The sequence below is a fragment of the Cyprinus carpio genome, chromosome A15 (assembly GCF_018340385.1).
Source record: "Cyprinus carpio isolate SPL01 chromosome A15, ASM1834038v1, whole genome shotgun sequence".
NCBI lineage: Eukaryota > Metazoa > Chordata > Actinopteri > Cypriniformes > Cyprinidae > Cyprinus > Cyprinus carpio.
The window spans coordinates 22966054-23093421 of record NC_056586.1 but is presented as its reverse complement, the minus strand read 5'-3'; the positions used below and the strand labels follow the sequence as shown (position 1 = coordinate 23093421).

The 127368-nt window shown below is 35.0% G+C and overlaps 10 protein-coding genes, 1 long non-coding RNA gene, 1 other non-coding gene and 1 pseudogene across 15 annotated transcripts; 5 read left to right on the top strand and 8 right to left on the bottom strand.

The window, feature by feature from the left end:
- Nucleotides 1-6076: 6076 nt before the first annotated feature.
- tyr (tyrosinase) lies at nucleotides 6077-12808 on the top strand. Its single transcript, XM_042771590.1, has 5 exons — nucleotides 6077-7041; nucleotides 10694-10910; nucleotides 10985-11132; nucleotides 12297-12478; nucleotides 12562-12808. Exons 1-5 carry the CDS (start codon nucleotides 6220-6222, stop codon nucleotides 12798-12800), a joined length of 1608 nt encoding a protein of 535 aa, XP_042627524.1. The 5' UTR covers nucleotides 6077-6219; the 3' UTR covers nucleotides 12801-12808.
- Nucleotides 12809-14777: 1969 nt separating this feature from the next.
- Nucleotides 14778-29064, bottom strand: LOC109077079 (NADPH oxidase 4). 2 transcript variants are annotated; one of them, XM_042771587.1, is made up of 18 exons: nucleotides 28711-29053; nucleotides 28495-28590; nucleotides 27392-27502; nucleotides 27115-27199; nucleotides 23688-23785; nucleotides 23358-23385; nucleotides 22544-22616; nucleotides 22182-22262; nucleotides 21185-21356; nucleotides 20900-21067; nucleotides 19721-19783; nucleotides 19046-19106; nucleotides 18135-18213; nucleotides 16346-16465; nucleotides 15977-16085; nucleotides 15661-15729; nucleotides 15380-15480; nucleotides 14778-15273 (listed from the first exon to the last, which is right to left on the bottom strand). In XM_042771587.1, exons 1-18 carry the CDS (start codon nucleotides 28765-28767, stop codon nucleotides 15153-15155), a joined length of 1692 nt encoding a protein of 563 aa, XP_042627521.1. In that variant the 5' UTR covers nucleotides 28768-29053; the 3' UTR covers nucleotides 14778-15152. The 2 variants fall into 2 exon arrangements, with proteins under 2 accessions (XP_042627521.1, XP_042627522.1); XM_042771588.1 differs by lacking the exon at nucleotides 20900-21067 and having other exon boundaries at nucleotides 28711-29064.
- Nucleotides 29065-31707: 2643 nt separating this feature from the next.
- LOC109077076 (glutamate carboxypeptidase 2-like) lies at nucleotides 31708-42482 on the top strand. Its single transcript, XM_042771586.1, has 19 exons — nucleotides 31708-31850; nucleotides 32561-32666; nucleotides 33429-33615; nucleotides 34444-34545; nucleotides 35127-35252; nucleotides 35354-35540; nucleotides 35616-35709; nucleotides 36179-36274; nucleotides 37753-37838; nucleotides 37940-38059; nucleotides 38134-38216; nucleotides 39104-39167; nucleotides 39293-39360; nucleotides 39469-39557; nucleotides 39666-39756; nucleotides 39843-40107; nucleotides 40601-40682; nucleotides 40857-40949; nucleotides 42089-42482. Exons 1-19 carry the CDS (start codon nucleotides 31769-31771, stop codon nucleotides 42279-42281), a joined length of 2214 nt encoding a protein of 737 aa, XP_042627520.1. The 5' UTR covers nucleotides 31708-31768; the 3' UTR covers nucleotides 42282-42482.
- Nucleotides 42483-45947: 3465 nt separating this feature from the next.
- On the bottom strand, nucleotides 45948-57072 carry LOC109077078 (NLR family CARD domain-containing protein 3-like). 3 transcript variants are annotated; one of them, XM_019092691.2, is made up of 7 exons: nucleotides 56913-57072; nucleotides 56704-56792; nucleotides 54383-54487; nucleotides 53540-53677; nucleotides 53155-53467; nucleotides 51275-51521; nucleotides 45948-49474 (listed from the first exon to the last, which is right to left on the bottom strand). In XM_019092691.2, exons 2-7 carry the CDS (start codon nucleotides 56742-56744, stop codon nucleotides 47970-47972), a joined length of 2349 nt encoding a protein of 782 aa, XP_018948236.2. In that variant the 5' UTR covers nucleotides 56745-56792; nucleotides 56913-57072; the 3' UTR covers nucleotides 45948-47969. The 3 variants fall into 3 exon arrangements, with proteins under 3 accessions (XP_018948236.2, XP_042627519.1, XP_018948237.2); XM_042771585.1 differs by having other exon boundaries at nucleotides 53155-53458; XM_019092692.2 differs by having other exon boundaries at nucleotides 56704-56788; nucleotides 56913-57070.
- A 3415-nt stretch (nucleotides 57073-60487) lies between these two features.
- On the bottom strand, nucleotides 60488-60615 carry LOC122147877. The gene has a single exon (XR_006161876.1).
- Nucleotides 60616-63458: 2843 nt separating this feature from the next.
- LOC122147862 lies at nucleotides 63459-65375 on the bottom strand. Its single transcript, XR_006161865.1, has 2 exons — nucleotides 65151-65375; nucleotides 63459-63761 (listed from the first exon to the last, which is right to left on the bottom strand). It is a non-coding gene; the product is annotated as an uncharacterized LOC122147862 (long non-coding RNA).
- An 80-nt stretch (nucleotides 65376-65455) lies between these two features.
- On the bottom strand, nucleotides 65456-79453 carry LOC109066081 (nuclear mitotic apparatus protein 1-like; the record flags this gene model as incomplete). Its single annotated transcript, XM_042771736.1, has 22 exons — nucleotides 79348-79453; nucleotides 78771-78820; nucleotides 78527-78612; nucleotides 78346-78425; nucleotides 77968-78053; nucleotides 77060-77128; nucleotides 76848-76938; nucleotides 76567-76714; nucleotides 75529-75665; nucleotides 75294-75405; nucleotides 75088-75205; nucleotides 74859-74999; nucleotides 74511-74624; nucleotides 69903-74336; nucleotides 69605-69814; nucleotides 69335-69498; nucleotides 68956-69241; nucleotides 67967-68168; nucleotides 67440-67576; nucleotides 67032-67361; nucleotides 65837-65923; nucleotides 65456-65635 (listed from the first exon to the last, which is right to left on the bottom strand). Coding segments are annotated over exons 2-22 (7254 nt in total), but the record flags the coding sequence as incomplete, so codon positions are not given.
- A 132-nt stretch (nucleotides 79454-79585) lies between these two features.
- On the top strand, nucleotides 79586-84497 carry LOC109066087 (leucine-rich repeat-containing protein 51-like). The gene is made up of 5 exons (XM_042771584.1): nucleotides 79586-79772; nucleotides 79887-79953; nucleotides 81981-82206; nucleotides 82300-82431; nucleotides 84013-84497. Exons 1-5 carry the CDS (start codon nucleotides 79770-79772, stop codon nucleotides 84149-84151), a joined length of 567 nt encoding a protein of 188 aa, XP_042627518.1. The 5' UTR covers nucleotides 79586-79769; the 3' UTR covers nucleotides 84152-84497.
- Nucleotides 84498-84530: 33 nt separating this feature from the next.
- LOC109066086 (ragulator complex protein LAMTOR1-like) lies at nucleotides 84531-90361 on the bottom strand. The gene is made up of 5 exons (XM_019083091.2): nucleotides 90165-90361; nucleotides 89215-89357; nucleotides 89031-89108; nucleotides 88736-88859; nucleotides 84531-86561 (listed from the first exon to the last, which is right to left on the bottom strand). The coding sequence occupies exons 1-5, from the start codon at nucleotides 90204-90206 to the stop codon at nucleotides 86469-86471; spliced, it is 480 nt and encodes a 159-aa protein (XP_018938636.1). The 5' UTR covers nucleotides 90207-90361; the 3' UTR covers nucleotides 84531-86468.
- A 6483-nt stretch (nucleotides 90362-96844) lies between these two features.
- On the bottom strand, nucleotides 96845-101326 carry LOC109113465 (ragulator complex protein LAMTOR1-like). Its single transcript, XM_042771583.1, has 5 exons — nucleotides 101125-101326; nucleotides 99500-99642; nucleotides 99328-99405; nucleotides 98043-98166; nucleotides 96845-97347 (listed from the first exon to the last, which is right to left on the bottom strand). Exons 1-5 carry the CDS (start codon nucleotides 101155-101157, stop codon nucleotides 97255-97257), a joined length of 471 nt encoding a protein of 156 aa, XP_042627517.1. The 5' UTR covers nucleotides 101158-101326; the 3' UTR covers nucleotides 96845-97254.
- Nucleotides 101327-102726: 1400 nt separating this feature from the next.
- On the top strand, nucleotides 102727-119978 carry LOC109044854 (zinc finger protein 91-like). Its single transcript, XM_042771735.1, has 7 exons — nucleotides 102727-102959; nucleotides 105273-105352; nucleotides 105602-106287; nucleotides 109972-110149; nucleotides 110437-111111; nucleotides 118759-118848; nucleotides 119044-119978. The coding sequence occupies exons 1-7, from the start codon at nucleotides 102886-102888 to the stop codon at nucleotides 119748-119750; spliced, it is 2490 nt and encodes an 829-aa protein (XP_042627669.1). The 5' UTR covers nucleotides 102727-102885; the 3' UTR covers nucleotides 119751-119978.
- Nucleotides 114542-115903, bottom strand: LOC109044853 (gastrula zinc finger protein XlCGF7.1-like). Its single transcript, XM_042771582.1, has 2 exons — nucleotides 115705-115903; nucleotides 114542-115415 (listed from the first exon to the last, which is right to left on the bottom strand). Exons 1-2 carry the CDS (start codon nucleotides 115787-115789, stop codon nucleotides 114745-114747), a joined length of 756 nt encoding a protein of 251 aa, XP_042627516.1. The 5' UTR covers nucleotides 115790-115903; the 3' UTR covers nucleotides 114542-114744.
- A 3756-nt stretch (nucleotides 119979-123734) lies between the features above and the next one.
- Nucleotides 123735-127368, top strand: part of LOC109044852 — an 8179-nt pseudogene continuing 4545 nt past the window's right edge.

Genomic DNA, 127368 nt, shown 5'->3' with positions numbered 1-127368 from the left:
TTGTTTGCTGCTAATAGCATTATGCTTGTTAATTATAGAATTAGCATGATTGAGACTGCGGAGTGTAGGCTTGTAATAAATTACACTCAGATGCTGGAAAGCTTCCTAAACGCTTCTTAGAAAGTACAAGAGTAATTGTTCAATGGCTTCTGGGGTCAGGTTACTATGGCAACCCCTCCCAACCGCTCTTAAAGGCGTAATGACGAGTAATCAGAGGCTCAAGTGTGTAATTGAGTCCTGATGCACATGCGAGAATACACACAAACACACACACATTAAGTCAAACAAACTCCAAAACAGTACAATATTCATAGTTTAAACGAGACCGAACCCACACATACACACACACTTGTAATTTAAACAGAAATCATTCATGAAGGACATGTCAGCTTCCTGAATTACTCTTAAACACACACTCAGAAGCTGGACGCGTGCGTGGGAAGAGCCGCTCAAACTGGTGTGAGAGTGACTCACGGTCTGCTGCGCGGCTTCATGGAGTCACATTAAAGGCTGTTCTCACAGCACACACTGGCTGGGAATCACAGAGACTTTAAGGAGGGTCTGAAACCCGTAATTAAGACTTGAAGCCCACTAAAAATACATATTATTTATTTAAAAGCAAATATTCTTTTTACTTTTCAGTGGCTAAGTTGCAGTAATGACAAAACTCAAACTTGTCACTAAGTATAGTCGCGTTCTGAAGTAACCATGGCAACAGTCGCTTTATTCAGGACAAGGAGCAGCCAAAAGTAACAATTTAGGAATGAACCAATGAAAAATGTTTGTCAACTATTAATTTGAATATCAGTGGTACACTGACAGAGCATGACAAGTACTGTTGGCACTTAATTATATATTTATATATCACACATATATATTATAATCAGTATTGTTACTTTTAACTAAAATAAACACTATAAATGTGTACTTTTTGTTCATTGAAATTAAGCTGAAACAAAACAATAAATAAACATTAGATGAAAAAACTGAAAGGAAACATAAGGTAAATAATAAGCTAAAATTACTAAAACTAATCAACCATGAAAATCATGTTGTTTAAATACTAATCTGAATATTGGGACGTTATGAGATGGTACACTGACAAAACATGACAATTGTATCATTTTATTACGTATTTATATATCACAAATATATCTTAATCAGTATTGTTAAAGTTTAACTAACAATATTTAAAAGCAAAATAAAACTGAAATAAAGTTAAATAGAATTGTTACAAAAAGCAAAAAAGTTACAAAATATATTTATAAATTAACTGAAATTAAAGTGAAATAAATATAAATATCAGATAAAAACGACAACAAAAATGAGAAATATTGCCTTGGCAACTAACTGAAATAAAATAAGATAAAATGAAGTTACTAAAATTACTGAAACTGAAATAAAAAATAAATTAAAGCTAAATAAAAATATTTGAAAAAAAGCAAAACCTAATTAAAAAAGGTTTAAGCACATTTACTAAAACTTAATTTTATAAGTATATGAGTTCACTAAAACAAGCATTAGAATCAGTACTGTTATTGTTACCTAAAAGTAACACTATTAAAACTTTTTTGTTATTTAGATATATAAAATATATAAACAAATATTACATGAAAAAAAAAATATTTACTAGTACTAAATTAGCACTAAAACTACTAAAATTGTAAGTAAAATACAAATAAATCAAAGCTAAATAGAAATATTAAAAAATAAAAAATACTAAAAATTATAAAGCACATTACACATTTACTAAAACTAAAATGAAAATTAATAAACACACATAATGTGCTAGGTGAACTTCACAAGACAAATCACAAAAGAGTGCAAAAATGTTTTCAGATCCCTCTTATTCTGTAATTCCCCTCAAACAGCAAATATTCACAATTCAGTCAATTCCTGATGGATAAAATCAATTCCCTGCATCTGTTACTGTTGTCTGTCCCGTTTCACTTCTATTCACAAATATGTCAGATTGCAGAAGCAGGAACAGACTGAACCTCAGTGTGCTTGTGAACTGAAGGCCAGCGGTGATGTTGTGAGTGGGCGGCGTGCGCCAAGAGAGATTATCTTTCTACAAATATGACAAAATCCATAAAAATGACAGTAAATCAATTACTCAATGGCGTCTCAAAATGACATTGACATAATCTCTGTTGCCATAGAAACACAGATGATATATAAAGATTCCTGCATCTGAAAAGCTGCTACCAATAAGTGATGGTTATAGGGACATGAGAGGAACCGTATCTCCGGCTGCAGCCACATGCAGTTCTGTGTAAAGTCTCAGTCAATCAATCAGATTTATTTTTTATTTTTTTTTTTTTTGCTTTTTTGGGGGTAGTTGTTGTGTTTTTTTTAGTTATTCTTATGGTGTCATAATGTGTATTTTTATTATCTTGTTCAAAACGGTGTTCATTTAAGCAGCTAATTACGGTCTATACAGAAATAAACCTTCAATAGAAGAATACACTACTGTTCAAAAGTTTCAGTGTAGCTTTTTAGGCATTTGCTATAAACAGATTCAACTTCTAATACAATCTAAAATATATTGTGTTAATTTAGTATCATACTATTTAGTTTATTATTAATATTTAATATCATCAGTATTAATGAAATATTAAATATTAATAAAAGTAGTTAAATGAGAAAGTACTCGATACTGTTTAAAAGTTTGGGGATCGTAATATTTTTAATGTTTTTGAAAGTCTCATGCTCACCAGAGCGGCAAAAACACAGTGAAAACTTAAATTGTGTAACTCTGCATATTGTGAAATATTATTCAATTATTATTTGATTTAAAATAGCTGTTTTCCATATGAATATATCGTAAAATGTAATTTATTCCTGTGGTTTTCAGCATCATTACTGCAGTCTTCAGTGTCACCAAAAACCTCACAACCGTAATAATATGATGATTTTCTGATATCATTATAATTTTCTGATTTTTTTCTATGTTGAAAATTTTTGTTTTTTTTAATATTTTCATGGAAACTGATATATTTTATTTTTCAGTTTTATTTGATGAATCAAAAGTTCAAAGAACAGCATTTATTTGAAAAAGAAATCTTTTGCTATATTTTGCTTTATAAATGTCTTTGTCACTTTTGATAAATTTAATGCATCCTACGTACCTGAATAAAAGTATTAATTTCTTTAAAAAAAAAACTAGTGTATAAACATTAAAAACTGACAACTGGCCCCTTTAGTTAAAGTCTTTCATAACCTGTGATTTCCACCATGTAGAGTTTAACCCACCCGTGTTGCATTTAACCAACTGAACTGGTCTCATCCATACAGACTAAATCACCACACAGAGGTCAATCACAGGAACTCCCACAGATGGCCGTGGGAAGCTCTGATGTGGAAATGACTGAAGCAAGCAGAGTGTCGGCTCCATTCAGTGAGTATCTTGGCTTTTATCCAGTGCTGACTGGCAAAAGTTCAACTCACACTGCCGCCTGTAGACCACTCGAGGTATTCAAGTCAAATTCAGTGCTTCTGGAGTATTTGCAGTCGGGCAGCAGGCCAGTATATCCGACATGAATACCTTATATTTAGACTACAGGTCAGTCTAATACATATGGTTGTATTTATCATGCTAACATAAACTATAGCATTCCAAAAAACTACTTTCAGTGAATCTGAAACCAGTATTCATCAATATTAAGCATTTGGCATTTGCAATAGAAATTTCAACTTCTAAAAAAATCTTAAATATTGTCAGTGGTATTTTAGTATCATTTATATACTATTATAGTTTTTATTCATTTTTTTTTTTTTTTAATCTATTTGGGGGGGGGGGTGTATATATTCCATTTTCATTTAAATTTTTTATGTCTATACAGATTTTATTATTTTTTATTTAGTTTTAGTTATTTCAGTGGGCCAGTATATCTTATTCACATGAATAATGTTATATATATTTAGACTACTAGTCTTTCAAATATATCTAGTTGTATTTATCATATTAACATAAACCAATCTATTTTCACTGAATCTGAAATCAGTATTTTTATGTTTTTTTTTCTCCATTTTCAGTAGTTTTTATTTTTATTTATATGTGTGTATATATAGTTTTCATCCTTTTTTTTTTCAATTTTAGTTTTTGTTATTTAAGTACATCAAATAAATTAAATGAGAAATGTTGTTTTGGCAACCAGCTGAAATAAACTTTATTAATATCTTATTTCATATTTATTTAAAGTAATGAAAATGTAGGTTCCGATTTAGTTAAATATAACAATCCTGTTGCCAATGTAGAACAACATTCTTGTAAATGTCATTTACAGAATGAATATGATGCACCATTAATCAAAAACAGTGGCCTTAAAAGTGTTTGTACACACTTTCAATTTCTGAATATCATTAAATTAGAAGAAAAATATCAGAACTAACTTTTTCTAAGCCATTTTTAAATCCCATTAACTAAAAACATGTTCTACTAACATTTCACAAGCAAAGTATCACAATAAAATCATTTTATTAAACCTAACAACATTCTTTTCAATAAATATTTGCTCAAAAATCTTTCTTCAAAATGAAGGGCAATGAGAATATTTTCTCATCAGTTGCAGTTGCATTCAGACATTTCTAAGTAGCTACATTCTTTTATGGGCCACTCTTTGCATCATGAATGAAATGCACAAACCGTTTGATTGTGTAGATGAACCCTGACTGTAGAGAGAGAGAGAGACCCCACGGCTGTAGTAATCCTGTGACGTTCATGCCATTGCTGCGCGCTGGATTATCTGCACCTCGTGCTCACTACGCTAACATGTGACGAGCTTATGATTTGAGAGAGCTAAGAGCACTATATGTTCAGCTTCACCAAACGGCACATGATAAAACATATGACACACATATAGAGCTAAATACACTTCATTAACAACAAGAGCATCAAAAGTACCATGCTTCTTTAGAAAATATACCATGATAACACCATATTTTGGACATGTACCATGGCATTCTTAGAGTTGATTGAGGTTCGATGCAAATAAGTGATTATTAAACTATTTTTATTCTCTATAAAAAACACTTTTGGCAAATTTTCAGAAGCGCATTATGAAAGTAAATTGAATTCAAATGTGTAAGCTGCTCATGAAAGGGTCTAATAAAATCCAAAAACATAAAAAAAACATGGTACATGAATTATCATCAAATACACGTGCTGTAGCATAAATATGGATGTGATTTGACAAATTTGCAGGACTATAGAACAGAAAAAATTAGAAAAATTAAAAATTGCCTACTTTTCATTGTTGTTGCCGCTAATATATTACTGTTCAAAAGTTTGCGGTCTGTTTCTGTTTCAAAGAAATTAATACTTTTATTCATCAGGGATGCATTAAATCAATCAAAAGTTACAGTAAAGACATTCATAATGTTGCAAAAGATTTCTATCTCAAATAATGCTGTCCTTTTGAACTCTCTATTTATCCTGAAAAATAAAATCTATCATAGTTTCCACAAAAGCTTGAAACAGCAGTCTGATAATAATCAGAAATGTTTCTCGAGCAGCAAATCATCATATTAGAATGGTTTCTGAAGATCATGTGACACTGAAGACTGGGGTAATGATGCTGGAAATTCAGCTTTGAACCACAGAAATAAATTACATTTTAAAAGATATATTTAAATAAAAACATTTATTTGAAATTGTAATAATATTTCACAATTTTATAGTTTTTTCTGTATTTTTTAACAAATAAATGTAGCCTTGTTTAGCATGAGAGACTTCTTTCAGAAACATGCAGAAAACATTCTTGACACCAATCTTTTGAACAGTAGCCCATATGCAATACACGAGAAGAGAAATAAAATATGCATTCAAACTTGCATGCATTTAATGCATAAAACAAGCAAAACTGTTGATATGACCACAAATTTCATCTCTATTATACACCAGCAGGTTGCAAAACAATGTTAGATCTGTAAATCATTATTAATTGTGTTGATGTTGCTGGTTATTGGGTTAAACTGCCTGTTTTCAGACAAAAGGAGTTTCTTCCCAAACTGTAAATGAAATGATCTCACGCTCGACTCGAGCACAAGCATTCCTCAAAGTCCTGAGACTGAACATAAGCGGGGGTCACCGATTTCATCCCTAGCATGTGATACGAGGGTATGTGTGTGTGTGTGGAAAAGGAGGGACGCAAAGCAGTGTAAAGAGAAGCTGAAGTTTTCCTAACTCTTCCGTGTCTAATTCGTCTCGCTCTCGTCATGTCTCTCCCTCTGCTTCTGTTCTTCATTCAGTTCTTGAGTCCGTCTCTCCAGCAGTTTCCTCGGCCGTGCACCACGCCGGACGTCCTGCGGAGCAAGCGCTGCTGTCCGGTTTGGCCGGGCGACGGTTCGGTGTGCGGCTCCCTTTCGGGTCGAGGCTTCTGCCAGGACGTCACGGTCTCCGATCTTCCCAATGGGCCGCAGTACCCGCATTCAGGCCTGGACGACCGCGAACAATGGCCTCTGGTGTTTTACAACCAAACCTGCCAGTGTGCCGGCAACTACATGGGGTTCGACTGTGGCGAGTGCAAGTTCGGTTACTTCGGCGCCAATTGCGGTGAACGACGGGAATCTGTGCGCAAAAACATCTTCCAATTATCCGTCTCTGAAAGGCAGAGGTTCATCTCGTACCTCAATCTCGCCAAAACTACAGTCAGCCCTGATTATATGATCGTGACGGGCGTGTACTCACAGATGAACAACGGCTCGACGCCCATGTTCACCAACATCAGTGTGTATGATCTGTTCGTCTGGATGCACTATTACGTGTCCCGCGATGCACTGCTCGGGGGTCCCGGGAACGTGTGGGCCGACATTGACTTTGCACACGAATCGGCCGCGTTTCTGCCATGGCATCGCGTTTACCTGCTGTTCTGGGAGCATGAGATCCGGAAGCTGACCGGTGACTTTAACTTCACCATCCCGTACTGGGACTGGCGTGACGCTCAGGACTGTCAGGTGTGCACGGATGAGCTGATGGGGGCACGCAGTCCTCTCAACCCCAACCTCATCAGCCCGTCCTCGGTGTTCTCCTCCTGGAAGGTAAACATGAAAACATTAGAAATTTCTTTTACGTGCCAAAAATATAGCATGGTTTAGTCATTCATCCCTCTAGTAATTTTTGTTCTGTTCATTTAAAACTGCATTTCAGAAAATGCAGTTTTACAACTTCAAGTCAAGAGTGCAATTTAATGCATGTTTTCTCTTGCAGACACACAGAGCCGAACTAAAATCCTAAAAGCATCATATTTTTGTAATAGCTCTTGGGCAAGATAATAGCCTGTAATATAATTTTTTAATAATAATTATTATTATTTTTAATTAAAAAAATCTTAATAATTTTAATCTCACTTAAGAAATTAAGTGGGGAAAAATATTTTTTATTTTATTTTTTATTTTATTTAGTTTTCGTTATTTTACTTAACAAAAATTAGAAATGTTTTCTTTGCAATTAGTTGAAATAAAAAAAGTCATATTTTTTCAGTTAACGTTAATTAGTAATTAAAAATTTAAATGCTGAAAAACAATTACAGCAGAGATAAAAATGACAATAAACCTGAAAGAATCATTTAAACATTGTTACTTCAAAAAGTCAATATTAATTCATAACAAACTATCTTCAGTTAAGTAAAGTTATTCAGATTTATATTTTCATTTTACATGATTTTTCAAGAATAAAGTATATTTTTGTTCAACTTATCCTTCTAGTAATTAAAATTAAACTAAAAGTGTATTATAGGAAATATAACTGCTGTGTTGAAGAAATACTGGACATTATTAAAGAAGAAATAAATAAGTTAATTAATTAATTATTTAATTATAAATGAAAAAATCTGGAGTACCTTCTTAAAGTAGCTTAAATAAAAGAAAATAAATTTAAATAATTAAATCTAGGATATCAAACAAATTTCTTTCATTTATTTATGTATTTAAGCTACATTCTGTATAAACATTTTTTCTTAGTCTTCACATTTTTCAGTGCAGGTCTGCGGGAACTGAACACACTGAACTCATTAGTCGTATTTGTTTTAGCCACGTGACTGAGATTCGGTCCTATATCTTGTCAAATGTCAGTTTAATTGATTCATGTAGTGCGGTGATCGTGTCACAGATTCCTCTGAGAGCACAGCGTCTGATGAAGCCGTCCGTGTGACCGTGTGTTTATAAAGGCGTGATTGTGTGACGTGGCCTCGAGACATTCAGTGAAGTTGGGCTGTAGTGGGTCACGAGTGTGTCTGCATGGCCCTTAAAACCCCCATTAACTTCAGCACTGACCCTCTACAAGAGCCGCAGGGGAATTAACCAAAGCAGCTTCACTGAGCAACAGCACAGACACACTTTGGCTCAGTGTTGCTTTTGTAGTTTGAGAGAGTATTTATTACTAGCTTGAAGTATTTTTCTTTTTTTTTTTTCATTTTCATTTAAATTTTTAGTAATTTTATCTTATGTGTGTTTTTTTTAAATATGTATAGTATTATATATAATATAGTCTATAGTAATCATTTTTATTTCTGCTTATTTTTTTTGGTTATTTTAGTACATGAAGACAAACTAAATGAAAATGATAAAATGTTTCATTGGCAACTAGCTGAAATAAAATAAGTTTTTTTTTATATTTTAATTTATTTCAATTAACATTTATTTTATTTCAGATTTGGGGTCTGTTTCATGTTTTTGAATTGAATTTAAAAACAGTAATATTGTAAATATTATTACAGTTTAAAACATTTTCTATTTTGTTTTTACATTTTCTATATATCTATCTAAATATTTCAATTTTCATTTTATTTTTGATTAAAGTTTTAGTAACTCTTGTTTTTTTGTCATTTTTATTAGGTTTTGCTTTTTTAAACGTCAGTATAGTATTCATTTGTATTTCAGTTTTAGTTATTTTAGTTAAAATAAATGAATATGAGGGATGTTTTTTTAGCAACTAGCTAAAAGTTTTTTAATTTTATTTCAGTTAGCATTTACTTTACTTCAAGTTTGGGGTCTGTATGTTATTTAAACAGTCTTTTATGCTCACCAAGGCTGCATTAATTTGACTAAAAATATAGCAAAAACAGTAATATTGCTAAATATTATTACAATTTAAAATAATTTATAGTTTTTATTAATGGTTCAAATTAGTTTTACTTTTAAATATATTTTACTTTTACTTTTTTCAGTTTTATTTTCAGTTATTTTAGTACATCAACTGAATTTTAGAAATGTTTCATTGGCAACTAGCTGAATTAAGATTTTGTTAACTATATATATATATATATATATATATATATATATATATATATATATATATATATATATATATATAATTTTATTTCATTTAGTTCAGTTATATTTCAATCTTTTACAGTTTTAGTTTCAGTTAACTATAATAACCCTGCTCTGTAAAAAATACAAAGCTGCTGTGGTGTGAGTTGTACATAAGCACTAAACATGGAAAAATTCTAGCCTTAAGTATTAAAGTTTGAAAACATCTGATAGACTTTAAAAAGAGGGATTGAAGTCATATCTACAGACCAGGTTATCACAAAGACTTTTGACTTTATCCAGTAAGTAAAGAACACCTTAGAAACTGCAATGTTACAATCCCCTAGTAACGTGCTGCTGAGTTTTACACACGCAGAAACCACTCTGATTTTCTAAAGAAAGGCTAAAATTGAGTTTTGATTTGTCATTTTCTTTAGCTCCATCTTTCTCTCTCTCTCTCCCCTCATCATCTGCTGCTGTCGTAGGCGTTATTGCATCTCTTAAGACCAGCAGGGAGGTGAAATGGCATCCAATTAACATACGAGAAATGAGCTGTATTAGTCATTAGAGAGAGATAGGCTTCATCCAGGAAAAAAAAATGCACAGGCTTTCAAAACACGTTTATAACACCAAGCTTAGGGTGCATTTAACAGCAAAAGAGTATGTGTTGGTCTGATCTAAACTGTCATAATTTCACAATGAAATAATTAATAGTCCTCAAACTAAAATCATTTAAGTTCTTTTTTACTAAGTAATTATTTCATTATAATATTTATTTTTATTATGTATTATTTACAAAATTAAATAATAAATTAAATAAATACACTAATATTCAAAAGTTTGGGGGTGGTAAGATTTGTTAATGTTGTTTTCTGCTCATTAGGGCTGCATTTACTTAAAAACTGTAATATTATTACATTTTAAAATATCAATTTTCTATGTAAATATATATTAAAATTTTATTTATTGCAGTGATCATTTCAGCATCATTACTCCAGTCTTCAGTGTCACATGATCTTCAGAAATCATTCTAATATGATGGTTTGCTGCTTTAGAAACATTTTTGTTTATTATCAACTGTGTTAGAAACAGTTGTGCTGCTTCATATTTTTGTAGAAACTATGATACATTTTATTTTGTGGGTTTCTTTGATGCACAGAAAGTTCAAAAGAACAGCATTATTTGAAATAAAAATCTTTGATGTCACTTTTGATCAATTTAATGCGTCCTTGCTGAATAAAAGTATTAATTTATTCCCAAAAAAACTTACTGACCACAAACTTTTGAACAGAAACTTCTTCCTCCAATTTTAGGGTGAAATATGACCCAGAAGTGTTCTTGACAGGTTGCTTCACACACTGAACCCTTATTGGCTGGATCTGATTTGTTTTATGTTGCACTGTCTGTTGGTGTTTTAATAAGTGTTTGTTCACCTGTGCAGGTGATCTGTTCACAACCCGAAGACTACAACCAGCGTGAGGTTTTGTGTGACGGGTCTCCAGAGGGACCTTTACTGCGTAATCCAGGAAACCACGACCCAAACCGTGTCCCGCGGCTGCCCACCTCCGCAGACGTGGAGTCAGTGCTGAGCCTAACAGAGTACGAGACGGGTCTGATGGACAGACGCGCCAACATGAGCTTCAGGAACGCTCTGGAAGGTAAAGCAATACGAATTTACACCTCCTAAACACATCAGGCTGTAAACACTGAACGTGTCTCACCGTTTTCTCAGGTTTTGCGAGTCCTGAGACGGGGCTGGCAGTAACGGGGCAGAGCTTGATGCACAACTCCTTACACGTCTTCATGAACGGATCCATGTCTTCAGTGCAGGGATCCGCCAACGACCCCATCTTCCTTCTACATCATGCCTTCATCGACAGGTGAAATGCATGCAGAACCTCGTAACAAACATTTGAACAAATATGCAAACCACTAACCCTGATTATTTCAATGCATAACTCACTCGTAAATATGTGCAATAATCACGAATGACATTATCAAATCATGCAATATTATATGCATTTATACAGGGATTTCGAAACTTTTCAGCTGAACACATTTGAACTAAAATATATACTAGAAGTGCCCCTAAGATTTTATTATTTACATATTTTGCATGGTTCTCTGATACCAGTTAATGGTCAAATGTCATGCAGTCTTTGTTAGTGTTTTTTAAATATTTAGTCTTTTTTCAGTAAGTAATTAAATTATTTTTAATTAATTAATACCTTTTCATCAACTGATAAATTTGCAGGGATTTGCAAATTCAAGCTTTGGAAACCCTGGATTATTATTGCAAATAATTAAATAAATATTTAAGATTATTTATTTATTTTAACATTTGTAAGATGTAATTAATTATTAGCTTTTCATCAACTCACAAATCAGCAGGGATTTGCAAAACCCAATTTGGGAAACCCTGTGTTAATAAAAATATAAATATATATACATATTTGTTCACATATACAGTACATTTTTTATGATTTCATTTATTATTAGCTTTTCATCAATCAGCAGGGAACCCTGCATTAATAATAAAGTTATATACAATTATATACAATGTCATATATCATATTTTGTAGTGTTTTATTTTGACTATTTTATTTTAAGATTACTTATTTTAATTTTACATTTTAAAGATTTGAATTATTATCTATTCATCAAACACACTGTTTGGGAAACCCTCCATTAATAAACAGTCTTTATTGATATAAAGAGTTCACTCATTTTAGATGTTAGCTACTGAACTTGAGCTCAGGTTGAAGGTAACTTGTGTATTTTTGCTTAATGCATATTTTAACTGTGTCACAAAAATGTAAACAATAATTCCAAATGCAAAATCTCATGGACAACCTATATTAATTTATTTTTAGGGGTTGCTTTTCTGACTTGAGCCAGTAAAAAACCAACCAGCACACCTTAGAAAAAACAATTTAAAAGCATATTTGAATGGAAAGCATGATTGCTGAAAAGGTTTCATAAAACATGATTGACCTCATTTCCCATGGACTTTCTCGTTGCAACTCTTCATTTCTGTGTTTCAGCATCTTTGAGCAATGGCTGAGGAGACACCAGCCCCCCCGCACACACTACCCGACAGCCAACGCCCCGATCGGACACAACGACGGCTTTTACATGGTCCCCTTCATCCCTCTGTACAGAAACGGAGATTATTTCCTCTCGACTAAAGCTCTGGGATATGAATATGCATATTTACAGGACCCAAGTGAGTCATTAGCATACATTCAGGGACTTTCCTGCTCCTTCACTCTCTCTCTCTGTGTACTCAATCACTTTTATCTCTGGCAGGTCAGCGGTTTGTGCAGGAGTTTCTGACGCCGTATCTAGAGCAAGCTCAGCAGATCTGGCGCTGGCTGCTGGCCGCGGGGCTCCTCGGAGCGGCTGTGGCGGGAATTATTGCAACTATTATCACCGTGGCGTGTCGCAGACGCCTGAAGAGGCGAAAGTCATCGGCGTACGGGGAGAGACAGCCGCTACTGAACAGCAGTGAAGAGGAGGGATCGACTTCATATCAGACTACACTGTGAATCAGAGCGTAACACGTGCCAGCGAGGACAGATACGCCAAACTGACAGAAAAAAGACACAACATAACCCAGGTCATGTGACAAATGAGACAAGGTCTCGCCTCTAAACTGGAGTCATGCAACAAGGGCTGCGTTCAGAATCTTGCTATAGTATGCTATAGTATGTAATGTGCACTACATACAGTCCTGTTTAAAAGTTTGGGGTCAGTAAGATTTTATTCAGCACGGATGCAATAAATTTGATTAAAAGTGACAGTAAAGACGTTTGTAATGTCTTTCTATTTCAAATAAATGCTGCTCATTTGAACTTTCTATTCATCAAAGAATCTTTGGAAATAAAATGTATCACTGTTTCCACAAAATATTGTGCAGCACAACTGTTTTCAACACTGATAATAATCAGAAATGTTTCTTTGAGCAGCAAATCAGCATATTAGACTGATTTCTAAAGGATCATGTGACACTGAAGACTGGAGTAATGATGCTGAAAATACAGCTGCGCATCACAGAAATAAATTACATTTTAAAATATATTACAATAGAAAACTGTTATTTAAAACTGTAAAAATATTTCACAATATATTTTGATCAAATAAATGCAGCTTTGGTGAGCAGAAGAGACTTTTTTAAAACATTTTTAAAAGTCTTACTTACCCCAAACTTTTGACTGCTAGAGTGCAGTATGCAATAAAAATATAGTGATTAAAATAGTGCGTCACATAATGCAATGCGCTTGACTTGACTTTCAGTTTCCAGTGCGATGAATAAACCCCAAATTTTAACATTTCCTTCTGCAATCTGTCTGAAGTTATGTTTTTTGCTTTTAAAATAACTTAATTTCAAATGCAAAATAACAATTTAAATTTCCAAAACAATTAAAAATGTAACATAGTGAGGTCATATGACATTATTGTTGCATACTATTGTTTGAAATGCTTATTGTTGCATAATGCATTCTGTTTTGCATGATAATGAATAAATAGTACACAGTTTTCTGAACACAACTAAGGTCTCTAGTCAACCAGTGATATTTATGGTGCTTGTATAATCACTGTGGCACTTACGTTTTATGTGTTTATATATAATTCACATACAAAGTAATATTAAAATGAAAAAGTGATTAAATGAACTCTTTGGCAGTGGTGATATAATAACAGTGCAGTTCATTCAGAACAATGACATGAGCATTTTCTGTCCTAATAAAATATGAATAATAATGCTGTACAGAACACAAAAGAAATAAGAAATAAATATTTTAAAAGAAACAAAAACATATACTTTAAATGATTTGCATGTAAGTTTGTATTTGTAAAGGTATAAAATAAACCAAAACCTGCTATTAATAGCCAAGACAATATGTTAAATGATGAGTAAATGATGTCAGAATTTTCATTTTTTGGTGATCTAGTGCTTTTTATATAGTTTGTATAGGAATAATTCACCCAAAAATGAAAATTTGCTAAAAATATCCTCACCCTCAGGACCTTCCAAGATTAAGATGAGTTTGTTTCTTCATCAGATTTGTAGAAATGTAGCATTGCATCAGTGTTTCATCAACGGATGCTCTGCAGTGAATGGGTGCCGTCAGAATGAGAGTCCAAACAGCTGATAAAAACATCACAATAATCCACAAGTAACCCACACCTCTCCAGTCCATCAGTTCACATCTGAAGAAGCAAAAAGGTGCATGTTTATAAGAAACAAATCCATCGAGGCGTTCTAACTTCAAACAGTTGCTTCCAACTTAAATGCGAAAAAATTTAGACGTAAGAAACAACAGAAAATGAACTTTTTCACTGGAGTTAATGTTATTATGGATTTTTTCAGCTCAAGACATTAACTGATGGACTGGAGTGCTGTGGATTACTTGTGGATTATTGTGATGTTTTTATCAGCTGTTTGGACTCTCATTCTGACGGCACCCATTCACTGCAGAGCATCCATTGATGAGACACTGATGCAATGCTACATTTCTCCAAATCTGTTGCCAAACTTCCCGTGAAGAAGCAAACTCATCTACATCTCGAACGGCCTGAGGGTGAGGAGATTTCAGCAAATGTTCATTTTTGCGTGAACTGTTCCTGTAAGGTTTTATCAAGGGTTGTGCAGGTTCATGAAGAATCACAAATATTCCCTGAATAAGAATGTAACTGTGCAAGTTTTCCATCTCATTACACTGTTTACCGGCTTTCCGTCCCTTCGTCTGAGGATTCATTTTTAGATAAGGATGCTGTGCATGAGCTGCAGACATCTTCATCTACATTTGTCCTCTCTTATCTTCATTCCTCAGTGACAGAAACAGCCTCTAATGGCTTTTTATTTTGGCAGTAAACGATGGGTTTGTTTGCGTCCCTCAGCTGAAGGACTCTTTGTTGTACTCAAATGCAGTTTCTGTGTGTGGGTTTGAATTGCACAGGGTGTGTAACGCTTTAGAGATCCCTTTGGGTCCACAGCAGAAAACCCCCACTCTTTTACTGCAGAACAAACACACACATCATCATTTTTGATTACTGCAATCATTAAAGTGGCCCTCATAACTACATTATTTCAGCCAATAATGGATGAATTAATCACACTCACAGCTGATTGGCTCTCCCTATTTCCTGGAAAATGAGTTTCCATTTTGGTCGACCAATCCGAAGCCTGGAGCTCAAGAAACGGTAGCGTTCCTCGCTGATGCTTCAAAACACACAAGGCAAGAAATTACTTCAGTATGACAACTGATATATGCATATTTTAATCTAAAATAATCAACTAGATGTTTACATTTTCTGAAAACAAAAAAGCAAAGCTTGCATCTACGAAACTCGTTATAAATTAATTATAATTAAGTAGTAATAAAATGAGAATAAAGTGCACACCTGTAACCCCTGAGTGTTACTGAGGTAGAGCTGAACATTAAGATAATCTGGACGATTGTCCCGCCACAGCTACAGAGAGAGGACAATAACTGTTAGAAAAAGAACATTTTAAGATTTTTCACATTAGACATTAACATATGCATAACATCAGCCAGTAGGTGGCGGTATAGCCTTTTGAAACTTTCATGCATACGGCATAAAGTGTCTATATTTATAGTATTTTTCTAACATATTCATGCATTTTTAACCTTATTAAGTCTACTGCCTCTAAATGATCAAATGATCTCTTTGTGTGTGTGTGTGTGTGTGTGTTTACCCTCTCATGAAGGCCACACAATAGATCAGCAAACCAATAGAAAGACTGAAGGTCCCTACAGACCCAAACGAAATACAGCCTCTTCAGCTTATACTGACGCCAGTCATCACTGCAACACACACAACAACACCTTTAGACACTGTACTGCTGATTTACACTGTTTCTATACAGTATGCATATGTTAAAAACACTGGAGAGATTTACACAAATATATTCGTAATAGCTGACTTTTACTGTTCTAGAGGAATGCAGTATGCAGTGTGTACTGTGCAGTTTGCAGTACACTAGTGTTCCATTTAGAACACAGCCAAAGTGTTTAAGAATGATCTGATGTTACAGTTGAGGTGAGTGACAGGTCGTCTCACTCACAAGAGCGCCTGTAGAACACAAGCGAACGGCGTGACTCCGATCCCTCCCGCCACACACAGGCTGACCTCATAATTAAACACTTCCTCTGAGGGGCTGCCAAATGGACCATCCACGTGCACTCTGGGGTGGGACGAGAAAGCACAACAAACAGTGAGATTAGAGATGTTGCATGTGGGCAGAAAAACACACTTCCATACTACTCATGCTATTTCAGCAGTATGCAAACTATAGTACGTTACTGCAATATGCAATACGCTAGAATTCCATTCCAAACATAACTAATAATACTAGCATACTGATTTCTGCCTACTGCACAGTACCTACAGTAACTAACAAAATATGGTCTAAGGGGCCATTTCTAACGCATTTTTTAATTTCAATGCACTACTTTTCTATTATTTCCAACAAACATGTATGACTGTTGCGTTAACGTCTTTTGTAGTGCCTCGCACATGAGTGCCACGTTTTTAAGACACTGTTTCAAATTAAAAGAATTTAAACTTTTACACACAGCGTCGCTTACGGACCAATCAGAAGACCCCCGAAGGCAAGCGTTTTGTTTACAGTAGCAAGTTGGCATGGCAACTGTTTTATTTGACAGCAATATGGTCGGAGACGGCATTCTGCCCTGCGTTTTTTTTTTTTTTTCACTTTAAAGAGTGCTGCTTCTCTTATTTTTAGATGCGAAGATGTGTTCTGTGTGAACGTTTGTAAAACATTCTTAGGAGCCGTTATGAAAACATTAAGCTATGAAAATGTTGTTTTTGGAAACGTTAAGCGAACATTCCATTTTATCCTTTTGCAAACATTACGGGAACGTTACTTTTGAATTTTCTCGGAACGTTCTGAAACAAGTGGAAACATTTTTAAAAATGTAAGACGAACATTAGAATGTTAGACGAAACTAAATCGTTCCATGAACAATGTACAAATAATGTTTTGAGAGCATTATTAAAGACCAAATAACTTTTAAAAAATGTTAATGTTACTGGAAGAACTTTGGAGACATTCTGAGAACATTCCCTGATAGCTGGGAATATACTTTTTTTTTTTTAAGTATGTGAAATGATATATGGTTATTTGCTTATTTTGCATTCTAAATTCAATTTAGTGTAAAATCTCTTAATGGTCCAATCAAATAACAAGCAAGTAAGATTTTTTTGCATTGCATTGTTGGATACAGTATTCTGTGCACTGTGCTCTAGCTGCATACGGCACATTTTGACAAATGTAGTAGGTCATTTGGGTATTACATGGAGAGATTTAGCATATTATGCACAGTATACATTCTGAAATATTAGTACAGGTAGTATGCTATAACAAACAGATCTGACAACCACCCCACCAATCAGAGAATACTATTCGTGAATCGTGCTACACCCACTGAAGGTTTTTCATTAATGAAACAAGACAGTCACATTAAGAAAGAAACACACACACACACACACACACACACACACACACACACACACACACAGATAAGTCAGATGCACATGGCAACAGAAAGGAAACACACACACACATTCACACAGGATGAGGATATGTACACACACTGCTCCACTGTAAAAACACTTTTATGTAAAGAAATGATGTCGTTCGTTCGGATTGGATGGCAAGGCTTTTTAAAGCCTGTCACCTGACTCCCCGCCCACACAACGCCGGAAAACAGTTGTCTCTTCCCAGGAAATGATGCGGTCAGAGGGTCATGACATGTCACTTCCTAGTATACTGAGGGATCGTGACCTTCATTAACGCCCCTGACACTGTTCCCACAACGCAGCAGACTTACGTGGGATATCTCCTCTGTTGCATCATGGGAAGGATCTCGGAGCTGTTCGACTGTTGAAGCAGCAGCTGAGAAAATCTCGCTGAGAAAGAACACAGACAAAAGAAAATCAACAACATATGTACAAATAAAAACTAGCAACTATATTTTTAGAAAACGTGTTCTGAGTGATTGTTATCACATTGCTATGTGGCTGCTAAGGCACTCTAAAAGTTTTAAGCATATTTTTAAAATAAAAAAAGGACTTTTAATCTCACAATTCTGATTTTATACCCCATAATTCAGACTTTTTAACTTGCAAATGTGAGTTTACATCTCACAATTCTGACTTTCATTCTCGCAATTGCAAATTTGTATCTCGTAATTCTGACCTTATAACTCGCAATTGCGAGGAAAAAAAAGAATTGTGAGATAAAAAGTTGCAATTTTTTTTTTTTTTTTTTATTCGGTGGCAGAAACTGTCTTCCACATGCTACAGCATGAAGTTGTTACGGGTTTCTCTTGAGAAGTAGTTGCTAATTTGTTCTGTTTTGTGGTTTTTAAGACACTGCTATGCAAACTCAGAGTATTTTAGATGGCTGTTAGTGCGTTGCTATGTGGTTTAAAGCAGTTTCTTTGTCGCCTGTTTTATCACCCACTAAACGTGTGTGTATTTGCATTGTGTATTTCTTTTGTTAAGTGTGTTTTTCTTCCAGGAACTGGTATCTCTAAAGCATGACATAATGGAAAGGGGACACAAGACTGAGCAAACATAAACGTGTGTGTAAGAGTGTGTTTTAATCCAAACTCCACACATTCTGACAGAAACCTTTGAACTGGGTTATATAGATCACAGGCTCTTTTATTTATCATGCACGTGTGTGTGTGTGTGTGTGTGTGTGTGTGTGTGTGTGTGTGTGTGTGTGTGTACTCACAGGTCCAGTCTCCCAGCACTCTGAGATGAATACCAAATGTTTGGTTCTTCCCTGTCGGACACTGAGGACACACAGAGAGCAGGGATTGAGGGTGAGGATCAGGCACAGTCATGCATTAAAGGAAACAGACCCCTGCGGCTAGAAAGTCTCTAAGTAAAGTGTATGAGTCGGTAACAAAGTTTTTACTGGGCAGAGAATGCAAAGGTTTTAAGTGTGTAAGTGTGGAGAAGTTTATTACTAAAATTTGCATGTTTCAAAAATGCTTTCTAATGGAATGTTTTGTTTGAAAGAGAGTGCAATTTGATACTATAACAATCTTCAACAGCATTACATCATTGAAAATGCCTTCAGCATTAAGCATATGTTCATATGCTGCTTTCAGGTCCTGCTTGTGCATTTAGAAATCATAACTATGATTCACACACGTACTCAGAATAATAACATTTGTTATAATTTGCTAGTCACTTTGAATAAAAACATGTCAACGTGCAATTAAAATGTGATTACAGCCAATTCCAATTAGCCATGATGCTTTCATCGACGCACCCAAATTGGCGCCTAAATAAATTCCTGAGTTCCTCACTGGTAATTATGGCACTGCGGTGATATTCATGTGCATTTATCTCATGAGTACAATCATGACTGGAATGCAGTAATACACACAAACGGACTCACTGTGGTAAGAGTAAAGGGATGGTTTTCAAATGACGACACGCTCGGGCAGTTCAGCAGGATGTACTAGAGAAAACATCACAAAAAACACATTTTTGACGTTAAATATGTGTTTTTACATATAACATATTTTAACATGTATATTAAACTGGCCTTATACATATGTGACCCTGGACCACAAACGAGTCTTAAGTGTCAATTTTTCGAAATTGAGATTTATACATTTATAAATATGGTTTCCATTGATGTATGGTTTGTTAGGAGGACAATATTTGGCCGAGATACAACTATTTGAAAATCTGGAATCTGAGGGTGCAAAAAAATCTAAATATTGAGAAAATCATCTTTAAAGTTGTCCAAATGAAGTTCTTAGCAATGCATATTACTTATCAAAAATTAAGTTTTGATATATTTACGGTAGGAATTTTATAAAATATCTTAATGGAACATGATCTTTACTTAATATCTTAATGATTTTTGGCATAAAATAAAAATCTATAATTTTGACCCATGCAGTGTATTTTTGGCTATTGCTAAAAATATTCCCCAGCGACTTAAGACTGCTTTTATGGTGCAGGGTCACGTATATGTTTTTGATAGAAGGATCTTCTGCTAACCAAAGCTGCATTTATTTTATAACACATACAGCAAAAACAGTATAAAGGTGTGAAATACTATTACTATTTAAAATAACTTAACTAAGTGAATATATTGTAAAATGTCATTTATTGCTCTGATGAAAAAGCTGTATTTTCAGCATCATTACTCCAGTCTTCAGTGTCACATGATCCTTCAGAAATCATTCTAATATGCTGATTTGCTGATCAAGAAACATATCTAATTATAAGCAATATGAAAAACTAATTTTTTTCAGGATTCTCTGATGAATAGAAAGTTCAAAAGAACAGCATTTATTTGAAATAGAAATATTTTATAACATTATAATTGTCTTTACTGTCACTTTTTTTCTTTGATCAATTTAATGTATCCGTGCTGTAAAAAAGTATTAATTTCTTCAACAAAAAAAAATTGACCCGGAGATTTTGAATGATAGCACAGTAGACGGAACTCTTTAATTTAAAAAGAGCAAGGAAAGTCCTGATTTTCATTGTATTTCCCCTGTAAAAATTCTAAACGCTTTGTAAACAAACTTTAATGTAACTGTGTGGAGGCGGGGCTCACCTGTCCAGGGCGGGGCTTAAAGCCACTCTTCAGCATGCGCAATTCTACAACACTGCATGGATGACTAATGACAGAAACTATGGTAACAGGAGCAGCGCTGCTTCTTATGAAACGATAGAACCGCTCGGCACAGTACAAGCAGAGAGGAGCAGAGACCCACAGCCACGTCTAAAACACACACACACACACACACACACACACACACACACACACACAGATGTACATATAAAAACAACAACATGAAAGAAACAATTATTTAAATCATATTTAATCAGACAGACAGACCTGAGGAAAATGGGGTTGAAAATGAGCCTCTTCTTGACAAACTGTCTGAGGTGCACCTGAAGACTCCGCCCCCTTCTCTCCTGCTGCCTTGTGATTGGTCCATGAACTGAGATTGTTGTGCAAGCAGCCAGGTGGGTGGGTCTCTACGTTGGACTGATATTTTAAAGCTCCCCTATTGGACAGAGAGGCGTCAATCATATCACATAAAGCATACAAGTAAAAAAAAATCCCAATTTGCATAGAACTTCCAACAGATCATCATTAGTTTTTAATTCGTTTACAAAAAAATTGCTACTCTGCTCTCAACTACTAAAGATATGGAAATAACTTTTACTGATTCTTCTGAACTCATGCAAAAAGTGCTAGTTTTCCAGCGTAAATGTAAAGATCCTTAAACAAGATACATTTACTTGAGAAGTAATATAAGGATGTTTAGATATTTGCATTGGAAAACAAGACAAATAATACAAAAGAAGATTTCGATACATTTTTAGGAATGCATTTCACATTTATTGCCATGACTTTATGAATTTAATACTTACTGCTCTGATTTAAGACCTTTTTAATGCCTTCATTTTGAAAGGGTGAATTAAGACTTTTTAAAACCAATAGAAATCATGTTTATAAAAAAAATAAAAATAAATAAATCACAATTTCATAAAAAAAAAAATCAAACAAATTAATTTAGCTAAATATTTTATGTGACATACCCAAATTTGTTGAGAAAAAAAACCCATCTCAAACCTTCCTTTCATAACGCAGTGGGTTGTGGGTAATAATAGAACACAAAAAGCATGCATTAAGTACACACTCTAGAAACAGCACACTATCCGTGCAACTCTTTCATAATATTTTAATGCATATTTACACTAATTCTAATCATGCATGCTACTTAAAATGGAGAGTATGCAATCTGGGATTTTTCTGTACAAATGCATGACAATATTTTTACAATCTTGTTTGTATGTGTTTGAAGTAAATACACTGATGAACTCACCCCGCTACGTGGACCATCAGAATAACATAGAACACGATGAAGAGGTTGTGAGTGTACCAGAATATCTCGTAGCTTGAGACTCTGAGAAAAACACACACAATTGCACTCAAATAAAAAGGAGAGGGAGATAAAAGAACATGTGGCACAGCATTCAGGTGTCTTAGACTGAACGAGACGCTCTTGAAGTGTCCTAAAGTGAACTAAAGCACCTCAATTATAGCAGGACAATGGAGAGGTGAGGCCCAGCGGCCCCAGATCAATCAGAGCGGAAGAACCCCTCCAGCTAGTAATTACTGTTGAGTGTGTGTGTGTGAAGTTTAGGAAGAGGACACTAGGGTCAGAGTCAGGTTAGAGGTTCTCACCTAATACAGTAAGACGACGCTGTAAACATCAGAAACAACACCAGCACCAACAGAACACCCGTAACTCCAGGAACTGAGAGAAGAGCCAACAAAGGGTATGATGTATATTACATATTTTGTCAAATTAAATAAAGCTGAAATAAGATCAAATATAAGATTGCCTTGCCAACAAACTGAAAAAAACATATATGTTGAAGTACTATAATTACTAGCTGTAAATAAACATTTAAACTACACTAAAACTGAAATAAAAATTAATGAACACAAACAGTAATATAATAAAAACCTAATAAAAATGACAAGCACATAGCAAAAAAAAATTTATATAAACTATAATTGCATATAAATAATACTAAAATAACACTTAAACCTAAAATAAAATTAGAAATGATGCCTTGGCAACTAAGTGAAATGAGTTTAAGTACTTACTACTAAAATTATTAATGGTAAACAATAAATAGTAATATTAAAAATATAAATAATAATAGAAATGGCAAAAGTGCATACTACTACAATTAATTAAATAAATTAAATATATAAGCAATTAAAATTAAATAAATTAAAAATATAAGCAATTCAAAATCATGTTTAGAATTTTTGTAAATGTTTACTTTAAGTTGTGTTTGAAATATTCAGTTAAATAGATATTTAAACACATAAATAAAAGGAAACAAATTTGACAAAGTTAGAGGAGTGTGTCCACAGGCTTTTCAATGAATCATCCTACATTACACGTCATAATTTCGGTTTCACTATATTAAACACAACACACTGATGTGGAAATAAAGAAGGGAGATCTAGACAGGTGAGTCACCTGTGCTTATGATGAGAATTCTGGGATCCTACAGAGATAAAAACATATTATTAACACAGTTTTAAATATTACACAGCACAGTTCTCAACATTGATAATAATCAGAACTGTTTCTTGAGCAGCAAATCAGCATATTAGAATGATTTCTGAAGATCATGTGACACTGAAGACTGGAGGAATGAAGAATGGATGTATTTTTTGATTAAATAAATGCAACCTTGGTGAGCAGAAGAGACCCCCATCAATGCCAAAATCAAACCTACGCCCTTGCAAAAACATTTTAATTATTCTAAACACAGAAGATGTCCATGTGAGTGTCTGTGTGTGTTACCTGTCCTCGATACTGAGCGACATTGAGCCCAGGGAAATCCTCTGAATATCTCACAGAGAAACTGACCATGTTCACGAGGTGAGCGCTCACATGAACCACTGCAGACAGAAACACCAACACACACATAAACATCATCGACACACACACGATGACAGCATACGTCAAGCATGTGTGGAAGACAGTTCGTCTATTCAGCAGCTCTTGTGTGTGATTGTGTGTTGCAGTCGTCATGGTAACAGAATGCCTCTGTAATTAGAACAAGATCAAAGTGCACTGAGACAGGAAATGGGGAGGAGGGGGGGGGGGGGTCTCAGACACAATTTAAAAACCAGCTTGGAATCCCTCGGAATATTCCTGTGTTCTAAACAGACACACACACACATACACACCTGTTGGCCAGCAAAACCGTCTAGCCTTTCAGTGCAACACTAGACGGAGTTACTTACCAGGTCAAACTCTCAGACAACAACATACCAGCTTTATTTTAGTTGGCCTTCATGTTGGTTCATGTTCTGGTTATTTTGACCCAGAGGGGATTTCCTTTCTCCAGAAACTGCTAGTTAATGTAATCTCAAACGTACTGACTTTGCTCACACGGGGTATAACAACTTCTTCAAGAAAAAAAAAAAAAAAAAAAAAAAAAAAAACGGGGGGGGGGGGGGGGGGGGGGGGGGGGATAATTTTTGTATGTTTTCGGGGATTTTTCCCCCCACATTGTTACACTTCAGGACCTCAGTCAAAATGGGCAAAAAATGCTTGTAAATCTCTCATTATGCTATATTATTATCAAAAATTGGATTCTATCTTTTTTCAGTTTGTTTTCTAACGCAAGTTTTTATATTTGTTTTTGAAACTGATTGATCATAGGCCTCAGCTTATCAGATCTGAGCTTATGCACCTCATTTTTTTTAAGTGAATATTAATAATTAATATACTACAATATTTATTTTTATTTATTTATGTTGGTACTTGTAAATAGATTAGATTATAACACTATAACTCATTATTTTCCATAATGTAATGATAAAAAAAAAACTTTCATATATTTTAGATTCATTGCACACCAACTGAAATATTTCAGGTCTTTTATTGTTTTAATACTGATGATTTTGGCATACAGCTCATGAAAACACAAAATTCCTATCTCAAAAAATTAGCATATTTCATCCGACCAATAAAAGAAAAGTGTTTTTTAATACAAAAAAAGTCAACCTTCAAATAATTATGTTCAGTTATGCACTCAATACTTGGTCGGGAATCCTTTTGCAGAAATGACTGCTTCAATGCGGCGTGGCATGGAGGCAATCAGCCTGTGGCACTGCTGAGGTGTTATGGAGGCCCAGGATGCTTCGATAGCGGCCTTAAGCTCATCCAGAGTGTTGGGTCTTGCGTCTCTCAACTTTCTCTTCACAATATCCCACAGATTCTCTATGGGGTTCAGGTCAGGAGAGTTGGCAGGCCAATTGAGCACAGTAATACCATGGTCAGTAAACCATTTACCAGTGGTTTTGGCACTGTGAGCAGGTGCCAGGTCGTGCTGAAAAACGAAATCTTCATCTCCATAAAGCTTTTCAGCAGATGGAAGCATGAAGTGCTCCAAAATGTCCTGATAGCTAGCTGCATTGACCCTGCCCTTGATAAAACACAGTGGACCAACACCAGCAGCTGACATGGCACCCCAGACCATCACTGACTGTGGGTACTTGACACTGGACTTCAGGCATTTTGGCATTTCCTTCTCCCCAGTCTTCCTCCAGACTCTGGCACCTTGATTTCCGAATGACATGCAAAATTTGCTTTCATCCGAAAAAAAGTACTTTGGACCACTGAGCAACAGTCCAGTGCTGCTTCTCTGTAGCCCAGGTCAGGCGCTTCTGCCGCTGTTTCTGGTTCAAAAGCACACGCCTGTGCACGGTGGCTCTGGATGTTTCTACTCCAGACTCAGTCCACTGCTTCCGCAGGTCCCCCAAGGTCTGGAATCGGTCCTTCTCCACAATCTTCCTCAGGGTCCGGTCACCTCTTCTCGTTGTGCAGAATTTTTTGCCACACTTTTTCCTTCCCACAGACTTCCCACTGAGGTGCCTTGATACAGCACTCTGGGAACAGCCTATTCGTTCAGAAAATTTCTTTCTGTGTCTTACCCTCTCGCTTGAGGGTGTCAATGATGGCCTTCTGGACAGCAGTCAGGTCGGCAGTCTTACCCATGATTGCGGTTTTGAGTAATGAACCAGGCTGGGAGTTTTTAAATGCCTCAGGAATCTTTTGCAGGTGTTTAGAGTTAATTAGTTGATTCAGATGATTAGGTTAATAGCTCGTTTAGAGAACCTTTTCATGATATGCAAATTTTTTGAGATTTTTTTTTTTTTTTTGTTTTTTGTTTTGATGTGTTGTATGCCAAAATCATTTAAAACAATAAAAGACCTGAAATATTTCAGTTGGTGTGCAATGAATCTAAAATATATGAAAGTTTAATTTTTATCATTACATTATGGAAAATAATGAACTTTTTCACAATATGCTAATTTTTTGAGAAGGACCTGTATATATATAAATACAAAAACTGTAACTAAAACGAAAATATAAAAATAAAACATTACCCTTGTGCTGTGCTGAAAATCCTTTACCTACTTTGGTGTTTTCCAGTCAAAAATCACCAGCCTTTTAAAAAATTGCTTGTAAATCTGTCGTGATGCTGTATTATCACCAAATCTTGGATTCAGCCTTTTTGTCAACTTGGTTTCTGTCAATTAGCACAGGTTTTGTGCTTTTATTTTTGGAAGTGTTTGGTCGTAGGCCTCTTTAATCGGAGTTTATGCACCTCTGTTTTAGAGTGAAAAAAGCATAATTTGTTACATTTAATTTTAAGTTAACTTATATTTTGTTAACTATTTTATTCCCCGTAATGAAAATGTATTTTTTTTTATTGTTTTACTTGACTATAATATTGCACATACACTCATAAATACACACAAAGAGTGCTTCCAGACAGACTAGTGACTCAACCCAAGTAATCTGTTCTTCCTCCCCCGTGAAGCGAGTGTAATCTGCTGTGTGTGTGTGTGTTGTTTTTATTGTTGTTGTGTATTTTTTTTATGAGTCTTATGATTAATATACAACAATGGCAAGAGCTTTCTCAAAATGACAAGTTCAATGACACGAATCAAAAATCATGTTAAAAACCTTTCCAGGCTGCTACAATAATGCTTCTGAGGAAGTAGTCGCATGATTTAACAAAGTTTGTACACCTTACAGAAAGTAAACTAGACATTTTGCAGCATAACTGTTCTCACAGTTTTCAATTTCAGATTTAACAACCTCCTAAATATCATGTACAACAAGCAAACTGTGGCTGGTCACTTCATGTCTACCCGTATACCAGACTATGCTGAAACAACACAAACTATGGTCGCTATTGAGTGTTTCTCACCTGAGAAGATGCAGATTGTGACTCCACATGCCACATGAAATGTCTTGCTCTTATCCAGCAGCCGACGAACACGTCTACCGGTCACCTGACAGAAAGAGAAAGAGTCAGAAAGTCAAAACAACCCTCATTCAGCATGGCAGCAACATGTCTTTGAATCTTCGGACAACTTTTCACTGCAAACACAGCATCTGAAGCAGCATATATATGCAATGTGCATTTATGCAACCGCACAGACTTGTCATAAATGCATAAATATAAGAATTTCTCAAAGTCTCACCCGCTGAGATCCTCGGAGGAAGGTAAGGAGCGATCTGCACATTGGCAGCAGCACCAGACTGCAGTTGAAGTTTAAAACGGAGGCCGACGCTCGACTGATGCAGAGACCAAGCTGAAGAAACACATACACATGGGTTAGAGCAAGTGTTTTTACACTTTTTAATGTCAAGGACCCTGAAAATGACACGAAAGCAGCCGTTCCTGAAATATAAAGGCAGTCATATATTTTAAAACTAATTCATACTGTGTGAGAAAATTAAAACAACATAAAAAAAAAATCATGTTGTTTTTCTACGACAGCCTCTAGAAATAGCTATAATCAAATAAATATTAATTATTTTTACTTGAAATATTAATCTAAAGTATTTTATTATTTTTTTTGCACTTTCTAAAGACTTAAATGTGAAATAAATCAAGCAGAAAATCTCTATATATGTGGGTGTTGGTATGTGTGTGAGTTGCAGTAGTGTTTGATCATTGTTTCCTGTACAGAGATGAGCGAGTTGTTACACGCCTGTTCAGCTCTATACAGAAACACCACTGCCCTGCTACATATGAGGGATTACAGCTCTCACACACACACACACACAGAGAGAGATAGAGAGAGAGAGACAATGTAAAACTGCTGCAATTATCCAACTCTGGCATAAATGTGTAAAAGTCTTAGCTAACACAAGTGTGGTCTGTTTACGGAAAGTTGTGTGTCCCTGTGCAGCATCTTTCCAGGACATTAAACAATAACATGTGACAACAATTACTCTGATTCACTCAGGAGTACTGTGGAAATCCTGTCCATCCTACAGCAACACACAAAAACACAAACACCATCTGTACATACACACACACACACACACACACACACACACACACCAATAAATTGCATACACACATAACTCAAACTCTACAAAAACACACACTTGTCAAACTCATATCTCATTGGCTACACACAAACACAAAAGTTAAAGTCTAAAACAAACTCAAAATATATACATTACACTATAAAAAAAAGTACACAAACTTTATTATCTCTAGACGTACAGACCTGTAAAACTCACACACCCTAAACTTGAAAACACAACTTGACACATAAACTCTAGTTCTTACCCCCAGCATCTTGTGTAGATAATAATACTGCGCTTCGCTGAAGTACACCATGAATGTTTTCCAGAACAGAAAGACATTCGCAGCAATCCAGACCATCTGCCCAAAACAATAAAAACACAACAATCCGACTGATTGATCTCAAACTCAGACAGCTCAATGCACGAGCCAGTATGGATACTGTGACGACAGTAAGCGGTGGATTGAATCTATCCTCACCGTGATCAAGTGTTTGGGTCCTTCATTGGCCCTCCAGCTCTTCAGCGCGACGCTCATGATTCTCTCGCGCGCGCTCTTCACGCACCGCGACGCTAATACTCGGACCGCAAACCGCCGGTAAACATCACCGGTGCAGCCGCTGGACTCTTGGTGCCGTGACGCTCATCCCGCCGGCTTCTCCGGGACTCCGCGTGCCGCTCATGTTCCATGTCACGCGCCTCCCACCAAACGCCCGGTTTGGTTTGGGACCCCTCCGTGACGGACATCCTGTCGAGTGAATTCTGCTGTGTCCGGTTGCAAACTGCTTAAACTAGTCTTAAAAGTTAGACACCTATTTTTTTTTTTTTCCTGCAAGACTAACTTTTTAAAGTCAGTTACATAAAAACGCCCTGATAGCAAAGCTACGTCTGCAAGATGTCTGTTAAAGATCGCTTCATCTCGAAAGCCTCTGCTGTGTACAAACATCCGATAGACGTCTTAAAGATGTCAGTTTTACATACATTCGAAACATCTTAAAGACATCCTCTAAACCTCTATTTGACATCTGAGAGGAAACGTCCTATAGATGTATTGCAGATGAGCAAACACTCTAAAAAAAATTGTCTTGCAGATTTAAATGCAGACGTCAAATAGACTCTATCAGAGCACGTACATCACGGGTATTGTTATTTGAAGAGATGTCTATTTGTCTTCTGGAAGATTTTTTTGTGTTTTTTTTTTTTTGAGTTTTGTCTATAGGACGTTACCTATCAGATGTCAAATAGACATTTAAAAGATGTCTTTAAGATGTTTATGATTTAGAATGTGTGTAAAACTGACATCTTAGAGAAGTCTATCAGATGTTTGTACACAGCAGATGCTTTCCAGATGAAGCGATCTTTAACAGACATCTTGCAGATGTACGTGATTGATCCAATTTGAATTTGAAAGGTTAGACTGATAAGCACTTGGTTAACTGCTAGTTAGTCAAACTAGTTCTTAAGACACAGTCTTAATGTGGTGACTATGTTTTTGCAACTGGCCCCTGGGTAATAAAAAATAATGAGTGTTTTTTACTACTAATAAAAAAAACAACATTAGATTTCATTTATAGAGCAAATACACAAAGTGTTTTTATGAAAAAATTAAAAGACATCGACAAACTATCTGTCTATCTATTTACTTCTTTCTCGGCTTACTGGGCTTTCTCAAGACAACATTACAATTAAACATTAAAGTCTTTTATCTATTTAATCTAGCTTTATAATATTTATTTACTTTTAAAATGATAATACATATAGAATTAGGAATGAAACACTTTCTGAAAGCTAAATTGAGGAGTAAAAACACTAAAGCCTTGTCTTATTATTTACTTTGGATATAGGGTGCCACAAGGATCTGTGTTAGGCCCCCTATTACTATCAATAAACATGCTGTCACTTGGCGACATTATTAGAAAACATGGAATTAGTTTCCACTGCTATGCAGATGATACTCAGTTATATATTTCATCACGACCAGATGAAATTTTTTCTAAACTGTACAAGTTGACAGAATGTATTAAAGATATAAAACATTGGATGATAAATAATTTTCTCCTGTTCAATTCAGACAAGACTTGGGTATTACTATTATATTGACCAAACCAACACACAGAAACTCTTAGAATAAAATTTGCAACTAGGATACTATGTCATCATCTGCAGTTAAAGACCTGGGTGTTATATTAGACAGCAACTTATCTTTCGAAAATCATATTTCATGTTACAAAAACAGCCTTCTTCCACCTCAGAAACATTGCTAAGCTACAGAATATGTTATCTGTTTCTGACGCATATAAGCTAGTTCATGCATTCATGAATAGACTGGATTACTGTAATGCATTAGCCTACTAGCTGGTTGTCCTGCATTTTCAATAAACAAGTTAAAGTTAGTCCAAAATGCAGCTGCGCGAGTTCTTGCCAGGAGTTCTTACTTCTTTTTTTTTTTTTTTTGTGACTTCTTTGTTAACTTTGTATCTATTTTCTTTTATTTTTGTGGCTACTGAAACGTTGTTTATTTATTTAAATTTTATTTTATTTAAATACATGTATAAGGACCCAAACATTTGTTTCTTGGAGGGATTTAATCAGCACCCTGGTGTCGGATAAAATGAATCAATGAACATCAATGAACAATCAAAACATGGGCCAACGACGCCATCTGTTGCTGAGCGAGTGGCAGCGTCGAAATGTTTAGCTCTATTTTCATTTCACGCGTCCAGCTACGTGCCCTGCCTGTAAATTTACTTTAAAAGAAAGAAACTAAACAATAACCCCCTCACCCACACCGCAACCCACATTCCTCAACCCCCCGAGCGCCTTTTCGCGATTGAGCAACGCAGCTGCGGCTATTACTACATACCGCTGCAAACCAAATTAATTCAGTTCATGTGCATTTAAACTTTACTTTTACTAACATTATTATAGATTAACTGAAATTCTGTTTTAGGAGTCACTATGTGCACGTCTGTGAACTACAGACAGTGAATACTGACTGAACCGGCGACTTTAGAATCTTTAGAATCATTCTTTTGAATCGTTTCATTTGAATGATTCGATGGAATCCAATCAAAGTTTTTGCAAGCCAGACACTTTTAGAGTACAACCTTCGGCAATGTGTTAGAATAGCACACACACAAAAAAAAAAATACCGTCTGAAACAACCAATGTAACTGAATCAGTGTGATTAAGAGTGAAAAACAGACGTTTCTAAAAAACAACACCAGTTAAACGCAATGTGTTCTGCTCACAAACTGGTTTCAAATGGTCAAGGTTTGATATCTTAGAAGAGTTTTGGCCATTTTGGGAGAACAAACCAGATTAGTCTAGCTTATGTAGTTTGTTTTCAGAAAAAACGCGTAAAATGCTTGCACGCCAACTTTATTTTGCTTAATAAATCAAGCGAATTGGTGAATCATTTTCACTCAAACGAACCGATTCGTTGCAATGATAATGAACACAAGCCAGCCAAGACCCGCCTATATTTCTCTCCTAGAATTAGTTCAACTTTCAGCGCCTTATGTGCGACGCTTAATCAAATGGGGTCTGAGGATAAATTAATCAGCTGGATCTGCCGGTTAACGATTATTACGGCTTTCTTCTTGATTGGCTTTATTATTGGTGAGTTTCTCTACCTTATAAAAGTTTTTATAATTACCAACAATGCCACACTGTTGAATCAAGTTGTATTAGACTGTCCACGGCGCATAATTTTACCAGAAGATAGTTGATAAATTTGTTAAATTTGTCAAAATTGTTAAATACTGTGATCCTTCACATTCAGCATTAACTGGTGGATTTATTTGCTCTTAGTTGCTTATGGTCAAATTCAGGTGTTTGATACCTGCCTTCAGGACAGGTGTGACTATACTGAGACCCCATTCACTTCTGATGGATAAATCTTTATCTAAAACAACGCTTTTAGGTTTTTATTTTGGATATGAATGTTTACAGTCTTGAAGAAGAATTATGTGTTACACAATTACGGAAAACCTGAAAATATCAGAATTTTAACATTTTATAATCTTTAAAAGTAATGGAAATTTATTTTTGCAATGTAATTTTTTTTTCTGTTAATATTTGGATAATAAATATTGCATAGAATGCGAATGTTTAACCACATTTGCATTCACAAAGTCATGGAAATTCATTCAATATAAGGTGTAGGAACCCGCTGTGTTGTAATCGCTTTGTTTATTGTTGCTTGCATTTGTGATATTGGACACTTTTAGGGATTCATCATTTCTTGCTCCTGTGAAGATTAATCAGTAATATTGCTCAAACGTGGTTTGGTGTAACAGGTGTCTGTTTCTCATAACTGCTGTTTTTAGGTTGGTTTGCTCGACCTACTACTGTCAATCATGGACATGTATCAAAAAGCTTCCTGCACGACTTTCTAGATGAGATGCAGGCAGAGAATATTAAACACCATCTCAGGTGGGAAAACACTGCCTAGCTGTCTACATGCCCTAAATAAACTATTCCTGATGTTATTGCATGATATCATTAAAGCAGTAATTCACCCAAAAATGAACATTCGCTGGAACTTTACTCAAACACAGCAGGCTATCCAAGATGTAGACAAGTTTGTTTCTTCATCAGAACAGATTTGGAGAAATTTATCAGTGCATCACTTGCTCACATCCTCTGCAGTGAATGGGTGCCGTCAGAATGAGAGTCCAAACAGCTGATAAAAACATCACAATAATCCACAAGTAGTCTACACCACTCCAGTCCATCCACAATATTGCCTTCTCCGGTGTAAAAGTGGTCTTGTCTGAATCAGGAGAGAAATCTGCACACATCAAGCACCGTTTACAAGCCAAAAACACTCCTAAACAAATATGTGGGTGGATTTTGATGTGAGATACAACCTTTTCACTGGAGGAAGCGCTATTATAGATTATGAACAGTGTAGACTGAAGTTGTTTGGATGATTGTGATATTTTATCAGCTGTTTGGACTGACGGCACCCATTCACTGCAGAGCATCCATTGCTGAGCAAGTGCAATTTAGTGCTGAATTTCCTCAAATCTGCTCTGATGAAGAAACGAACAACCTTGAATGGCCTAATTTTTAGGTCAACTATTCCTAGAAGTGCATATCTGCTATGTGTGCCACTCTCAAACATACAGCCTGCTAACCTAGTCTCCAGATCTAGAGCATGTCTGTCATAATTCATGTGTCTCACCTAAACAGGAAGTTCACAAGGCTGCCCCACCTGGCCGGAACGCAGCAGAATCTGGATCTGGCGGAGCAGATCCGGGCCGAATGGATGGAGTTTGGGCTGGACTCAGTGGAGCTGGTGCCATACGACGTGCTGCTGTCATACCCAAATCAAACAAATCCCAATTACATCTCCATAGTGGACCACCTGGGAAATGAGGTAAATACTGACAGCCAGAACCCAAACACACAGAAACAAGGCTTTTGAAATTATTAGTGACCGTATGCACTTGCGTGATCAATCAGTAATTGCATAAAATATAAATGAAGTGAATGAGGCATATATATAGTGCTTTATTGTGTATTGCTGTACACCCAAAGTGCTTTACAATCATATGGGGGGTAATTTTGGCAGTTCTTCTGTTGCAGCAGACATTGCAAAACCCTTATCAGTCAACCAGTAGTTTGCATATACTATGAAGTGCACTTAGTTAGCAAAACCACATGCACTTCTCCAGACTGCACACATCTGCGCTCTTTTAAAAGAAAATTCCATTCATTTAAATCCTCTTTTAAATAGAATGTTTAGAACAAACAAAGCCTGATGATGTCATTGGAGAACCTTTTTAAGATATAAACTAAAGTATATCCTCTAGTTCTATAGTAAACCATCTATGTGCTGCTTTCAAGACACTAAAACAATGATCCGAGGAACATACAACGTGACTTTTTATAATCCCGAAAGCTACTCAAGAGCTTTAAACAGCCAAAAATGGTTGTAGATCATGACGAGGGTTCAAACCTGAACCTGTAGAGTGTGGGTCTGTTCTTTCTCTCATGGCAGCAGAAGATTCGCTGTGTGTCTGTGTGTTTTTAAGGTCATTTATCTTGTCACTAGTGAGGCTCGAGTAACGGCTCAAGCACGGTTGCCATGGCGACAGGTTAAAGTCCATGACTGTGTCTATGGATGTTTTACAGTGATTGCAGTGCATAATAAATAATAATATAATAAATAATAGAGGTAAACATGTCACTTTCTTTGTCTCAGATCTTTAACACCTCTCTTGCTGAGCCGGTCCCTGAAGGTTATGAAGATGTTACAGATATCGTCCCTCCTTACAGTGCTTTCTCTGCGAAAGGACAGCCAGAGGTGATGCACACAGAGCCAAATACTGACACATGCTAATTTACAGTCTGTTTACGGTCTTACTGTGCTGGATTAATCAGTGTATCTTATTGAAAATAAATGTTTGTCTTCATAATATTACATCCAATTTATAACTTATACTACTATTTAAACGTTTGGCGTCTGTTTCAAGGTAATTAGGATGCATTAAATTGATCAAAAGTGACATTTATAATGTTTCAAAGATTGCTTTTTCAAATAAATCTAATAATAACAATCAGAAATGTTTCTTGAGCAGCAATTCAGCATATTAGAATGATTTCTGAAGATCATGTGACACTGAAGACTGGAGTAATGATGCTGAAAATTCAGCTGCGCATCACAGAAATGAAGTATATTTTATATTTTATGAAAGTTGTTAACATTTATTTTAAATCGTAATAATATTTCACAGTTTTACAGTTTTTACTGTATTTTTGATCAAATAAATGCAGACTTAGTGAGCATAAAAGTCTTCTTTCTAAAACATAAAAAAATACTATAGCCCGTTTTTGAACAGCATTACTTTACAGAAGTAAAATGAATCAGATTTTTGTGAACTGTAGGGTGAGCTGGTTTATGTTAATTACGGACGGACGGAGGATTTCTTTAAGCTGCAGAGAGAGTTGGGAATAAACTGTTCAGGAAAAATCCTCATCGCTAGATACGGCAAAATCTTCCGTGGGAACAAGGTGAGGTTTCAGTAGTTTGGACGTGATGTTTAATGAGTTATTTTATGTTTTATATAAGACAGAAAATGCGTTTGAGTGAACTGGTTTGCACGTGTTTGCAGGTGAAGAACGCGATGTTAGCGGGAGCGAAAGGGATCGTGCTGTTCTCGGACCCTGCGGATTACTGTGCGAACGGCGTGGAGCCGTATCCCGACGGCTGGAACCTGCCAGGAGGAGGCGCTCAGAGAGGAAACGTGCTGAATCTGAACGGGGCGGGAGACCCCCTCACACCTGGATACCCTGCCAAAGGTCTGTGTTTGTGCCACACAGAGATTCTCCATGAGATTACAGGCTTGATCACTGTGTCTGCTGAATGTCTCGTAGAATACACCTACAGATCTGGTCTGGAGGACGCAGTGGGGCTTCCCAAGATTCCAGTGCATCCCATTGGATATCATGATGCGGTTCACTTGCTGCAGTGAGTCGGCCGCTGCTAAAAACATTTGAGACCAACTCTAATAAACAGAAATTAATCCTTATTATTATTAATATACAAAAATACTATTTTTTTATAGAGGAATAGTATTATTGCAGTAGTATATTTCATTATATATTAAATATATATATATATATATATATATATATATATATAATTAATATAATATAGGAATAATTTAATTGTTATCATTATAAATCATTGTGAATAATAATAATATTTAATAATAATTATAACAAGCATCCATGTGAAAATCAAGCATGCAATCAGCTATTTTTCCCCATTCAGTAATACCATAAGTAATAATAATTGTTTTTATTATTATTCAATAATTAAAATATATTATAAAATATTTTAAATGATAAAAAATATTGCGACATCATCTACATTCTGTTTCTTGTTCACCTGAAATATATATGATTATATAATTATATAATGTCTCTTCCTATAGGCACATGGGAGGGCCTCTTCCGCCGGATAACTGGAAAGGGGCCCTTAATGTCTCGTATCGAATCGGACCGGGATTCATGGATGGTTTAAATCAGAAGTATGAGACTTCCTTCCTGACAAATCCTTAATAAAGCCTCCACTTGATCTTTTAATGCAAGACACTTGCAAGCACACCCTGATCATTTTTGCTTCCACTACAAGTCTTCTTTCAGACTAGTGGAGAGAAAATACACGTATAAGTGTTTATTTTAATGCATTTTATCTAGTTGCATCCGTAAATTCAAAATACAATACATATCTGTAAAGGCTGACTCTTATCAAATCTTACATGCATTGAGTCATAAAAAGAGAAATCCTCTGTAAAAAAAAAAAAAACCTTTAATATGTCAAAAGAATTTCAAACCTGGTTTTATCCAGTGTTCTATTCTGGAAACTGATTCAGATATCACACATTTAATTAAATCATGCCTCATTAACATATTTCAACATAACATGACAGAAATATGATGTATGTGGTGGAATGTGACGATCAAAATCATCACCTGTGGTGTCGTGCCTTACAATGCATTTGATTTCTAATATGCATAGAATATTTAGTGGTAAAATGATTGCATTATTAAATGTGGGATATGATTAGAAAGGTTATTACATTTCGATGAAACATTACAAAATCATTCTCTGTTGAATGATGCGCTCTGATGAATCATGCACAGTCAAATCAGGGATCTTTATTAAAGATGTAAACAGTGATTTCATGTTCAGTCAGTCAAGTCAGTTATCTATTCCAAACCAAAGTCAAAACCTCATTCAGAACATTACACCCATCACAGTCCTGACCTTTAACTCCAAAACCTATGATCCTGCCGTTATGAAGCGTGACTTAAGCGTTACACAATCATAATCAGCTTACACTCACATATTTGTGCACTCCTGCTAATGGTTAACACATTTTTATGTGTGAAGTCAGCAGGACTGAGAGGTTTGTGCAATCTGCGTTCTCAAAGAGGGATGATTTGTTTCCCACAGCACACACACACACACACAGATTCACACAACATCACACACATTTCTGTGGCTCTGTTGTTGTTCTGTAATGAACTCTGGAGGCCGGCCAGCTTGATGCAAAGTCCTTTATTTAGGGATCCAATCTCTCTCTCTCTCTCACACACACACACACACTTGCATTTATGTTTTACGGGGACTCTCCATAAGCATAATGGTTTTTATACTGAATAAAAAACTATTTTATTATACACCTAAACCTACCTCTTACAGAAAACAACTGGCAATTTTTAAATTTCATAAAACACCGTTTTGTATGTTTTTTAAGCCTTTTGTTTTCGGGGACACAGGAAGTGTCCTCATAAACCATGTTTATGTTGTAGTACCCATGTCATTATACACATTTGTGTCCTCATAAAGCACATACACCAGTACACACACACACACACATTTAGCAGGTTGTCTTTACATTTATGCATTTGGCAGATGCTTTTATTCATGTATGCATGCAGTGTAAAGTAAAAGACTGGAAAGTATTGATTCTTTTTGAATTTTGTCTTGGTGAAATTTTAGTAAAGTGCGAATGAACATCCACACAAACAATCAGGTGACCCGTATCTACAACGTGATTGGCTGGATCAGAGGAGCGGTGGAGCCAGGTGACACCTGCTTATCTGTTTTTTTTTTGGAGTTGTGTTCACGAAGAGTTTGTGAAGTTTTGTTTTATTCTGTCTAGTTGAGTCTGGCTTTGTGTGTTCAGACAGGTACGTGATTCTGGGCGGTCATCGTGACGCTTGGGTGTTCGGGGGGATCGACCCGGTGTCAGGAGCTGCTGTGGTGCACGAGAGCGTGAGAGCGGCTGGAAAACTCATGAAGAAAGGTGTGTGTCGTCTAGTTTAATGCGTAACTGTATAGATGTTTAATTAAGATGACCATTCTCTGTGTGTGTTTTAGGCTGGAGGCCCAGGAGAACGCTGATCTTTGCCAGTTGGGACGCAGAAGAGTTTGGGCTGCTGGGATCCACAGAATGGGCAGAGGTATTAATGAATGAATGAAAGAAGAAATAAATGATTGACTGCATTAATGAAGCAATGAATAAACGACTGATTGAATGCATGCACAAAAAAAAGAGGAAGGAAGGAAGGAATGAATCAGTGAATCATTGATTAAATGAATGAAAAAAAAACATGAATGAATGAATCAGTGAACAAATGAATGAATGCTTGAGGGAATGAACAAGTTAAATAGACACTGAATGAAAAAAAATAATAAATTAATGAACAGTTCAATGGAAAAATTAACTCTTCATTGAACAAAAGAATCAGTGAATCACTGAATGAACAGAATGATTCACTGATCAGTTGATTGATTGAATGAACGAATGAACCATTAATTGAATTTGTGAAAAGATGTATGAATAGATAAATGATTCATTAATTGCATGAAATAAAAATGCATTAATCAAGGAATATTTTGAATGAATTTTAAAGTTAAATAAAAAAAAAACTTGAATGAACGGCTGAATAAATAAATGCATGACTGAATGAACAAATTAATGACAGATAAATAAACTAATTAATGAAATGTTGGTTGAACGAATGACAAAAATGCATGAATGAATGTATGATTCCTAAAATGAATAACTAAAAAATGCATGAATGAAAGAATAAATCATTGATTGAATGAAGAAAAAAATGCATGAATGATCAATTTTAATAAATGCTCGTCTGAATGAACAAATTAATGACTGATAAATAAACAAATTAATTAACCACTAAATTAATGAACAGCAGAATGCAAAAATGCTTATTTAACATTTTTTTTTATGTCATTAAATAAATGAATGACTGTGTCATCGATTGACTGAATGACTGAATATCCGAAATCAGTATCTGAGTGCATTGTTGCACACGTGTGTTTGCAGGATAACGCCAGAGTCCTGCAGGAGCGAGCTGTGGCTTACATCAATGCAGACTCTGCTATTGAGGGTCAGACACACACACACACACACATTATGAGTGTCTCTGTGCTGTAAAAGCAGCATTGATCTCATCTGTAAGTACTCAGGTCTCTTGTTTAGATACTGTGTGTGTGTGTGTGTGTGTGTGCGCAGGTATGTACACACTGAGAGTCGACTGCACTCCCTCTCTACACACTCTGGTTTATGACATCACCAAGAAGGTGAGATTCTATCTATCTATCTATCTATCTATCTATCTATCTATCTATCTATCTATCTATCTATCTATCTATATGAATGCAAGTGATGTTAATAGTGTGTTTCTGAAGGTTTCGAGTCCAGAGGAGGGAGAGGAGGGCATGACTTTATATCAGAGCTGGCATAAAAGAGACAATTCCACAGAAAGAGATGCACCGTGGTAATGAAGAGCGGCTTCAGGATGATTACCATCATAATCATCTATATGAACTGACTGATTAGAGATAAGAAACATGTGTTTGTGTGTGTGTGTTTGATCTCCCTGTAGGATCAGTAAACTGGGCTCTGGCAGTGATTTTGAAGCGTATTTCATCAGATTAGGCATTGCATCTGGAAGAGCGAGATACACCAAAAACAGAGTGAGTGTGTTTGAGTAATTTAGACTTGCATCTATGCAAAGCCAAAAAAGATATTACAAAAACTGTTTTCCACCCTCTTTCCCCAGAAAACGGAGCGCTACAGCAGTTACCCCGTGTACCACAGCGTGTACGAGACCTACGAGATCGTGGAGCGATTCTACGACCCGAGTTTCCGCCGGCTGGAGGCCGTGGCCCGTGTTCGAGGAGGACTGATCTACAGTTTGGCTGATTCTCTGGTCTTACCTCTGGACTGTGTGGAATACGCCATGTCTCTCACCAAATACGCCAACAGCATCTACCAGCTGGCACTGAAGCACCCTGCTGCCATGCAGCAGCACAGCGTCTCATTCGGTATTTGTTATTTCTATTGTAATTTGATTATTTAGTTTGACTCATATTCCATTAGATTTTATGGAGAGGGCGGAATTTTTGGCTTCACTTTCTCAGGATGTGTGTGTCACACTAGATACTATCCATCCATTTAGTATGTAAAAATCAGAATGTTCACTTAAAAATTGTGTTCCATACACTTAAAAATAAAGGTTCCAAAAGTGTGTGATTCCACAGAAGAACCATTTCAGGTTTCCCAAAGAACCTTCTTTATTAGAACCATTCTAACTGACTGTTTTCCAGTATGAAGAACCTTTTGTGCATTGATAAAGCCATCATAGATGCCAATTAAGAACTTTTATTTTTAAGAGTGTAGGGTAAAAGCGTGAGAATCGGGATGCAGCAGAACTCTTCTAATGATTATAACCTATGTCTGTTTTCATTTCAGATGCAAAGCTCTTGACTGTTCTTGTGTCCTGTCAGTCAGCATCTTTCTTTATGCTTTATGTTTTAGATTCTCTCTTCTCTGCAGTCGAGAACTTCACGGTTGCGGCAGGAGATTTTCATCAGAGACTTGATCAGCTCGACACCTCTAAGTACGGATGACTCTAGGTTTTCAGACTAGGTTTGAATCGGTTTTGTTGTAGGTTTGGAATTGTATCACAGTGTTGATCGAGTCTCTTTAGCTGAAGACGTGTGCTCCTGTCACAACTCATTGCACATGATGCCTGTTTCTTACACCTGTTATCTTATCTGTATCTGTCTGTCAGTGCTCTGGACGTGCGGATGGTAAATGATCAGCTGATGTATTTAGAGAGAGCTTTTATTGATCCGCTGGGTTTGCCTGGGAGACCATTTTACAGGTAAACATTACATTGTGATGTTCAGAGACACATTGACAGCTTGTCAAGGTTTATTATCGTTAAGTAGAACTGAAACCATAAGATAAAATAAAAAAATCATTGCTAGATATAATATAAATGTTAACTGAAAAAAAAAATAATAAAAAAACTAAAACTTATTTTTTATTTCACAGTGCAAAAAATGCTTTTCTTACTTAGAATTTTGTCTTGTTTCCAGCCAAAATATCTAAAAATTAAATCAAGAAGGATTTTCTAGACAAGTAAAAAACATTGTCTTGCTAAATAAGCTAAATAATCTTGTTTTCTGTTTGAAATAGATAATTTTGCTTACTCCATTGGCAGATTATTTAGCTTGTTTCAAGCAAAAACTCACTTAATCTTGACATGTATTTTCTGAAAACAAGACAATATTTTTTACTTGTCTAGAAAATCCTTCTTGATTTAATTTTTAGATATTTTGGTTGGAAACAAGACAATGAAATCTAAGTAAGAAAAGCATTTTTTGCAGTGCAGCTAGCTGCAAAAAATACATTTTTCATTTTCATTTACTTTAACTTGTACTAAAATAATTAAACATGAATAAAAACTATATAGATAGGACTATATAGACATTAACTAAAATTAAAATGAAATCTTAAATTAGAAAAATAGAAACTTTTATTATTATCAATGTTGAAACCTGTTATACATTTTATTTTTCAGAATTCATGATGAATAGAAAGTTAAAAAGCACAGCATTTATTTGAAATATAAATATTTTGTAATATTATAAACGTCTTTCCTGTTATTTTTGATGCATCCTTGATGAATAAAATATAAATTTCTTTATTTACTGACCCCAAACCCAATTGCATCATTTGTCAGGCAAAAATATGACAAATAGCTTGAAACAGATGAGTTACACACTCAAGTTTAATGCTTGAGATCAGTGGTTTGTTTAAATGAGTAACTACACTTGCATAAACCACATGTTTTGCAGTATTACAGCTCAGAAGAACCCACAGTGCTCTGTTAAATGCCATATTTACGTTACCTGTACTTGCATTACGACAATAACAACCACTCGGCTGTTTGAGATCACTTTAAGTATTACCTGTGTATGATAAGATGTTTGTCTTTTTCTCTCTCGTCTCTTCCAGGCATATTATTTTTGCACCCAGCAGTCACAATAAATACGCGGGTGAGTCTTTCCCAGGGATTTATGATGCTTTGTTTGACATTGAGAACGCGGTGGACCAGCAGAAGGCCTGGGACGAGGTCAAACGCCAAATCAGCATCGCCGCCTTCACTGTCAACGCAGCTGCCGAGACACTGAAGCCTTTCGTCAACTAGACAGGACTACAACATGTCAGCAAAATAGTTAATGTGTCAGTGTTTCCTCAAACGCAGCAACTACAAGGGACTTGACATTCAGATCTGGCTTTCAGAAGCGAGCGGATGCATTTTTAATATTCAAGAAATAGTTCACCCGAAAATGACAATTTGCTGAAAGTGTCCTCACCCTCAGGACATCCAAGATTAGGATGAGTTTGTTTCTTCATCAGGTTTGGAAGAATGTAGCATTGCATCAGTGTCTCAGCAATGGATCCTCTGCAGTGAATGGGTGCCGTCAGAATGAGAGTCCAAAGAGCTGATAGAAACACCACAATAATCCACAGCACTCGAGTCCAGCAGTGAACATCTGGAGAAGACAAAAGCTGTGTGTTTGTAAGAAACAAATTTATTAATACAGCGTTTTAACATCAAACTGTCGCTGACGGCACCCATTCACTGCAGAGCATCCAAGTGATGCAATGCTACATTTCTCCAAATCTGATGAAGAAACAAACTCATCCTAATCTTGGATGACCTGAGCATGAGCACATTTTCAGCAAGTTTTCATTTTTGGGGTGAATTATTCCAGTAAGCATATGTCTTCCATCCAAAGAGATTTGCAGGGATGGCATTAATTGCCTTAATTTAGTACAAAACGTAGGATTTAATTCAATGTTATAGTTAGCAATCCTGAACCATAACCAAATTTTACAGTTTTGTATTTAATATAATTTCTTTGTGATGTCATAAAATTGTGAAACAAATTTGTGTTTATCATGAAAGCAACAGTTTGCATAAATTGTTGCTGTTTGTGAAGCAATTTTTGCATATATTGTCATCATGGAAAAAACTGTAAAACCACGAACACTGAATAAAACTGGTTGAACGTATAATTTTCATTTATTTTAAAGTTGTAAAACCATTCTCATGTAAACTGTCCTGTAAAACACATGCTTTTTAGCAAAGATTAAGAAAGACAAATCTGAGAGTACAGTACAGTCATTTAATGTTTACAGTAACATGAGACAGTGTCATAAAAGATCAACTCATCAGATAAAAATAAACACAGATGTTTCACTCTAGTTTCCAGTAATTTCCTGCACTTTTGACCTGAGTAAGTCTGCAGCATGTGTTCACGGATGATTAATTTCTCTTCTCTACATTCAGACGAAAGTTCCCAGCTCATGATGAGAGGGAAAATTGTAGGTGAAAGTGCATAACAAGAAATTGAAAGTAGGAGATTTACTAGAGGAACTAACCAAGTTACAGACAGCAAGACAGAGAGTTAATTCTGAATAATGATGGTACTTCAAGTAAAGCACACAGAAATGATATCTAACTTAGATGTTTACAGTAGAAAAGCAAGGATTGCGTGACCAAATAAGTTTTATTGCCCTACTGACAGTTAATAGTTCAGTGAAACCGTTTAAGAAACAGACTTCAGTAGAAATTGATGACATATTGAATCTGACACCTTTCAAAACAAGACTGTTATGCAATGACAAATGCATTCCTGCAAATGTACAGTGGACAAAAATATGCAGAAAACTTTTTTTTTATTATTCTGATGAGTGAAACAAAATTATAAAATCAGGAATTACAAGTTAAGCGCTGTGATGTCATATAAAGATGAATCAAATGGCCTCGTGAGATTAGTTGGATATCTGTGCATTCGTTTGATTTTTCTTATATTTTTACACTGATAATGTAATAATAATAATGTAGGTTTGTTTAAACATATTTCTATCCCTCACAGCATTTCATTAACATCAAATTAAATAGTCTCATGCTCATCCGACATGATTTGATTTTCATGAACTCCAGTTAAATAAATAAAATAATCTAATTTTGTTTCCTAGTGAGTCAGCGCGAGTGTGAAAGCATTCAGTGGATCATTATGCTGTAGCGCCATCTAATGGCTGCAATCTCACAATAAGTCATAGACCAGAAAGCATACATCTTAATTATTATCGTTCTTTATAACTATTTTCCACATTTTTTAATACTATAGTCATGCAATCAAATCAAATATAAAAACTGTAAATATGAAACCTTAAACAAACCTATTATAAGTCAAATATATCCATTAAAAAACATTTATAAATTAAATTGTCAGATTGACTAATAAATTCTTACATGATAACAATCCAGTCTACCAGTGTTGTTTTTGTTTCACTTATATACTATTATAGTTTTTATTAAAATTTTAAATCAGTTTTTATTTTCAATTTTAATTTTAGTATTTTATGCTTTTTTTTTAGTATTTTTATTGTCATTTTTTTTTTTTTTTGTTATTTTAATTTAAGTTTTAATTTAATTTTGGTGCTTCAACATTATATATATATATATATATATATATATATATATATATATACATATATATATATATATATATATATATATTTTTTTTTTACTTGGTACATTAACTGAACAAAAATACATAAAAACTTACATTTACTGTATTTCAGGTATTAAACAGCACTTTAGATCATGAATGGAGACGCGTAACAAACACTCACCTTCAGGATTGCTTTCTGGACCAAACCGCTACCCGCAGCCTTTATTGTAACACAATACAGACATCACGGACGCTTCAAGACACAAATCAAGTATTCACAACCTGTCTACTTTGATTAAATTACACTTCGCTTGGCTTCTTTCCGGAAACTCACGAGGTGCGTTCGGGAAAATTCGCGAACTTTTCCGACACGCCACCGCAGAACGGCAGTGAGAATTAAATAGAAGTTATTTCATTGGGGTATTTATTATTTTTGACGATTCACTGTGTATTTAATGGCTATTAAAGTTTTTCTCTGTCATCATTAAGTGTGATATAAATTAGCGCTGTTAAAAATAGGTCTTGTCACGTGACAGCCGCTACTCACCGTATGTCAGGGTGGACCAATCGCAGTCGCTTATGTTTAAAAGTTACGGCTCGGTTAGTTTCTAAAAATTACTCTGTGGCGGATTTACATTACTGTCACAGGCACGACTTAAACGTCTCCAAAAACAGAAAAAACGATGAGTGTATATGAAAAAAAAAAAAAAGCTTTCTTGAAGAACCGTTTCATGTTGCACGAAAAATAATTCGCCGCGATTCTTCCGATGTACCACATGGCAGGGACTCGTGCGTCCTCGGCAAAGATCGGAAAATCCGTCGTCTCGGCCAGTTCTAGTCTGTAGAATACCCCTATAATGTTATTTTTTGCACTAATTATCTATGATATATTTGTAAAATATAATAAATTACATAAGATATATTAGGAGTACACCACTGATGTCTTGTTAAAATACTGAATAGTGTATACTTTAGTAAGTAAATGCACTTAATAATCAATATAAACATAACACTGTTAACTCTTAATACCCAGAAACTATTTAATGCATTGGGATCATTATTATCATATATATATATATTAATTAATTAATTAAGGGGAAATTTTTGGGCCTTGAAATGTATTTAAAGTGTTTTTTTTTTTTTACCTACACGAGTCAATAAGCCTAAAAGAAAAATGTAAAGATAATATCCATTGAAAAAGAACAAGTCCCAAATCATAGCATATGCATTTGAAAACATATAAACATATTTTGCTATACAGAATTAATATACATTTCATTTAGGAGTAGATTGCCATATTAATTTATTTTTTCTCTTGATAAATGCAAGAAATAGCATCACTCCACCACTATAAAAGACATGTTTTATTGTAAATGTTTTTTTAAGGACACAGTGGTGAAGATTATGCATAAATCAGCAACCCTTCAGTTTTGTAACCAACACTCCTCTTTCCCTAACAATAAAAGAAATGGCTAATTAAACACTATTTCTCCTTAAATCCATCAACTGTCAGTGTATATGAGCAGACAGGACCAAATTGAACATTAATTCAAATGTGTGAATGAGTAACTAGGTGATTTCTTACTGAAGAGTAAATCCGAAGCAAATGCCACAAGCAAAAAAAAAAAAAAAAATCAATATTCTGTGATTACCTGGAAAACAATGTCTGCTCACATCTGCACAGAAAAATGAATAAAAACATCATAACGTGCTGCTCTGTCAAGATTATAGTCTGGCTATTCATGTTACTGCTTACTCTCTGAATGCTTATTATTTTTTTTAAATTCTGGAAACCTGTGATTGTTAATGAAGTGCACTTCCAGTTCTTCCGCCGCTTGAAAGAATTGTGCACACTTTAATGATATTATCTATTAGTGCTATACTTGCCTATTCTCATTCTCTTCAGCTGAACAAAGCCTGAAGCAAACACATCATCATACTGACTCAAACGAGCAAACCGATGTTCTCGGCTCACAGCAACAAAAAGTGCTAAAGGAACAGCTCACCCAATTTATAATTTACACATCAATGGATTTTTATCTCATAAAAACAAAAATGAATCAATCAAAGCAGCAGTGGTGACTGAAGATGTCAATGATGTACACTACCGGTCGAAAGTTTGGAATAAATTCAGATTTTATGATGTTTTTAAAGTGTCTTCTGCTCACCAAGGCTCCATTTATTTGATGAAGAATACAGTAAAAGCAATAATACTGTGAAATATTATTACAATTCAAAATAACTTTTTAAATCATTCTAATATGCTGATCTGCTGCTGTTATTATCAGTTGTGTTAATGTTAGTGTCAATGTTCACATTTTTTTTTACTGCAAAATATTTTTAGAAAATGATCATTTTGAATGGAAACGAGCGTCTTCACTCTCACTTTTGTTCTTGTTGAATAAAAGTGTTCATTTCTTTCATGAACGGCAGTTTATTACAGTTTTCACAGAAACATTTGGCAGCACGACTGTTTTCAACACTGATGATAATCAGGGGTGCGTTTCCCAAAAGCAACTACGGTCGCAAGTTCTGACGTTACCAATAGAGTTCAACGGAACTTGCGATCACGGTTCGCTAACGATGCTTTTGGGAAACACTCCGGAAATGTTTAACGAGTGGCAAATCAGCATTTAAGAATGATTTCTGAAGGATCACGTGCCTCTGGAGGAATGATGCTGAAAATTCAGCTTTGATCACAGCAATAAATTACATCTGAAAATATATTCAAATAGAAAACAGCTATTTTAAATTGAAACAATAATATGTTTTTTTTTATTTGAGGTGAGCAGAAGAGACTTTTCAAAAGCATTAAAAATCATATTTAATCCAAACTTTTGACCAGTAGTGTAAATTAGGGTTGCACTATGAGAGTATCACAATACTAAGGCTCCAAAATACTGAAATTCAAACAGCTCACTTATTTGATTTTATGGTGAAATTTGTTATTTTTTCGAGTTTACTCGTGTCTATTTTGAACATGAACAATGCATTATGGCTTTAATTGTTCTACTCTGTTAAAAAATATGCGCTGCTTATACATGCGGTGTGAAACCAGCCTTATATAATATGCATATATCTCTCAGTTAGCATGGTATGGGGATACTACTTGGCATCCTGATACTTCAGCTGGTATAGTATGTGTTTATGGTATCGTGACAACCCTAGTGTAAATAATGACAGGGTGAACCATCTCTTTAAAGGAGTCGCTCCTGCGGGACGCTGCGTTTAGTTTAGTGTTCCACAGTCCCACCGAATAGATTGAACACTGCTTTGCTTGGTTTCTTCTCATCTTCCCTCTTTGCCTTCCTCAAGCTCCACCAGACACAACTCTAGATTTCTTCTCCTGTCTGGATGAAGGTTTTCTCTCATTTTTTTGTTGATGTATTTGACCACATCCTCGGTGCCTTTGGTTTGGGGTGGTAGTGATTGAGCAGGTATCCGCGCAGGTTATCCTCAGTTCCTGGAGTCACCAATCCGATCAGGAACCGCAGGAACATGTCCAGATGACCGGTCGGAGACGCCAGCGCGCGGTCGACCGCAGGACGGAAGAGCTCGATCATAGGCCGATCCTTGTTCGCGCCCTGAAACCAAGACATTCTGCTTGGTTCGATCACATTTTTCCCGTGTTTTCTAAACGCCACGTACACATACATCGCGGCCATGTATTCCTGAATAGTAAAGTGAACAAACTTGAAGACCCACGTGCGCAAGTCTTCGTTTCTTCGTTTGACCTCGGTGGTTAATTCATCCCGAGTCCTCAAATCTTCATATGTCAGGTTAACAGAGGTCAGATCCTCCACCTTAAACCAGTCCCGTCCATCTAGAAGCATCCGATATGACATTTTCCCCATCATCTCAATAAACATCTTATCTTCATCCTTCCAATTCTGGGCCTCGACGCTGCAGCCGCGGTACTTCTCGAACGAGCGGTTCATCTGCACGATGATGTACTGCGAATAAAACGCCGTGATGCCAGGTGGGTGTTTGCCGTACTCGGGATCTCGAAACCCTCGTTCGAAGATGAACGCCACCATCCAGCTGAAGAGAGGAATGTGGCAGATGATCTCAAGGGCTTTGGAGCGCTTCATGTGGTTATAAACCTTCCTCCCGAGCTCAGGGTCGGTGGTTCTCTTGGTGAAGTACTCTTCCTTCTTCTCATCCGTGAATCCTCTTAACTCTACATATCTGTCGATTAGATGCGGAGGAACTCGGTGGGTGGCAGTGACGTGGCTGGTGATCCAAACCCGGGCGTTCGGAAGCAACGTGCCTTTTATTAAGCTGGTGAGAAGAGTGTCTAACGGCGCTTTCGTCCTGGCACTTGTGATAATTTCGTTGTTTTTGAAGTCCAGGTTTTGTTGGCAACACTCAAGAGCGTTAATAACGAAGAGACTTAAGCAATCGGGCTTCTCGATGAACTTAATGTCGTCGGCTTCTGCGAAAAAACTGCTGAGCAGCTCTAGCAAGCTCTGATTTCCATCTTTCCCGAGATGCAACTCCTTCGCCGGCAACGGAAACACGAATTGAAAATCCTGATTGTTTTTTTCCTCCATCCAATCAATGATGAACTTATTAATAGCCACTGTTAGACCGCAGGCGGGAATTCCCGTCATCATGACCGTACGGATGGGTTTCTGTTCGTGAGGAAGGGGCCGAAAGATGTCGGCGGCCCTGATTCGGGTCTCCTCGATCGTATATGGTATCCGTTTGACCTCATTCTCTTGGTTGATGGGCTCCCTGCTGCCTCTGATGACTGTCACGGGTTCGACGTAGACGTCGCTGATGTAGCGCTGCTGACCTGGACGACATCGGCCTTCGTAGAGATTGTAATAACGCCGGTTGAAAGCTAATTTCAGGTCATGCAGAAACACAGCTAGAAAGAAACAAAACAAGAAAAGAAAATCAGGAACTTAAGATGCAGACAAGGAAGCTCTTTAACCAGGTTTATTTTTACACCACATTCTATGCGAAATGCATCACAGGAATAAATTACATTTTATTCCAGCCTAGATGAGAAAGAGAGACCATAAAGTTTTTTTTTTTTTTTTGCTTAAGCAGACAAAACTTTAATACGTAATTCAAACTAATTTTAAACATAAGAAAATATTTTTTTATCTTTGAAAAAGTTGACCAATAATAGAAATCACAAAGATGCGTGTGTGTGTGTGTGTATATACAGTACAGGTCAAAAGTTACTAAAAGTACTATTTTTAATGTTTTTGAAAGAAGTCTCTTCTGCTCATCAAGCCTGATTTTTTTTGTTTATTTATAGTTATAAAAACAGTAATATTGTGAAATATTATTTAAAGTTAAAAATAATAGTTTTCTATTTGAATATACTTAAAAAAAAAAAATTATTCCTGTGATGCAAAGCTGAATTTTCAGCATCATTACTCACGCCTTCAGTGTCACATGTAACATCCAGTCTATCACATGATCATTTAGAAATCATTCTAATATTCTGATTTATTATGAGTGTTGGAAACAGTTCTGCTGTCTAATATATTTGATGAATAAAAGGTTAAAAAGAACTGCATTTATTCAAAATAAAAAAAATCTAATAATATATATTCTAATAATATATTTTCTTTACTATCACTTTTTATCAATTTAACACATCCTTGCTGAATAAAAGTATTGATTTTATTTTTAAAAAAAAAAGAAAAAAAAAAATTTACTGACCCCAAATTACTGACCAGTAGTGTATATTGTTATTACAAAATATTTATATTTTAAAAACATAGCTTCTTTTTTTTATTTAATTTTTTTTTTTTACTTTTTATTCATCAAAGTATCATAAAAAAGTATCACATGTTCTGAAAAAATATTAAGCAGCAGAACTGTTTCCAACTTTGATAATGAATCATCATATTAGAATGATTTCTAAAGGATCATGTGATAATGATCCTAAAAATTCAGCTTTGCATCACAGAAATAAATGATAATTTAAAGTATAATAAATTTAAAAAACAATCATTTTAAATTGTAATAATATATCACAATATTACATTTTTTTCTGTATTTTTGATCAAATAAATGCAGGCTTGATGAGTAGAAGAAACTTCTTTCAAAAACATTAAAAATAGTAATGTTTCCAAACTTTTGACCTGTACTGTATATATATATAAAAATTATATACACACAATAGTTTTATGTATATTATCATCATCTTAATGATTTTAAACGTGAAGAAAAAAAATGGACTTTAAAAATACACCTTTATTCACCCCACGGAGCCGTGTGAGGCACTTTTTATTACAGATGGACGCACTTTTTTTGGACTTCTTTTGAACTGTTGAACAGGAACATCTGCTCACTATAAAGCTTGGAAGAGCCAGGATTTTTTTTTTATTTTAAGTAGTATATGTATATAGTATGTAGTATAGTTTCACAAAGCTAAAGTCAGACCATTCTGTTTTTGCATAAATTGTGAAATTATAGTCAAAAACTACTCACGCAGCATCTTTGTTTGGACAGTGATTAAAATGCAGTGGTTCTGCAACTGTTTCATACATTATGATTCATATTAAGTCACAGTCAGGGGGAAAAAATAACGTGATAAACAATGAATCTGCCACAATAGATACAGATACAGTTTTTTGGTCAAACCGCCCAGCACTAATTGAATCACGCTCATTATTTTCTTTTTTTGTGATGTGTGAAGCTGCTGTACCTCTTCTACAGGTCTTCCTTAGGAATCCGTCCAGACTGCCCTTCCCGACGTTTTGGAGGGAGCGTATGGTGAGATGCAGAGTTTCTCCCAGCCCGCAGACCTCGATCATTTTATCGATCACATCCAGTGGGTCATTAAGATCCGCAATTGTCGAGTAGTTCTTCCTGAATCTGTAGTGAGTGCTCAGACAGCGCTTAAAATAGGCGATCTCTCCTGGATGGAGCTGGGAAAGACACCTCACCATTTGCTGAATGAGACAGAAAGACAAAGAAACATGAACAAACCTATATCAAAATTAGGTTTATATAGAAATAACCTTTTGGCCACCTTGCTTTCTGTCACCTGGGTGAAAGTTCATACAGTTTTAGCAAGTAAACGATCTTTTAGTGTAATTGTACAAACGTCCACCTTCAGCTCGTGCTTCATGTGTCTTTCTTTCTGTCAAATCTTTACTGATTTTTAAAAAGAATTACTTTGATACTGCAAGTAATATATCAAGACGAACACTAACTGGACTGAAGCGACTTCGCTTTACTTAATTATCCATACTTCATTTTATAGAAAATTATGTTCAAATGTATCAAATATGATCATCAGGCTTTTGAGGAATGTTTATTTGTTTCACTCTCAGTCATCGTTGTATTGCATTATGTGTTTTGAGCATCAAACTAAGCACTTAAATATCTTACTAAGACAGTATTGGGAGACACAGAGTGACAACTGATATTTATATCACTTTATAGGGATGTAACGATGCACCCGAGCTGGTTGTAGATCGATATAAATATGTGACGAATTAAATTGGTTGAGATGTTAAATGAATCGCGATACAACTGTGGGTAGGAGTTTATATGAATGAATGTATCTCTGAGGGAAACTGACTGTCTTCAGAAAAGTTAATATTGTATTTTCTTTTCATTTTGTCTTTGTATAAAGTTCATTTAAAGTAGTGTTTATAAGCGCAGCACTGCTCTGTTTAAAGCAGTGAACCTATGAAACGCTGTATTTCTGCCGCTCCATAAGCGCCACCTGCTGTCAGAGCGTGAAATTGCGTCTCACTCAGAGCGTCTGCTGTTTCGGTTTCACGCAGACAGGTTTTATGTAGTATAGCTTCTCAAAACTAAAAGACAACACATTCTGTTTTTGCTTCAAATGTTTAAAATTATAAAATCTAATTTTAAAAAAATGCTCATGCTGAATGTATACAGCATCTTTGTTTGGATCGCGATTAAAATCCAGTGGTTGCCTTTAATTTGGGATTTGTTTTAAAATTTCAACTTAGTTTTGTTATTTGACACATTTCAATTTCACCAAGAAATGTGCAGCATTTGGTCCAAGCAATAAAATGGCACCATTTCATTTATAAATTGACTTAAAAATAGCATTTTGTAAAAAAAAGTGTGATAAAATTCTATCTTGAGTTGAGATAATCATTACATCCCTATAATTCTAAAAATATTCTATATTGTTATCAAGATCTCATTACAAGCTATCAAAATTTTATCTTCCTTTTTGACCATGTAAATATCTGCATCTGCACCAAATTGTGTATTTGAGAGAAAAAAAAGAGCTGTTTTAAAAAGAGAAAAAAAGAGCTGTCTTAAAAAGAAAAAAAAAGAGCTGTTTTAAAAAGAGAAAAAGAGCTATTTTTCCTTGCCAATTATGAGATCCATATTCCCATTGTATCATACTATATGAGCCATAAAAGCTGTATGTGTGTATATATATATATCTGTGTTTATATTAATCTAAAAGGTTCAATAAACTGTTCCATTTCAAAGAATTTTATTTTCCTGCCTATTATTTCATATGTCAGGCTTTAAGCTTCTGAAAGTTTCCTCTACGGTTTTCAACAGAAACACAAAAACATCTACATCTACCGTTAACACATGGCGTAGTGTGAGGGAGCTGTGTTTGTGTCTAAACTGCAGACCGAAGCCTTCCGGAGGAGTAGGAGGAGGATCTGTCGGTTCTTCATATTGTACAACAATTTCATCAAAATCGTCCTCTTCTGTCGTTGCCTCTGCCTGCTCCACCTGCACCTCCATTGCAGCGCTTTCATTCTGCTGCTCCTGCACGCCTCTCTCATTCATCTCCGTGTCTCGGTCATTCAGCTCTTCATCCATCGCTGCTTCTGTTCTTATGTCGCTCTGCAGCTCAGACGGCTCCATGATCGAGGGCTCTCTGTTAATGCTGGAAATGTGAAAATGAACCTCATGACTCCAGAGACGTTAAGATGTAGGAGAGCAGTGTGGATGTAGGTACCTGTGTATTGCAGGAGATTCTCCTGTGTGCATGATGGGCTGTCTCAGGAACAGTCCATCTTTGTATATGCTGGACTGGTTTGTGTTTGTACGTTCAGTAATCGCGGTCTCCGGTGAATCTGGGCGATTAAGCCTGACGCTGAAATTACACATGCATGATATAAATACATCAATGAACCATGAAATGTAACTTATGCCTGCAACATTTAATGAAGTGCACTAAAATAATTAAGGCTAAAAAAAATGTATGTGATGTGTATTTTCAGAAAGTATTTTAAATGTCATTACAATTCTTATTATAATTATTATTTTTCATTATATTAAATATTATATATTTCATATATTAAAATATTGGACTAATTTCTGAAGATCATGTGACACTGAAGACTGGATTAATGATGCTAAAAATTCAGCTTTGCATCACAGGAATCAATTACATCTTAAAATATTCAAATAGAAAACGGTTATTTTAAATAATAATAAATAATATTTCACAATGTTGCTTTAACTATATTTTTGATAAACGCAGCCTGGCTGAGCATAAAAGACTTTTCAACAACAAAACTAAAAAATTTGTTACATTTAAATAATTTGTGTCACATCATTTACCTAAAAAAAAAAAAAAAAAAAAATTGAACCATCAATTTGAACAGAAAAAATTAAAAGTGACATAATTTGAGTTCTCAGGTACAGAGTTTAAAAACTGGCAAGATCCACCCTTAATTAAAGTAATTTGTCAATCATGTCATATCCAATCTGTTACATAACGATTCATCATCATTATTATTATTAATAGAATGAGACTCCAATGCTTTTGTGTGTGTGTTTTTGTATATTAGTGTACCGTGTTGTTTGTTTGAGCGGAGATACATCAAAGTCATCAATTTCTTCTTCATGATCGTCACTATGCATGGAGCCGTAACTGCTGGGCGGCCGGTCCATCACGATCCTCAAAACAACGTGAACATCAACATTAGAACCGAAAGACAATGACAGCAGCATGCGTCTACTTTGAAGACATTTCAACAAATGGAAACTCGTCCAAGCAGTCTTCAAACAAAGGTCAAAAAAAGACTTTACATGCAAAAACAGAGGCCAAAATTCAAACAGCAGAACTCGAAAAACTACATTGTCTGAAGTGTCGCTGCAATCTAATATGCTTAAAGCAAGATCTTCATATTCATACCAGTGTTCATGCAAGCCTGGACCAACCTGAGCAGGTCATCAGCTGTCTAAACTAGCAAAGCTTCTTTAAATGCAAATTGTATTTAAATCCCAAAAACTGAAGAAGAAGAAAAAAAAAAAGTTTTCTGATCAACAAAGTGGCTTGATATTTGAGTCAGATTAGGTGTCTATTCATAATAATCCAAATCCTGATTATCTTTGAACATCAGGTGATAAAGAGCATCTCATATTTCCAAAAATAGAGGAACATGTAGGTTTTATATGTTTGTGGGTTTTAAATGGATTTGTACTAAAATGTTTTTATGAAATTGTAGGTTTTTGGGTATGTCTGAATTACAACTTTAGAAACAAACACCTGAAACAAAACTTATATTAACTAATCTACTGCTCAAATTAAACTGATCCGTCCTGACACGACCTAGAACATCTCTGCGTTCGTTTTATGGTGATTTAAGATGCAAACCTGAACTATTACACCACATTAACACGTCTATTTATTAATATATGGTGTCTCTCAGAACCTGCTATAGTTAACTGCGGTCAGGCAAGCCTCCACTTTGAAAAATACGGTCATTCTAGCAGCCACATTGTTTTGCGGTGCGTGCATATACTAGGCGTTACGGTAATAGCATGCAAAAACTGAAATCAAAGGAAAAGTGAACTCTTGCATTCATTTATTGAGCCAGTTTCTCTGTCAATAATGAATGAATGAATACATAAATACATTTAAAATAATACAACTGTTTAAAAAACGGTCTGATAAAATGAAAATGACTTAAATGTAGATGAGAAATAACAAAATAAAACCCTTTCATGAACTTGCATATAACCATATTTAACTGTAAATTCACATAGTTATAAAAAGAAAACTCCCTGTTTCCACAAAAAAAAAAAAAAAAAAAGTTTAACTTTTGATTAACAGTACACCACTCCAGAATGCCATTTCCCCAATGTCAGGACTGTCTCATGCTGTATTACAAAATAAAAGCCCTCAAAAAACTCAAGTGACTAGTTTTGTCATTGATTTTGGATAGCTCTAGAAAGCAAACTCCCTGTTTCCACAGAACAATTTCAATTAACATTTACAGTCCACTACCCCGGTGTGTCTCTCAGCCAGTTTCAGTATGATCTGATGTTGTATTACAAAATAAAACCCCTCCAAAATCTCATATATGGCCAGTTTTGTACTTGGTTTTGAATAGCTCTAAAAAGAAAACTAGTGAACTATTAATCTGAATCGAAACTGGTGTGTGGGAACAGGGAGTTTCCTTTTAGAGCCATCCAAAATCACAGGCAGAACAGGTAGAATATGGGTTTTGGGTGACCTTTATTATGTAACGCAACACCAGAGAGTCCTGAATTTGGTTGCGTGACACCCTGGGGTACTGGACTATTAATCTGAATTGAAACTGCTCTGTGGAGTTTTATTTTTAAAGTTATGAAGCTTTTCAAAATTAGTATTTTTTTAATAAAAGGCTTTTATTTTGTAATCTCTCATCAGATAGTTATTTTCATATTATTTGGAAATTCTTCATTTAATATTACTCAACGTTTGAAGTCATTTTCATTTCATCAGACCGTTTTTTAAACATTTGTATTATTTTAAATGTATTCATTCATTCATTATGAACAGAAACTGGCTCAATAAATAAATGCCAGAGATCGGTTTCCTTTGATCTGAGTTTTTAAACGCGTTTACCGTAAAGCCTAGTATCCGCGCGCACTACAAAACAAAGTGTCTGCTAGAAACACCGCGTGTTTTGTTTTCAAAGTGAAAGCTGGCATAGTTGTTTCTTTCTAGTTGTTTTATTTAGTTTATTTTGATTTTAGGGCATTCTTAGTAGTGTCTTTAACTTGCTCTGCAGACCCGGTCTGGCTGGAGTCTCAAGTAACGTGAAAAAACTAAGCTGGTTTGGAGGAACTAAGTTAAGGAAAACAGGCCGGTTGAACAAGGAACCGTGAAAACCTCAAGACACTTACCGATCCACTTCAGAATCGCTATCGTCCCCAAAATTACTCATGATGATGGTTATAAACTCCTTGCAAACCGATTACAGCACAGCTTCTACCTAACAAACAGAATAAATATCGGTTAGAAAATGTATCGCACAGTAAGGAAACTCGTCGCCTGAAAAATTATTTGAGCTATATCAATAATTTCAGCGTGGATCAAAGCGACAAAAACTTACCCAAAACATTTAGGGAGCGTTTTAGCGTTGAACCGACTTTATTCAAAGTCAGTTCGGTGAATATGTGGTTTCAAAACGAGTTTAAAACGTCTAAAGAAATGTCACCAGTTGAAACCGCGGCCTTTCCGCTCTTCCGCGTTTCCCATCATGCCGTGACGTCATTTGAACGTCTCGAACGCTGCGCTGACGCTTGCGTAACGACGGCGCGTTTTTGTAGTTTTTGTAAAAAAAAAATGTAGTTTTTGTTTAAAATAGAAAATCTTATACATTTTTAGTTTGATATTTAATATAATAAAGCTTTGTATGAATGTACTGTTGCAGCATGATCAATTTATCAGCATAATTTTAACTTCTGTGGAAAATGTTATGAAAATGTTGTGAAATTAATGCATGAAAATGCCTAATATATTTATATAGGTTATAAGTTATAATAAGTAAAGTTGTGAAATTAATGCATTGTATTTGTTTATATATTTATATATGTTTTTATTTATATTTATTTAAACACAAATGTATAAATATATATATATATATATATATAATTAAATAAATAATAATATAATCAATAAAAAAATTAGGAAAGAAAAATAATGGCTCTTCATTAAAATTGAATGCATCTGTAAAACATTATAGGGCTACTCCATAGAAACTAAAATACATAGAGGTTATTAATTATTATTATTATTGGGATGGTTAACAAATTGTTCTTATTCACCATGCATTAGTCTAAAACTAGTCAGACTGCTTTCGCCTGGACTAGAGAGGAAAAGAGTAGGCGAGAAAAATGATGTGCATGCATATATATAGATATATAAAAATATATAAAGTTCCTTACCTGAGAGTTTGAAGTTGTGTTAGCGTTCCTAAGCGTCACTGTCCGAGAGATGCAGCTCGCTAACTTCCTTGCATCATCTGTACCAATGCACTGCTACTAAAGGATCGCACATTTACACTTCACTCAAAAGAGATAAAATAGATTACTGAACCTTTAGACAAAATATAAAGTTTGCATGTGTTTTTGTTGAGTACATACAGTATCTAGTTCATTAGGTTTTTTTTTGGCTCATATAGTAGAATATGGGGCTCATATTTGAGGAGGAAAAAACCACCTTAATTTTCAAAGGTCCAAATTGAGCAAAAATATGCAATTTGGTGCAAATGTTGATATTTATGTGGACAAAACCCAAAACGATCTGCTAATGAAAATCACTTAGACTCATAATTTTTAAAAGGGAAAAATATTTGATTCACAGTTTTAAAAAAGGTAAAAAATAAATAAATAAAAAGCAACATTTTAAAGCATGAATCAAAGTTTAAATACGGCTATCAATTTGTCTATCTAAAAATATTTTATTTCCATTTTTACTTGAATTCATTCAATTCATTTCATAGTTCTAAGCATCATTTATAGTCCTCCATACTCACCTCCATGCTGGGCCCCAATCATTTGATGCAGCTTGTGCCGATTCGGCTGGGCCCCAATCATTTGATGCAGCTTGTGCCGATTCGTGAGCCAGTGTCCCGCTTTATGATGCTTCGTCAGCACTCCTTGTTCCCGCAGCATTCGCTCCACCTTGTCCTGTAAATGTGAAATCAGACCCTCTGTGTGCATAAAAAAAGAGACAAATTCAACCAACATCACATTAGAGCACCACATTTTATCTCATTCACTTCAGGCAGCATAAAGGAGACCTTTCTCTGAGATGATGCTGATCTGATCGGCCAGTTCTTTCTCCAGCTCGTCTCTCACGTCTCCCTCATGTGCCAGTTCTTTCCGGAGTCTCTTGAACAACCGTGGCGTGCTCATTACGTCCTGCACTGGAGAGCTGTGAGAGTTATACTGGGATTCGTCAGTCTGTCACTTTCAGTCACCTCATTATACAACCGCAGGGAAAAGTATATGAACCTATTGATCGTTTGCATGAATTGGCCATATAGTTTTATCTCATCTTCAAGTCTGTTAAAATGGTAAACAATCACAATACAGGGCAAAAAAAACAAACAAAAACAAAACAAGGAAAAAGTCAACTGCTAACATCCTGGATTTTAATAATGGGACTCAAAGATTTAACAGACAACAAATATTTTCTCTGATGGCCCAGTCAGACAAGTACTTCTGGTTTTTTATTTCCTGCCAACGTTTTTCTCTGGAACCACAAAACAATGATCCGTTTTCATTTTTAGATATGTATTTTTTCTAAAGGCTATATATATATATATATATATATATATATATATATATATATATATATATATATATATATATATATATATATATATATATATATATATATATATATATATATATTTGGTCAAACATTCTTCTATAAATAAACAAATAATGAATAAATAACATTTGTTAAAATCTTTAAAAAACAAAAAAGAAAATTTGCAATAAGCTGGATTTTATTTAGCTATAAATGTAACTCAATTACGAAAAGACTTTTGGCTCACTAATGCTGCATTTATTTGATAATATGTGTGAATATATGTTAAAATGTAATTTATTCTTGTGATGTGCAGCTGTATTTTCAGCATCATTACTCCAGTCTTCAGTGTCACATGATCTTCAGAAATCATTCTAATATGCTGATTTGTTGCACAAAAAACATTTCTGATTATTAACAATGTTGAAAACAGTTGTGCTGCACAATATTTTTGTGGAAACGGTGATACTTTTTTCAGGATTCTTTGATGAGTAGAAAGTTCAAAAGAACAGCATTTATTTGAAATAGAAATCTTCTGTAAATGTTGCTTTTGATCAGATTAATGCATCCTTACTAAATAAAAGTATTAATTTCTTTTGTTCAAAAAAAGAAAAAAGTGACCCCAAACCTTTGAAAGGTAGTATATACCATAAAAAATACACAATGGGGTTCACCACAAGATCAGATGATGCAATGATGGATGACCATCACACTACAGAGTCACCATGAAAAGCTCTTGAACATTTACATTTATCAGAAGTTTTAATCCAAAGCAACTTACAGTGCATTCAGGCTACTTTTTTTTTTTTTTTTACCAGTATGGGTTTTCCTTGGGAATCGAACCCACGACTTTTTGTGCTGCTAACGCAATGCTCTACTAATTTGTAGACTAATTTTATACACCAGATTTTTACATCTCTTGTAGTATGATATAAGAATATGGAGTTCATACTCAAGAAAACACCTACATTTTTCTAATAAAAAAAAAAATATATATGTATGGATAATCAAGTAAACCTAATGTTCATTTTTAAATATCAGTAACAATATAAAAATTATTTTACTTCATTAAAATGAAGTAACAGTGACTATTTCACATCAGAAAGACACATTAAGCGCAAGGTAGAAATTTAAAATATATTAAAAGGCAAATCATGCTGAGTTTAGAGGACTTTGTTGGGTTAATGTATTACATTATCAGACAGTGGCATAAACAGTCATTATCAAAATGGTAAACAAAGAATAGCAGTTTTTGAAAACCAACAGAAACAGATGCACCTTGGCAAGCTGAAGCTCCAGAGACAGCGATGAACTGGAAGTCAGCTGCATGTAGAAGGAAATAAAGGTAAGCAGCAGTTCACCCGAACATGTGTGTGGCACCATCGCACAGGGAACCCGAGGCCTCGACAGGCCCTGTCGGCAGGAACCAGCATCACTCTGTGTGGCGTCCAGGACTATAGCACTGATCAGCTCACAGCCACACTGGGACCAGCCACAGTCTGAACAAACACAACCCACTCTGACCTGGAATCGAACCTGCAACCTTCTCACCCACAGTCTGACTCCTTAACCACTGACCCACTGTTACTCAGAAACACCAGCAAACCATCAGAGAACTCTTTCCTCTGCCTACAGACAAAGACACACATTACCCAGCACATTTACATTTATCCAGAGTCACTTACAAATGAGGAACATCACAAGCAATCTGTCATGGTGTCAACAGTAAACAATGGCAAGTTTAGTAAAACTATACTAGTAAACAAGTAAATGCAGAAAGGATAAACTTTAATAAACTTTTTCAGTGGCCTTTGGTATTTTTTCCATTCGATTTTTTTTTTTTTAAACAAGCTAAAATTGATAAAAAGCAAAAAAGTATTTAAAAATCAAAGATGAAAGACTGTACGTCACAGTTCTAATGAGGGAAAGAACTACGATCCAATGAGCCAACTGACAATTGAATTAAAAACATTGAATGAAAAAGTAATGCTGATAATATATGTTTAGAAAACCATTTTAATATTTATTGCAAAATCCGAATATCATGTTTCAGTAGGAATACTGACTATTCACAAGGCTTTAGAAATCTTGAGAAAGGTACTTTTAACTTTTTAACAAATTTATTGATTCTCCCTAATTCCTCTTTTTCATCTTTTAAATGTTCCATTTTAAAATAGTCTACCGCTTATCCATTCAGAAAGGCTTCCAGTTTTGTGGATATGCACACAAAGACCAGTCACTAATCAGATGGCTAATTAAGAGGCCACGCAGCTTTTGACCACTGGATCAGTTCAGGTTTAAGAAATGTTTCAACACTGCATCAACTACTGATGAACGCATTAATTAAAGGTAATTTAACAATGCATTATTGTGTCTTTGGAAGGCTTTTGTCTTTCAAACACATTAAAACGCGCAAATTCATGTTATTTCTTAATTACATGTAATGCAGGCATTCCCAAACTTTCTCCAGCTAAACCTCTTTCACCTAATAAATGTACTTTAACTACCCCTGAGATTTTAAAATAAATATTTGAATAATTAAGTATCACATTTGTATGTTCAAGGTTCTTTGAAGGTGGTTAATGGTCACGTGACATGCAGATAAACAAATAAAATATGATTTTTTTTTAGTGAGCATTTTATTTTGATTGTTGTTATTTTTAAATAATTTGTGATTTATTAAATCTAATTTAAAATGTTTATGATTTCATTAATTATTAGCTTTTCATTGAACTCATGAACCATCTGCAGTTCCTTTACGAAGCTAATCTTAATTCATGATGTGAATAACAAAAAATGGAATATATTTTCTTCTTCTGTGTATTTTTATATCCATATGGTGATTATCCTATTCAAATCAATGTGATAAACGAGTTATGTCAAAAGTAATCAAAAAGTAGTCTGATTACAATACCTAAATGTGTAACGTAACGGATTACGTTACTAAACGTGACGGTTACTGAACTCAAGCACATACTAACACTCAATATTGAAAACAGCCATTGTAACATGAAAACACAAAACTATAGAACTCAGGAGGTTAAAATGTTAAATATGTTAGTTATTTTCACTCTTTACCACAATTTCAAACACCAATTTATGATAATTTACCAGTCCAGAAGTAACGTCATGATGCAATAATCTATAACAGTAAGTATAATTCTATAAATTAAAGAACGGAAGATGTTTTACAGTAATTTTATGATTACACAATAAGCCAGTACAGTCTTTCTTTACACCAACGACCATTCAACAATAACGAACGACGTTGCAGTCATTAATAATTTAGATACACGATGACGTAATAATTCTTCCGCTATGCTCATTGGCTGTTGAAAATTACGTGACCAATGGAAACACTCATCTTCCGAAACACAATTTTAGAAATAAGTAACATGAAGTTTATAAATTCTTAGATTAAATGTTTAAAAATAAATATAATTGACCCTTAAAAATAGAGAAAGATATAAACCATATACAGTATCCTTAACGCTGGGCGTGGCTTCAAGTGACTCATCATTGATTTCTATCAGAAATTAGGTATCATTCATAAGCTTACTCAAACTCCATCCCCTGAAAACTATTTTGAGATAGGATTTTAAGCATAAGTCTAACATATAAATGTTGTTTCTGATATTATAATCATCCAAATGAAGAGTTGCAAGATATGTGTAGCCAACTTGTTCATATTCATATTTGTTACGTGACTGTACACATGAGTTTGAATGCAATCCTCTGGGAATCAAAAGCTTTCTTGTTAAAAGTGGACTTTGACAGGTAGCTTGCCACTTCTGAAAACACAAGACAACTCAAACTTTTCATAAATATAGATTATGAATCCTAGTACAGATCCTTTTTATTGAACACCTGGTTAAATGTCTGAAGATTTCATGCATTCAGCAATTTAATATCTTTTTTATTTTACCTTGCATTTCTAATATGGTACACTTTTACAGTCTCTCATAATCTGTTTGGCTTGTTAAAGGATATCGAACACATTTCACATCAATACTATTAACAGATGTTTTATCTGACTGGTACATACATTATCTCAGTTTTTCTGGCAATAACTGAAAATTCTTAAAAGATTTTTCCCAAATTTTGATGCCAAATTTATATTGCACATTTCAAAAATGTCAGTACAATATCTAATTTATTCTTTATTAAACTCAAATGTATCTCTGTAGCTTTCATTAATATATATATATATATTATATATATATGTGTGTGTGTATGTATATATATATAAAAAACAAACAATTTAAAGTTTCTAAAGCACTGAACATAAAACAGAATTGTGAAAAATAAATAAATAAATTCAAACAGACTTTGCAAACAGTCAATGTATATTAACTTTTAATAGAAACTTTTCTATATTCATACATAAACTGCTTCTATTTAGCAACGAAGCTCCTGAAAAACCTGTCAAAGATTTGATATAGAAGACTTTATTACAGAACAAGGAATACATTTAAATATTATACAACCAGTTACATAAACAGGACAGTAATTAAGACCACTGCATCCCATAATAAAAATAACTTAATTACAAAGAGAAAAGATAAAAAAAAAAGAAGAAGAAAAGAGAACAGATGACTTTGCAGTTGTATCCTCAAATTTAAACCTTAACCCTGATCTTCATCTGTGGAGAAAGAAAGAAAGAAAGAAAGAAGAGTCAGAAAATTATTCAATGCATTAAAACACATATGCATAGAAATTACAATAGAAATGGGAGAACAAATCACATTTTGAAAGTCAGACACTACATGTTACTCTAGAATAGATCTGGAGTTACGCCACTATCAGGTGAAATGATCAGAAATGCAGTGAGATCACCACCAAACACACACAATAGAACTGTTTTTTCTTCTTCTGTCATATATATTTTTGCATGTATATCAGTGGACATGACTACTGTATGTTTCACATGCAAAATGGACAAATAAAGAAAAAAACTGAGCAAGCATATTAATACACTGAAAAACTCATTAATTGTTTAACACACTGCAAAAAGTTATTTAAGATGACAACAACTAGAAAACAACTGATCTGTGGCCAGGTTACAACGGCTTCAAATGTGGTTAGAATATCTGCTTTAAAATGTTTAATTTTTTTGAATAAACAAACAAACCAAACTATTATAAATGTAATCAAATTAAATTAGCATTCAATAGATTATCTAAAAATTGCAACTAAAAAACAAACAAACCATTTTTCTGAATTTAATGACATAAAATTAGGTCACACCAGCCACCAAATGTTTAACGGGAAATTTGCTAAAAATGTTCTCCTCAGGTCATCCAAGATTAGGATGAGTTTGTTTCTTCATCAGGTTTGGAGAAATGTAGCATTGCATCAGTGTCTCAGCAATGGCTGCTCTGCAGTGAATGGGTGCCGTCAGAATGAGAGTCCAAACAGCTGATAAAAACATCACAATAAAGACTTTTTTTTTTGCTTTAAGTCTTCTATTCATAATAACGCTTCCTCCCGTTGAAAATTAATCTGGTCTGAATCAAGAGATCAAGCAGCGTTTACAAGCCAAAACAGGTGGATTTTGATGTGAGAGACCACAGGAGATGGTCTTTATCAATGGTGGAAGCGATATTATGGATTATGGACTTGCATTTTGGCCAGAAGTGACTGTTTAAAGTTAAAACATCTTAATGATGGGTTTGTTTCAGCTTTTGTCTTCTCCAGATGTTAACTGATGGACTGGAGTGGTGTGAATTGCTTGTGGATTACTGTGATGTTTTTATCAGCTGTTTGGACTCTCATTCTGATGGCACCCATTCACTGCAGAGCATCCATTGCTGAGACACTGATGCAATGCTACATTTCTCCAAATCTGATGAAGAAACAAACGCATCTATATCTTGGATGGTCTGAGGGTGAGGACGTTTTCAGCAAATGTTCACGTTTGGGTGAACTACTCCAGTAACACCAGAGGGTGAGTGAAACAATCCCACAGAGAGGAAAGACACCTGCAGTGTTAAGAGAAGTATTACTGCCAAACATAACAGCCGATACATACAGTTAAATACTTCAGCATAGATCAGTGCAGCAAGTCACTGTGTTCCCTAAACACACACACAGCAATTGCTTTAACACACCTGCAATTTATAACCACAAATACTTGAATTTAAAGAAATAAAATATTTTCTAATGCATTTTTACCATATTTACCATGGCATGTGCTACCGTGTTCATATCAGATAAGTATAGAACTAACAGATAAGAACTAATGCCAAATGGTTTTGGTTAATAACTAAACAAAAGAGTTTATTGTACCTTTTTGTTTTTGGAGTTTTTGGGTTTGTTGTTTTTGTTTGGGTTTGTCTTTGTGGGGGTGGGGGTAAGAGGAGACTTGGCTGAACGCTGGGCACGACTGGCCACGGCGGGAGATTTGCGTGCGCTGTTACGCAGCTTGTTGAGGCCGCGCTGCAGCCTGCTGTCACCACGTCCGCTGTTCTTTGGAGTATTTACAACAGTGAACATCAAAGACTGCCTTCGATCGGCCTAGTAAGAGGAAACAGAAATATTATCACACAGCTGTCTAAATGAACACATACACAATCTGCTTCCATAGAGCTATTCAGCTTATAGCCCTAAAAACCATAACACCAGTTGCATTTATGAGGTACGTGTTCTAGGGATATTTTAATCTCAAATAAAGACTAGGTTAGTAACAACTACAGACGTCCAATAAAAGTATCTTACCGGCGACTTTGGAGGTCTGTTTTGACTGTTGCCGAACCTGGCTTTAGGTGTCATTGGTCGTGGGAAGCAACTTGCCAGCTTCTTTGCCTGTGGAAACAATGTTATTTGTAACCAACAGTTTTACATTATTAAGATTTTGAGTTTATTAGACTGGTTTAAAGACACTGAGAACCAATTCTGAAAATCTGGTCCTATAAAATAGGTTTTATTTTTCCCCAAATTCTTTTTTATTTTTCCTGCGTTTCAAACTTACTGGTTTAGTTTTAACAATTAAATACAATTTTAGTAATGAAAAAGCATGTCTGATTAATTTAAATTCACCAAAAATGTTTGGAAAGTTTAACATAAGTTATATTTTTACATTTGCCACATTCCAAAAAAAAAATAAATAAAATAATAATGTATATATACAAGTTTTATTGTTCACAAATACCTTTTTATATCTCTCAAATATATATATATATATATATATATATATATATATATATTCTCATATATAATATATATATATATATATATATATATATATATATATATATATATATATATTCATTTAAATTGTCTGGATTCAATTATAATGGTTTAATTAAATTTTAATAAACAAAAATCATGTCTGAATATTGAATTCATTAAATAAAAAACAACAACAACAAAAAAAAACTTCAACAATAATAGGGCCCTATGAAAGGATTTGTTTTTTTTTTTTTTTTACAAATTTAGTGTTGTCTGCTTTAATTTTTCTGGATTTATGATTTAATGCACATTTGTCATAAAAAATGTTGGAAATCAAATATTAACTATTTAAAATTTAGTCAAAATTAAAATTGTATATCTATCTATCTCTATCTATCTATCTATCTATCTATCTATCTATCTATCTATATATATATATATATATATATATATATATATATATATATATATATATATATATATATATATATATATATATATATATATATGTGTAATTATTTCCTAAAAATTAAGTTTTAATTTATTACTATTAGTATTACTTTGAAAAGTAAATTCTACTACGTAATAGTAATATATTTGTCACATTTTCTTCAAATTTTATTTTAAAGGGTTGTCGTGAAGAAGTGACTCTCAGAGCAGCTCAATCAACCAAAACAACCAATCAAGTGGGATCAATAACTGATCAAAATATTCCTAAACGAAGGCTTTTGTTCTCTCGTACCTCAGGCGTGTCTGGACCTTGTAGTTGGGATCCAGGGCGTTTGGGAGCCAACGGGCTGCGCTTATTTTCTGAAGCACGTGAGCTTGTTTTTGTGAGCTGAGCGGCCCGGTGAGCAGCAGTGCTGGACCGGATCTGACCCGGCAACATGGTGGCGCGCTGAGGCTGGGAGTTCGCGGAGCTCTGGCTCGAACTCGGTGCAAGAGAGAAGCGGCGAGAGTTCAGGGACTCCAGGATCTGAGCTGGCATCATGGACGCACGTCGGATCGTCTCATCCGGGTCTCCCATTCGCAGGTCCTCGTCTGTTATGGCGAACGAGGGACCCAGGCTGGGCTGTCGAGGCAAAACGATACAGTTTGATTCTGGTCTTATACAAACAATGCAGCTAAAGCAAACTATTTCCAAGCTTACCCTGGACTCCAGCGGGTAGCTGCTCTTCAGGTGGGGCAGACAGGCTTTGTTTCGCGCCTGCAATTCTGCGATGCGCATCCAGTCATCAGAAGCATGTTCCGGTTCATTCTCTGATCCAATACAGAACGTACTGGTGGCTACACAACACACAAAATAAGTTATAATATTACTATTATGTTACTACATTACTTAATTATAATATCAATTATATATAATAATATTACTATAAAATAATAATACTTATTATGGTTCAAAATTTAAAAGAAATATTACTATTCTCATAACTAAAATTTTAAATGAAGTATTAACTAAAAATAATGTTTTAATAAATTATTGTATTTTACAGTACACTATAATACACTTGATGTCCTAAAATAAACTAAAACTGAAATAAATGTTATTATATAAACATAAAAACCAATTCGAAATATTAAAAAGAACTATAATAGTATCTCAATGATACTAAAATGTCACTGGTAATGCACAAAGTAACTATAAGCAATGAGGTTCTAATGACAACATTTCACCTCTTGGTGGGTTAACGTTATGCACGGCACTTCTGCGGTATCCAGGCAGACTCTGAAGGGGGTCTGCTTTTGATAAAGCTGCAGCACTTTCCTCCGAGAGGTCCATGGAGAACGGCCGCGAATGCTGAACTGCCAAGTTGGGCTGAGACCGCGCAGAGTGCAGACTAGAAAATGACTCCTCGTCTTCAGCCCTTCCTGATGTCTTCTCACCAAGCATGAATAAAAGAACAAAAAAAAACATTTAGAAACTTTGCGACCCAGTACGAGAGAAAAAAAAAGACCTGATCAAGGAGCCATGAACAGTAGTAGTACTAGTCAAAGTGCATTTTAAGGCAAGTTAGTTTTCTAGGGATGTAACAACTCACTCAACTCACGATGCGATACTGATTTCACATTGATTTTTTCTCACAATTAAAAAAAAAAAAATTAGATTTAAGACAAATTCTAAATGAAAAGGTGTCCTTTTAATCATTTCTCAGACAAAACGCTGAACATTTCTTTGTGAAATTTAAATTTTATGATTTTGAAATGTGAAGCAAAAACTGAAAGGTCTGACTTTAGCTTTGTGAAACTATACTACATAAAGCATCTGAACGAAACAAAAACAGCAGACGGGCTGATTGAGAGTGCAAATACACTCTCTGACAGCAGGTGGCGCTTATGGAACAGCTGTTATATAGCATTTCCTTGGTTAATGCTGTAAACACAGCATTTGCGCTTATAAATACTACCCTATTATGTATTGTACAGAGGCAAGATGGAAATACAATACTAGGGATGTCCCACTTGCCAAACTCACATTTAAATGACATTTTTCACATTGGCCCCTGTAAGGAACGATCTCATGAATGTTGTTTCTTATGCTCAAAGAGCATTAACCGTTGGCTCTTTGATTTGGAAGGTGGGACTTAATTTACCGGAGCCAACAAATAACCTTTTTTGAACCCGAGAAAGTGCAGGAGGCAAGTAGAAGGTTATGCATTTCCTACCTTAGCCATGGTGATGTTGATAACTTGCGTAGTACGTCGCCTTCGAGCCGAAGCGGTCAACTTCTTTGCAGAGTCAACCACAAGATCGCCAATGGAAGTAATGCTGGACTCTAGTTTGTGTTCAAAGGCATCATTGTGGTACCCTTTACGCATGTTGCCTTGTTGACCCAAAGGCGTGAAGTAGAGAGTCTCCAGGGATTCGGCCCCCAAGGCACGACGTTTAGCGGCCAAGCGCTCAGAGCTACGAACCAGTGGAGTGCTGGACTCACCCGGTACTGCAGAACGACTGCCAAATTGGGAAAAAAAATATACAATGATGCTGCATGATTTCCATGGAATACCATGTTAGAAACCTATACAGTTGGGTTGGTTTAGTTACCTGTTAGCATTGAGTGAATCGTTCAGCTCAAACTCCAGACTGTCTATACTTGTGTCCTGCTGTTTCTCTGGGACTCTGATGTACAGACTTTCTCTGTGTCTCATGTTCTCTTTGTCATCCGTCATCATCTTCTGCTCTCGCAGCTGCCTGTCAGCAAAGTCCACCTAAAACAAGCACACAATTAAACAACAAATTGGACAGTAAACAAAAAATTTAAAGCTCGATTCAGTCTCATTTCAACATTCTTGAAATAATAAGCAGTAAACTAACTTGTGCCTCCAAGCTTTTCACTTTGGCCACAAGGTTCTTCTCCTTGGTGCTCGCCTGGTCTAGTTCCATGCGAGCCAATGTCAGTTCTGTCTCCAGAGCTTTGACTTCCCTCTTGCTGGCCTCCAACGAGTGCTCAAGAGTTTTGTTGAGCTCCTGAGATTCCACCAGCAGCTGCTTTTTACCATTGTAGTGATTCTTGGCCTTCTCCACCTGAGGAAGTATAGCAAGTGATGATGCATAAATGATCATGCAGAAATATGCACAAAAGAAACAAAGAAAGATGTGATTCAAAACAGACCTGTGCTTTGTAGTGCTCTATTGCTTCTGACTTAGTCTTCAGCTGCTCCAGGAGTTCCTGATTCTGCTCATCACACTTTTGAGAAGCCTTTTTAAGAGCAAGGATGGAACCATTTTGCTCCTTTACCATCAACTCCAGCTCAGTTCGAATCTTCTGGGAGGCATCACACTCCCTCTGGAGAGTCTGGTTGAGAGAACTCATGTGATCCTTTTCTTGCCTCAGCATCTCCAAATTCTGCTTGTACCCATCAAGTTGACGTTTGTCGACATTAATCTCAACAATCCTCTTCTCCAGGTCCTCTTTTACCTGATGCATCTCAAGGACATCTTTCTCCTTTTGTTGGCACAGCAGTTCCATCTTCCTCAGCTTCTGATCCAAAGTCTGCAGAACTCTGTCTTTGTCTGAGATGTCACGACTGGCAGTTTCCAATTGTCCCTGAAGGGTTTCAATCTTTTCTTCCAACCCCCTATGGAGATCATCTTCAGACTGTTTGGCCCTTAACTGCTGATCACTTATTTCATCTTTAAGAGAACTTATTTGAGCTTCCCTCTCAGAAGCAAGAGAAGAGACCTCTAAGATTTTAGCCTGAAGTTCACTGACATCTTTCTCAAGCTCCCGAGCCCTTTCTCTAAGGTTCTCTTTTTCACAAACCTCCTTTTTAAGCAACTGAACCTCAGATTCCTTTTGAGAAGCTGAAGTCGTCAACTCCACCACTTGTATCTTAAGAGCAGCCAGGTTCTCCTTTAATGTGTTGTGTTCAGCCTCTAAAACTGAAATCTCCTGTTGCTTCTGCCCTTTTTCTTCCTGGTCATTTCGGATTTCATCTTTGAGAGAGGTTACTTCAGTTGATAGGTGGTCCCTTTCCTTTCTCACTGTTTCCAAATTCTGCTGGTACTCCTCCAGTTTTTGTTGTTTCTCAACAAGAAGCTCACCAATCCTCTTCTCCAGGTCTTCCTTTGAGTGTTGGATCTCAAGGACATCTTTCTCCTTTTGCTGGCAATTCAGTTTCATCTGCGTCAGCTTCTGATCCAAGGACTCCAAAAGATGATCTTTGTCTGTGATGTCGCCTCTGGTAGTTTCTAGTTGCTTCTGTAGGGTTTCAATATTCTCTTCCAGCACTCTGCGGAGATCATCCTCAGACTGTTTAGCCCTTAACTGCTGATCATTTATTTCATCTTTAAGAGAACTTATTTGAGCTGCCCTCTCAGAAGCAAGAGTAGAGACCTCTAGGATTTTAGCCTGAAGTTCACTTACATCTTTCTCAAGCTCCTGAGCCTTTTCTTTAAGGTTCTCTTTATCGCAAACCTCCTTTTGAAGCAACAGAAGCTCAGATTCCTTCTGAGAAGCTGTAGTTTTCAACTCCACCACTTGCGTCTTAAGAGCAGCCAAGTTGTCTTTTAATGTGTTGTGCTCAGCCTCTAAAAAAGAAATCTCCTGTTGCTTCTGCACTTCAGTTTCTCTGTAATTTTGGATTTCATCTTTGAGAGAGTTTATTTCAGTTGACAGAATGTCTCTTTCCTTTCTCACCATTTCCAAATTCTGCTGGCACTCCAGCAGCTGTTGTTTCTCAAAAACAAGCTCACCAATCTTCTTCTCTAAGTTGTCCTTTACCTGATGCATATCATGGACATCTTTCTCCCTTTGCTGGCACAGCAGATCCATCTGCTTCAGCTTCTGATCCAAAGTCTGCAGAACTCTGTCTTTGTCTGAGATGTCTCGATCGGCAGTTTCCAACTGTCCCTGAAGGGTTTCAACCTTTTCTTTCAGCAATCTACGGAGATCATCTTCAGACTGTTTAGCCTTCAACTGATCCGTCAACTGATCTTGAAGAGAATTAACACAAGCCTCCCTCTCAGAGGCTAGTGTGGAGACCTCTAGGATTTTAACTTGAAGTTCACTAACCATTCTCTCAAGTTCCTCACGCTTGGCAGTCTCAAGCTCCTGAGCCTTTTCTCTAAGGCTCTCTAGTTGGTGAAGCTTGTCTTTAAGCAAGACAAGTTCAGATTGCTTCTGTGAAGCTTCAGTTGTTTCCTCCAACAACTTCTTCTCAAGGGCATCCATGTTCTCCCTAAATGTGTTGCGTTCAGCCTCTAAAACGGATATCTCCTGTTGCTTCTGCACTTCAGTGTCCTGGTAGCCACAAATTTCCTCTTTAAGACAGGATACTTCAGTTGACAAGTGGTCTCTTTCCTTCCTCAATATTTCCTGATTCTGCAGGCACTCGGAAAGCTCTTGCTTCTCAACATGAAGTTCAACAATCCTCTTCTCCAGCTCCTCCTTTGCCTGATGCGTTTCAAGGAAATCTTTCTCTTTTTGAAGGAAAAGCCCTTCCATCTCTTTGAGCTTTGAGCCCAGCAGTTTTTCTTTATCTGCAGCACAACGATTGACCATATCTAGTTCTCCTTGTAGGGTGCAAACCTTCTCTTCCAGCTCTCTGCGAAGATCTTCTTCAGATTGTTTGGCAAGCGACTGTTGATCCTTCATCTCATTTTGAAGGGAAATTACTTGAGCCTCTCTCTGAGAGGCGAGAGTGGAGACCTCTAGAATTTTGGCCTGAAGCTCACTCACTTTTTTCTCAAACTCTTCACGTTTGATTGTCTCAAGCTCCAGAGCTTTTTCTCTCAGACTCACTTGACAGGAAAGCTCTTGTTGAAGCAAGAGGAGCATAGATTCCTTTTGGGAAACTGTGGTTGTCACCTCCACCAACTGGTTCTGAAGAGCAGCCAGATTTTCCTTCAAAACGTTATGGTCAGCCTGTAACACAGACACTTCTTGCTGGGAACGGCAGATTTCCTCTTGGAGAGATGATACTTGAGTGGAGAGATGGTCTCTTTCTTTTCTCAGCATTTCTAGATTCTGCTGGCACTCATCCAGTTGTTGTTTTTGCTCAGTAATCCTCTTTTCCAGGTCTTCCTTTGCTTGATGCATCTCACCGACATCTTTCTCTTTTTGTTGGCACAGCAATTCAATCTGCTTCAGCTTCTGATTCAAAGACTGCAGAAGATGGTCTTTGTCTGCAGCATCACGATTGGCAGTGTCTAGAAGTTCCTGCAGATTTCCAGTCTTCTCCTTCAGCTCATTGCGTAGATCATCTTCACACTGTTTGGCCCTCAATTGTTGATCCTTCATCTCATCTCGAAGAGAACTTAGGCAAGCTTCTCTCTGTGAGACAAGAGAGGTGACCTCTAGGATTGTGGCCTGAAGTTCACTCACAGTCCTCTCAAGCTCCTCACGTCTGGCTTTCTCAAGCTCCTGAGCTTTTTCTCTCAGGGTTTCTTGATGGCAAAGCTCCTGCTGAAGCAAGTGGAGCTCAGATTCCTTCTGTGAAGCTGTAGCTGTCACCTCGGCCAACTGGTTCTGAATAGAAGTCATGTTTTCCTTTAACACGTTGTGTTGTGCCTCTAAAAAAGACAACTCTTGTTGTTTCTGCACTTCATTTTCACTGTAATGGCAGATCTGTTCTTTAAGAGATGTTACCTCTGCTGACAGAACCAGCATTTCTTCTTGTTTTTCTGAAGCAATTGAAGAAGCAGAGTCAAGTTCTTGCTGAAGTTTCTTAACAGTGTCCTCATGCTCTTTTCGATTTGATTTGATCATTTCGTTTATTTCAATATTTTGTTCCTTCACAAGCTTTAATTCGTGGTCTACAGAGTCATACTCGTTCCTCAGATTTCTGATTTCTTCATCTTTTAGGGAAATCTGTTCGGACAGATCCAGAATTTGTGTTCGGAGGCTTTCGATTTTGGCCAAAGCCTGACTAACCTTATTCTCCTCCTCCGTTTTCTCCTGTCTGAGAATATATATTTGCTCCTGGAGGTTTCCAATGGATTGCAGATGCTCATCAAGCTCCTGCTGCAATGTGCATGCCTCCTTTTTCAGGGATTCATTCTCTTGTACAACTTTTTGATGCTCTTCCAGCTTCTTCTCATATTCCTGAATGGTGGCTCTGGCGCTTTGCAAGTCAATGATAAGGGCATTCAGTGCATCCTGCTGTGATGCTCTCTCCACTTCTAAACCCTGGATCTCAGTGTGAAGAGCATTAACCATCTTATCTAAAGAGGCTACCTTCCCCTCCAGTTCCTCTCTCTGTTGGCGAAGGTCAGCAGAGATTTTGATCTCTGCCACCAACTGCACTTCCACCTGTTGCAGGCGAGAAACGTCACTTTCCAGAGCTGATATCTGTGCGGTAAGCATTTCCTTCTGTGTCCATAAAGCCTCCTGCAGTGTTTCTCTCTCTAAACGGATGCTATTGATGGACTGCTCCAGATCGAACACCACCATTTGGAGTCTTTTGGTTTCCTTTTCAAAAGAGCCTCTCTCCTCAGCCAGCAAAGCCTCAACTTCTGCCTTCTCCTTCTCAAGATGGAAAATAGTGTCCTGAAGCTGGGCGAGTTTAAGAGTCAGATCTGCCAACTCCTGTTTAAGCTTCTCCCACTGAGAAAATGAAATGATTAAAAATGTTAGACAGAATGGGTCATGATCTTGTTTTCAGTTCTATAAGAAATTGTCACATATAAATTCTGTCCCATCACAATCAGTAATGTCTATGACTGAAAAAAAATATTGAAATACTGAATATGAATGACAAAGAATGACAGATCATCTCACCTCCAAGATGGGCCCCAAAACCTCTCCCTTCTCTTGAGATTTAGCTTTCTGGAGTTCATCCTCCAGAACCGAGATCTTTCCCTGAAGGATCTGAACCTGCTCACTCAGACAATCCTGCACAAGGAGAACAGGAGCAGGAAAAAAAGAACACATATTAACACCAGATAGTACAAAGTGAAAACATGCAGAACATGATTAACAAAATAAGAATAATGATTGAGTTTTCAATTTATTTTAAATTTTTTTGTGTGTGTGTTGTGTTTGTGTATGGTTTTGTTTGTTTGGTGTGTTTTCGTGATTAGTTTAGCATTAGATGCTGGATTGGCGTTAAGAAAGAAATAAACAAACCCTGTGTGTGACAGCCTCATTTAACTCCTTCTCCAGAAACTCTTTTCTGCTCTTCCACTCAGTTTGTGCCAATTCGTGAGCCAGCGTGAGTTTGGCAACTTCCTCGTCGGCTCTCGCAAGCTGAGCGAAGGCGTTTCGCACCTGATGGGACCAGAGACAGGTGAAAATGACCCGATCTGATCATTACTTTAAGCAGGATTTCAGAACAAACAAAAAAACAGTATCTCACCTGTGCAGTAAGCGTTCCATTCTCCTCTGTCAGTTCATCAATCTTTCTCTCTTTTTGGGAGTTGTCTGTTTTTAAGTCTTGGCATTGCTTTAGAACCTCATGCACTCTGTGGAGAAGACTGTACAAGAAAAAAAAAATTCACTTTAAAATAACTTTTTATTCAAATAGTTACTGTGAACTCAAATGTGTTCCTTATTGCACCTCACCTCTCGTTCTTCTCCTGGAGCTCCAGCAGTGCAGCTTTATGGTCTTTCTCCAGCTCGCCTTGTTCCCGCAGCATTCGCTCAACCCTGTGCTGTAACTGCGAAATCAGACCCTCTGTGTGCAAAAGAGAAAAAGGAACTGAACCAAGTTCATATTAGAGCACCATAGTTCATCTCATTCACTTCAGGCAGCATAAGATTAAAGGAAACATGGTGATGCATGGGTACTAATGAGTACCTTTCTCTGAGATGATGCTGATCTGATCGGCCAGTTCTTTCTCCAGCTCGTCTCTCACGTCTCCCTCATGTGCCAATTCTTTCCGGAGTTTCTTCAACTGGAAATGTGGGGTGCTCATTACGTCCTGCACTGGAGAGCTGGAGATCAAGGATGTATGGGTATTATTTAGTAACTTATTATTAATATTTCAGACCATATATAATGTTTACTGTATTATTACTACTGACATTTTATATTTGTTGATGAGTATGTGATATCAATCCATGCTGCAGAACAAACTGCCCTCAAAAAGGACATTAAAACATTAAAGATAATTCCAGTCTTTGCTGAAAGTGAAATGTCAGAGTGAAAAATCAATATATATTTGTTGCTTAAAGGAGAATTCTGTCACTGAGTTACTGTCAAAATCATTTTTACAGTCATTTTAGGATTTATGAAATTGTGTTGTAATAACTACGTTATTAAAGATTAAACAGCAAATGAGGGGTTTATTAAGGCAAAAGTTGTAGTTAATAGTGAAAATTGGTCCTCAAACCAAAGTGTGACCTAAACTGTATCTAACTTTGTATGAAATATGTTAGTAAGCAATTTATTCACAATCAAATGGTGTTAATGTTCACACTGTTTATGTATTAATGCTTTACTATTAAAACATTAAAGTATTTTAATATAGACAAATTGATTATTTCCATTGGTTTAGAAGAAGATTAAAAAGTAAAAAAAAAAGGAGGGAAAAAGTGGAAATACATTTTCGTGGCAAGCAACATTGCCACTAATGTTGTCAGATTTAAAAAAATAAAAATAAATGCACAAATTCCTTTAACTATGAACATGTAAATAGTCAAATTATTTACCAAAATGCTGGTTTTTACTGTAAACAAAAGCATTTTCCTATTAGCACTGCCTTACTTGTGACCATACAGTTACAACTTTCAGAAGCAGTGACTATTTTAACATTTTGGATGGTTTTAGTCATGAAGCTTCTTTGTTCTTCACTATGGAATCAGCAAAACAACAACAACAACAAAACACACTGACCGGTCCGAGCTGGAAGCCACTGTGCAAAGCTCTTGAAACTGAACTCTAGGAGGCCGTTGAAAGCGGCTGACGATCGGAGACTCGTCGTCTGTATTTAACAGAGAGCTGCCACTGCTCATACTGCTGGAGTTCGCAACGTTCATAACAGCTACACAGCGTGTAGAAGATAGATGATTAATAGATGAGCATGGATCGAATTTAACATTATCCAATTTGCTCTCAAATGCACAGTAACATTGAATAAAGAACATATGATAATACTCAATAACGTGGCTACTTACAGTTTTGGTCTAGAAACTGATCTAGGCCTTCGTCCAACGACAGACCATCAGCATCATCTTTTACAAAACGAAACATGGATGTAATTTCCGACTGACACGGACAGAGAAAGAGAGACACATTAGAGAATGACAATTTCAAAATGTAATATTTGTTGTAGCAGCAATATATACGCATTTAATAAGTGACAGACCGGTGATTAGTAAACACTCACCTCTATATTCGAATCCATGTGGAGCAGGATGCCCTTTTTAAAAGTGCAGTAACAAAGCAGAAGCGCCACCTGCGCACATACATGAACACAAATAAATGCACAACATCTCCCGCATAGAATTAAAGGAACAACTCATCCAAAAATTAAGCTTAGTGTAAGTGACCACAGTCACAAAAATGTAGTGAACTCAGCAAAGGTGACTTCTTTCATTTTGGTCTGTTCCTCAAATTAAATCTTCAGAAAACTTAGGAGAATAAGTCAGTCATGAACCACTTTAATGTCGCTTTGTTATTAAACCTTGACAACATGTAAATGAGCACGTAATGATAATTAAGAAAAACAATTCCACACATGCAGCAAAAATACAAAGCTATTATTAGCATGTCAATAGATTTTCAATCTTTTAGACGCCACAGAACCCAAATATCATTCTCATGCAATCAGCCCCATTATCCTAATTATTATTTAATATAATCAAATTACTATTAATACTTAATTTAATTTGCATGAATTATTCTGATTAATTTTTATTATCTATTTTAATGTATTAATTTTAATATATTTTATTTTTTTTTTTTTTTTATTTTTATTTTTAAAAAAAATTGCAAGCATGTAATTTTCAATGGTTTTCCAAACTTTTAGATGCCACAGAACCCAAATATCATTCTCATGCAATCAGCCCCATTATCCTAATTATTATTTAGTATAATCAAATTATTATTAATACTTAATTTAATTTGCATGAATAATTCTGATTAATTTTTATCATCTATTTTAATGTTTTAGTTTTAATATCACTTTATTACAATTTTTTGTTTTTATTAAATTTTTTATCATTTTATTACAATTATTTCAATCTTTATTATTTATTTATTGAGCTTGAAAACCCCTGCTTTACAAATACACACCTTGGCCAGCTGAAGCTCCAGGTCAGTCCCTGCACTGATCTTCTGTAAGATGAGGGAACTTTGTCTTTTGGTGAGCTGAAAGTCATCTGCACATGGAGGAGAGAAGTTTATTTATGTTTTAACGCCATATCAGCAACAATGGCTATATTCACTATGCAAAAACATACAAGAAACAACAATAAAAATCATATACAATCGTTCAGTTAAATCAGTGATAAAAATGTCTTTTAAAAAGTATGTTCTGTGTTAATCAACATTACGCCACAAATATTGCCAATAACGCATAATGTGTCACTACTACAACATTTCACATTCACTGCCCAGTCCAGTATTATTGTCTAAAATGAAACACAAAAGACACACGCATTTGTAACTCACCCCGCAAAACATTGAAGATGATTTCCACTTTCTTACAGAGGGATAAAGTCTTAAAATCCTCAGTGTTCTCCATCCCCCTTCTAAAGTAACAGATAATGCATTTGTCAAATAAATAAAGTCGGTGCTAGTTATCAAGGCATTTCCATATTTACCGACCAAGAGTCTCAAAGTGAAGACTCACAGTTTGAAGCAGATCTTCAGGAGTGCAAACCCATCTCTCATGGGAACGAACTCCGAGAGGTGCTTCTCTGGAAACACGGTGTTTATCTGTCAAAAGGAAAACAGTCACCATCATTAAGTGTTTTATACTATAAAACTGATGTTAAAACACTTGAACATGTCAACAGACTAGAATAACTGAGACTTGTAATCTCATATATGTGTCAGTTCTTTGAATAAACAATAAAATTGAATGACACTCTTACCCATGCCAAAAGCGGTCCCGCCTTGTTCATATTAAACTTCATGGCGGACTCTATTAAAAACATATTTTCAAATTATACTACAGCACATAAGGTGGATTAGAAACAAATCAAGGCTTAATATTTCATGACAAAGTCTGTTGTAATTAAACCAGGAAAATATCACACCCTGAGAAGTGTGCTTAATGTTTAAACCTGGATTTAGACTTCTGAATAAAAGATGCAACAACATGCCAAAGTGAAAAGTTTTAAAGATATAACACAACATTTGTGTATTTTGATGATAATGAAATTAAAGTTAAATCACAAACACATATCTATTGTAAAATATAGTGCACACTGCACATCAACAGTCTTAATAAAAACATGCTGAAATGTTATGCAGGACAAATAAACGCTTTATAATCATAACTGCAGTATAATTATATTTAACAAGGAAGTCAAGTGTGTTTCGAATTTAGTTTGTTTACTCTGCAACGAATCGCCCGCTAACTTTTTACACTTTTTAAACTTCAAAAACAATACCCTCATCAAACGCCATATAAAGCTGAGTATAATTAATGAATTAAAACAAATTTACCTTGATTTTTGGGTGAGATGAAGCAAGGACGCACATTGAATCACTCGCTGAAACGTTTTCAAATTCAAACCCACAGCGTTGACTGAAGCTGAACGACTATTGGTCGACACGCTTCGTTCTCATTGGCTGTCTCAAATCAAAGTAGCCAATGGCAACCCTGCTTCGTCCGCAACGCCCCTGTAGGAAGTCCGTCTATGTCAAAACTCTCCACTTTTTTTTTTTTTTTTTTTTTTTGGAAACACCGAATGTCACGTATATTAGTTTTAGAGAATTTAGAAAATGTAGAGTTCATAACCATGTTTAAAAATGAAACGGACAAACAAAGCGAAGAAAGCGCTCCAGATGCGAACGAACTACATCTCCCAGAATGCTGTACTATGCCGATGGTTGCCATGGTAACTTTGTTGCTGGCGTGACCCGAAATGGTGATGAGAAGTTGATGAAATTACTTATTTATTATATGTGAATCCGTACTTTTTTGCTTTATGGCACTAAACTTCGTTTTAATATTAATCACATTTTAATCTTGTTTTCTGCAGTCTGGAGGTCGGAACATGTTTGGATCTCCGGTGGACTTTTCATTTAGGGAGCTCAACACAGTTTCAGGTGTGTTTCTACACTTCACACTTTTAAAATATCGGTTTAAGTAGCACATTAAACTCCTTAATAATTTCGTCAGAAAGCATTTATTTCGAATGAAACATAATAGAATTATCTAACTGCGCAAACGAGTTGTTCTTCTGAGTCGGATCTTTCCAATGAATCGATTCAGTTTACAGAATCGAACGGTTTTGAATGTCGGTATGAAAACTTTTATTAATAGCTGATAAAGCACATAAAGAAAAACTGTGATTAATATTGTTATACAATTAATTGATTGTATAACAGTTTCATCAACACGAGTTGTTCTTCTGAGTCGGATCTTTCCAATGAATCGATTCAGTTTACAGAATCGAGCGGTTTTGAATGTCGGTATGAAAACTTTTATTAATAGCTGATAAAGCACATAAAGAAAAACTGTGATTAATATTGTTATACAATTAATTGATTGTACAACAGTTTCATCAACACGAGTTGTTCTTCTGAGTCGAATCTTTCCAATGAATCGATTCAGTTTACAGAATCGAACGGTTTTGAATGTCGGTATGAAAACTTTTATTAATAGCTGATAAAGCACATAAAGAAAAACTGTGATTAATATTGTTATACAATTAATTGATTGTATAACAGTTTCATCAACACGAGTTGTTCTTCTGAGTCGGATCTTTCCAATGAATCGATTCAGTTTACAGAATCGTGCGGTTTTGAATGTCGGTATGAAAACTTTTATTAATAGCTGATAAAGCACATATGTTACAGACAAAAAGAAAAACTGTGATTAATATTGTTATACAATTAATTGATTGTATAACAGTTTGTTCAAGACGAGTTGTTCTTCTGAGTCGGATCTTTTCAATGAATCGATTCAGTTTACAGAATCGAACGGTTTTGAATGTCGGTATGAAAACTTTTATCAATAGCTGATAAAGCACATATGTTAAGAACAAAAAGAAAAGCTGTGATTAATATTGTTATACAATTAATTGATTGTATAACAATTTCATCAACACGAGTTGTTCTTCTGAGTCGGATCTTTCCAATGAATCGATTCAGTTTTACAGAATCGAACGGTTTTGAATGTCGGTATAAAAACTTTTTATTAATAGCTCATAAAGCACATATGTTACAAACAAAAAGAAAAACTGTGATTAATATTGTTATATAATTAATTGATTGTATAACAGTTTCATCAACACGAGTTGTTCTTCTGAGTCGGATCTTTCCAATGAATCGATTCAGTTTACAGAATCGAACGGTTTTGAATGTCGGTGTGAAAACTTTTATTAATAGCTGATAAAGCACATATGTTAAGAACAAAAATAAAAACTGTGATTAATATTGTTATATAATTAATTGATTGTATAACAGTTTCATAAACACGAGTTGTTCTTCTGAGTCGGATCTTTCCAATGAATCGATTCAGTTTACGGAATCGAGCGGTTTTGAATGTCGGTATGAAAACTTTTATTAATAGCTCATAAAGCACATATGTTACAAACAAAAAGAAAAACTGTAATTAATATTGTTATACAATTAATTGATTGTATAATAGTTTCATCAACACGCATAGGAAAACAATTAATAAATATAATTTATTACATTTATTTATATATTTTTTATATATATTTTTTTAATAATACAATTTTTTTCAGACAAGACATGCCTTACATAACATCTGCTGACGTAAATATAATTTGTCCCCGTCCAAGATTTTCAGGTTTTATTAGGAGTGAAATGCACAAGTGGAATTATTTCACTAAGTTATGAGTCTAAATAAGTCTTAAAAATGTAAATTTTATTAATAAATCTGATGCTTACAAAATCCCACATTCACAGATCCAAATATTAAAATTCTAAATTTCTAGACATCTCTTTTTTTTATGAAAGAAATAGTCAATTAAAGAACAACAAAGGCATTGCAATTCTTTATTGAAATGTAATTTAATGTAATTCAGTTTGTTTTGCTTTAAATCCCCGTTTTATTAATGCATTGCTTTTTTTCTAAGCACTATTTACTTCCTGTGTTTCTGTAGACATGCTCTCTGATGAACCTAATCCAGGCACGCGTCCGCTGAAGCGTGACTCAGAGCAGAAGATCCTCAGCGCAACGCTCAGACTCAACAACAACTTCCTCTCTGACTTGACGGGACTGATGGACATGCTCTCTGCTCTTTACGCTGAGCCCACGCGCCTGGCCTGGCTCGACCTCTCCTTCAACGAGTTTCAACACATCCACCCAGTACGCACTTTACCAGCTCAGTCTGACAGCTGAGCACAACCATTCGTGTAATTACTTAAATAAGAAAAAAAACATAATTTTCTCTCTCTGTGTGGTTTTCTCTGTGATTTTAGAGATATGCTTTTTTTGTATGTGTGTGGAAAGTGTTTTTGTGTTTTGTGGGAAGTGGATAAACTTGCTGCGTTGCCATTTCTCCACACCATCACTCTGCACGGCAACCCCATAGTGACCGAGCGCGAGTACAGGTACGGTCAGGGATATGGGATATTCAGGGTTCAGGGGTGTTTAGTGTTTTGAAAATTGAGGTTTTGGTTATTATTCTTTATGTCATTATGTACTTGTATGACTTCTGTGCAACACAAAAAAAAAAGAAAGAAAGAAAAACGGCACATGACCGTTGGTGAGTAAACGATAACAGAATTGTCATTTCTGCCTCGGTACACCATTGAAACGCTTTATGTGAAATACAAAGAGCTTGTGCTGCTGTGTGTGAACTCTGTGATTTTCCGCTGTGGATCTCTGTGCTGGTCGTGTTTCTGACACAACAGGTGCTGAAACTGCGGTTAGGATCTGGTTACAAACCTCTGCTGTCCTGTGCATAGCAACAGTAATCGCATATAGTTCTGATACGCACACGGCATGTGCATGTGTAAAACCTTCCTCAGCCCAGGCCTTACAATCTCACAAGAACATGTTCGGCTCTGGTTTCACCTCAAAATCAAAGAGAAAGTATTGAGACTATATGTTTTGCCCAAAGAAGCTAAGTACAACTAAGATTTTTTTTTTTTTTGCATTTCTATGTTTTAAAGTCATGCACATTCCCCCCTAAATTCTCCCTAAATTCCGGAGTTCAAAAACAAAATATATTTTAAATAATAAAATATTTATGCATTATGGTTTTAGTTGCTGTACTGCTATTCATTAATAAAAAGCTTAAAAAAAAATTCTTATTTGATTTCGGGGTAAAACATGACAGGGAAATGTTAAACGTTAAAAAAAACATTAAACTTCAAATGTCTATGGACTATAAATGTGTGACTGCGGACAGTTTTACAAGTTCTGTTGGCATTAACTGCTTTTATTAAATACTTTTTCTATTCTGTAATCTCAAAAGTCAATTATAATATAATTATAGACAGATAGACATACAGAGAGAGAGATTTTCTATATTTTTCTAGATAGAGACAGATTTTCTAGATAGATATATTTTTTAGATATTTTTCTATATAGACAGATTTTCTATATTTTTCTAGATAGATTTTCTAGCTAGATAGATTTTTCCAGATAGACAGACATGGATTTTCTAGATATAGATTTTTCTAGATAGATAGACAGATAGATTTTTAGATAGATCTTTCTAGATAGACCAATTTTTAGATAGAAAGATTTTCTAGATTTGTCTAGGCAGCTAGATAGATTTTTCTAGATAGACAGACATGGATTTTCTAGATATAGATTTTTTCTAGATAGATAGATTTTTCTAGATAGATTTAAGATAGCTAGAAACAGATTTTCTAGATTTTTCTAGATAGAAGTTACAATAAGGTCCCATTATTCTTAAACATAACTCTTCATTGTTAGTTCTTATCTCAGGTCCATTAAATTTTAAGATATAACTTTCATAATGTATTAGTAAATGTTGAAATGAACTAAGATTAATAAATGTTTTATGAGTATATTTCGTTGTTGACTAATATAGTAAACGAATGTCAACAAATTGAACCTTATTTCTCTGTCATGAAATGTTGAATTACTCAGAATTGAATTACAGTTCAGGTCATAAAAAAAAAAAGATTAATTCTTACACTTTTCTGCCTCTCTTGTAGGGCGCATTTGATCGGCACCCTTCCTCATGTGAAGATGATTGATTTCAGCGCTGTGACCAAACAGGAACGGGAGCTGACTTCAGTTTGGCAGAGGAGCAGAAACCCACTCAAAACCATGATTCACAGCAAAGTGGACTGAACCTTCTCCATCCGACATCCGGATGTGTCTAATAAACATGAATGTGGAGATACAGCTAGGGTCTGATCTACCACAGAGAGGCTGACTTTAAATCTAGCCTCTTTCAAAACTGTAAAATAGTAGAGCTGGAGTAGCTTTAGTCAGTCAGAGTGTTTCTTCATTAGTTGTTGATGAAGCCACATGAAGAAGTGCTGAAACATCTTAAGCAACAAAAAAACGTCCATTTGACTAGAAAACCTTTAAAGCCATGGCACAAAGTTTCTTTGAGAATTGCAATAAGCAATTCAAGAATAGATGAACAATGTCTTCTCATTGCACTCACCACCAATGTATATCTGCTACACATTTACTAAGACAAAATAAAAAAAATGACACTTTATAATTTTGAAAGTCTTTAATGCATAATTTCATTCAACAAAAACAGTTTTAACAGAACACTGAGATAAAATTTTTGGTACTAGCCTAAGAAATGTTTTTTTTCTTTCTGTAAATCAGGTAGAATTCCACATTTAGGTAACAAACAAACAAACGAACTTGAACACTATTAGTGAACTGCAACAGAAAACAAAGTATTGCAGTGCATTTTATCCCTTTAAAAATCTCAAAGAAAGACAAAAGTGCCTTGCCGTGATCTAGAGAGCTAATCGTGGCACACTGTCTGTGAGCTTGCATAAATATATAAAATCAAAATAAATAATTACACAAACATAGCGTGTGGCATTTCAAACTCTTTCAGGAAAGAATGCAAATCTTTACAAATTCACTAGTTCTTTCCTAGTTTTTCGGCACAACAGCAAAAAAAGGAATTAGATGGACTAAGTTAAAGCAATGTAATAATATCTTTTCATGATGTTAAAAGTAGAACAGGCAAGGTTAAAGCTTGCTTCGCTAAAAACAAGCTACGGATCGCAAAGCCTTACGACTAAAGCATTACGCAGCCAGGAGGCGCCGTAGAGCCGTTTACACTTCCCTATACAAGTATTAATCATTCATCTCGAATCATTTTACACTCTGTACATTAAAGGCATTGACACAAAAACATCATTTACAATCTATGAATTCCCGCCGCGACAATTCAGACCCACCTCTCCATCCAAAACACTCTTTGACAGTATGATTATTCGTTAGACAGGCCACACTGTTCTGGCTCGGTTTAACCAGTGTTCGTCTTTATTTTATTTTATTTATTTTTTTACAGTAAGACTGCATGACCGTTTGAAGGTTATAGGAAAGGTGCACGGTAAGAGAAACACTTTCTCTTCCGCTAAAAGCAATAGCAGAGCCACTTTAGAGGGTTTAAAATCTCAAATTAATTAATAACTGATATGACGTGGCGCAGTGCGTCAAACGTACCGTGATATTATTTAAAACTGCATATATACCACTGATCTATATAAATGATTGTGATATACACCTCAGTGAGAGTACAGCCATATTTAATTTTTGACAGGAATGAAAACGAGGCTGTGTAAAATTCAATATGGCGTCTAACCTGATTTAGCAAATAGAGGAAAACAAAAACAGGAATTAATGTCTAAATTTGCAGGACTGAAATAATTCGGTAGTTAACAGTGATACACTCAAATTTAAACCAGCTGAAAATCAGATTAGTCGCGCAAAACATACGAGTTCTGCATCCAAATTAGTTAAATATAAAACACAAACAAACGATGGTTAATGCAATATTATGTGTGTGTTACTCTGGTTAGACAGAAATATTATTTATGTTGCACATATTAATCTGCATCCCAATCTGGAACCTCAGTGCATACAATTATGAAACTGAATCAGAAATAATGAACTCTAAACCACAGTGATTCCAGAATTGTCTCATTACTGAACTGAACCTTAACCTGTGTGTTAAGATGACCCAGCCGAACTGAGTAAATATAGAGTTAACTTAATATATAAGAGTAATTGAGAAGTCTGGATGTGCTACTTGGTTTAACAATCTCCAATCAGGACACTGAAAAGCCAACAGAAGAGGAATCAACAAGAACAAATAAAACTAAGATTTTTGAAATCCATTTCTGATGTATTTGTTGAAAAAGAGTTTGATTAATGCATGAAAAACTACCGGTAACTGATCAAATGCCAAACGCCAACACAAAAATAGAAGATCAGATGTTTTTACCCTCTTGGATCTGTATTTGGCGGCTCTTATTGGGGTGAATTATATTTATCTGCAGGGCATTCAGAGAACAACGACATGGGCGTCTGCATTTCAAGAGGTTTGGAAGGACAACGGAGGAGTGAAAAGGGCTAGAATTAGAGACAGAAACAGAGGAACTGGGGGGAAGGAGGTCCAACTTTTGAATCATGGTATAGCAAACTGCACCACCAGCTCTTCCTTGGCATCTACTTTGATTTGTGAGATGGCGCTGTAGGCGTACGCAGCAATCTTAGACACCTGAGGAGGGAAAAAAATGCAAAAATCAAAACGCTGAATAATATGCATCATTTCTAGTGATAGACCAAAAGATCCACTGATATTCATCACATCGGCAACAGCCTGACCAATGGAAAATGCACAATTTATGTCATCAATTTTTTTTAACTTATGTACACTACTGCTCAAAAGTTTGGGGACAGTAGAAGTTTCTGAAAAGAAATTAATACTTTAGTTCACCAAGGATGCATTAAAATGATCCAAAGTGACAGTAAAGACATTTATAATGTTACAAAAGATTTATATTCCAAATAAATGCTGATCTTTCGAACTTTCTATTTATCGTCAAAGGATCCCGAAGGAAACGTTTCACGGTTTCCACAAAAATATTAAGCAGCACAACTTCTCAGTGATATACGTAGAACACTGAGATAGAAAAGTTACATTAAATTCTAATAATAATTTTGACAATTTTACTGTTTATACTGTAATAAATGCATGCCTTGTGAACATCATCTTAATTCCGAAATATAAATGTAAAAAATCCTAATAAACCTCTAAGTTCAGAACAGTAGCATATGTATAGATTCATCTGTGCGTCTTTAATATATACATATGATATAAAAACAGTTGTTTAAAGGGGTCATATGATGCGATTTCAAGTTTTTCTTTCTCTTTGGAGTGTTACAAGCTCTTGGCGCATAAAGACGATCTGTAAAGTTGCAAAGACTAAAGTCTTAAACCCAAAGAGATATTCGGTAACACTTTAGAATAAGGTTCCATTAGTTAATGTTAATTAATATATTAGTTAACATGAACAAACAATGAAAAATACATGTATTACAGTATTTATTTTTTTTTGTTATTTTTTATTTTTAATGTAAATACAGTTAATTGTAATTCATGTTAATTCACAGTGCATTAATGTTAACGAGCACAACATTGATTTTAATAATGTAGTAAATGTTGAAATCAACATTAACTTAGATTAATAAATGTAGTAGAAGGATTGTTCTTGCTTAGTTCATGTTAACTAAAGTAGTTTACTAATGTTAACTAATGGAACCTTATTATAAAGTGTTACCAGATATTCTTTATAAAAGTTAAGAGTCAAACATACCCCCCTAAAACGGCTCGTTCTAACACGGCACCACATATATATGTAAATGATGGTGTGGAAGTGTATGTCAGATGTTTGTTCGCGAGGAGAGAGGATGTGTATTTTTTTTTCTCTGTTTTGGCCGGTGCATTGTTTCATTTTGTTATCGATGTTACTTTGTTTGGCCTTCCAAAAGAGGACACAACTAGAAATCAGTGATTAAGTTGTATTTACAACACTGTTCTAGAACAGTCCAACCCAAATATTCAGATGTGTGCAGGACGAGGGCTGTTTCCTGAGAGCGTAGCCTACAATGCCGGTGTCTGTTTCTATAAAGTGGGGCAGTTCCAACTTTGGAAGGACAGTCTGGCGCTTCTGACTCACAGCCTGTAAGTACGTTTTCATATTTAAAGAATTTGCCACTGATGATTCAAAAGTGAGTTTTGAGCAGTGTAGAGTAGCGCTTGTTGTTTGTTGTTTCTCCGATCACAAATGCAGACATGGTTTTATGTTTACGTGGCAGGTTGTGCATTGTTGAAAGTAGTTTTGTAACAAAGTATAAGAACGAATGCCTCGTTCATAATGGGTTTTAGTGTTTTTGTCTAATCGCGTCGGGAGACGGCATCACAGTACGTTAAGGGGCGTAACATTTCTGTCACACGCTTGAGGCATTCAGCCAATCACAATGCACTAGACAGCTGGCCAATCAGAGCACACCTTGCTTTTCAGAGCGATGAGCTTTGTAAAAATCGACACATTTCAGAAGGCGGGGCATAGAAGAGCAACAATAATATAAAGTATGTGGAAAATAATGTGTTTTTTTTTAACCTTAAACCACATAAACACATTGCATTACACCAAATATACAAAATAATGTTCTTTTTAGCAACGTCATATGACCCCTTTAAAACATATATGCATGCATGTCAACTGCTACAATTAAACTACATTAGCTTATTTATATATTGTATTATATATTACATATTGACTGAATTGATCTCTAGTTTTCACTGATTGTAATCAATCGCTAATCATTTTCATGCCAGGCTTTGGAATGTAAAAGGCAGTCTAATGTACAGTGATAACTGAGTCTGACCTGCTGTACATCTGCGTAGGAGACCAGGTCAGCGGCGAGCACCTGGTGAGGTTGGCTGCTCAGTGACGGGAGAGGAACGGGCTTCTTCTGAGACAGCGTTCTGCTCAACACCTCCAGCTTGGTGCTTTAACACAAACACATTTGATTCGGCTTAATACATAACCTATGTGCAATCTTCATCAGCTTAAAAAAATTGACATATCACACAAATAGTGATGCATGGTTATGACGTCACACCCGTGGTCACAATAACACACAACCGGCCAAATGGCATTTCTGTAGTGGTGTAACACACCTGTACTGTCTGGCTCTGTCCATGTATTCGTGTTGCTCCATCCCTTGGGAATCAACAGCCGAGACGTCAATTATGTTCCTAACCAACAGGAAAAGAAAAAAAGTGAGCTTTAACTCTATAAACAGCCCAAACCGTGTAATAAATGACTCGACAGCCGCAGTGAAAGGGAAGGTGTGTGTCGTACAGAGCGGTCCGCTGCAGGATGGTCGTGAGCAGGGCCTGCTCATCTGTGCGGCTGGACGGCAGGCTGTCTGCGTTTCGATCCGAGCCATTAGTGGGTATTTTGTTTAAGTTTGGGTCAGGAATCAACGGCTTCACCTCTTCATTCTGCACATTAGAGCCAAAAAGAGTTCGGTCAAAAGCATGATCATCACACCTCCTGAAAAACCATCGCTTCACTCTTTTGAGGAGGCAGTAGTAGTAACCTAAAACAATGACTAAATAGCTATTTGTCTAACCATTATGCCACACACACTATGTGAAAATAAGAGTTTGCAATTATTACATTTTGAAGGAACATGTTGCCAAGTTGCTCCCTAAATCTGTTATTTATAAACTGCTGTAAGTTGCTCTGCTTAACAACATCTGCTAAATGACTTCTTACATCATAACCACAAATGCCAACTTCTTATTAAATTACATCAAATATAACCAAACATGAACCTGCCCAAAAGTGAATTATACAAAAAATACATTTCCATTTCTTTTTTAACTATTAGTGATTCATGCATAAGGATTATAATTGTTTCATAGAGATTTGCCTAAATAAATAAATCAATTAAAAAGTCTATTAAATATTCCAGTGTGGTCTGAGATTAATAATAATAAAAAAGCTCATATATATTTTATATATCATATATAAGCTCTCAATTAATGACATTTCCCATGTCTAATCATCATGCCAACAGCAGTAAAACCAGTAATTCTGATTAGACACATAATTTGATGAAATTAGGCATTAGAGTAAGTTTGTTATAGTTCTGAAACACACTCAGTACTGGCCTGTTCTTGAAGAATTACAAACACACCAGCATTAAGCGCGTGCTGTCTGTAATTCCTGTCGCAGGGATACAAACGCCACATTCAGCTGTATTTTAAAGCTCTTTGGCTGTATACTGATTAAATCTCTTCTACCTGCTGCGACGTTTCACTATCGCTGCTGAAACAGCACCCCATGACAGCCGTCCAGCAGGTTCAGTCTCTTCTCTGCGTGCGTTTTTCGTCTTAGAAGCGGTTTGTTTGTCTCGACTGTAAAGCGCTTTGCTGCAAAAGCAGGAACATCACATGACAAAACTCCCAGTCGCGTCACGTGACTTCCGTCTCCACACAAATCTCTGTGACGTCAATTCCGCCCGTTCACAAAATGTATAGCTATTTCATGTGCATAGCAGGATGAATAATGACCTAACTTTTCCCCTGTGCTCCGATCTCTCTCTTACTGATGCATGGCGGTACTTTAATCCTTCTACAAAAGATTTGACCTGGTCCAATAGAAGTTTATCTCTTAGATCTAGGATTGATTTTTTTCTAATTTCATCTTCTATCCTTAAATACAGTACAGGTCAAAAGTTTGGAAACATTACTATTTTTAATGTTTTTGAAAGAAGTCTCTTCTGCTCATCAAGCCTGCAGTTATTTGATCAAAAATACAGAAAAAAAACAGTAATATTGTGAAATATTATTACAACTTAAAATAATAGTTTTCTATTTGAATATACTTTAAAAAAAATAATTTATTCCTGTGATGCAAAGCTGATTTTTCAGCATCATTACTCCAGCCTTCAGTGTCACATGTAACATCCAGTCTATCACATGATCATTTAGAAATCATTCTAATATTCTGATTTATTATGAGTGTTGGAAACAGTTCTGCTGTCTAATATATTTGATGAATAAAAGGTTAAAAAGAAGCATTTATTCAAAATTAAAAAAAATTCTAATAATATATATTCTAATAATATATTTTCTTTACTATCACTTTTTATCAATTTAACACATCCTTGCTGAATAAATGTATTGATTTTATTTAAAAAAAGAAAGAAAAAAAATGACTGACCCCAAATTACTGACCAGTAGTGTATATTGTTATTACAAAATATTTATATTTTAAAAACATGGCTTCTTCTTTTTTTTTTTACTTTTTTTTTTTATTCATCAAAGTATCCTAAAAAAGTATCACATGTTGTGAAAAAAATATTAAGCAGCAGAACTGTTTCCAACTTTGATAATGAATCATCATATTAGAATGATTTCTTAAGGATCATGTGATAATGATCCTACAAATTCAGCTTTGCATCACAGAAATTAATGATAATTTAAAGTATAATAAATGTAAAAACAATTATTTGAAATTGTAATAATATATCACATTATTAAATTTTTTTCTGTATTTTTGATCAAATAAATTCAGGCTTGATGAGCAGAAGAAACTTCTTTCAAAAACATTAAAAATAGTAATGTTTCCAAACTTTTGACCTGTACTGTATGTAAAAGATACTTCTCACGTCACAGCCCCCTTATCAGATTATAAATTAGTTGCAATAAAATTAAGCAACATCAATGATAACCCAAGAATGAGGGGCTATTGGAAACTTAATAATAAATTGTTACAAGACAAAAAATTTAATAATAGTATCATCAATCTTACCAAATAATTATTTACTGGATCAACTAGAGGTTATTAAAAAAAAATGGGAATTCTTTAAATATAAAGCTAGATATATTGCAGTTAAAAGAAGCAAGGAATTTAAAGATATTAAACATAAAACTGATTCAGAGTTGGTTAATAGACTTAATGCATTATTGGCTAAAGATAAGATTACAGAAGAAGAAGTTATGGAATTTAAAATATTAAATCTGGAATTAGACAGAGCTTAGTTAGAGTTGGCCAAAGGTTCATATATTAGATCTCGGGCAAAATGGCTTGAGAAGGGGGAAAAGAATTCTAGCTATTTTTTTTTTTGCCCTGGAAAAAAGAAAAGGTCAGAGGAAAACTCTTTCAGCACTTAACATCGATGGAGTTACCTCTAAAGACCCAAAAGAAATATCAGAATTTGTAACCAAATTTTTTAGCAATCTTTACACCTCTAAATTTAACTATGACAGCTGTGAAAAATTTATTGATGCACTTAAACACCATATTACAATTATTGATCGTAAGTTTAGTCAAATCTGTGACGCTGATTTGTCAATAGATGAAATTAATCAAGCTCTGCACTCAATGAAAAAAGGTAAATCCCCTGGTATTGATGGTCTTTCAGTAGAATTCTATCTTCACTTTTGGGAGTTTATTAAATTGCCTTTATTTCATATGTATAAGGAATGCATCAGTCAGGGAGAAATGACCTCTACAGTGAAACAGGGAGTTATATCCCTTATACCCAAGTCAAGCAAGGACCCATTATTAATTGACAATTGGCGGCCTATTACTCTGTTAACATTAGATTATAAAATGTTAGCCTCTGTTTGTGCTAAAAGATTAAGTACTGGTCTAAATAACATTATTTCAGAATCTCAGTCGGGATTCATGAAAGGCCGTCACCTATCTAATAATATATAAGGTTAGTTTTAGATGTGCTGGATTACTCTAACTTAATTCATTCAGATGGTCTAATACTTTTTCTTGACTTTCAAAAATCTTTTGATTCCATAGAACACAAATTTATTTTTCGCACTCTAGAATTATTTGGATTCGGTAATTCATTTATTGATACCGTGTTTTATAGAGATATTAACAGCTCAGTGATCGTTAATTTTGATACGTCCAAAAGGTTTGACATCCATCGTGGAGTCAGACAGGGCTGTCCAATCTCCCCGTTTTTATTTCTTTTAGCCACTGGACTACTTTGTCTAAGGATTAACCAAAATGAAAGTTTGATAGGAATTTCTATATTTGATCGTGAGTTTAAAATTGCACAGTTAGCTGACGACACCACATTATTCTCGGAGGATAAAAAACAGTTGCCTAATGCTCTGGAATTGGTGGATCAATTTTCATGTGCTTCTGGTCTAAAACTTAACATTTCAAAATGTGAAATTATCTCAATTCATGATAAAGATGAGACATCACTGGAGGGGATCCCAGTTAAAAACTGTGTAAAATATCTAGGCATCCATATCACTAAAAATCCAGTTACCAGACATCTTTTAAACTTTTCTGATAAAATGACAAAAACTAAAAACGTCTTTAACATCTGGCTTCAGAGAGATCTTTCATTATACGGTAGAGTCCTTTTATTTAAGGTAGAAGGGCTCTCTCGCTTTGTATACCCTGCTCTTTCTCTGTTTATATCAATGATAAAGCTATAAGGGAAATTAACAAAATATTTTGGATTTCATTTGGAAAAATAGGCCTCACAAATTGAAAAAAGAAGTGCTCTCTAATTCCAGAGGTGAAGGTGGCCTTGACTTTTTGGATTTTGCTGATACTATAAACACCTTTAAAATAAACTGGCTGATAAGATGCTTTGTGAATCCAGTGTCGTTATGGTTTTTCATTCCTAATAATATCTTCAACAAACTCAATGCCCTGTCTTTTCTATTAAGGCGAGACACTGCAGGTGAATAGGGTAAAAAAATTAACTAACAGTTATCACCTTACTTACCAAGTTGATTGATTACATTGATAATTGCAAACATTTTTTGTATTACAAGTTTTCTAAAATGTTATATTTAAATATGCAAATGAGGCATTATTTGATGAAATATGCGCTAATCTGCATACATTTCTAGTACAAAAACCTGAACACAGGATGAAGTGAGTTTCAAAATTCTTGTTTAATTTTTTTGACATATTAGAGTCAAATGTTTTTACAGAAGGAATTCTGGGTATCTCTTTTTGTCACTCCATAATTGAGAAAATACTTTGAACAGCTAGAAAACAATATATTTTCACCATTTTTTGGGGAATAAAATGTTGTATATAATCAAGAAAATTATATATGAACAAATCCCTCTGTAAAAAACCTTCAGAATATAGACAGGAATAAAAATGTAAAGTTTGGTGTGTGTAAGTGCCACTGAAGTGGAGATTTATGGCTCAGTGTTGGAGAAAAAACTCATTTTGAGAAAACGGCCTTTAAAAATATGTATTGTAATTGAAATCTATTGACACAAATGTGCTATACAAGAAACACTTAACAGTGTCTTTTGGATGTTTTCTTTCCATAAGTCTGGAAAAAAACTTTATGAAAAGCCAAAGAGCTAAATATAAAATCTAAATATTGCCTGCAGTGTCTCCCCTTAAAGTCTAACTTTTTACCTAGCAAGTTACCCATTTCCTTATCTAACTTTCATCAGCAATGCCTTCTCTAGTGGAAATTGTGTTTTGTCCATAGCTTTTCCCCCCACAAAGTTCTCCTTTGGAATAACACGGATATAATCGTTAGAAATAAATCTCTCTTTTTTCCTAGATGGTTTAACAATAATTTTATTACATTCTATCTGTCTTTGATGATTCTGGTCATATTCTAACTTATAAGCAATTTTTGAATCTCCATAACTTTCCAGTTCCACCGAAGGAATATAATACCTTGATAAAAGCTATCCCAGCAGGCTTAATTCAATTAATTAAAAATCACCTTAACTTCAGTAAAGGTAATAGTGTTTATCCGGCTTTACTCATGTGCGAGATTTTTTAGATCGAAAATGCAACAACAGACATATTCGCACAATTTTTCAAATGAAGAGAACGATTACTCCAAGGGGTAAATTCTATTGGGGATCCCTTGTAACAAACATAATTTGGCGAAAGGCCTGGCTTTTGCCTGGTATATTTTGTATATCCAACAAAGTTAAGGAAATCCATTATAAAATCCTTCATAAAATCTATCCTGTTAACTTATCCATCTCTAAATATACTGATATTGATGAGACTTGCTCTTTTTGTGGTTTCGTTGAGGAAACTGTCACCCATTTATTTTGGGAGTGTAATGTAACCAATAGATTTTGGGCTGAATTAAGTGCTTTTGTTTTTGGCCCTACAAATGTAACCCACACTTTCATTCTCAAAGAGATTATCTTTTATTATGAGAACCCAAAGCTGATGTCCCTTGAACATGTTGTTAATTTCCTTATCCTGTATGCAAAATTCTTCATTCACAAGCGAAAATGGCTTAAGTCTCCTTTGAGTTTCCCTCTTTTTCTTGCTGACCTTCATTTTTTTATTTCATCCCTTAGACTTACAAATAACAAAAAAAAGTGCAAGATTTTTGATGCATTATGATGATTTATACAAAGATTTGACTTAACATTGTTGTTATGCTTTTCTTTTCTTTTCTTTTTGTATGTATAATTACATAATGTGTTGTATGCAAATCCAGGATATATATATATATACACACACGCATTGTATCTTTGTTTGTTCATTGTAAGAGATACAACCTTGCTTCACTTCCCTGAGCTTTTAATTATGTGTAAGTTCTGCAATAAAAAATAAAATAAAATAGCTATTTCATGTGCAACATCTTATGCGTGATATTCTCCAAAATACAGCAGATTTGATGAAAACATCGACATAGAATGCATCACAATATCGCATTAATTAGTTACTTTTTATGGAAAGTAAAGCGTTACTGTAATTTTGCGTTACTTTTACTGGTCTGTGCTAATTTTTCTCTTTTCAGCAATAAGAAAAGGAAACAAAAAATATGTTTTAAGTTATTTTTGCTGGTTGAATTTAATCATTGAAAGACAGCAGCAAAGACACTGCTTAATAAAATTAGATTAAATGCAGAGAGGTATTTGTGGTATTTAACATATTTAATTATTCCAGGCTTGTGTGCGTCATCACTGTTTCACTGTTTTTATTCATTTTGAGAAATACTGAATCTGTTTTTGTGCAAGTGTGATGAGTAAATGCATGTTCACATTTAGTCTAGAAGTACAGCGCCTCGCACTTACTCCCGATTTCTCTCTACATGAGAGTTGCAGTCAATAAATTGGAAAACAATGTAACTCAGATATTTCCTTGTAAATTAAAAAGTAATGCATTACTTTGCTAGTTACTTGAAAAAAGTAATCTGATTATGTAACTTGCGTTACTTGTAATGTGTTACCCCCAACACTGATAATCAGAGTTGAGTAGTAACTGATTACATGTAATCCGGATTACTTTAATTACTTACATTAATTACTCACCCTTGTGTCGTTCCAAACCCGTAAGACCTTTGTTCACCTTCAGAACACAAATTAAGATATTTTGGATGAAGGACAAAGCTGCATAGACAGCAATGCAACTGAAACGTTTTATGGCCCAGAAAGGTAGTAAGGTACTACAATTTTTTGTCTTGTAATTTGGAATCAGTAACTGATTACAATTTTCAAGTTATCTACCCAGCTCTGCCTAAAATTAGTAATCTAGATTACATTACTGACAACAGTTTATCATGCAATCTTTAATCAGTAATGGCCTAAAATTAATGTAATGTACCCAGCTCTTTGCGTAATTATTAAAGTATAGAACTATCACAGAAAAATAAGGTGCAGACAATGCAATGCATTTTTTCCCTAACATCACTGGTCCACTTTAACCAATCAGGGCTGAGTGTGAAGGATCTGACATCAATTTGCCATCTTGTGTTGGTGAGACATGAGTTTTTGATTTTAACACTATGGGACCAAATTTACTGTATATTCAAGTGGATGAACAAAATATTCTCATTGTACTTACCACCAATAAACGTATACTACACACATTCAGTAAATTAAAATAAAACAACATTTTATAATATTGAATGTCTTTAATGTGTCATTTTGTTAAACAAAAAACAGATTATTAAGATAAAATTTTTGGTACCAGCCTAAGAAGAGTAATCTCTGTAAATCAGGTAGAATTCCACATTTAGGTAACAAACAAACAAACTTGAACACTATTAGTGAACTGCAACAGAAAACAAAGTATTGCAGTGCATTTTATCCCTTTAAAAATCTCAAAGAAAGACAAAAGTGCCTTGCCTTGATCTAGAGTGCTAATCGAGCTTGCATAAATATATAAAATCTAAATAAATGATTACACAAACATGTGTGGCATTTCAAACTCTGTCAGGAAAGAATGCAAGGTAATCATTCATCTCGAATCACTTTACACTCTGTACATTAAAGGCACTGACACAAGAACATCATTTACAATCTACTAATTTCCACCGCAACAATTCAGACCCAGAGTTGTTTAACAATACAGCGATTGATCAGCTGATGAAATATCTTTCTCAGAAATAAAATATAATCATGGTATAGCAAACTGCACCACCAGCTCTTCATTGGCATCTACTTTGATTTGTGAGATGGCGCTGTAGGCGTACGCAGCAATCTTAGACACCTGAGGAAAGAAAAGCAATAAATCTGGCAATAAAACTCTGAATAATGTCCATTATTTCTAGTGAGAGACCAATAAATCAGCTGATAACAAATGCATAATTTGTTATTTTTTATTATTATTTACTACTACACTACTGTTCAAAAGGTTGGGGACAGTAAATGTTCTGTTACTTTTTTGAAAGAAATAAATACTTTAAATCAGCGAGGATGCATTAAATGTACAAAATGTGACTTCATCATATCCAGTGACCTCCAGTAACCAGAATATTAAAAGACTTCTTTCAAATAAACGCTGTGTATTTGAACTTTCTATTCATCAAAGAATCCTGAAAACAATTATGGTTTCCCCAACAACTGTTTTCAAAACTGATGATAATCAGAAATGTTTCTTGAGCAGCAAATCAGCATATTAGAATGATTTCTGAAGAATCATGTGACACTGAAGACTGGAGTAATGATGCTGAAAATTCAGCTGCGCATCACAGGAATAAATTACATTTTTAAATATATTCAAAATAGAAAACACTTATTTTAAATTGTAAAAATATTTCACAGTGTTACTGTCTTTACTGTAATAAATGCACCCTCTCTTGAACATATTCTTCATGCATATACTTTGGCATGTCAAAAGCAGTCTAATGTAATGTGAGCTGGTCATTTGATAACAGCCAAGCGCATGTGCACAATGAGTCTGACCTGCTGTACATCTGCGTAGGAGACCAGGTCAGCGGCGAGCACCTGTTGAGGTTGGCTGCTCAGTGACGGGAGAGGAACGGGCTTCTTCTGAGACAGCGTTCTGTTCAACACCCCCAGCTTGGTGCTTTAACACAAACACATTTGATTCAGCTTAATACAGCTCTAAAGCACACACATAGACACACTGCAGGGACGTTTAAAAAGAACTACAAAGCAAAAGGTCCATCCAAAAATTTAAACCGTCATCATTTACTCCCCTTGTGTCATTGGAACACAAAATAAGATATTTTGAAGAATGTTGGTAAAGAAATGGTTTCGTCTCTCCATATCACTGTATGCTGTGTATGCTCTTCTGTGTCATCCGCGCCACAAGGATGAGCTGTTTCTATGTGTAGTAAGCTTTGATTTTAAAGAAAACAGAGCATCATTGTGGCGCGGATGATACAGAAGAGCATACGGTGATACGGAGAGACACAGAGGAGACTGTTGACAAAGGAATTGTTAAATAAAGTCGTTATTTTTGTTTTCTTCGCTTGCAAAAAGTGTTCCCGTCGCTTCATATAACCCAGATTGCACAACTGATGGCAGATGGAGTATTCTGACGATGACTTTCATACCTCTCCTGGACCTTGACACTGTTATTTATTTGTCAGTCTATGGGACAGTCACAAGCCTCCCGGTTTTCATCCAAAATTACTTAAATTGTGTTTCGAAGACAACAAATCTTTTACAGGTTTGGAACGACACAGGGATACGTGAATAATGACAACATTTTCATTTTGGGGTGGAGTATCCCTTTAAACTTTAATTTCAGTTTCTCAGGAAACTAGACTTCAATTTGCATCTAAAGTAAACATATCCTGATTTAAGGATGCTTAGATATTGTAAAACAAAAAATACAGCGTAAGTGCACTGCATGCAGCATCTTATGCGAAAACTGAATTTAAGACTCTGATTTAGGACCTTTTTATGCCTTAATGTGTGAAAGGAGCAATTAAGACTTTTTAAGACTCGCAGAGAACCTTTAAGAAAGCAAATCATACAGAATGGCATGAGGGGGGAGTAAATAATGACAAGGTTTTAGGGTGGACAGTCCCTTAAACTAATATAAATTTTAAGCTAAAACTTGACGTTGTTAAGAAAATAAATAAATAAATAAATAAATAAATAAATAAATAAATAAATAAATAAATAAATAAATAAATAACTGACATTACACAGCTAGTGTTGCATGTATATGATGTCACACCATTGGCATCAATGGCATTTCAGTAGTGTAACACACCTGTACTGTCTGGCTCTGTCCATGTATTCATGTTGTTCCAGGCCTTGAGAAATAACAGCCGACACGTCAATTATGTCCCTAACCAGAAGGACAAGAAAAGTGAGTTTTAATCAATCAACAGTGCACAGGCCAAACTCGACAGCCACAGTGAAAGGGAAGGTGTGTGTCGTACAGAGCGGTCCGCTGCAGGATGTCCTTGTGCAGGGTCTGTTCATCTGTGCAGCTGGACGGCAGGCTGTCTGTGTTTCGATCCGAGCCATTGGTGGGATTTCTGTCTAAGTTTGGGTCAGGAATCAATGGCTTCTTTGAGCCGTCCTGCACAAAAGAGCCAAACGGAGGGTGTTCAAAAGCATGATCATCACACCTCCTGAAAAATCAACGCTTCACTCTTTTAAGGAGGCAGTAGTAACCTAAAACAATAACTAAATGGCTATTTATGACAAAATAAATATGGAGAAACATGTGCAAAAGAGTCAATTTGATTTCATTTCAAATTAATCTCTGGTTGCTCCCGGTGAACTAAACATGTTATTTATATACTGCTATAAGCTGCTCTGTTCAACAACATCTGCTTAATGACTTCTTACATCATAAGCCCAAACATCAAATACTTACTAAATTACATCATATAACCAAACGCGAACCTGCCCAAAAGTGATTTATACAAAGAATACATTTCCATCACCAGTGTTGGGGGGTAAAACATTACACGTTCAGAACACTTTACTAGTGACTTGAAAAAAAGAAATGCATTACTTTTCATCTACAAGGAAATATCTGAGTTACTTTTTCAAATAAGTAACGCCAGATGCTTTGTTTTCCCATTTATTGACTGATAGCTCTCCTGTTCCCATGTTGAGAGAAATCGGGAGTTAGTGCAGAGGTCTTGTCATGTGTGTCTTTTTTACAGTCTATGGTGCAAACCTGCACTAATTAACTATATTAAATAACACAAACATCCTTTAAGTATTTAATCTCATTTTATTAACCAGTGTCTTTGCTGCTGACCTTCAATTATCCAGTTCAAGCAGCACTTAATACTTTAGATAAACATAACATTTGTTTAATTTCTTTCTTTCTTTTTTTATTGCTTAAGAGTGTTGAACTGTCTTCTCCTGCATCTTATTCTTCATGAAGGTTTGTTTGAGCTGCTCCCTCTACTGTACAGATGTGAATTTACATTTCCTTCAGCCTGAGGAATATTCATTTCACTTTTTGGTGTGAAAGCGCTTTTACATTTGCCAAAAATAATACGTTTTATATTAAAAACAAACATGCAAGCCCAGAACAGACAGGACAACTCGTTACATTCTATAAAATGTAACACGATTAGTTACTTTTTTTAGGGAGTAATAATGTATCATTTTTAAAAGTAACTTTTCCTGACACTGTCCATTACTTTAAGGATCTTTAATCGTTATAAAAGATATTAATAATAAAATACGCGTGAAATATTTTAGAGCTAAAAAAAAATAGGCATTATTGTAAGTTTATTGTAGTTTTTTAAACAGCACATATCAGATCTACGGTCACGAGCCTAAGTTCCCAACACTTATACTTTCAGTTTGTGACGGTTTACATGTCTACTCATTATGGCACCAGAAGTAAACAATTCTGATTAGAAAAGTAGGCTCATTTAACGATATTCGACTTTGTTGTAGTTTTGTAGTCTGTTCTTTAATAATACACACCAACATTAAATGTGTGTTGTGTGTAATGACTGTTGCAGGGACACAAACACCACATTCTGTTGTGTTTTATAGCTGTTTGCGTGTATATTGAATAAACCTTCTCTACCTGGTTGCTCCCGGTGCTGAAACAGCACCCCATGACAGCCGTCCAGCAGCTTCAGTCTCTTCTCTGTCTGAGTTTTTCGTCTTAGAAGCGGTTAGTTTCTCTGTTCGATGGAAAGAGCTTCGCTGGAAACGCAGGAACCATCACATGACCATCACAAAGCAAAAAAAGCGTACTGCGTTCACCAGCGACACACAGCGACACAGACACAGTCATTTCAACTGTTTTGCAATTGAATTTGTGCTTTTGAAAAATTAATATTTCACAGTTATTAACATTGCACACATAAGTGAATTTAAAAAGAAATTAATAATACACTTATTTGAATCAAATGTAATGATACATGATCTAGGCTACTGTAGCCTAATTATATTCACTGTAGGTTTTATATATATATATATAATATATATATATATATATATATATATATATATATATATATATATATATATTATATATATATATATATACAGGAGACTGAGTGTTATATATCTTGTTGTGAATTTATATATAGTTAAATTCAAATATTAATCATATTTAGCCCATCAGACATACTGTCTAAACATATACTGTGTTGGTATACTGAGCCACGTATTTAAACTATTAATAAAAGAGCTTAATTAGGCTGCAAATATGTAACGGAGACGTGCAGCAAAACAAAACACTGTAACTGTAATCAATTGAAGGTGACTAGAAAGTCGAAACTATGATGTGCAGCCAGAGATTTGTGGAGAAGAATGCTTTGAGACGCACTGAAGATACAAAGACGAGAGAAGAGCGAGAGACACCAGCTAAAAAGTGAAGCTGATTTTCTGTGTTGTTTTTAATTGCTCGTTTTTTTTTTTCTTACCAGGAGCATTCTGTATTTCCTAACAGCAAATATGTTCCCTTAACTTTTTAGAAAGTAAATTCAGTAACTTTATTTAGATTTCTCCAGATCTGGTCCTTTGGATCTCAGTATTGATCACAGTTCGCAAAGAATTGTCTGAAGTTATCACAATGAGCAAAGTGTATCTATTTATCTAGTTAGTTCATTTCCAGGTGCTTTATTGGCATGATAAATATTTGTACATTCATATTGTCAAAGTAACTGCACCATTTCTGCATGAGTAAAATTTAACAATTTACTCATATAGAGACACATTACAATCCCCATATCGATGGGATTTAAACATTTAGGGCTTTAAAAATGAGGAATCAAGGAAAATTTGTGAAGAACCAGAATCTAAAATCATATTGAGATATCTTTAATACTTAATTCCTGACTGAGATACAGGCACACAATCTTTGGGAAAAGCTTAAAGCGGTTAAGGGAACTTATTATTTTTGCTATATGAGTTTCAAGACATGCGCACTAGCTTTGACATCTAATGACAAAACCTGTCAGGCTTTTTGAGCTGCTAATTGCCAGAAGACCAGAAGAGCTTGCTACCCTGTTGAATTAACATTTGATAATCTGACATATTATATCATTTGAATAAATCGTTCTAAACATATAATATCAAAGTAATGTTTGTTTAGGTCCAACCACAATCAAACACACCTGATCCAGCTAATCAAGGTCTTCAGGGTTACTAGAAACTTCCAAGCTGGTGTGAGTTGGAGCTAAACTTTGCAGAGCTGCACGCCTCCAGGAATTGAGTTTGGCACCACTGGTATATAGTATTGAGACTGATCTCTCTCTCTCTTTTTTTTTCAATCAGTGCAAATAAATGCAAGTACTGGCAGTGCATCAGATGGAGGTATTTAAAATTTCATCAAAAGATGGCCGCTGCTCAATTTGGACAGAGATGGGGGAATAATAGAGTCTGCCCAAATGCAAACAAATTCCTCCAAAGGTATGTTCCAAATGTTAACATTTACCAGAGTTACCATTCATGTTATCAGTCTGAGATTGTCTGAATAACCATATGTGTCATTGTCTGTTCCCCTTTTTGTCTCTTTCTGTCAATCTGTACCTCTATTATTATACGCTTACTTGAGGAAGCTCTTGTGGGAAGGAACACATGGATGTTATGGGGTAATTCGTTGGGTAGTGCGTGGGGATGGCATGAAAAGAAATGGTGTAAGGCAACCCCTTGATCACTGTAAAGGTGACACTTAGTTGACATGCTTAAGTACATGTAGGCTTAACAAGGACACTGTAAAATAAATAAATAAATAAATAAATAAATTTATGTATATATAATATGTATATGTGTGTGTGTGTGTGTGTATATATATATGTATGCATGTATGTATGTATGTGTGTGTATATACAGTACAGACCAAAAGTTTGGAAACATTACTATTTTTAATGTTTTTGAAAGAAGTTTCTTCTGCTCATCAAGCCTGCATTTATTTGATCAAAAATACAGAAAAAATAGTAATATTGTGATATATTATTACAATTTAAAATAATTGTTTTTAAATTTATTATACTTTAAATTATCATTTATTTCTGTGATGCAAAGCTGAATTTTTAGGATCATTATACATGATCCTTTAGAAATCATTCTAATATGATGATTCATTATCAAAGTTGGAAACAGTTCTGCTGGTTAATATTTTTTCAGAACATGTGATACTTTTTTAGGATACTTTGATGAATAAAAAGTAAAAAAATAAAAAAAAAGAAGAAGCTATGTTTTTAAAATATAAATATTTTGTAATAACAATATACACTACTGGTCAGTAATTTGGGGTCAGTATTTTTTTTTCTTTCTTTTTAAATAAAATCAATACTTTTATTCAGCAAGGATGTGTTAAATTGATAAAAATGATAGTAAAGAAATATATTATTAGAATATATATTATTAGAATTTTTTTTATTTGAATAAATGCAGTTCTTTTTATCCTTTTATTCATCAAATATATTAGACAGCAGAACTGTTTCCAACACTCATAATAAATCAGAATATTAGAATGATTTCTAATTGATCATGTGATAGACTGGATGTTACATGTGACACTGAAGGCTGGAGTAATGATGCTGAAAATTCAGCTTTGCATCACAGGAATAAATATATATATTTTTTAAAAGTATATTCAAATAGAAAACTATTATTTTAAGTTGTAATAATATTTCACAATATTACTGTTTTTTTTATGTCTTTTTTATGTTATTAATGCAGGCTTGATGAGCAGAAGAGACTTCTTTCAAAAACATTAAAAATAGTAATGTTTTCAAACTTTTGGTCTGTACTGTATATATATTATATGTTTGTGTGTATATATGTATGTATATGTGTGTATGTGTGTACCATTTTGGGTTGGCATGATTGTGGCCCAATGCCAGTGGTGTCGACTTAGTTTTAGTACCCAGACTTGTCCCAGTACCGGCTAAGTTTTACAATTCTTGTCTGCATGATTGTGGCCCAATGCCGGCAGTTTTGGCAGCCGGACTCGGGCCAGTGTATTTGGGCCGATTCTGGGGCGTCATTCATCCCATGTCCATGCCGAGTTATTTCTTCCGGTGTGCCGGATTTGGGCCTTTATTGGGCAAAACTGTTTTGGCTACCTAGGATATTCATCAATATTTATGTTTGGCTTTCTTCATTAAAAATATGAACAAAACCAAAAAATTGAGTTGAAGTTTCTGAAATTTGGTCGATTTGACAAAAAATAAAACTATACTAAGGTCACAGGTTTGCACTGGAGTTGTTTCAGTGTTGTGTAGACCAGTGGTTCTCAATTCCAGTGCTGGTGTCTGCCTTATTTATAACACACCTGATTGAGATCATCAGCTCATTAGTTCAGTTAATGGCTCTTTCCCCTAACAAGCTGATGATCTCAATCAGGTGTGTTATAAATAAGGCAGACATGCAAAATGTGCAGAGCAGGGGGTCCCAGGACTGGAATTGAGAACCACTGGTGTAGACGATGACCAGTGAAATCTTTAGAATCGGTGGTGTGCCGAGTTTGTGCTTTGACTGTGTTAAAAAGGTGAGGACAGTACTTCCCAAACCTGTCCTGGAGGCCCCTGCCCTGCACCTTTTGCATGTATCCCTTATCTAACACACCTGATTCCACTCATCAGCTCGTTAGTAGAGACTGCAAGAACTAAATTTGGTATGTTTGATGAGGGAGACATACAAAATGTGAAGGGCTGGGGGGGCCTCCAGGACAGGTTTGGGAAGCACTGGGTGAGGAACATTCACATGATCCTACAGGACTGGTGTGGAAGCTGAAGAGGAGATCGACGATATGACCGTTCCAGAACTATCCAGGATAAACCATGAAGAACAAACAGGTTTGTGTCTATTCTTGATTCTTCATTGTTGACCGCTGACAAACATTAAAGCTTCTGTTAAAAAGATGTAATGCCTGATCATATAGACATTTTAATTTTATTAACAAGGAATGACAGAATCTTTGGCACATCAAAGATCTGATACTTGATACTCACAGATAAATATGTGACCACTTTTGGTTTCTGCTATTTAATCATGTTCACTTGAACTGATTTTAACCACATTATTTTTTTTATTTTATTTTTTAGACTGGATGGAAGTAAAACCGCAAAGACATGTGGTGAATGAAGTGGAGGAGGAATGTTGTAAAATCAAAACTTCAAGAAAAAAAGCCAAACAGCTTCACACCTGCTCACAGTGTGGAAATAGTTTCAGACAAAAAGGAGGCCTTAAGAAGCACATGAGAATCCACACTGGAGAGAAACCATACACATGCACTCAGTGTGGAAAGCGTTTTACTGATGCATCAGGTTTCAGTTATCATCTGCGCATTCATTCTGGAGAAAAGCCATTTAACTGTGATCAGTGTGGTAAAAAGTTTATTTCATCATCACATCTAAAAGCACACCTGACAGTTCATTCAGGTGAGAAGCCTCATGTGTGTTCTTACTGTGGAAAGAGTTTTTCACGGCTGGACAGTTATAAACGGCACCAGAAAACACATAATGAAGTGAAAGATCACATGTGTTTTGAGTGCGGGAAGAGCTTTACTAGAGTAACCCATCTGAAAGAGCACCAGAGGATTCATACTGGAGAAAAACCTTACAAGTGCTCATACTGTGACAAGAGTTTCACTTTGTCTGTAAATCTGAAAAGGCATGAGCGAGTTCATACTGGAGAGAAACCGTACAAATGCCCTCAGTGCGGAAAGCATTTTAGACATTCCAACTCTGTAGTGTATCATATGATAAAGACTTGTCTGAAGTCGTCATTATGAGCAAAGTTTGTCTATTTATCCAGTTAGTTAGTTTCCAGGTGCTTTATTGGTATGGCAGTTATTTGTACATTAATATTGTCAAAGCAATTACAATGAGAATAGTGCTAAACAACAAAGACAAAACAGTGTAACTGACAATTACTGAATTAATAGCCTGACAGAAACCACACGACTGTCATGTTTAACTGAGCTGCTGAAACTCCAATAGTTCTGTTTTCTTCTCATTCATTATGATGATGATGTGTGAGATCTTTTGTAAATTGGCACATTAAGATCATTTCATTGTGTGTCAACAGATCGAGACAAACTACAGGATCATCAATTTATATGATAATCACCTATTGATGTGTTTTCAATCTTTTACCCTTCATGTTAAAGTTCTTTATTACAAACACTATTAAAGGCTATAGAAACCGTTCCTGCACTCGTCATGTTTTTGACATTGACAGCATAAATTAGCATTTTCATTCAGCTTGTCTGCCAGTTTTGTTCAGACCAATTATATATTAATCATTATATATAATGTTTTGTTTTTGTTTTTTTTTCCACCGCTGATTTTATTGGTTAACTCAATCACACAATCACCTACCAACAAAGGACTTTACGGATTCAATTCACAGCTCTTTCTGATGAAAGAAATACACAGTGGTGGATGAAGTATCTAAAAGCCACACTCAAGTAGAAGTACAGATATCTTACCAGAAAATGACTTTGGTAGAAGTTGAAGTCACCGTTTAGAATACTACTTGAGTAAAAGTTTTAAAGTATGTGATATTTATTGTACTTAAGTATGAAAATATTTTTTTTATAATAAACATTTTTCACAATACATTAGCCGCGTTTCCACTGTCGGGCTTAAAGCGGGCGTGCTAGTGTGCCAGGGCCAGTCGCGTTTCCACTGTCACTTCCGGGGCTTGATCGTGCCTCGTCGGGGCTTCCTCGGGGCCAACGGTCAGGGTTTTTTGGCCCGACGAAAACCTTGGGCCAAAGCGGGCCAGCTGGGGCTATAGGAGTGGTTATGAACAAAGGCGGAGTTTCTCCGCGAGTGGAGAGCGTCAGAGCCGCGGATCATTTCAGAAAAATAACAGCTATAACATCAACATTAAAAACTTTTTAAAATAAGCTGAGCTCAAAACTCACTTTCAGTCAGCAGCGAGTGTTTGAAATAACACGATCCGATGTGGATTATAATCATCATAAAAGGCAGAAATATTATAAGCGATGTAAAAGACTATGCACGCTTAACATTAACGTTACCATAATAAACATGCTAAATGCAACCACTTGGAGAAAACAGACGTCAGCTTCTTATTCTCTATCACAATTGTGTATTTATTTAGTACCATATTTTATCTGTCATTAGTCTCGTCTCGATTATCATTCATTTTAAATGTGACGTCTACTGTGGCTACAAATAAACAGAAACAGTCTCGACTGAATAAGCAGGCTATTTTCATAAGCGTTAAAAATAAATAAATAAAATAGAAATACATTTATTTCTGTGTGATTAATTTTGAGTCCTGATAAATTGATTCATTATGCTCAATGTATCACTTATAGTAAAACGTAGATGCTTTTGAATATTTAACAAAGCATGCAAACAAAAGGTCGCTGTTATCATGTTCGTTTTGTGATAGTTCCAGTGAATTATTTATTAGTTTTTAGTGAAACGATGGGGTTGCATGACGTTGTTCCTGAGAGGCGTGTAAAGGGCGGGTTTTAGTGACGCGCAGCGGAGCAGCGCTATTCTGGCCTCGTGGTATTGGCCCGAGGCTATTAGCCCGCCCGGCCCGTTTTAAGCCCTGGCTCGCACTGGCCCGACAGTGGAAATGCGGCTATTGTTTCAGAGCAGCTTTACAGAAAATGCATGTCTGCATTACAATTTATAGTGATTTTTTATAATATAATAGAATAAGAGCCACTTGATCTGGTACGAAGACTCTTTCATTCCAACATGGTATCTGCATCTGAAGTAATTTACATGTATTTACACAGTTTAAGCGGGGACATTGATGCATTTAACCTGCAGTTACAAATGCATACATAATGCTTTGTTTTAAACATAAAATGCTAAAAAATAATATTTGAAAGGATTTAAAACATGAAAGAAAATAGTTGAAATGTGAAACTAAAACCGTCAATAGGAGCCAGCAAGTCACCTTAAACGAGTGAGTCATTGAGATTCAAACGATTCATTCAAACGGCTGATTCATTCAGGAAAGCATTTGACTGGTAATGAATGAGTCACTGAATCATTCATTCAACCAATTTATTCAAAAAGCTGATTCATTCAGTAAGGAAACACCATCCTGTGTGTTGTTCAGAGACGCAAAACAGCGCTGTGATCTTAGTTTGGAACAATTTTCATTAGCAAAATTGGGCAAAACAGACAATATTGTGTCTGAAATGTAAGTCACTTTAATTTTAACTTTATTAAATTTGTATAAAATCAATATTACATTTGTTATCATGCTGATATCTGGGGAAAAAAAACACTTTTTGTGTGATATTAACTATATCAAATGATACAGATATAAAAGACATACAGAGGCATTTTTGCAACCAATTTAGAATGCCTTTAATTTTGATCATTCTTAATGCATTTTAATATATTAAATCAGATCAGTTTAATAGACCTACCAGATATTGGTAGCTCTATTAAAATTAGTTTAGATATAATGCCAATGCTGATGCTTCAAAAATTGGGCAAAAGCAATTTTTTTATTTTTTTGCTGAAGTTTGCAGGCCTGTAACTCAAGAAGTATTAAAGCTATCTCAGTATCCTTTTATAAACTGGGTCTTAAATGTTTCTTTTGATATCTTCATTTTTAAGATCCTATATGGTTCATCTGGTTTGATAAGGAAAAAAAAAAAAAAAAACACAAGATGCATTTCTAGTTTCAAGATTATTTGTTCCTCAGACAGTCCTCTTTAAATAAGTAGCAGCTGTATAAAAATGAGTAAAATTCAACAATTTACTCATATAGACACATTACGATCCCCATATTGCTAGGGATTGAAACATTTAGGGCTTTAAAATGAGGAATCAAGGAACCATATTGAGATCTTTAATTCTTACTGAGATACAGGCACACAGTCTTTGGGAAATTATATTTTCTGCATTTAGACAGGTATATTCAATGCAGTTGTTCTAGTTTCAACATTATATCTTCTTCAGACATTACTCTTTTAAATAAAAAGTTATCAGCTGTGCAAAGTGACCCACATTTGTTTTCTGAACACAGAAAATTGAACAGGTGCACATATCCATTACTCTGGAATTGAAACAAGGCTTTTAAAATTCTTGAACTGTCACAATACAACAAGTATTGCTGAAGTCATCAGATTGTACTAATAGAATGAAAATTCTTTGTGCAAAAATAAAACATTGATGCTGCCATCTTTCTAAAGTTATTTTTAACCCTGTAATTTGGCCCAAAATTCCACATGAAAATTGTCATTTTGACTCACCTCTAAAATAATGGATTACTCAATTATCCATGACATTAAATATTTGGTAATTCTCACTTCTTATGTTTGGCTTTCTTCATTAAAAATATCAAGAAAACCAAAAATTTGAGTTGGGGAAGTTTCTGAAATTTGGTTGATCTAACACAAAAAAAGAAAACTATACTAAGGTCACAGGTTTGTACTGGATTTGTTTCAGTGTTGTGTAGGTGATCACGACCAATGAAATCTTCAGAATCTGTGGTGGGCGGAGTTTGTGCTTGTGTTAAAAAGGTGAGGGATATTCACATGATCCTATACAGGACTGGTGCAGAAGTTGAAGAGGAGATTGACGACATGAATGATCCAGAACCATCTAGAATGAATCATGTAGATACTGAAGAACAAACAGGTTGGTGTCCATTCTTGATTCTTCATTGTTGACCGCTGACAAACATTAAATCTTCTGTTAAAAAGATTTAGTGGCTGTGAAATAATGAGCAATAGGAATGATAAATTATCATCTAAATGATCATATCAACATTTTAATTTTATTAACAAGGAATGACAGAACTAACCTTTGGCACATCAAAGATCTGATACTTGATACTCACAGATAAATATGTGACCTCTTTTGGTTTCTGCTATTAAATCAGGTTCACTTTAACTGATTTTAACCACATATTTTGTTTATTTTAGACTGGATGGAAGTAAAACAGCAAAGACATGAGGTGGAGGAGGAACGTTGTAAAATCAAAACTTCAGGAAAAAAAGCCAATCAGCTTCACACCTGCTCACAGTGTGGAAATAATTTCAGAGAAAAAGGAAACCTTAAGAAGCACATGAGAATCCACACTGGAGAGAAACCATACACATGCACTCAGTGTGGAAAGAGTTTTACTGATGCATCAAGTCTCAGTTATCATCTGCGCATTCACTCTGGAGAAAAGCCATTTAACTGTGATCAGTGTGGTAAAAAGTTTATTTCATCATCAAATCTAAAATTCCACCTGACAGTTCATTCAGATGAGAAGCCTCATGTGTGTTCTTTGTGTGGAAAGAGTTTCTCTCGGCTGGACAGTTATAAACTGCACCAGAAAACACATAATGAAGTGAGAGATCACATGTGTTTTGAGTGTGGGAAGAGCTTTATTACAGCTGATCATCTGAAACATCACCAAAGAATTCATACTGGAGAGAAACCTTATAAGTGCTCATATTGTGACAAGAGTTTCATTCGGCCTGCACACTTGAAAACACATGAGCGAGTTCATACTGGAGAGAAACCGTACCACTGTACTCAGTGTGGAGAGAGTTTCACTCGGTCAACAAATCTAGTGACCCATATTAAAAAGCATTGTTCTGTGTCAGAATGAGCAAAAGTTTTCGACTGATTCAATATTTCAAGTAAATAATTGATTCAGATACAGTAAATATGAGATTAGCGCAAATGATTGGTTTTGCTGTGAAATGCCACAAGATTTCTGGAGATGTTTTTGTTTTCTGTTTTGTTGGAGAACTGCAAAAGTATTCAGTTACTTTAATCTTACATTGACGTTTTTTATTCTTTGATTGAAGCCTTCTCATTAAACATAGACAAAGAAACAACTAGAAACTGGAAAAATATGTAACAAAACCCAACAACCAGTCATTTTTCAGTGTTAGAAACAATTACCTGAACGAGTTTCTGACCTTGTTTTTGTTACATAATTGCAATATCATTATATATGCAGCATAAACATTGAATAGGCTCTGTATAATGATGCAAATAAAATTTCAGTATCACTGACATCTCTGATTATGTGTGATTTTTTTTTTTTATGTGTTAGTCCATTCTATTATTTTTGTTATGTTTAGTAATAGATTTTATTTGTGATGATCCTGTAGTTTGTCTCAGTCTGTTGACACACAATGAAATGAGATTAATGTGCCAATTTACAGAAGATCTCAGACTTCATCATAATAAATGAGGACAAAACAGGGAACTATTGGCTTTTTAGCAGATCATTTGATGATAGTCTTGTTATCAGGAGAGATTATTCAGTGCAGATCAAGTGAAAATAATGTAAAATATGTGAGAGTCCAGTGTTGAATTATTAGAAGTGTAATATTTTCACCGGATGAACTATATTTATAGTTTGCACGTGAGAGAATTTTCAGTTTTTCATGGCTCAACAGTTCACCAATAAAGGTTAGGAATATTTATAACATCCTGCAAGAGACAAACTCCAGAGGCCCATTTCAGAAAGGAGGTATGTTAATCTCTGGGTTTTCCATTTCAGAATGGGCAGGAAAGCAGGGTAAGTCAAACCTGTCTCTGAACGAGAGGTAACTTATACTCAGAGTCTGTTACCATGATAACTTACTCTGTGAACCTAACCTGGTCTGGAGCAGGTTTTCTCCATTAAACCCAGAGTTTCTTTCGGTCTCCTCGCAATGAACAAATTCCTTATGGGTATGGAATGTCATGAGGAGGAGTAATTAATGACAGAATTAATATTTTTGGGTGAACTAACACTAACAGACTCCAATATGTGCACATACTTACAACTTTGTCCAAGCTCTACAATGTGAAAGTCATTTCAATTTTGTCTGCATAGCACTTTGATGGATACAACTGCAGAAGGACTTGCTGCGGTCCATCCACAAGATCATTCCATTCTGCGCTGATCTTCAGTCTTTCCAGGATATCATAAACATAAAAAGCAGAGAAACACGTTAAAACAACAATATAAAATAATAAACATAAATATATAAATAAATCTCGAGAGATGAAGTCAAATGTCATGACAAGTTTATGTTTCAATTAAAGCTCTACTTCACAATCCAGACAAGGCTTTACTTAACACATGAAATTAGAACCAAAAAAGCTAATTTAATAAATCTGTGCCTTGTTGCTGTTTATACAAGATATAAGCGATTAATACTGTTAATCAAAACCCTATTTCTGAACATCTAACGCAATATACTTATGTTCACACAGCTTTAAATGGGTTCCGATGAGGCACTAAAGTAACTACTTCAGAAAACTGTTTGTAGAGTTTGTACCTTCAGAAGTTCATCTGAACACAGGTTATGTCAGCAGCAATATCGAATGAGGTGCTCGTGCGTTTCTCTTATAACGTGCATAAAAAGGGACAGTTCGAGATGATTAGCCTAGTTATATTTTTCCATAATTTTTCATTTATGTATAATGTAACTGACGAATGTCTTCAAGGGATTATCAGACGCGGTCAAGTTAAATCAAGTTCGTTTTCTTTTTTTTTTAATTCCCGCCATTTTGAAACCATACAGTTGTCCATTGCACTCGATCTGATTCGCGCTCTGTTTTAACGGTCTCTAATGCAGCACTGGGCTAAAATAAAATAGCCTACATCATAAATTGTATTATATCATTCTCTAGATAAGTTCAGCTCAGTACTGTATGGGAGAATATTTATTATAACATTTATGTGGAAAATACTGTGAAACCGCATGGCTTCACAGTGCCAAGAAACTAACACTGGCATACATATAACTAGAAAATCCATCACTTTAAACCATACTAGTACTCTTCTTAGACAACATTCTTAATTGTACACGTCTTCATGAGTTCTCGCGATAAGTGATGTTGAGAACGTGACATTGATTCAACACATTTTTTAAGTTGAGGGGGCAAATACTCAGTCATCAGAGGCTTCTCATCTGAATGATTTTTTTAGTTTTGATGATGAGATAAAATCTTTACCACACTGATCACAGCTAAATGGCCTTTCTCCAGAGTGACAGAGCAGATGATATGCGAAACATGCAGCAGTAAAACTCTCTGGAATTACTTTGACAATATAAATGCACAAATATTTGTCATGTCAGTAAAGTAACTGGGTGAATTGATAGACTCATTTTGACAACTTTGAATAAACGTTACAATCATTTCCGGGTGGATAAATGTGAAAATTAATGTGAACCTTGATTTAACAGCAGAAAAGGAGATCAGGTATCAGTCTGTGATTGTCAGATATTTAATGAGCCAAAGCTCAGTTCTGTCATTCACTTGTTACTGCTGAACCGGCTCATGATCATTTAAATGCATTACTGTATCATTAATCATACGCAGATCGATGGACAAAAGCCCGTTTGTTTCTCAGTATCTTCATGTGTTATTCTGGATGGTTCTGAATCACTCATGTCATCAATCTCCTAATAAACTAAATAGTATGTGTCAGATTTCAGCTGCTGGAGTTTGTTCCAAGAATGATGTAAATATTCCCAACTTTACAGATGAACTGTTGAGCCATGGAGAGTTGGATAAAGTCATACTCTGTGAACTGGAAATATCTTTCACATGCAAACTGTAAATTTAAATGAGCTGTAAATTTTGATGTATTGTTGCCACCTGGAAAATCCTGGTAACACACACATATATGTAGGGTTTTCACAGTTTATGAGGATTTTCTATAAATATAATGATTTCAATCTGTACATATTTTGATTTGCACAGAATAATCTCTCCTAATTACATGACTATCATCAAATGAGCTGCTAAAAAGCCAATAGTTCTGTTTTCTCATTTATTAGGATGATGTCTGAGATCTTCTGTAAATTGGCACATTAAGATCATTTTATTGTGTGTCATCGGACTGAGACAAACTATAGGATCATCACAAATAAAATCTATTACTGAACAACTAAAATACTATAATGCACTAACACATCAATAAAAATCACACATAATCAGAGATGTCAGTGAAATTTACATTTTATTTGCATAATTATACAGAACCTACACAACGTTTATGTTGCATATATAATAATTATGCAGTTATAAATGAATAACTTTTGTTACATATACAAAAACATCAATATTAAAGTATTTAAATATTTTACTATTCTCCAACAAAACAGAAAAAAAAACATCTCCACAAATCTTGTTCACAGCAAAACTAATAATTTGTGCTAATCTCATATTTACTGAATCTGAATCTCACGTTATTTACTTGAAATATTGAATCAGTAGAAATCATTTGCTCACTCTGACACAGAACAATGCTTTTTAATATGAGTCACTAGATTTATTGACTGAGTGAAACTCTCTCCACACTGAGTACAGTGATATGGTTTCTCTCCAGTATGAACTCGCTCATGTGTTTTCAGATTTCCAGATCGAGTGAAAGTCTTGTAACAATATGAACACTTGTAAGGTTTTTCTCCAGTATGAATTCTTTGGTGATGTTTCAGATCGTGAGCTCTAGTAAAGCTCTTCCCGCACTCAAAACACACTTGATCTTTCATGCCACTATGTATTTTCTGGTGCTGTTTCATATTGCACAGCAGTGAAAAACTCTTTCCACACAAAGAACACACATGAGGCTTCTCGTCTGAATGAACTGTCAGGTGTTTTTTTAGACTTGATGATGAAATAAACTTTTTACCACACTGATCACAGTTAAATGGCTTTTCTCCAGAGTGAACGCGCAGATGATAACCGAGACTTGATGATGCAGTAAAACTCTTTCCACACTGAGGGCATGTGTATGGTTTCTCTCCAGTGTGGATTCTCATGTGCGTCGTAAGGACTCCTTTTTGTCTGAAACTCTTTCCACACTGTGAGCAGGTGTGAAGCTGTTTGGATTTTTTTCTTGAAGGTTCCTCCTCCACTTCATTCACCTCATGTCTTTGCTGTTTTACTTCCATCCAGTCTAAAAATAAACAAATTATGTGGTTAAATTCAGTTAAATGAACCTAATTTAATAGCAGAAACCAAAAGAGGTAACATACTCATCTATGAGTATCAAGTATCATATCTTTGATGTGACAAAGGTTAGTTCTGTCATTCATTGTTAATAAAATTGAAATGTTGATATGATCAGTTAGATTATATTTTTTATCATTCCTATTGCTCATTATTTCACAGCCACTAAATCTTTTTATCATCAGTTTTAATGTTTCTTGGCAGTCTACAAAGAAGAATCAAGAATGGACACCAACCTGTTTGTTCTTCAGTATCTTCATGTTTTATTCTGGATGGTTCTGAAACACTCATGTAGTCAATCTCCTCTTTAATAAACTCCATCTTTACTATAGTATGTGTCAGATTTCAGCTGCTGCACCTGGAGTCTGCACCAGTCCTGTAGGATCAAGTGAATATTCCTCACCTTTTTAACACAGTTAAAGCACAAACTCCGCCCACCACAGATTCTGAAGATTTCATTGGTCGTGATCACCTACACAACACTGAAACAAATCCAGTACAAACCCGTGACCTTAGTATAGTTTTATTTGTATAGTGTCAAATTACCCAAATTTCAGAATTTTCCCCAACTCAATTTTTGGTTTTGTTCATATTTTTAATGAAGAAAGCCAAACATAAATAGTTATAAAAGACTACATCTTTAACTTCATGGATATTTGCTGAGAAATCCATTATTTTGTAGAGGAGAGTCAAAATGACAATTTTCATGTGGGATTTGGAGCCAAATTACAGGGTGAAAAATGACTTTAAAGATGGCAGCATCATTATTTTATTTTTATATAATGATTGGTAATTATATTAGTACAATCTGTTGACGTCAGCAATACTCCCCAAGAATGGGAAATTCACTTTTTATGTTTTTATGTACTCTCTCAATAAGTATTAAAGATATCTCAATATTATTTTAGATTCTGGTTCTTAAAGTTTTCTTTGGGAATCCGCATTTTAAAGTCCTTTATGTTTCAATCCCTGTGATTGGGATCACAATGCAACTCTATGGGTAAATTGTTGAATTTGACTAATTTTCAGTGGTCAAAGACAAAAGGTGGATCATTTTGCATTCAGCTGATGCTTATTAAAGACGACTGTCTGAAGAACAAATAATTTAGCATTTTGCATTCCATTTTGTTTCGTTTCATTCTATTAAACCAAATTAACCATATAGGACTTTAAAAATGAAGATACCAAAAGAAAATTATGTTCAGAATCAATATCTTTAATGCGTATTGAGTTACAGGCATGCAAACTTAAGGGAAAAAAACCCCAAAAAGTGCTTTTTCCTAATTTTTTAAGTGTCAGCATTGACATACAATGCAACAAGTACAGCTAAACTCAACTGATTTTAATTGACATATCGGTGTGTAAAAATAAAACAATGATACTGCAATCATTCTAAAGTTGTTTTTCACCATGTAATTTAGCTCCTCTACAAAATACTGGATTGATGTATTTCTTTCAGTTCATGAGGTCTGCTGTTTGCTGCTGTTAAATCAAGGTTCACGTTCATTTTCCCATTTATCCACCCAGAAATGATTGTAACTACACACTATGTTTATCCAAAGTTGTCAAATAGAGCAAAATCTATCAATTCACACAGTTACTTTATTAACATGACACATATTTGTACATTGAGAGTTACTGCTGCATCATGTCTCACGTATCATCTGCTCTGTCACTCTGGAGAAAAGCAGTTTAGCTGTGATCAGTGTGGTAAAGATTTTATCTCATCATCAAAACTAAAAAAGTTCATTCAGATGAGAAGCCTCACTTGTGTTCTTTCCGTGGAAAGAGATTTCCACTGCAACACAATTTGAAACAGCACATTAAAACACAGAATGACCAGAAAGATCATGTGTGTTGTGAGTGTGAGAAGAGCTTCACTTCAGCTAGATATCTGCAACTTCACCAAAGAATTCACACTGGAGAAAACCTTACAAGTGCTCATATTGTGACCAGAGTTTCACTGAGTCTGCACACATGAAAGCACATGAGCGAGTTCATACTGGAGAGAAACCGTGCACTGCATTAAACCAGTGATTCTTATGACAAAGAATAAAACGCATAATGTTTTCCGAATGTTGTCCCAAAGAGCAAAGTCTATAGATATATCCATTCATCCAGTTAGTTTGATAGTTTTTCAGGTACTTGACTGGTGTGACACAACATTTGTACATTTGTATTGTCAAAGTAATTGCAGAATTTTTGCATATGATTAAATTTCGCAAACAACACAGTGTTACTGACAATTAGTGAAACAATAGTCTGACAGAAACAGAGCCGTCAAGTTTAACTGAGCTGCTGAAAAGCCAATAGTTTTGTTTTCTCCTCATTCATTATGATGATGTGTGAGATCTTCTGTAAATTGGCACATTAAGATCATTTCATTGTGTGTCAACAGACTGAGTGATAATCACCTCTATTAAAGACCACATAAACCATTCCTGCACTCTTTTTTTTTTTTTTTTTTTTTTTTACATGGGATTAGCATAAATTAGAATTTTCATTTAGGCTGTCTGTCGTTTTTATTTAAACCAGTTATATATAACATAATTGAAATGCAAGGTTTATTATTTTCTAAAATGTTTTGGTTTTGTCAATATATATATATATATATATATATATATATATATATATATATATATATATATATATATATATATATATATATATATATATATATTATTTTTTTTCCACTGATTTCATTGGTCAACTCAATCACTCAGTCACCCCTCAACAAAACTGTAGACTTCATGGATTCAGTTCAGAGCTCTTTCTGGTGAGAGAAATACATAAATGAAGAACAAGGACAAAATATTAAATGTCTTGGATGAATACGTACTGAGTAATCAATCAATTTTGATGAGCAGGGTATACATTTTAATTTTCCCCTGAGATTTGGAGCCAAATTATAGGGGGAAAGAATTACTTTAGAAAGACTGCAGCATCGTTATTTTATAGTTTTGTATAGAGATCATTTAGTAAAATCAGTTGAGTTTAGCAACAGCTGCTGCATTATTTGCTAATGGTGACACTTCAGTGATGGAAGATTCGAGTTTGGGGTAATTTGATTTATTTGTCACAAACTACAAACTGTATTAAAGTTTGTAATGGAATTGATTCAGTGTTGTGTAGGCAATCACCGTGATTGACACGACCAATGAAATCTTTAGAATCTGTGGTGGGCGGAGTTAGTGTTTTAACTGTGTTAAAAAGGTGAGGAACATTCACTTGATCCTACAGGACTGGTGCAGACTCCAGGTGCAGCAGCTGAAATCTGACACATACTATAGTAAAGATGGAGTTTATTAAAGAGGAGATTGAGGACATGAGTGTTTCAGAACCATCCAGAATAAAACATGAAGATACTGAAGAACAAACAGGTTGGTGTCCATTCTTGATTCTTCATTGTTGACCTCTTAATGATCATATCAACATTTTAATTTTATTAACAAGGAATGAGAGAACTAACCTTTGGCACATCATATATCTGATCCTTATCTAATATATGACCTTGTTTGGTTTCTGCAATTAAATCAGGTTGACAGATTTTTAACCACATCATTTGTTTGTTTTAGACTGGATGGAAGTAAAACAGCAAAGACATGAGGTGAATGAAGTGGAGGAGGAACCTTGTAAAATCAAAGGTGAACAGCCGTTCACATGCCCTCAGTGTGGAAAGAGTTTCAGACAAAAAGGAAACCTTAAGAGGCACATGAGAATCCACACTGGAGAGAAACTGTACACATGCCCTCAGTGTGGAAAGGGTTTTGCTGATGCATCAGGTTTCAGTTATCATCTGCGCATTCACTCTGGAGAAAAGCCATTTAACTGTGATCAGTGTGGTAAAAAGTTTATTTCATCATCAAATCTAAAAAAACACCTGAAATGTCATTCAGATGAGAAGCCTCATGTGTGTTCTTTGTGTGGAAAGAGTTTTTCAAGGCTATATAGTTATAAATGTCACCTCAAAACACACAATGAAGTGAGAGATCACATGTGTTTTGAGTGCGGGAAGAGCTTTACTGCACCTGTTCATCTGAAACAGCACCAAAGGATTCATACTGGAGAGAAACCTTACAAGTGCTCATATTGTGACAAGAGTTTCACTCAGTCTGTAAATCTGAAAACACATGAGCGAATTCATACTGGAGAGAAACCATATCACTGTACTCAGTGTGGACAGAGTTTCACTCAGTCAGGAACTCTTGTGACTCATATTAAAAAGCATTGTTCTGTGAGCAAATCTTTTCTAGATTCAGTATTTCAAATAAATTATTTGTGATTCAGATTCGGTAAATATGAGATAAGCTCAAATAAACTGGTTTGCTGTGAAATGCCACAAGATTTGTGATGTTTTTTTCTGTTTTGTTGGAGAACTGCAAAAGTATTTAGTCACTTTATTCTTACATTGATGTTGTTTATTCTTTGATTAAATGTCTGCTCTGACAAAGACACTGACAAAGAAACACCCAAATTAAAATGGAAAAATATGAAACAAAAGATATTTATTTATCAATGCATTATTATTATATATGCAACATAAAAGCTGCATAGGCTCTGTATAATCATGCAAATAAAAATGTATTTTTTTCTGACAAATCTGATTATGTGAGACTTTTATTGATGTGCATTCTAGTATTTAGTTGTTCAGTAAAATATTTTATTTGTGATGATCCTGTAGTTTGTCTCAGTCTGATGACACACAATAAAATGAGCTTAATGTGTTGATTTACAGAATATCTCACACATCATCATAATGAATGAGCTGAAAACAGTTGATGACAGTCTGATTGTCAGAATAGTTTATTCTGTGTAAACTGCGTGAAAATAATGTAAAATAATGCACGGTATAAAATCATTATGTCTATGCAAAATCCTTATAAACATGAAGCGGGGTGAAAGGTGGTGATGATTATAGGGGCCCATGGCTGTGGGGGCCCCCGACGACTGCCCAAAACCAGCATGAAATATGCCCAGGACAGTTGATGGGCCACTGCTACATGTCCTCATGAAAGCATATTATTTTCACATGTCTTTAAGCATTACCAATTAAAACATTCAAGAGATTTTATAGCATTTAGACACAGGAAGATGTGAAAGAACTCAACTGAGTATCAAACCGAGTTTTTCCTACATACAAAATTATGTTGAAGTTATGAATTGGCATGTATCTTATGTCTTAAGTGAACGTAAACAGTTGTGAAAGAAATCGCATGTGTATCATTATATTGGGTGCATTGTCTCTTAAAGTGACCGTGCCTAATTTACTAGCTGCTGTCGGTGTCCTTAATGTTAACTCAAGAAAATAAAAGACAGAAAATCACTTACTATAATATAATATAATATAAATATAAATAGGGTAAAGGGTTTGAAAATCAAATTCTTCAATACTGTTTGTGACTATAAATGATTACATAATCCTCATTAACATGATTAAAAATGATTCAAAGGGACACTTCACAAAAAAAAAACAAAAAAAACATTCTGATTTATTTTGCCCATATCTCAAAACTTTACAGTTAATTTAGTTTGACAATTATTGAGTTTGATAGTATATGGATTTTCAGCATCCATAAATTCCTGCCATTTTATATTTAAACATTAAGGTACAAATATGTAAGGGACAAATATGTACCTTACACCTCGAAAAGCTCACAATGTACAATGGAAGGTGCAAAATTGTACCTTAAAGGTGCACAATTGTACCTTAAAGATACATTTTTCTACTTTTAAGGGTACATATGCAAAGTTTGTACCTTAGGGAACAAAAATGGACCTGTATTGTACCTCTTTTTCTAACAGTGTATTGGGTGCATTGTCTCTTAAAGTGACAGCGCCTAATTTACTAGCTGCTGTCGCTGTCCTTAATGTTAACTCAAGAAAATAAAAGACAGAAAATCACTTACTGCTCTTGACTGAATTACTTTGTAGTTTTAACAAGAATTAATCTAGATTTAATTTATACAGTGAGGACTATGCACATTAAAGACCTAAAAAATGATGGCTGTGAAATATTGATCTGTATATGGATGATAAATGATACAGAAATGCATTTAAATGATCATGAGCCGGTACAGCAGTAACAAGTCTATGACAGAACTAAGCTTTGGGACATCAAATATCTGACAATCACAGAGTTAGTTAATTTCCATGTGCTTTATTGGCATGACAAATATTTGTACATTTATATTGTCAAAGTAATTGCAATTACTGCATGCAAATAAAACGAGAATAACGAAAAACAACAAAAAACTAAACAGTGTAACTTGACAATTAATTAATAATTGACAATTAATTAAAGCTGATGTTCCACGGGGCAACTTTTTAATCAATTTTGCTGACCATTGTTTTTTCAGCAGTGTTGCTTGGGCACTTTCCCATTGAGAATGGGTAACAAATTTCCTTTCTGGATACTTTAGTTCGGTTGTGGGCCCTGTGTCTCACCTGGTTGCCCATTGATGCAACGTTAGCCAAAGTTGCCCAGCAACATTGCTCAAAAAGTTGCCCCGTGTATCATCAGCAGAAACAGAGTCTTAATGTTTAAGTGAGCTGCTGAAAAGCCAATAGATCTGTTTTCTCCTCATTCATTATGATGATGTGTGAGATCTTCTGTAAATTGACACATTAAGCTCATTTCATTGAGTGTCAACAGACTGAGACAAACTACAGGATTAACACTTTATGTGATAATCACCTATTGATGTGTGTTTTTAATCTTTTTGTTAAAAGTACTATGCATGTTTTTGACATTGAAGCAGCATGAATTAGTATTTCCATTCAGTCTGTCTGCCGGTTTTGTTCAGACCAATATTATACGTTATATATAACGCTTTGGTTTTGTGTGTGTGTGTGTGTGTGTTTTTCAACAGATTTCATTGGTCAACTCAGTCACTCAGTCACCTGGCAACAAAAGACTTCATGGATTCAGTTCACAGCACTTTCTGCTGAAAGAAATATATAAATTAAGAAGAAAGCCAAAATATTAAATGTTATGGATGAATATGTACTGAGTAATCAATATTTTGTAGATGAGATAAATTACAGGGTGAAAATATAAATGATAAATATAATAGTTATAAAGTTAGTTATAAAGTTTTAAGGATTGTAGTTTTATTTTTTTTTTTTTAGTCATTGGTTGGTCTATGAAAATCAGTTGACTTTAGCAATGCTTGCTGCATTATATGCCAATGGTGATGGTTAAAAAAAAAGTTTGCAGGCCTACAACTCAATAAATATTAAAGGTATCTTAGTATCCTGTTAGATGCTGATTCTTAACATACTTTTCTATTGGTATCTTCATTTTTAAGCTCCTATATGGTTCGGTTTAATTGAAAAAAAGAACAAGATGCATTTCTAGTTTCAACATTATCTGTTCCTTAGACATTCACCTTTAAATAACTAGCAGCGGTATGAAAATAAGTAAAATTCAACAATTTACTCATATAGACACATTGTGATCCCCATATCGCTGGGATTTAAACATTTAGGGCTTTAAAACTGAGGAATCAAGGAAACTTTGTGAAGAACCAGAAAATAAAATCAGATTAAGATATCTTTAATACTTCCTGAGATACAGGCACACAATCTTTGGGAAAACAATATTTTTATTAGGTTTGTTTTATGCAGTTGTTTTGATGGTGTGTGCTTAAAAAAATAGAATATTGAAAGAAATGTTTTTAAAGAACCATTAACCACCTAAAAGGTCATTGAAATATCTTTAATACTTAAATATCTTTAAAAATTAAGATACAGGAGTGCAAACTTCATGGAAAAATAAAAACATAAAAAGTGCATTTCCCATTCTTGAACTGTCACAATGCAACAAGTATTGCTGAAGTCATCAGATTGTACTAATAGAATTACCAATCAATGTGTAAAAATAAAACAATGATGCTGCCATCTTTCTAAAATCATTTTTAACCCTGTAATTTGGCTCCAAATCCCACATGAAAATTGTCATTTTGACTCTCCTCTACAAAATAATGGATTACTCAGTAAATATCCATGACATTAAATATTTAGTTTTTCATATTTATGTTTGGTATGCAACAAAACCAAAAATTTGAGTTGGGAAAGTTTCTGAAATGTGCTTGATCTGACACAAAGAATAAAACTATACTAAGGTCACGGGTTTGTACTGGATTTGTTTCAGTGTTGTGTAGGTGATCACGACCAATGAAATCATTAGAATCTCTGGTGGGCGGAGTTTGTGCTTTAACTGTGTTAAAAATGTGAGGAATATTCACATGATCCTACAGGACTGGTGCAGACTCCAGGTGCAGCAGCTGAAATCTGACACATACTATAGTAAAGATGGAGTTTATTAAAGAGGAGATTGAGGACATGAGTGTTTCAGAACCACCCAGAATAAAACATGAAGATACTGAAGAACAAACAGGTTGGTGTCTATTCTTGATTCTTCATTGTAGACTGCTGAAAAACATTAAAACTGATGATAAAAAGATTTAGTGGCTGTGAAATAATGGGTAATAGGAATGATTAATTATCTTCTAAATTATCATATCCACATTATTTATTTTTTTTAAACAAGGAATGACAGAAGTAACCTTTGTCTCTTTTGGTTTCTGCTATTAAATCAGGTTCACTTGAACTGATTTTAATCACATCTTTTGTTTGTTTTAGACTGGATGGAAGTAAAACAGCAAAGACATGAGGTGAATGAAGTGGAGGAGGAAACTTCAAGAAAAAAAGCCAAACAGCTTCACACCTGCTCACAGTGTGGAAAGAGTTTCAGACAAAAAGGAAACCTTAAGAGGCACATGAGAATCCACACTGGAGAGAAACCATACACATGCCCTCAGTGTGGAAAGAGTTTTGTTTATGCATCAGGTTTCAGTTATCATCTGCGCGTTCACTCTGGAGAAAAGCCATTTAACTGTGATCAGTGTGGTAAAAAGTTTATTTCATCATCAAGTCTAAAAACACACCTGACAGTTCATTCAGATGAGAAGCCTCATGTGTGTTCTTTGTGTGGAAAGAGTTTTTCACAACTGGTCAGTTATAAACATCACCAGAAAACACATAATGAAGTGAAAGATCACATGTGTTTTGAGTGTGGGAAGAGCTTTATTACAGCTGATCATCTGGAACGGCACCAAAGAATTCATACTGGAGAGAAACCTTATAAGTGCTCATATTGTGAGAAGAGATTCACTCAGTCTGAAAAATGAAAGCACATGAACGAGTTCATTCTGGAGAGAAACCATACCACTGTACTCAGTGTGGAAAGAGTTTTAGACAATCATCAAAACATCTCACTCATATAAGAAAGCATTGCAAGTGAGCAACATTAATTTTCATGTCAAATACATTCAAGTAAATCGTCTGAAACAAAATATTGAGTTTGTCTTAAAGAAACAATATATCATCTAGTTTTGTGAATGTGGTTATGAAAACTTTTAGAACTATAGAAAGACTTAAGAGTGGAACTTTAGTCAACTTTTAGAGTGTGAATAAAATATTGTTGAAAAATCACATTTGGGTGCTATATAGGACTTCCTTAAAAATAGATATATTCATGTCATTTACAGTTTGCTAAGTGTAGAATTTATGAAAAATAAAACAGAAATCTTGCTGTGGGAAGAGCTTTATTGTGTTCTACAAAGTGATCTATGTCTGTGAGAATATAAAGAAAGCCTGATGTTGAGTATTTCAATTTTTTTATTAATTGAAATGTCTTGTAATGCTCTTTGATTTGTTGTCAACCAATGCAATGAAGAATGAAATACTAGTAGATTCACTGATTCATATGTAAGATGATAGTATATTTGCTCAGTACAGAGATGTGATTTACTTAAGAATATGTGGCCCTTTTATAAAGGCACAGCACGCACTGAGCATGCACAGAAAAAAGATAAGCGTGCGAGTCGAGTGCTGGTACTTTCAATAGTTATCAAATGAAGCTGTTAACAATTGTGAATAAAGGAGGATTTGTGACAAAACAGAAAACTTTAGGAGACAAAGAGGACTCTTCAGCAGCTCAGTTTAACATGATGGCCCTGTTTCTAGGCGTAAGATTATTGACAAAATCTAAATGTATGTGTGTTGATTGTTTGCAGTTGTGCAGTTCTCCTACATAACGCATAAAAAGGTGAAAGTGTATAATGCAACTATATATTAAATCAAAATCAGCAGGCCAGAATAACAGGATTTGGGTAATTTATTCTCTTTTTACATACGCATGCTCTGTTTGAAAAGACTCTAATGCAGCACTGGGCTCAAAATCAAATATATATCAAACTGTATCTTTAACGTTCTCCAGATAAATTTAGCTCAGTACCACATTAGAGAATATTTATTATAATATTTTAGTGGAAAATAGTGTGGAACCGCATGTATTTTGAGGCTTCATAGTGTTGCGAAACTAACACTGGCATACATGTACCTAGAAAATACGTCTCTTTAAACCATACTTGTACTCTTCTTAGACAACATACATATTTTCACACATATTAAACCAATAAATGTACTAACTAAATTTGTTGAATGAGAAAGTTTCCAAACTTTGTGGAGAAGCTCGCAAAGACGTCTGACCAGTGTCTTCTGTCTGCAATGGTCTTCACGAGTTCTCATAAGTGATGTTGAGCATGTGACATCGGTATTGAATTGATTCAATACATTTTTTTAAGTTGAGAGGACACATACTCTAGTTCAGTCAACTTACAAACTAGTTGAGACAGTGAAAATTTAAAATGTTAAGTTACAGTTTTTTTTCAATTGCTAACAAGCGTTTACCAATACTTAAAGTACTTTTTCTAAACTCTTAACACAGCAACACAACTACATCACACACTTAGCCAAATAGTTAATTTTCTGGCCAAAACCACATTTTGTTAAATAAATGCAAACTCTACATTTCAAAATGCTGAATACCTATTTCTACATATACTAACTCTATCAAGACACAGCGAACACAATTCAAAATCGAGTCATTCGGACAAAACATTAGCACTACTTTTCTATCCAATACAAACATATAGTCAATCATAGCACAGTGACTGTCAAAATACTAACATGCAGTAACTGCATTACTTTCTTCTACATGTTTGACATAGATGTTTCAGTTCTACTTGCATAGACAATATAAAAATTGTTCATTGTTCATTGTGCAAAAATTCCATTGCTTTTTGTAATTTAGTTGCATTCAACTGAAAACCATTTAAATTTTTTAAGTGTTGAATGTGTTCATTCTTGGGAACATACTGTCTAAAACTGAATGAGTCATTACTTCATAGAATGTACAATAGAAAAAATGGGGTCCTCTATGCAGAAATTCAATCTTGATTGAAATTGCTCTCCAGTGGGTGGGGGTTGGATGTGAATGCTAGCTGATGTCAGTGATCAACAAAAATTACAACATACATGACCTTTGGTTACAGTTTTTTACAGACACTAGGACACATTTATCAATACTTAGTTCACTTTTGCAAAACTCTTCACACAGTTCTCCTAACCAACTTTCACATTCAAAATGCACTACAACTACCAAAACACTTTATTCAGGTCTCAAATCAACTCATTCTTCCAGAACACTAGCAAAGGTTGACAGCCGACAAACACACTTTGTCACCCACAAAACAATGACCTAAAAAACACTAACAACATGTAGCATTATACAGCGTTTTCTTGTGTAAAACAAGGACACATCTCTGTTTATAATTCACTGCAATATGTTACTGGAATGAATCAGACATGTTTACATCACAATACAAAACTATTCAGCAGTTGTCTCCTTTTGTAATGCAATTGAAAGAGTAACACCTGTGTAGATGTTCATCTACAATGAGTATCAGCTGTGGCTGGTCCAATTGTCCAATTGTTTTTATAGCATTTAATTTTAAGATTTAAAATATATTTCATTTAAATATTACTGTAGAAAT

Excerpts from the sequence above, each read along its gene's own strand:
- LOC109077079 (XM_042771587.1), bottom strand. The coding sequence starts at position 28,767 with ATGAGCGTCGCGCTGAAGAGCTGGAGGGCCAATGAAGGACCCAAACAC. Across the intron at positions 19,784-20,899 it reads TTAAGCCCCGCCCTGGACAG|TACATCCTGCTGAACTGCCC; the intron begins GTGAGCCCCGCC and ends TGTTTTCTCTAG. Across the intron at positions 15,274-15,379 it reads ATAGGGAGAGCCAATCAGCT|TAAAAGAGTGGGGGTTTTCT; the intron begins GTGAGTGTGATT and ends TTTGTTCTGCAG.
- LOC109044854 (XM_042771735.1), top strand. The coding sequence starts at position 102,886 with ATGGCCGCTGCTCAATTTGGACAGAGATGGGGGAATAATAGAGTCTGC. Across the intron at positions 106,288-109,971 it reads CTTGTCTGAAGTCGTCATTA|TCACGACCAATGAAATCTTC; the intron begins TGAGCAAAGTTT and ends TTGTGTAGGTGA. Across the intron at positions 111,112-118,758 it reads GCATTGTTCTGTGTCAGAAT|TAAAGATGGAGTTTATTAAA; the intron begins GAGCAAAAGTTT and ends CACATACTATAG.
- LOC109066087 (XM_042771584.1), top strand. Across the intron at positions 79,954-81,980 it reads GGAGCTCAACACAGTTTCAG|ACATGCTCTCTGATGAACCT; the intron begins GTGTGTTTCTAC and ends GTGTTTCTGTAG. Across the intron at positions 82,207-82,299 it reads GTACGCACTTTACCAGCTCA|AGATATGCTTTTTTTGTATG; the intron begins GTCTGACAGCTG and ends CTGTGATTTTAG.
- LOC109113465 (XM_042771583.1), bottom strand. The coding sequence starts at position 101,157 with ATGGGGTGCTGTTTCAGCACCGGGAGCAACCAG. Across the intron at positions 99,643-101,124 it reads TCAGCACCGGGAGCAACCAG|GACGGCTCAAAGAAGCCATT; the intron begins GTAGAGAAGGTT and ends TCTTTTGTGCAG. Across the intron at positions 97,348-98,042 it reads CCTACGCAGATGTACAGCAG|GTGTCTAAGATTGCTGCGTA; the intron begins GTCAGACTCATT and ends TTCTTTCCTCAG.
- LOC109077076 (XM_042771586.1), top strand. The coding sequence starts at position 31,769 with ATGGGGTCTGAGGATAAATTAATCAGCTGGATCTGCCGGTTAACGATT. Across the intron at positions 35,253-35,353 it reads AAATCTTCCGTGGGAACAAG|GTGAAGAACGCGATGTTAGC; the intron begins GTGAGGTTTCAG and ends ACGTGTTTGCAG. Across the intron at positions 39,361-39,468 it reads TTTATGACATCACCAAGAAG|GTTTCGAGTCCAGAGGAGGG; the intron begins GTGAGATTCTAT and ends GTGTTTCTGAAG.
- LOC109044853 (XM_042771582.1), bottom strand. The coding sequence starts at position 115,789 with ATGGAGTTTATTAAAGAGGAGATTGACTACATGAGTGTTTCAGAACCA. Across the intron at positions 115,416-115,704 it reads AGATACTGAAGAACAAACAG|ACTGGATGGAAGTAAAACAG; the intron begins GTTGGTGTCCAT and ends GTTTATTTTTAG.
- tyr (XM_042771590.1), top strand. The coding sequence starts at position 6,220 with ATGTCTCTCCCTCTGCTTCTGTTCTTCATTCAGTTCTTGAGTCCGTCT. Across the intron at positions 10,911-10,984 it reads CTTCAGGAACGCTCTGGAAG|GTTTTGCGAGTCCTGAGACG; the intron begins GTAAAGCAATAC and ends CCGTTTTCTCAG. Across the intron at positions 11,133-12,296 it reads CATCATGCCTTCATCGACAG|CATCTTTGAGCAATGGCTGA; the intron begins GTGAAATGCATG and ends TCTGTGTTTCAG.
- LOC109077078 (XM_019092691.2), bottom strand. The coding sequence starts at position 56,744 with ATGAGTAATTTTGGGGACGATAGCGATTCTGAAGTGGATCG. Across the intron at positions 53,678-54,382 it reads CCGCTCAAACAAACAACACG|CGTCAGGCTTAATCGCCCAG; the intron begins GTACACTAATAT and ends GTGTAATTTCAG. Across the intron at positions 51,522-53,154 it reads CACTACGCCATGTGTTAACG|CAAATGGTGAGGTGTCTTTC; the intron begins GTAGATGTAGAT and ends TGTCTCATTCAG.
- LOC109066086 (XM_019083091.2), bottom strand. The coding sequence starts at position 90,206 with ATGGGGTGCTGTTTCAGCAGCGATAGTGAAACGTCGCAGCAG. Across the intron at positions 89,109-89,214 it reads ATCCTGCAGCGGACCGCTCT|GAACATAATTGACGTCTCGG; the intron begins GTACGACACACA and ends CCTGTTGGTTAG. Across the intron at positions 88,860-89,030 it reads GACAGAGCCAGACAGTACAG|CACCAAGCTGGAGGTGTTGA; the intron begins GTGTGTTACACC and ends TTTGTGTTAAAG.